Below are 144,179 nucleotides of genomic sequence, written 5' to 3'. Positions count from 1 at the left end.
ATATCAGCACGTTTGGTACCATAGATCCGGAAAAAACTGCTTTCAAAGTAAGAACCCAAGTCTGTAATTAGCGTCCATAAAAATCATGATTTTTCTAAAAATACAACTTGATGCAGATTTTGTGACGAAATTCGTTTTTGATCATGATTCTTATCCCATATTCCAAAATTTCAGACCGTTATGTATCATATAACCTGCAAAATGTGCTTCCAAAGTTCGAACCCAAGTCAGAAATTAGCGTCGATAAAAATCATGATTTTTCAAAAACTACAACTTTATGCAGATTTTGTGACTGAATTCGTTTGTGATCATGATTTTTATCACTATTCAAAAATTTCAGCCCGTTCGGTACAACAGAGCTTGAAAAAACTGCTTCTAAAGTTCGAACCCAAGTCTGAAGTTATCGTCCATGAAAATATTTTTTTTGTTAAAATACAACTTGATTGAGATTTTGTGACTGAATTCGTTTGAGATCATGATTCTTATCACTTATCCAAAATTTCAGCACGTTTGGTACCATAGATCCGGAAAAAACTGCTTCCAAAGTAAGAACTTAAGTCTGAAATTAGCGTCCATAAAAATTATGATTTTTCTAAAAATACAACTTTATGCAGATTTTGTGACTGAATTCGTTTTTGATCATGATTCTTTTCACTAATCCAAAATTTCAGCACGTTTGGTACCATAGATCCGGAAAAATCTGCTTCCAAAGTGAGAACCCATGTCAGAAATTAGCATCGATAAAAATCATGATTTTTCAAAAACTACAACTTTATGCAGATTTTGTTACTGATTTCGTTTGTGATCATGATTCTTATCACTATTCAAAAATTTCAGCCCGTTCGGTACAACAGAGCTTGAAAAAACTGCTTCTAAAGTTCGAACCCAAGTCTGAAATTATCGTCCATGAAAAAAAATTTTTTTTTAAAATACAACTTGATTGAAATTTTGTGACTGAATTCGTTTGAGATCATGATTCTTATCACTAATCCAAAATTTCAGCACGTTTGGTACCATAGATCCGGAAAAAACTGCATTCAAAGTAAGAACCCAAGTCTGAAATATGCGTCCATAAAAATAATGATTTTTCTAAAAAAACAATTTTATCCAGATTTGACTGAATTCGTTTTTGATCATGATTCTTTTCACTAATCCAAAATATCAGCACGTTTGGTACCATAGTTCCGGAAAAAACTGCTTCCAAAGTAAGAACCCAAGTCTGAAATTAGCGTCCATAAAAATCATGATTTTTCTAAAAATACAACTAAATTTAGATTTTGTGACTGAATTTGTTTTTGATCATGATCCTTATCACTATTTCAAAATTTCAGCCCGTTTGGTACCATAGATCCGGAAAAAACTGCTTCCAAAGTAAGAACTTAAGTCTGAAATTAGCGTCCATAAAAATTATGATTTTTCTAAAAATACAACTTTATGCAGATTTTGTGACTGAATTCGTTTTTGATCATGATTCTTTTCACTAATCCAAAATTTCAGCACGTTTGGTCCCATAGATCCGGAAAAATCTGCTTCCAAAGTGAGAACCCAAGTCAGAAATTAGCATCGATAAAAATCATGATTTTTCAAAAACTACAACTTTATGCAGATTTTGTGACTGAATTCGTTTGTGATCATGATTTTTATCACTATTCAAAAATTTCAGCCCGTTCGGTACAACAGAGCTTGAAAAAACTGCTTCTATAGTTCGAACCCAAGTCTGAAATTATCGTCCATGAAAATATTTTTTTTGTTAAAATACAACTTGATTGAAATTTTGTGACTGAATTCGTTTGAAATCATGATTCTTATCACTAATCCAAAATTTCAGCACGTTTGGTACCATAGATCCGGAAAAAACTGCATTCAAAGTAAGAACCCAAGTCTGAAATATGCGTCCATAAAAATAATGATTTTTCTAAAAAAACAATTTTATCCAGATTTGACTGAATTCGTTTTTGATCATGATTCTTTTCACTAATCCAAAATATCAGCACGTTTGGTACCATAGTTCCGGAAAAAACTGCTTCCAAAGTAAGAACCCAAGTCTGAAATTAGCGTCCATAAAAATAATGATTTTTCTAAAAATACAATTTTATCCAGATTTGACTGAATTCGTTTTTGATCATGATTCTTATCACTAATCCAAAATTTCAGCACGTTTGGTACCATAGATCCTGAAAAAACTGCTTCCAAAGTAAGAACCCAAGTCTGTAATTAGCGTCCATAATAATCATGATTTTTCTAAAAATACAACTTGATGCAGATTTTGTGACTGAATTCGTTTATGATCATGATTCTTATCACTATTCCAAAATTTCAGACCGTTATGTATCATATAGCCTGCAAAATGTGCTTCCAAAGTTCGAACCCAAGTCAGAAATTAGCGTCGATAAAAATCATGATTTTTCAAAAACTACAACTTTATGCAGATTTTGTTACTGATTTCGTTTGTGATCATGATTCTTATCACTATTCAAAAATTTCAGCCCGTTCGGTACAACAGAGCTTGAAAAAACTGCTTCTAAAGTTCGAACCCAAGTCTGAAGTTATCGTCCATAAAAATATTTTTTTTGTTAAAATACAACTTGATTGAGATTTTGTGAGTGAATTCGTTTGAGATCATGATTCTTATCACTAATCCATAATTTCAGCACGTTTGGTACCATAGATCCTGAAAAAACTGCTTTCAAAGTAAGAACCCAAGTCTGAAATAAGCGTCCATAAAAATCATGATTTTTCTTAAATTAATATTTTATCCAGATTTGACTGAATTCGTTTTTGATCATGATTCTTATCACTAATCCAAAATTTCAGCACGTTTGATACCATAGATCCTGAAAAAACTGCTTCCAAAGTAAGAACCCAAGTCTGAAATTAGCGTCCATAAAAATCATGATTTTTCTAAAAATACAACTAAATTTAGATTTTGTGACTGAATTTGTTTTTGATCATGATCCTTATCACTATTTCAAAATTTCAGGCCGTTTGGTTCCATAGATCCTGAAAAAACTGCTTCCAAAGTAAGAACCCAAGTCTGAAATTAGCGTCCATAAAAATAATGATTTTTCTAAAAATAAAATTTTATCCAGATTTGACTGAATTCGTTTTTGATCATGATTCTTATCACTATTCCGAAATTTCAGCCAGATATGTATCATATAGCCTGCAAAATGTGCTTCCAAAGTTCGAACCCAAGTCTGAAATTAGCGTCCATAAAAATCTTTTTTTGTGAAATTACAACTTGATTGAGATTTTGTGACTGAATTCGTTTGAGATCATGATTCTTATCACTAATCCACAATTTCAGCACGTTTGGTCCCATAGATCCTGAAAAAACTGCTTCCAAAGTAAGAACCCAAGTCTGAAATTAGCGTCCATAAATATTATGATTTTTCTAAAATACAACTTAATGCAGATTTTGTGAATGAATTTGTTTTTGAACATGATTCTCATCACTATTCCAAAATTTCAGCACGTTTGGTACCATAGATCTTGAAAAAACTTCTTCCAAAGTAAGAACCCAAGTCTGTAATTAGCGTCCATAGAAATAATAATTTTTCTAAAAATCAAACTTTATGCAGATTTTGTGACTGAATTCGTTTTTGATCATGATTCTTATCATTATTTCAGCCCGTTTGGTACCACAGAGCTTAAAAAAACTGCTTATAAAGTTCGAACTCAGGTCTGAATTTAGCGTCCATAAAAATATTTTTTTTGTTAAAATACAACTTGATTGAGATTTTGTGACTGAATTCGTTTGTGATCATGATTCTTATCACTATATCATAATTTCAGCCCGTTTAGTCGCATAGAGCCTGAAAAAACTGCTTCCAAAGAACAAACCCAAGTCTGAAATTAGCGTTCATTAAAATAATGATTTTTCTAAAAATATAATTTTATCCAGATTTGACTGAATTCGTTTTTGATCATGATTCTTATCACTATTCCGAAATTTCAGCCAGATATGTATCATATAGCCTGCAAAATGTGCTTCCAAAGTTCGAACCCAAGTCTGAAATTAGCGTCCAATAAAATCTTTTTTTGTTAAATTACAGTTTGATTGAGATTTTGTGACTGAATTCGTTTGAGATCATTATTCTTATCACTATTTCAAAATTTCAGCACGTTTGGTCCCATAGATCCTGAAAAAACTGCTTCCAAAGTAAGAACCCAAGTCTGAAATAAGCGTCCATAAAAAAAATGATTTTTCTAAAAATACAATTTTATCAAGATTTTGTGACTGAATTCGTTTTTGATCATGATCTTTATCACTATTTCAAATTTTCAGCCCGTTTGGTACCATAGATCCTGAAAAAACTGCTTTCAAAGTAAGACCCCAAGTCTGAAATAAGCGTCCATAAAAATAATGATTTTTCTAAAAATACAATTTTATTCAGATTTGACTGAATTCGTTTTTGATCATGATTCTTTTCACTAATCCAAAATTTCAGCACGTTTGGTACCCCATAGATCCGGAAAAAACTGCTTCCAAAGTAAGAACCCAAGTCTGAAATTAGCGTCCATAAAAATCATGCTTTTTCTAAAAATACAACTTAATTCAGATTTTGTGACTGAATTTGTTTTTGATCATGATCCTTATCACTATTTCAAAAATTCAGCCCGTTTGGTACCATAGATCCTGAAAAAACTGCTTCCAAAGTAAGAACCCAAGTCTGAAATTAGCGTCCATAAAAATAATGATTTTTCTAAAAAAATAATTTTATCCAGATTTGACTGAATTCGTTTTTGATCATGATTCTTATCACTATTCCGAAATTTCAGCCAGATATGTATCATATAGGCTGCAAAATGTGCTTCCAAAGTTCGAACCCAAGTCTGAAATTAGCGTCCATTAAAATCTTTTTTTGTTAAATTATAACTTGATTGAGATTTTGTGACTGAATTCGTTTGAGATCATTATTCTTATCACTATTTCAAAATTTCAGCCCGTTTGGTACCATAGATCCTGAAAAAACTGCTTTCAAAGTAAGACCCCAAGTCTGAAATAAGCGTCCATAAAAATAATGATTTTTCTAAAAATACAATTTTATTCAGATTTGACTGAATTCGTTTTTGATCATGATTCTTTTCACTAATCCAAAATTTCAGCACGTTTGGTACCATTGATCCTGAAAAAACTGCTTCCAAAGTAAGAACTCAAGTCTGAAATTAGCGTCCATAAAAAAAATGATTTTTCTAAAAATACAATTTTATCAAGATTTTGTGACTGAATTCATTTTTGATCATGATCCTTATCACTATTTCAAAATTTCAGCCCGTTTGGTACCATAGATCCTGAAAAAACTGCTTTCAAAGTAAGAACCCAAGTCTGAAATAAGCGTCCATAAAAATAATGATTTTTCTAAAAATACAATTTTATCCAGATTTGACTGAATTTGTTTTTGATCAATTTCAGCACGTTTGGTTCCATAGATCCGGAAAAAACTGCTTCCAAAGTAAGAACCCAAGTCTGAAATTAGCGTCCATAAAAAAAATAATTTTTCTAAAAATACAACTTTATGCAGATTTTATGACTGAATTCGTTTTTGATCATGATTCTTATCACTATTCCGAAATTTCAGCCAGATATGTATCATATAGGCTGCAAAATGTGCTTCCAAAGTTCGAACCCAAGTCTGAAATTAGCGTCCATTAAAATCTTTTTTTGTTAAATTACAACTTGATTGAGATTTTGTGACTGAATTCGTTTGAGATCATGATTTTTATCACTATTCAAAAATTTCAGCCCGTTCGGTACTACAGAGCTTGAAAAAACTGCTTCTAAAGTTCGAACCCAAGTCTGAAGTTATCGTCCATGAAAATATTTTTTTTGTTAAAATACAACTTGATTGAGATTTTGTGACTGAATTCGTTTGAGATCATGATTCTTTTCACTAATCCAAAATTTCAGCACGTTTGGTACCATAGATCCTGAAAAAACTGCTTCCAAAGTAAGAACCCAAGTCTGAAATTAGCGTCCATAAAAAAAATGATTTTTCTAAAAATACAATTTTATCAAGATTTTGTGACTGAATTCGTTTTTGATCATGATCCTTATCACTATTTCAAAATTTCAGCCCGTTTGGTACCATAGATCCTGAAAAAACTGCTTTCAAAGTAAGAACCCAAGTCTGAAATAAGCGTCCATAAAAATAATGATTTTTCTAAAAATACAATTTTATCCAGATTTGACTGAATTTGTTTTTGATCAATTTCAGCACGTTTGGTTCCATAGATCCGGAAAAAACTGCTTCCAAAGTAAGAACCCAAGTCTGAAATTAGCGTCCATAAAAATAATGATTTTTCTAAAAAAAAAATTTTATCCAGATTTTACTGAATTCGTTTTTGATCATGATTCTTATCACTATTCGGACATTTCAGCCAGATATGTATCATATAGCTTGGAAAATGTGCTTCCAAAGTTCGAACCCAAGTCTGAAATAAGCGTCCATAAAAATATTTTTTTTTGTTAAAATAGAACTTAATTGAGATTTTGTGACTGAGATCGTTTTAGATCATGATTCTTATCACTATTCCAAAATTTGAGCACGTTTGGTACCATAGATCCTGAAAAAACTGCTTCCAAAGTTCGAACCCAAGCCTGAAATAAGCGTCCGAAAAAATCATGATTTTTCTAAAAATACAACTATATCCAGAGTTGGTGACTGAATTCGTTTTTTATCATGATTTCACCAGTTTCAACCCGTTGGTACCATAATTTCAGCCCGTTTGGTACCATAGATCCTGAAAAAACTGCTTCCAAAGTAAGAACCCAAGTCTGAAATAAGCGTCCATAAAAATAATGATATTTCTAAAAATACAATTTTATCCAGATTTGACTGAATTTGTTTTTGATCAATTTCAGCACGTTTGGTTCCATAGATCCGGAAAAAACTGCTTCCAAAGTAAGAACCCAAGTCTGAAATTAGCGTCCATAAAAAAAATAATTTTTCTAAAAATACAACTTTATGCAGATTTTATGACTGAATTCGTTTATGATCATGATTCTTATCACTATTCCGAAATTTCAGCCAGATATGTATCATATAGGCTGCAAAATGTGCTTCCAAAGTTCGAACCCAAGTCTGAAATTAGCGTCCATTAAAATCTTTTTTTGTTAAATTACATTTTGATTGAGATTTTGTGACTGAATTCGTTTGAGATCATTATTCTTATCACTATTTCAAAATTTCAGCACGTTTGGTACCATAGATCCTGAAAAAACTGCTTCCAAAGTAAGAACTCAAGTCTGAAATTAGCGTCCATAAAAAAAATGATTTTTCTAAAAATACAATTTTATCAAGATTTTGTGACTGAATTCGTTTTTGATCATGATCCTTATCACTATTTCAAAATTTCAGCCCGTTTGGTACCATAGATCCTGAAAAAACTGCTTTCAAAGTAAGAACCCAAGTCTGAAATAAGCGTCCATAAAAATAATGATTTTTCTAAAAATACAATTTTATCCAGATTTGACTGAATTCGTTTTTGATCATGATTCTTTTCACTAATCCAAAATTTCAGCACGTTTGGTACCCCATAGATCCGGAAAAAACTGCTTCCAAAGTAAGAACCCAAGTCTGAAATTAGCGTCCATAAAAATCATGCTTTTTCTAAAAATACAACTTAATTCAGATTTTGTGACTGAATTTGTTTTTGATCATGATCCTTATCACTATTTCAAAAATTCAGCCCGTTTGGTACCATAGATCCTGAAAAAACTGCTTCCAAAGTAAGAACCCAAGTCTGAAATTAGCGTCCATAAAAATAATGATTTTTCTAAAAAAAAAATTTTATCCAGATTTTACTGAATTCGTTTTTGATCATGATTCTTATCACTATTCGGACATTTCAGCCAGATATGTATCATATAGCTTGGAAAATGTGCTTCCAAAGTTCGAACCCAAGTCTGAAATAAGCGTCCATAAAAATATTTTTTTTTGTTAAAATAGATTTTAATTGAGATTTTGTGACTGAAATCGTTTTAGATCATGATTCTTATCACTATTCCAAAATTTGAGCACGTTTGGTACCATAGATCCTGAAAAAACTGCTTCCAAAGTTCGAACCCAAGCCTGAAATAAGCGTCCGAAAAAATCATGATTTTTCTAAAAATACAACTATATCCAGAGTTGGTGACTGAATTCGTTTTTGATCATGATTTCACCAGTTTCAACCCGTTGGTACCATAATTTCAGCCCGTTTGGTACCATAGATCCTGAAAAAACTGCTTCCAAAGTAAGAACCCAAGTCTGAAATAAGCGTCCATAAAAATAATGATATTTCTAAAAATACAATTTTATCCAGATTTGACTGAATTTGTTTTTGATCAATTTCAGCACGTTTGGTTCCATAGATCCGGAAAAAACTGCTTCCAAAGTAAGAACCCAAGTCTGAAATTAGCGTCCATAAAAAAAATAATTTTTCTAAAAATACAACTTTATGCAGATTTTATGACTGAATTCGTTTTTGATCATGATTCTTATCACTATTCCGAAATTTCAGCCAGATATGTATCATAAAGCCTGCAAAATGTGCTTCCAAAGTTCGAACCCAAGTCTGAAATAAGCGTCCATAAAAATCTTTTTTTGTTAAATTACAACTTGATTGAGATTTTGTGTCTGAATCCGTTTGAGATCACGATTCTTATCACTAATCCAAAATTTCAGCACGTTTGGTACCATAGATCCGGAAAAAACTGCATTCAAAGTAAGAACCCAAGTCTGAAATATGCGTCCATAAAAATAATGATTTTTCTAAAAATATAATTTTATCCAGATTTGACTGAATTCGTTTTTGATCATGATTCTTTTCACTAATCCAAAATATCAGCACGTTTGGTACCATAGTTCCGGAAAAAACTGCTTCCAAAGTAAGAACCCAAGTCTGAAATTAGCGTCCATAAAAATCATGATTTTTCTAAAAATACAACTCAATTTAGATTTTGTGACTGAATTTGTTTTTGATCATGATCCTTATCACTATTTCAAAATTTCAGCCCGTTTGGTTCCATAGATCCTGAAAAAACTGCTTCCAAAGTAAGAACCCAAGTCTGAAATTAGCGTCCCTAAAAATAATGATTTTTCTTAAAATACAATTTTATCCAGATTTGACTGAATTCGTTTTTGATCATGATTCTTATCACTATTCCGAAATTTCAGCCAGATATGTATCATATAGCCTGCAAAATGTGCTTCCAAAGTTCGAACCCAAGTCTGAAATTAGCGTCCATAAAAATCTTTTTTTGTGAAATTACAACTTGATTGAGATTTTGTGACTGAATTCGTTTGAGATCATGATTCTTATCACTAATCCACAATTTCAGCACGTTTGGTCCCATAGATCCTGAAAAAACTGCTTCCAAAGTAAGAACCCAAGTCTGAAATTAGCGTCCATAAAAAAAATGATTTTTCTAAAAATACAATTTTATCAAGATTTTGTGACTGAATTCGTTTTTGATCATGATCCTTATCACTATTTCAAAATTTCAGCACGTTTGGTACCATAGATCCTGAAAAAACTGCTTTCAAAGTAAGAACCCAAGTCTGAAATTAGCGTCCATAAAAATCTTTTTTTGTGAAATTACAACTTGATTGAGATTTTGTGACTGAATTCGTTTGAGATCATGATTCTTATCACTCATCCACAATTTCAGCACGTTTGGTCCCATAGATCCTGAAAAAACTGCTTCCAAAGTAAGAACCCAAGTCTGAAATTAGCGTCCATAAATATTATGATTTTTCTAAAATACAACTTAATGCAGATTTTGTGAATGAATTTGTTTTTGAACATGATTCTCATCACTATTCCAAAATTTCAGCACTTTTGGTACCATAGATCTTGAAAAAACTTCTTCCAAAGTAAGAACCCAAGTCTGAAATTAGCGTCCATAAAAATAATGATTTTTCTAAAAATACAATTTTATCCAGATTTGACTGAATTCGTTTTTGATCATGATTCTTATCACTATTCCGAAATTTCAGCCAGATATGTATCATATAGCCTGCAAAATGTGCTTCCAAAGTTCGAACCCAAGTCTGAAATTAGCGTCCATAAAAATCTTTTTTTGTTAAATTACAACTTGATTGAGATTTTGTGACTGAATTCGTTTGAGATCATGATTCTTATCAATAATCCAAAATTTTAGCACGTTTGGTACCATAGATCCTGAAAAAACTGCTTCCAAAGTAAGAACCCAAGTCTGAAATTAGCGACCATAAGAAAAAGGTTTTTCTAAAAATACAATTTTATCAAGATTTTGTGACTGAATTCATTTTTGATCATGATCCTTATCACTATTTCAAAATTTCAGCCCGTTTGGTACCATAGATCCTGAAAAAACTGCTTTCAAAGTAAGAACCCAAGTCTGAAATAAGCGTCCATAAAAATCATGATTTTTCTTAAAATACAATTTTATCCAGATTTGACTGAATTCGTTTTTGATCATGATTCTTATCACTAATCCAAAATTTCAGCACGTTTGGTACCATAGATCCTGAAAAAACTGCTTCCAAAGTAAGAACCCAAGTCTGAAATTAGCGTCCATAAAAATCATGATTTTTCTAAAAATACAACTCAATTTAGATTTTGTGACTGAATTTGTTTTTGATCATGATCCTTATCACTATTTCAAAATTTCAGCCCGTTTGGTTCCATAGATCCTGAAAAAACTGCTTCCAAAGTAAGAACCCAAGTCTGAAATTAGCGTCCCTAAAAATAATGATTTTTCTTAAAATACAATTTTATCCAGATTTGACTGAATTCGTTTTTGATCATGATTCTTATCACTATTCCGAAATTTCAGCCAGATATGTATCATATAGCCTGCAAAATGTGCTTCCAAAGTTCGAACCCAAGTCTGAAATTAGCGTCCATAAAAATCTTTTTTTGTGAAATTACAACTTGATTGAGATTTTGTGACTGACTTCGTTTGAGATCATGATTCTTATCATTAATCCACAATTTCAGCACGTTTGGTCCCATAGATCCTGAAAAAACTGCTTCCAAAGTAAGAACCCAAGTCTGAAATTAGCGTCCATAAAAAAAATGATTTTTCTAAAAATACAATTTTATCAAGATTTTGTGACTGAATTCGTTTTTGATCATGATCCTTATCACTATTTCAAAATTTCAGCACGTTTGGTACCATAGATCCTGAAAAAACTGCTTTCAAAGTAAGAACCCAAGTCTGAAATTAGCGTCCATAAAAATCTTTTTTTGTGAAATTACAACTTGATTGAGATTTTGTGACTGAATTCGTTTGAGATCATGATTCTTATCACTCATCCACAATTTCAGCACGTTTGGTCCCATAGATCCTGAAAAAACTGCTTCCAAAGTAAGAACCCAAGTCTGAAATTAGCGTCCATAAATATTATGATTTTTCTAAAATACAACTTAATGCAGATTTTGTGAATGAATTTGTTTTTGAACATGATTCTCATCACTATTCCAAAATTTCAGCACGTTTGGTACCATAGATCTTGAAAAAACTTCTTCCAAAGTAAGAACCCAAGTCTGTAATTAGCGTCCATAGAAATAATAATTTTTCTAAAAATCAAACTTTATGCAGATTTTGTGACTGAATTCGTTTTTGATCATGATTCTTATCATTATTTCAGCCCGTTTGGTACCACAGAGCTTAAAAAAACTGCTTATAAAGTTCGAACTCAGGTCTGAATTTAGCGTCCATAAAAATATTTTTTTTGTTAAAATACAACTTGATTGAGATTTTGTGACTGAATTCGTTTGTGATCATGATTCTTATCACTATATCATAATTTCAGCCCGTTTAGTCGCATAGAGCCTGAAAAAACTGCTTCCAAAGAACAAACCCAAGTCTGAAATTAGCGTTCATTAAAATAATGATTTTTCTAAAAATATAATTTTATCCATATTTGACTGAATTCGTTTTTGATCATGATTCTTATCACTTTTCCGAAATTTCAGCCAGATATGTATCATATAGCCTGCAAAATGTGCTTCCAAAGTTCGAACCCAAGTCTGAAATTAGCGTCCATTAAAATCTTTTTTTGTTAAATTACAACTTGATTGAGATTTTGTGACTGAATTCGTTTGAGATCATTATTCTTATCACTATTTCAAAATTTCAGCACGTTTGGTCCCATAGATCCTGAAAAAACTGCTTCCAAAGTAAGAACCCAAGTCTGAAATTAGCGTCCATAAAAAAAATGATTTTTCTAAAAATACAATTTTATCAAGATTTTGTGACTGAATTCGTTTTTGATCATGATCTTTATCACTATTTCAAAATTTCAGCCCGTTTGGTACCATAGATCCTGAAAAAACTGCTTTCAAAGTAAGACCCCAAGTCTGAAATAAGCGTCCATAAAAATAATGATTATCCTAAAAATACAATTTTATCCAGATTTGACTGAATTCGTTTTTGATCATGATTCTTTTCACTAATCCAAAATTTCAGCTCGTTTGGTACCCCATAGATCCGGAAATACTGCTTCCAAAGTAAGAACCCAAGTCTGAAATTAGCGTCCATAAAAATCATGCTTTTTCTAAAAATACAACTTAATTCAGATTTTGTGACTGAATTTGTTTTTGATCATGATCCTTATCACTATTTCAAAAATTCAGCCCGTTTGGTACCATAGATCCTGAAAAAACTGCTTCCAAAGTAAGAACCCAAGTCTGAAATTAGCGTCCATAAAAATAATGATTTTTCTAAAAAAATAATTTTATCCAGATTTGACTGAATTCGTTTTTGATCATGATTCTTATCACTATTCGGACATTTCAGCCAGATATGTATCATATAGCTTGGAAAATGTGCTTCCAAAGTTCGAACCCAAGTCTGAAATAAGCGTCCATAAAAATATTTTTTTTTTGTTAAAATAGAACTTAATTGAGATTTTGTGACTGAGATCGTTTTAGATCATGATTCTTATCACTATTCCAAAATTTGAGCACGTTTGGTACCATAGATCCTGAAAAAACTGCTTCCAAAGTTCGAACCCAAGCCTGAAATAAGCGTCCGAAAAAATCATGATTTTTCTAAAAATACAACTATATCCAGAGTTGGTGACTGAATTCGTTTTTGATCATGATTTCACCAGTTTCAACCCGTTGGTACCATAATTTCAGCCCGTTTGGTACCATAGATCCTGAAAAAACTGCTTCCAAAGTAAGAACCCAAGTCTGAAATAAGCGTCCATAAAAATAATGATTTTTCTAAAAATACAATTTTATCCAGATTTGACTGAATTTGTTTTTGATCAATTTCAGCACGTTTGGTTCCATAGATCCGGAAAAAACTGCTTCCAAAGTAAGTACCCAAGTCTGAAATTAGCGTCCATAAAAAAAATAATTTTTCTAAAAATACAACTTTATGCAGATTTCATGACTGAATTCGTTTTTGATCATGATTCTTATCACTATTCCGAAATTTCAGCCAGATATGTATCATATAGCCTGCAAAATGTGCTTCCAAAGTTCGAACCCAAGTCTGAAATAAGCGTCCATAAAAATTGTTTTTTTGTTAAATTACAACTTGATTGAGATTTTGTGACTGCATCCGTTTGAGATCATGATTCTTATCACTAATCCAAAATTTCAGCACGTTTGGTACCATAGATCCTGAAAAAACTGCTTCCAAAGTAAAAACCCAAGTCTGAAATTAGCGTCCATAAAAAAAATGATTTTTCTAAAAATACAATTTTATCAAGATTTTGTGACTGAATTCGTTTTTGGTCATGATCCTTATCACTAATCCAAAATTTCAGCACGTTTGGTACCATAGATCCGGAAAAAACTGCTTCCAAAGTAAGAACCCAAGTCTGAAATTAGCGTCCATAAAAATCATGATTTTTCTAAAAATACAACTAAATTTAGATTTTGTGACTGAATTTGTTTTTGATCATGATCCTTATCACTATTTCAAAATTTCAGCCCGTTTGGTACCATAGATCCTGAAAAAACTGCTTCCAAAGTAAGAACCCAAGTCTGTAATTAGCGTCCATAAAAATCATGATTTTTCTAAAAATACAACTTGTTGCAGATTTTGTGACGAAATTCGTTTTTGATCATGATTCTTATCACTATTCCAAAATTTCAGACCGTTATGTATCATATAACCTGCAAAATGTGCTTCCAAAGTTCGAACCCAAGTCAGAAATTAGCGTCGATAAAAATCATGATTTTTCAAAAACTACAACTTTATGCAGATTTTGTGACTGAATTCGTTTGTGATCATGATTTTTATCACTATTCAAAAATTTCAGCCCGTTCGGTACAACAGAGCTTGAAAAAACTGCTTCTAAAGTTCGAACCCAAGTCTGAAGTTATCGTCCATGAAAATATTTTTTTTGTTAAAATACAACTTGATTGAGATTTTGTGACTGAATTCGTTTGAGATCATGATTCTTATCACTTATCCAAAATTTCAGCACGTTTGGTACCATAGATCCGGAAAAAACTGCTTCCAAAGTAAGAACTTAAGTCTGAAATTAGCGTCCATAAAAATTATGATTTTTCTAAAAATACAACTTTATGCAGATTTTGTGACTGAATTCGTTTTTGATCATGATTCTTATCACTATTCCAAAATTTCACACCGTTATGTATCATAAAGCCTGCAAAATGTGCTTCCAAAGTTCGAACCCAAGTCAGAAATTAGCGTCGATAAAAATCATGATTTTTCAAAAACTACAACTTTATGCAGATTTTAATACTGATTTCGTTTGTGATCATGATTCTTATCACTATTCAAAAATTTCAGCCCGTTCGGTACAACAGAGCTTGAAAAAACTGCTTCTAAAGTTCGAACCCAAGTCTGAAGTTATCGTCCATGAAAATATTTTTTTTGTTAAAATACAACTTGATTGAGATTTTGTGACTGAATTCGTTTGAGATCATGATTCTTATCACTTATCCAAAATTTCAGCACGTTTGGTACCATAGATCCGGAAAAAACTGCTTCCAAAGTAAGAACTTAAGTCTGAAATTAGCGTCCATAAAAATTATGATTTTTCTAAAAATACAACTTTATGCAGATTTTGTGACTGAATTTGTTTTTGATCATGATTCTTTTCACTAATCCAAAATTTCAGCACGTTTGGTACCATAGATCCGGAAAAAACTGCTTCCAAAGTAAGAACCCAAGTCAGATATTAGCGTCGATATAAATCATGATTTTTCAAAAACTACAACTTTTTGCAGATTTTGTGACTGAATTCATTTGTGATCATGATTTTTATCACTATTCAAAAATTTCAGCCCGTTCGGTACAACAGAGCTTGAAAAAACTGCTTCTAAAGTTCGAACCCAAGTCTGAAATTATCGTCCATGAAAATATTTTTTTTGTTAAAATACAACTTGATTGAAATTTTCTGACTGAATTCGTTTGAGATCATGATTTTTATTACTAATCCAAAATTTCAGCACGTTTGGTACCATAGATCCGGAAAAAACTGCTTTCAAAGTAAGAACCCAAGTCTGAAATAAGCGTCCATAAAAATAATGATTTTTCTAAAAATAAAATTTTATCCAGATTTGACTGAATTCGTTTTTGATCATGATTCTTTTCACTAATCCAAAATATCAGCACGTTTGGTACCATAGATCCGGAAAAAACTGCTTCCAAAGTAAGAACCCAAGTCTGAAATTAGCGTCCATAAAAATCATGATTTTTCTAAAAATACAACTAAATTTAGATTTTGTGACTGAATTTGTTTTTGATCATGATCCTTATCACTATTTCAAAATTTCAGCCCGTTTGGTACCATAGATCCTGAAAAAACTGCTTCCAAAGTAAGAACCCAAGTCTGAAATTAGCGTCCATAAAAATAATGATTTTTCTAAAAATACAATTTTATCCAGATTTGACTGAATTCGTTTTTGATCATGATTCTTATCACTAATCCAAAATTTCAGCACGTTTGGTACCATAGATCCTGAAAAAACTGCTTCCAAAGTAAGAACCCAAGTCTGTAATTAGCGTCCATAATAATCATGATTTTTCTAAAAATACAACTTGATGCAGATTTTGTGACTGAATTCGTTTTTGATCATGATTCTTATCACTATTCCAAAATTTCACACCGTTATGTATCATATAGCCTGCAAAATGTGCTTCCAAAGTTCGAACCCAAGTCAGAAATTAGCGTCGATAAAAATCATGATTTTTATAAAAACTACAACTTTATGCAGATTTTAATACTGATTTCGTTTGTGATCATGATTCTTATCACTATTCAAAAATTTCAGCCCGTTCGGTACAACAGAGCTTGAAAAAACTGCTTCTAAAGTTCGAACCCAAGTCTGAAGTTATCGTCCATAAAAATATTTTTTTTGTTAAAATACAACTTGATTGAGATTTTGTGAGTGAATTCGTTTGAGATCATGATTCTTATCACTAATCCATAATTTCAGCCCGTTTGGTCCCATAGAGCCTGCAAAAACTGCTTCCAAAGTTCGATCCCAAGTCTGAAATTAGCGTCCATAAAAATCATGATTTTTCTTAAAATACAATTTAATGCAGATTTTGTGACTGAATTCGTTTTTGATCATGATTCTTATCACAATTCCAAAATTTCAGCCCATTTAGTCCCATAGAGCCTGACAAACCTGCTTCCAAAGTTCGAACCTAGTTTGAAATTAGCGTCCATAAAAATCATGATTTTTCTTAAAATACAACTTAATGCAGATTTTGTGACTGAATTCGTTTTTGATCATGATTCTTATCACAATTCCAAAATTTCAGCCCATTTAGTCCCATAGAGCCTGACAAACCTGCTTCCAAAGTTCGAACCTAGTCTGAAATTAGCGTCCATAAAAATCATGATTTTTCTTAAAATACAACTTTATGCAGATTTTGTGACTGAATTCGTTTTTGATCATGATTCTTATCACAATTCCAAAATTTCAGCTCGTTTGGTAGCACACAGCTTGAAAAAACTGTTTCTTAAGTTCGAACCCAAGTCTGAAATTAGCTTCCATAAAATAATTTTTTTGTTAAAATACAACTTGATTGAGATATTGTGACTGAATCTAGTTTGGACAACGAATATTATCACTTTTCCAGAATTTCATCCAGTTTGGTCCCATAGAGCCTAAAAAAAACTAATTCCAAAGTTCGAACCCAAGTCTGAAATTAGCGTCCATAAAAATCATGATTTTTCTTAAAATACAACTTTATGCAGATTTTGTGACTGAATTCGTTTTTGATCATGATTCTTATCACAATTCCAAAATCTCAGCCCGTTTGGTACCACAGAGCTTGATAAAACTGCTTCTAAATTTCGAACCCAAGTCTGAAATAAGCTTCCATAAAAATAATTTATTTTAAAATACAACTTGATTGAGATATTGTGACTGAATCCAATTTGGACAACGATTCTTATAACTTTTTCAAAATTTCAGCCCGTTTGGTCTCATAGAGCCTGCAAAAACTGCTTCCAAAGTTCGAACCATAGTCTGAAATTAGCGTCCATAAAAATAATGATTTTTCTTAAAATACAACTTTATGCAGACGTTGTGGATGAAATAGTTTTTGATCATGATTTTATCACTATTCCAAAATTTCAGCACACAGCTTGAAAAAACTGCTTCTTAAGTTCGAACCCAAGTCTGAAGTTAGCTCCCATAAAATTTTTTTTTTTTTAAATATTACTTGATTGAGATATTGTGACTGAATCCAATTTGGACAACGATTTTTATCACTTTCCCAAAATTTCAGCCCGTTTGGTCCCATAGAGCCTGCAAAAACTGCTTCCAAAGTTCGAACCCAAGTCTGAAATTAGCGTCCATATAAATAATGATTTTTCTTAAAATACAACTTTATGCAGATTTTGTAAGCAATTTTCCGAACAGGCCTTCCATTGATATGCTTGGTGTAACTTTAAGTGACCAGCTCAGGTATGGGGGCTCCATCGAAGCCAGAGTAAAGCTGGCCTCTCAGAAGCTGGGCGTACTGTACAGGGCCCGCAGATACTTTAACAGTACACAACTGCTGACCCGGTACAAATCGCAAGTGCGCCCTACTGTCGAATTTGGCAGCCTTCTCCGGTCCGGAGCCCCTAAATACCTGAAAAAAACCCTTGACTCTGTGCAAAAACGGGCGGTCCGTTTGATAGATTCCCCAATCTTAACAAACGGACTGCAATCTTTAGAGCACAGGCGTCAGGTAGATATGCTGTCCTTATTTTATCGGTATTACAATGGAAGATGCTCTGAGGACCTAGCGTCATTGATCCCTTCGGCACCGGTTCGTAGTCGGGATACACGCCAAACGCGCGCCCAACATTTGTACACGGTTGACATTTGTCACATGAGAACGGGTCGCTTCTACGATTCGTTTTTAAGTTAAACAGCTCGGCTGTGGAATGAACTGCCGGCCTCTGTGTTTCCTCCCTCCTACAACATGGGACTCTTCAAGACCCATGTTCACTCCTTCCTCTACACAAAAAGACCCTCCACACAGCATCCCCAAAGATGACATAGGCCCTGAGGGAAATTATTTTCCTCAGGGCCTCCTGTGTGGAGTTAATATTAAAAATAAAATAAAAAAAACTATCTCGCTGCAGCAGCTGGTCCAGTTTCTTCACCACCTAGGATTCTTGCTGCAGTCTCCATCTTCTATCTTCGACACATACCTGGACGGATGACGAACCTCGTGCTGGCACTGTTGGTGGACACGGTGGACTCTCTCGCTGCAGCAGCTGGTCCAGTTTCTTCACCACCTAGGATTCTTGCTGCAGTCTCCATCTTCTATCTTTGTGCCACCTGTTCTTGTACTTCATTTTATTTAACTTAGCTTCTTCTTTTTGTAATATTTATATTTTTTGTAATACCTGCATCAACTGTAAAGAGTCCCTGAGGTGATCTCTCACAAAAGCGGCGCTATATAAATTAGCCAAGAATAAATAAATAAATAAAGCAGAGAAGCACGGGATTCCATGGAATCTAAGATTGTGGGTTGTTTAATATAATTTATATAAGCAGGTATTTGACGGCTAGGATCGATGTGGGATGTTGGGCCCTTATTCGGGTGAGTGACCAATAACAACGTACGGAAGAATCGAAAGTCACCGGAGATAAAATAATGCCTCACTTGTTAAAGCAAGTCAAGTACATTCCTCAACATCCTGTATATTATCTCCTTGCCACTTTTCAAATGCCTGTAATTTTCATCACCGTTGTCAAGGTCATGTAAATTTTTGTTGTATCTTAACTTAGTCAATTACATAGGTTGTTGCAATGTGTGCCTGTGTGGTCACCATTGTCTTGGTATAAATTAATTTATTTATTTATTTATTTATTTATTTATTTACGGACAAATAGTCCATTAACAACATATTAATTACACGAATAAGTTTTATAAACAGAGATGACAGTGAAAGGAGAGCATATATAAATGAGGAGCGAAGACAATAACAATGACAATAATAATATAAAAGTAAGAATGGGAGATAATAATAAGTCAAAGCATGAAGATGGTTCAAAGGGCATTAGAAATTAGACATTGCGTATTGACTGTCGAAAGTCATTTAGGCATATACCACAAAATTCAATGCTTTGACTTGAAAGTGAGTTGACAAGTCTCGACATTCTGGACAAAGGAGAATGGTATCCATAATTGGTAGAATGTTGATTGACGAACAGCAATTCATTATTTCGGAGTCTACGGGAAGGGATGTTGAATTGGATAAGTTGCAACAAAGCAGGTGAGTCTGTAATACCATTGATAATCTTGAATATGCAAATCAGATCAGTGTCCCTTCTACGTTTCTCCAAAGAAGAAATGTTTAAAGTTTGTTCAACTTCATCATATGAGTACTCTCCTCTTTCAAGACCCAACCTCCAAGCGATTCCTCGTAGGAAGCGATGTTGTACGGATTCTATGTGACAGATGTGGACAGCATAGAAAGGAGACCAAATAACACTAGCGTATTGTAATGTAATTATAATAATGATGCAATGTGAACTGGCAGGAATAAATAATATTACGCTAATCTTTAGGCAGCAAACAGTCAGAAGCAGTAACCTGTGACTTTTTTCTGTCTTCTGAAATGTTTCGGTCAACGCAACTATAGGGTTTTCCAATAAGAGGTGTTATTTTGAATAGCCCGCTATTTCGGTAGATGTTACTTTTGAAGCTGTCATTTTTAATTCATATACATAATAAAATAAAAGAAAGAGTGACAACAAGTGATATGTAGTTTGTGGCAAGTGTGTGTTTATGTATATAAAATAAATAAAAAATTAATTTATATACATAATAAAATAACACCTCTTATTGGAAAATACTGTATTATCAAGTCATACCGTAACTTAGCTAGTACCGTCAAAACGTCAATATGATCATAAACAAAATGTATCATTGTTGCTCTATTGGGAGAGTGTTGTCCCGGTAAGATAGAGGAACTGGGTTCAATTCCTCGTCGCAACCATTTTTTTTTAAATTTTATGTTTCCTTTTTAATACTATCATCTTATTCAAATAAAAGTTTTCCCAATAAACTGAATCTTCTAAATATATTAATTTATTCTAGATGATAAAAGTGTATCGAGTGTAAAAAAAACTAATTACTGGTAGTAGAACACAATACCTACTTATATTTTATCAGTTCATTTCATTTTATTTATTTAGTTGCATTTCTGCCTGGTAAAATGTACAAACATTTAAAATAAAAAATAGTGTAGACCTATATTTCATATATGTTAGGCGGTTCCATGATAACTCAATACAGTGACAATTCAATACACTTTTAGAAAGTGATATAAAGTCATTAGAAACGTTGAAATTTTTTTTTAACCTAACCTAACCTACATAACCCAGTTATTAATTTTTTTGTTTCATCACTTTCCATGACTTTATATAACTTTTTAAAGATGTCATTAATTATCATTGTGATGATTTATCCGGTTACCATGTTAGGCGAAGCTATTAATGAAATCACTATTTTCGATTAATCTTTACTACGAATCGGTTGACATTGTGAATACCAACAAAATATGCTTTTGATAAATTGAACCTCTTCCTATCGTTTCGCTTGAGAAGAATTAAAATATAATTGTTAAAATTACTTAATAAAAAATATATTAAAAAAACCGCTAAAATAATGTATATATTTATTTATCTAAAAATATGATGGGATGAAAGAAACGCATTAAAAGAAAACTGATAATAACACAGAGTAAAGGATAATACAAGAAGTGCCTTCATTTTGTGATACAATTATAGGCCTAAACGGGGACTACAATACAAAACTGTGTTTCACCACGATTACGAAATTCAAATGGGATGGTGATATACAATTTCTGACAAGTGTAAGAAAGACAGACTTCATGCTTGTTATGTCTCTGCTTTACTGTGTTGGGAACTCTTTGATAAAGTAAAAGGTTCTACTTATAATTGCGTTTATTTACGTTACAATAAATAGGTCTGGATTTAGCTACACTGTTCATTACCCGAGGGTTGACAATTCTCTGTTTCTATAAATCTGAAGAATCCTTGACAAGGATACCCCACAGGCAATTGCTACACTCTAGCGACATCTGTCGAACTCTGGAGTAAGCTTTGTGACTAGTGCCATCTATCGCTTGAATACCCAACTTATTACCATACATCACAATGCTAAATGGTCTAAAACCATAAGGTTCTAAGTCAGTGGCACATTTATTTGTTTCCATTTAAATTTATATGGAAGGTACTTTTAGTTTTCTTCTTTATTCTATGGTTTTATAGCTAAGATTATTTGTGATAGTTTCCCTTGATTAACTTTTCTCTTTCTTATAAAATTATTCACAGAATGAATAAAAATTACTTATGCGGTTAAAAATGGTCTACTTTCCACTATGTTTACCAAATGATTTTAATGCTTATTACCTATATACATACGATAAAAAAAAGAAGAATACTAAGAAGCTATTTTTGGCAAAAGGTTTTTTTTTAATCATAGCAACAACCCCGTAATAATGTTTATTTAAAAGCCTCGTTCATAACACTCTACATTTAAAACATTTTAAACCTTGAACGCGATGATATTTATACATGAAATAAAAAATAACCTATTATGAAATACTTTTTTTAAGGAATGCAATATTAAAATGCGCTCCCGGAAACTTTAACCCTTGATGCTATTTTTTCAGTTTTGGTCTCATAGAAATCGTTTTGTCTCTCTCACTCTCATGTTGAAAAATACAATCTAGACGGTGTTAGAAAGAGAAAACACCATGCTTTATATTCGAATCTACAAGTTAACCACAGAACAAAATAAAGTGTGCACCTCTATGAAACCAAAGTTTCTGAACGCAATTTGAGAAAAAATTATGACTTTATTAATTTTTTTTTATGAAACGACAAAAATTGAGGTGACAATAACGTTTATAATACATTTGTGTGGTGAAATATGTGTGCGATTTTCTTTGTTTACGTTATCAGCGATTTCAGTTAGAAAAAACTGAACTTTTTTTATGTTTGAATTCAAAAATATATTTGTTTATTTTTAATAATAATATTTGAATGCGTATTTAATCGGTTTAAAAAACAGTTTTTAGTTTTCAGATACATTCAGAAATAATCCATTTATATGGATTTTATGCAAAGCGAAAATCTATTGACCTTTTGACGTAATACGCCTGAGGCCTGAGGGTTAAAGTCTTCACCAATTGATGTATTCAAGATGGAGTGTAGGAAACATATTAATCAAAAGAAAATGATAAAAATTTATGTATGTAATAATAAATTATACATTAGTAAACTTGGATTGTACAAATGGCTAAAATATAATTAATTAATAAAAATATAAATCGGAAGTCCGCATGCATTTCTCCGTTCGATATTCTGCAGTATCTATAAATTCTGTAGAGATGATGGCTATACTGCAGTCGAGATGACTTTGGTTGGAGATATGGGCTACTTGACACTTACAGTGGCGGATACGCGTGCCACTTGCAACAACTGCAATGGCAATGTGCTTCATTCGGGATTTATTGACAGTGGTGTACCTATATATTACTGCATAATTCGACAGTAGAAAAATGAGGAAAACATAAATAAAGCAAATTAAAAAATAAGATATCTACCCGAAGGCATCAGAAGAGATACACTTGCCCTATCATGAAATCTGGTAAAAATAAACAATCAAACCATGTGACAATATTTTTGGCACCATGAGGGTTCGAGAACGCTTTGAATAATATACGAAATCAGTCGAAAGTTGACCGCCGAGGAGGCGCACATTAAAATAACCTTGGGCAGAAAATTCGCTAAACCAAGGCAACGGTTTCAAGCACAGTCCATTGATGAACTTTGGCCGCTAAATTTGGGTGCGGTGGGTAAATTATAACACAGTTGTAAAAGTGTCTAACTAAATAATGTAACAAAATGTTAAATTTTGGAAACGAGCTCGAACTTTTGCTAACGAAGCAACTTGCACGCCATTGTAAAAATAACTAGTTATTCGTAAGCAGATATCATCAGCACTAAATGGTGAAATTATAATATGAGGTGCCTGTATACAGTCAGATTCATTTATACAGTGATACGCCCACGCTACTCCCCCTACTCCTCGCAACTTGGAATATAAAAAGCCTTGTACGGAGCTATTCGAGAACAATTTAAAGCCGCGGGGTGAGAAGATGTATGGAAAATGTAAAAAAAATATTTTTACATCCAATTCTTTGACTCATCAAATACTCAAAAAATCATAATCCGTTATAACTTCATTAACAACACACAAATAAAATGAGAATACTTCAATATGCACCACCTTGCATGCAAATCATTTCAATTTTGTCATATAAGATGGCTGTCAGGCAATTTCACCTTACCCCAGAGGGATAGGTTTATGGGGTTCATCCATCGGTCTCATTATTGCGTAGGAAAAGAACATTACATTCCTGGAAAATACAACAATATTATTTGCTCCACCTCTTTTATTAATGTTTGTAATGTAATTCTTTTTTCACAACTCCACACAATAGGCCCTGAGAAAAATAATTTCCTTCAAGGTCTACGTCCTCTTTGGGGGATGCTGTATGGAGGGTGTTTTTGAGGAGAGGAAGGATTGAACATGAGTCTTGAAGAGATCCATGTTGTTGGAGGAAGGAAATGCAGATACCAGCAAATTGTTCCATAGCCGAGCTGTTGAGATCAAGAATGAGACGTGGAAACGACATCGACCTATTCTCATGTGACAAATTATGTCTACCGTCTAAAAATGCTGGGCGTGTTTCAAATGTCAGCTCAGAAGATTCTTATTTCTGAGCACAAACTGCCTCCTGTTTTACATTATGTTTTATTTTTAATGTTCCTTTTTTGTCCTGTCCTGCTGTAATTGTTATTCTTTGTTTTGTCATCGCTATGAATAAACTGTATATTTAGTGTTATATTGTTAGATCTGAGTTGGGTAAGGCACACTGAAGGAATATTTTTAAGAAAATGACCACTAAATTAGCGTTTTTAAGTTTGTTATGGTAAAGCCCACTTGAAGTGAAATCACACTAAGCTGCGCTATATAAATGCTTTGTTATTATTATTATTATTTTCCGGCTATGCATTTTCCATTGAAATACTGATAGAACGAGGACAATGTGTTCTAAAGATTGCATTCCGTTTGTTAAGATCGGGGAATATATCAAACGGTCCATCCTTTCTGTACAGAGTAAAATATATTCAAACATATATCAATATTATGCGAAAAAAACGTATTTTTATGGAAAGGAAGTCTTGAAGAGACCGTGGCGTAGTTAGCAGTGAAGGCAAAATACGGAAAACCATTTTACAGCTGCTGAACTCATGCTCGATTACGCTAGTATCACCTTTACAACAAATTATGTTTTCGGAAGGAAAATAAATGAGAAGTTTGTTTAAGAGTGATGGGAAGGCTGATAAAAAATATTGAAACAATAGTGAATGCAAGAAACTCCATTAATGGAGGCCTAAACGCGGTTGGCGCTTACAAAAAATTGTCCAAAGAAGCGAAGCTAGTAGTCCACAATAAGGCATGGAACTAGCAGAAGAAGAATGAGTGTAGACTGAATGCTGTAGAAATGAAATCCCTGAGGCGTATTTATGGTAAAATCATGTATGATCGTGTGAGAAATGCACAAATCCGCGAATAATGCGAGGCTGATGTTTAAGATAATGTAATGTGTAAGATTAAGAAAGAGACATGTGGCTTGGGCATGTAAAGCAAATGAACGGAAAAGAGAGTGTAAGGAGAATATAATGAGGCAAATTTTAGGGGTAGAAGAAGTCGGGGACGTCCGAGGAAGGCATGGAACATATCGAATGTCAGAATAATGGAAGAGTTTATATGAGATGTTGTATGAATGTGAGTGAGGCAAAGAGTCTGTGCAAGACAAGATTGTTTGACGATCTGTTCATCCTCTCTGCCTACCCCTGCGAAAACAGCTTGATGAATGGTTAGCAGAGTCTCCATCCTCTATCTTCGTCGAATGTCACAGTGATGATGCCAAGGTCTGATATCTGTGAGAGGATATTGTGTCAGCTCTTTATTAGCAGCAGCAAAATATCTGGAAGTATGACGAACCTCGTGCTGCCACTGTTGGTGAACGCGGTGCACTCTTTCGCTACAGCAGCTGGTCCAGTTTCTTCACCACCTAGGATTCTTGCTGGAGAGTCTCGATCCTCTATCTTCATCGAATGTCACAGCGGTGCTACCAAGGTCTGGTATCTGTGAGAAGATATTGTGTCAGCTCTTTATTAGCAGCAGCAACATACCTGGAAGGATGACAAACCTTGTGCTGGCACTGTTGGTGAACGCGGTGCACTCTTTCGCTACAGCAGCTGGTCCAGTTTCTTCACCACCTAGGATTCTTGCTGCAGAGTCTCGATTCTCTATCTTCGTCGAATGTCACAGCGGTGCTACCAAGGTCTGGTATCTGTGAGAGGATATTGTGTCAGCTCTTTATTAGCTGCAGCAACATACCTGGAAGGATGACGAACCTTGTGCTGGCACTGTTGGTGAACGCGGTGCACTCTTTCGCTGCAGCAGCTGGTCCAGTTTCTTCATCACCTAGGATTCTTGCTGCAGAGTCTCGATCCTCTATCTTCGTCGAATGTCACAGTGGTGCTGCCAAGGTATGGTATCTGTGAGGATATTGTGTCAACTCTTTATTAGCAGCAGCAACATACCTGGAAGTATGACGAACCTCGTGCTGGCACTGTTGGTTAACGTGGTGCACTCTTTCGCTGCAGCAGCTGGTCCAGTTTCTTCACCACCTAGAATTCTTGCTGCAGAGTCTCGATCCTCTATCTTCGTCGAATGTCACAGTGGTGCTGCCAAGGTCTGGTATCTGTGAGGATATTGTGTCAGCTCTTTATTAGCAGCAGCAACATACCTGGAAGTATGACGAACCTTGTGCTGGCACTGTTGGTGAACGCGGTGCACTCTTTCGCTGTAGCAGCTGGTCCAGTTTCTTCACCACCTAGAATTCTTGCTGCAGAGTCTCGATCCTCTATCTTCGTCGAATGTCACAGTGGTGCTGCCAAGGTCTGGTATCTGTGAGGATATTGTGTCAGCTCTTTATTAGCAGCAGCAACATACCTGGAAGTATGACGAACCTTGTGCTGGCACTGTTGGTGAACGCGGTGCACTCTTTCGCTGTAGCAGCTGGTCCAGTTTCTTCACCACCTAGAATTCTTGCTGCAGAGTCTCGATCCTTTATCTTCGTCGAATGTCACAGTGGTGCTGCCAAGGTCTGGTATCTATGAGAGGATATTGTGTCAGCTCTTTATTAGCAGCAGCAACATACCTGGAAGGATGACGAACCTCGTGCTGGCACTGTTGGCGGACGCGGTGGACTCTTTTACTCTTTAATTTCACTTTATTTTTGTAAAATTTATATTTTTTGCAATACCTGCATCAACTGTAAAGCGCCCCTGAGGTGATATTTCACAAAAGCGGCGCTATAAAAATTGTCCAATAAATAAATTAGTTAGTTTTTTGTTGTTGTTTGTTTTTGGGGTGTTATGCTGTGTTGCGCTAACTCCTACTTTAGGCGATGTTTCGGACAGCGTTGCAGAGTCCATCATCAGGGCAGATCCGGTATCTACCGGATCTGCCCTGATGATGGACACTGCAACGCTGTCCGAAACATCGGCTAAAGAAGGAGTTAGCGCAACACGGCATAACACCCCAAAAACAAACAACAAAAATGCTTTTGGCCGTGAAAATCTAAAAACTTACCAAATTAGTTAGTGTTTTAAAGATCGGTATCCATCCGTCAAGTGAGAAGATCATAAACACGTCTTTTGTCTAAATTCAAGTACACAGAAAATCTTTTAAAACACTGACTGTAGTGAAATGATTGGAGTGGTTTCCTTAGAAAGTTTCGGCGGACGCTTTACCAACCGTACCAGTTTCCCATCCGGTAATATCACAAGTATTTATATTTTATTTGTAAGTGTTCGTCACATTTACCTTCCTTTTCAGTGTTCGTCCGTCTTCTCATCTCTATCCGTATTAGGCAGTGGTCCGTAAGCGGAGAGAATGACATTTCATTGGTTTCATATGTATCTCTACGTTCATCCTACATTGCAAGATGATAAAAAGAGGGTAAAAATTAATTCATTAAGTGTTCCTTTATAGGTGGCGCTTAAAACTTAAAAACTGAACACTAAACAAAATAAAGACATAAAAATATCGTGTTTTCATAAAATAACCTTCAAAGCACAAGTTTTGCCGATTTATGTATTTTTAATACTCAAGATTAATCTTATGCGCACCATTTTTTAGGTTATTTCAAGTAAACCGTGGATGTAATTACTCAACCATCAACCTTTGGAACACATCTAGCCCATTTCCAAGGGGCTAGATACGTGAAATCAAAAATGAACTCAAAAGTGTTTCAATCGCAAGCGATTCTGTAAAATTTTTTTGTGGACTTTCTCAAAGTATACAGGTTTAAATCGCATGTCAAAAAATTTCAGCTAGGGCGAAATTACAATGCCACTAGCGCACAATCGGTTTGTCGACGGGAAAAAATTCTTGTCACTGGTGCACGAACGGTTTTCCAGAAGTCAAATCTCTAATTAATAAATAGAATTTAAGCAATATTTTGCACCAAAATTTTGAACAAACAAATACTTTGTTTTTTTCTTCTCCTGTAAATCGTTCATTTTGTGGCTTGAAGGCATGGACTTGGAAAACTTTTTAGGTCCAGGCTTGAAGGAGTTTACAAAACTACAGGCGATATAATATTGTATCGGTGATTCTATTCAATTTGTGTGTTTGAATCCTTTCTTAAAAGAATTGAGTTTTTATACGGAGAAAACTAATTATTTGTATTCATAATCCGTATGTACTGTACGGGCGCAAACAAATACTTTATTTTGTAAGAATTTGTTTTATATTCTTTCCACAGCTTTTACATGTATATTATAATGAAGGTTCCAGAATGGAGAATTGTACTCAAGTTGGCTTCTTACGTAGGTAAAATATAACAATTTAATACACTTTATATTGTTAAAATTTCTGGTTAGCCTAGTTATAAATCCCGAGATTTTTAAGCCCTTATTAGAGATTTCTGTTATGTGGTTAACAAATGAACGATTTGATTGAAAAGTGATGCATAAGTCTTTGATTTGAGTTAATGTCTCAAGAGCATTGTTATCAATGTTATAATTAAAAATCCCTAAATTTTTTATTTGAGACAATCTAACTTTTTGACACATTTTGAGATTTTTAAGTAAAGTCTATTTTCATTACTGCAAATTAATAATTTGTTGATATTGTCTTGAAGAATGTTGCAATGGTAAATATTTTGAATAGTTCTATAAATTTTGAGGTCATCTGCAAAAAGTAAGATAGATACATAATGAAAATTTTTTGTAAGATCATTTATAAACAAGATAAACGGAAAGCATGAAAGTGATAAATCGAAAGATTGAAAAATGTTGACGAATGAGGGAAAAATAAAAGAGAAATGGATGAAGTATTTCGAGGAAGTCTTCGAAAGCAAAGTGAGTGACAGTGATTTCAGCCGCGAATCAGATATGAATGATGATGAAGTGAATGTTACCGAAATTAGCATGGATGAGATAGAAAGATCGATAAAATGTAGGAAGAATGATAAGGCTGTCGGTTTTAACAATATTGCTGCTGAATATTTTAAAGGAGAAAGCCGTATAATTCTCACATGGTTGTGCAATCTTTTTAACCAATGTTTAAATGAAGGTTAAACGCCTTTAGATTGGAGAAGGGCAGTGATGCCATTATACAAAGGTAAAGGGTCGCGAATGAAATGTGGGAATCATAGGGCTATTAGCCTGCTAAGTTCAGTTGGCAAGCTGTATGGTAGAATTTTGATTGAAATTGTAAGAAAGGAAAAAAAGGATAAAATATGGGATGTGCAAGGTGCTTTTTTGAGTGAAAGGGGGTGCATGGACCAGATATTCTCATTACGTATGCTCACTGAGAAGTTTCTGGAAAAAAACCAGAAACTTTTCTGTGCCTTTGTAGATCTACAAAAAGCATACGACTGAGTCGACAGGAAAAAGCTATGGAAGGTGTTGTCCAAGTATGGAGTGAATACGAATCTGACTCAGGCAATTACGTCTCTGTAAGAGGAAAGCGTTGCATGTGTTAGGGTGAACGGTGGTTTTACGGGGTGTTTTGATATCACAAAATGTGTTAAACAAGGCTGCGTAATGTCACCGTAGTTATTCAATCTATACATGTATGCAAGAATTGAAAGAGGTGGAATTAGGAGCGAATTTCAGTAATCTGCCTGTAAGTATGTTGCCTGTTGCATGCTGATTATGCGGTACTCATTGCCAATAGTATAGATGATCTACAGTCTCTCGTGTCTAGTATGAACTAAGTATGCATGAAGAATGTGTTAATTATGTATGTAAGTAAGTCTAAATTAATGGTGTTTGAAAGAGAGAGTATGAAAACAGTGTGCAATATAGTTGTGAATGAGGAATACTTGGAGCAGGTGGATGAGTTTGTATATTTAGGAAGTATGTTTACGAGAGATGGGAAGGCTGACAGAGATATTGAAAGAAGGGTAAATGCAGGTAACTCCATTAATGTAGGACTGAACGCAGTTGGCGCTAACAAAAAAATACCCAAAACGTCCAAGTCCACAATGGAGTGCTGGTACCTACCCTGATGTATGAAGGTGAGGCATGTAACTGGCAAAAAAAGGATGAAAGTAGATTGAATGCTGTTGAAATGAGATCCCTGAGGCGTATGTGTGTTAAAAACATGTATGATCGTGTGAGGAATGAGGAGTGCAAGGCTGATATAAGCGTAATGAGTAAGATTAAGAAAGGGACGCTTAGATGGTTTGGGCATATGGAGCGAATGAGCGAATAAAGGAGTGTAAGGAGGATATGATGCAAATGCGAATGGTAGCAGAAGTCGGGGACGCTCGAGGAAGACATGACACGGTCAAGTGAATCAGATACTCGAGTCGGGCCATGTCAAGAGTCAGAATAATAGAAGAGTATGTATGAGACGAACTATGAATGTGAATGAGGCAAGAAGTGTGTGCCAAGACCGAGTTGTGGTCCGTTTTGTGGTCCGTTTTGTGGTCATTTGGTGGTCCGTCCTCTTGTTCATTCAAAAGGTAAATTTTTGACGTCTCAGCTATAAAAAACCATAACCAAAAAGGCGCTAGCAAACCCTTCAGCGCATATATATCACACCTATTATTGCTCGAGATAATAGCAAACAGCAATATAAACACTACTGTAAAACATACAAAATATTTGCACAAATTCTAGTACACGCGTAAAAACGGAGACAGCTATACGATCATGGTATAGAAGGCGGCAGATAGTGACATTTACAATGAATTGAGTCAGTCTAAATCAAGGCTGCCCAACCCCAGGCCCGCGGGCCACAATGTGGCCCGCGAACGAATTATAAGTGGCCCGCGTGAACTATTTTCAAAAAACCCGCCAATCCGCCAATTTGAAAAAGAACGAGAATCAGCGACGAAAAAATCTAACCCGTTGAACTCATTTTTTAAACAAAAATACACCGGTTTTTGATATAATATTTTTTGCGTCCGAAATGGAATCTTTTAGCCGCCCCCCCCATGGATTTCAAATATTTTGTGGGGAGCACTCATTATGATTTTTTTGTGGGGAATTATGTTTTATAGAAATTCTCTAACAACCCCCCCCCCCCCATGGAAATAGGAACCGTCAGGTATTCAGTGGCCCGCCAGTGATTCAAAATCGTCAATTTCGCCCAACTGTTAAAAAGGTTGGGCAGCCTTGGTCTAAATCATAAACCTAAAAAACCCTGGACGGAGCTATTTGAGAACGATTGGAAGCCGCGGGTTGAGGGAGAGAGATGTGTGAAAAATGTCAAAACCAATTTAATTTTTTTAATGTAACATTCCTTGCCTAATCAAACACAAAAAAGAAATAAGCCATTGTAACTGCATTAACCATAACAAAATAAAATTATAGTATATGATTATGCACCACTCTCCAAACAAATCATTTTAAACATTTGTCATACAAGATGCCAGGCAATTTCCTCTCACCCTAGATTTGGTTCAATATCTTTCATACAAAATGGCACTAATGCTCTGTCCAGAGCTTTTTAGTTCCACAATCAAAATGCGCCAAAAATCCAACGACTTCAGGAGAAATTTGTTTCAAACTGCCTACCCCTTCTGAGAAAATACGTGCTGTCTTGTTATAAGGTTGAGGACTAAAAGGGATACTTAATCCGTGTTACCTTTATATCCTAAAACATCATCGTATAAATTATACTTAGAGGTAAAATACCAACGTAACTTAGCCGCGCCGCGTTCCATGGAGTCTTAACTTTATCTTAATGTTTAAATTGTTTATGTACCACTAAGGTACCACCTACCTGATGCTTTGTGTATTGCAGCTTTATAATGTACCTAAATGTATAGGTGGCCGTTACACACACTGCTGCGTTCCGGATGATCAAGTCTACTGTGCTCACTGAATAGATACTAGGTGCTCACTAGAAATGCCTTTCATGTAGATCTGAATCAAAAATCAATGTACCTTCATTAGTACCTTTTGTTTCTAGGTTCTAGCCCATTTTGCAATTATACTTGCCTGATATCATGTATCGCCATCCGTTCGTATTTCATAATGACGAAGCACAGATCTGTATTTGAAATTTAAGGCTCGATTTGACAGACTTTTGGATTATGAAACACGCCCACATTGCATTTCTTGTGTTCTCTTTATTCTACGACTGTGATTTATTTTATTTTAGTGTGTATGGCCTACATTAGGATGACCAATGCTTATTGATTTATTGGGGAGAAAAATACGATTTTATGATTTTTTTTCTACCTACCTACTTACTATCGCCAGTATATATATATATATAGGGTATCAGGATTTATCCTTAAGATTCAATGAGTACCTGAGCAAATTTAGAGTAAAAATTGAACGTGTAATTTTGCTGTCCAATGATATTTTTTTCAATTTAAAACAAAAATAGTATTTTTAAATCACACGTCGTGAGTACAGCCTAGAGCATCACGTGATATGCACTTCGTCTAGCTTAGACGAGACAGAGCGCGTATCACGTTATCCGTTGCGACGTGTGCAAGTATGATCAGAACTGTGGTGGAACGAGACCAATTGCGTATCACGAGATGTGCTAGGTACCCAGTGGCGACGTGTGATGAAAAATATAATTTTTGTTTTTGATTGAAAAAAATATCACGGGAGAGCAAAATTACACGGACATTTTTTACTCTAAATTTGCTCAGGTACTGGTTCAAATTTTTCGAGTACGTATCTTTAACTCATCCTGCGTAAACATAGTATTTTCATTTCTGTTGGATGGGTTTATTTCTTGTTACATTAAGGCGAAGCTTAGTGCTAAATCACTATTTTGATTAATCTTCATAACGAATTGGTGTACATTATGAATACCAAAAAATATGGTTTAGATAAATTGAACGTTTTTCTATCGTTTCGCTTGAGTAGAATACAAATAAAATAATAAATTACTCAATAAAAAAATATAAATGTAACATACTAAAAAAATATTTTTCCAATAGATATGTACGAACGCGTAAAGGAAACAACTTTAAAAAATAATATTTATATGATATTATATTACAGTATTACAGCTACGTTTATAGGTGACAGTTTTACTCGATTAACTTTTTTGCTTTCTTATAAAATTATTTACAAAATAAATAAAAACCAGTTTTGTGCTTGAAATCGACCGTTTCTAGACAGCGTTTGTCAAGCTATTTTAATCCCTATTACCTACTTTATAAGGTATTCGAAGAATATAAACATTTTTGGCTTGTAGATTCCTCTTAAGTCTACACAGGAGCAACATGCATCTATCAACTATTTGTGCAAGATATGAAAGGAAGAAAGAGGCCATTGAAGATTCACCCACCCTGCATGCATCTATCAACTATTTGTGCAAGATATGAAAGGAAGAAAGAGGCCAGGTGGAAATACGCATATTCATAAGTAGATAAATTAAGTAAACTTACAAAATAATGAATTATATTTCAAAAAAACCTGTTTTCTATGCCACCTTTGGGGGTGTTGACAGCGTTTACGAGTGGTATTTTCCAATATTATCTAACTTTTTTCAATATTCAAGAGTCCTGCAAGATTATAAATGTATGTTCCCCCTATTCTATCATCAAAATCATCTAAGTACCTAGATATATATGCATAACACAGTGTAAACAGTTGTACATATCTCATGGTATTAAAAGTGAATCCCCGCGTGTGTGTGTGCGTGTAGACTAGGAGGTGAATTCACCAACACACGCGCAGTGCACGACGAAGGAAGGTAGGTGAGCGTTTTACAGGTGTATTGCGCTGGTGTTGGTGCGGTATGTGTGGTGTGGATGTGTGGGTTAGTAGGTAGGAGCGCCCTGTGCCGCGATATGTTGGGGCGGGTGAATGTTAAACTTTTGTCATGTAAGTGCCCCCCCGTTTTTTTTAAGAAAGATAAAAATTCCCGGGTTACGAATAACCCGAAAATATTTGAAAATCTCCCACTATCATCATAATGATCGGAATATGTTGCTTGGGCAAAGATGGAACACTTAGCCAGTCGAGGAGTTAGACCCAAGATGTCTGGGTTTGGTTTACAATAACGTTGCCAGATTCTGATGTCCTGCGATAACATGATTATATTCAGTGGCGCACACAGTGGGGGAGGGGGCTGGGGCAAAATTTTAACATGACTAACTCAGGAGTGGGAGTTATTGTGTAATTCATGAGCAATTACGTACTACATCTCTCGGTAGAATTTTGTCTAAGTTGATGTTTTTCACCATTCATTGTGTTTGAAAAAATCAAGTTTGTTATTCAAAATAAAATTATGTACCTATGTCTGAAAAGAAAGTGCGTAATGTGAAAAATCGAGATTTTTTGTTAAAAATCCGAAAAAAACCATTCAAATAATGTTTTGTACCAAAATGGCAGTTGGGATTCTTGTGCGGTATTAAAAAATTTAAATATTCTGGTCACTAATTATCAATACCATTTTTTTTTAAATTTGCTAGTTCACACATGCAAAATCTATGTTTTATGTTTACGGCTTCTATTGAATTTAAAAATTAAAAATAATAATTAATTTTTTTTTACTTTATTTATTCTCATTTCTTTACAGATATACATAATAATAAATAGTATAAACAAGAAATGAAAACCCACTAAGGCACTGCCTGAGTGTGGGTAATATAAAAACGATTACTATATTTCCAAGTACCTAAAATATAAAATACATAAGTAGAATAAGTAAAGAGAAAACATAATGTACTACAGGTAAGTTTTTAGATTCTCACGGCCAAAAGCATTTTTGTTGTTTGTTTTTGGGGTGTTATGCCGTGTTGCGCTAACTCCTTCTTTAGCCGACGTTTCGGACAGCGTTGCAGTGTCCATCATCAGGGCAGATCCGGTAGACACATCTTCGGATCTACCGGATCTGCCCTGATGATGGACACTGCAACGCTGTCCGAAACGTCGGCTAAAGAAGGAGTTAGCGCAACACGGCATAACACCCCAAAAACAAACAACAATAATGTACTACAGTTTAGAAAGTTACAGCAAGCGAGTTGTAGAAGGATAGATAAATTTATAGAAAAAGCGTTTCAATATCTGCTTCATTCAGCCATAATTTTACCTCTTTTACATTATTTATCATTTGAGTTTGTAGTGGTAGAAGGTTAAATATACGAGGACCAATGAAACTGCTATTTGTCTGCATTAATTTAGTATTGGTTTGGGGGGTGTAAAATATATTATTTGTTCTTTTGCTCATTCATTTTGAAATTATTTTTGTTTTAAAATACATATTTCATTATTTGTAATATAAATAATTTGCGAATATTAAATAATTTTGATTCTTTGTGTAATAAGTCGGTCGAGAATGTTTTGTTTTTATATGACTTTAATTATGTGATTTTGAATTATTTGTAAAGGCTTAATAAATGTATCAGGTATATTAATTTACCTAAGCTGCGTTTACACCAAAGTTGACAAAACATTGTTTTCAACTTTTAGTTAAAAACTAAAAGTTATCAACTCTTCTCAAATTTAGAACAACAAACGGAAAAATTGTTTCCAAAGACTTGGCGCGAAAGGCAGTAGTGTCAAGAATTAGGCATTATTTCCAAGAAGATGACGTCGATCCGTTGAGTGGTGAGCTGAGGTGCGACTTGTCAAAAACTTTCTGAGAATGACCAGTAGTGACTTTGAGTATTTGATTTCAATGATCGGACATAAAATCAAGAAATGTGACAAACTACAGGATAGCAGTACCTGTCCAAGAAAAGCTAGCAGTTACATTACGTTTTTTGGCTACTGGTGATTCGTACACAAGTCTCGGTTATTTATTTAAAATCTCAAAATCAACCGTTTCACTGTTTGTTATTGAAGTTTGTAAGTTTACGTGGAGGGGAAACAGTTCTCTACTAGTTTTCTACAAGTTGCTAGCGCAATGGGCGCAGCAACAAATCTTCCACTTTTAGTTGTCAACTTTTTTGATCTTTACCGACACTCTGCGGGAAACCAAAATTTAGTGGAAGATTTGTCTCTCCACAAGTGGAAGACAGAAAAAGTTGCTGTATTTTGTAGAAAAAGCATCAAATTGCCGCAACTTGTGGAAAACTTAGTGGAAAACTTTGGTTTAAACGCAGCTTTAGACTGAATTTGGCGGTCTGCACCAATATCTGGCTTTTTCACCTTTCATTTACGTCCCACAGTTGAACATTCTCCGGGCCAGAAGCAATTCTTAATATTATCGAGGCCATCGCCTCATGGGGCCCGCGACTTGTCCCTCCAGCACCAACAATCGGCGGCACAACACAGCCACAACTACCATCTAGACATAACCGACCAGTGCGGCTTCCTACGCCCGCCATCGCGCACGTCTACTTCCTCAATACAACACCGTCTGTCTTGGCGCGCATTCTCCGGCGGCCATTGCACAAATTCAAAAAGTGTTCCATCTGACATGACATGCGGAAGCGACATTCCTAATTCCGATATACGAAACAATCTACAAAACAAATGAGTTCAAAAAAATAAAACCATTTATTTTGACACGGAACATTTCTCAGTGACCCTTTTGTGCGGAAACAGCAGTTTAAATTTGAAAATAAACCGTGTCTTGTGACAAACTGTGTGTTTTTTGTTGTATTGTGCTACTTCTTCACATAAAATCGCAAAGTTCAAATAATTGCGATTGAAACAAATTGGAATAACTTTGTTAATGGTGAGTTTGTCTTATATTTTATCCTTTTACTTGTGTTTATTTCAAGGACTTTAAACTTGTTCGTTGTGCTGCCACTTTTAGTTCTTGAAGAATTTTGTATAGAAAGGTGTCGCTGACATTTTAATGGTTGTGGTTTATTTTGTGTTCGAGTGCAAGGAACATTGCAAGAGAATGGCAAAGGCTGGAGTTTTTATAGAATCTAATAACGAATATTATTCTATTTGCGGTTTTTGTTTGGAATATCGTGTTATTAATGGCATTGTCTAGTGTCTATTGGACGTTGATCTGTTGGCGGCTCTCATTGATTTGAATAAATCTATTCACCGCTGATTGACTAGGAAATCTTAGACGTCATTTATAAGTTGAATTAATTATGATTGCGTTTTATACAGGTGTGTGGAGATACATATACACACTTTAAAAAATAGTAATTATTGCAGTGTGTGTTATATTTAAGTTAGTAATTAACATTACGCTATTTCTCCACAGGTGTGGACAGGGAACAATAAAAAAAATAAAGTTATGGATTCGTTATTGATTGGGGTGTAGCACTTCAACTTAATTACTACAAGATATAACCATTTTTTCTCAGTTGAATTTTGAAGGTTAGGAAATACGCAGAAATTATTAAAATAACCCAAACTAATCCCTAAAAACCTAATTTGTGATTTTGAAGGTACTTAACAGCAAGCTACAAGCCAAAATTTGTATATTCTTGGTATACCTTATATTGTAGGTAATAGGCATTAAAATCGCTTGACAAAAGGGAGTCTAGAAACATTCGATTTCAAGCACAAAACTGCTTTTTATTTATTTTGTAAATAATTTTATAAGAAAGCAAAAAAGTTAATCAAGTGAAACTATCACAGATAATCTAAACTATAATACTGTATTTTTTAAAAGTTGTTTACTTTACGCGTTCATGTATTCTATTGAAAAAATATATTTTTTAGTAGTTTACATTTATATTTATTATTGAGTAATTTATTATTTTATTTGTATTCTACTCAAGCGAAACGATAGAAAAACCTTCAATTTATCTAAAGCATATTTTTTGGTATTCATAATATACACCAATTCGTTATAAAGATTAATCAAAATAGTGATTTGACATTAAGCTTCGCCTTAAGTACCCGACATAAATAGTTGTCTCCATTAGATATTTAAGTTGAAATCTTGTGTTGTTTTTTTAAAGAACCTTTCCATGCAGCGAATTCGAAAAGCTTATCGTTAGTTATATCGGTACTGTAGACATGCCATATGTATTGCCTGATTTGCCTTAATAATTGGTTAATGAACATCGTGGATGTATTGTTCCTATTTATTTTATGGTAATAATAACAACGTCAACAAATTCATAATGTGAAACATCAACGAGTTCTTAAGGTAGATTATAAATTTAATTTAATGAAATAAAATCATTTTGTACACACCACTATTTAATCAAAATAATCGACATGTTTCGAAACACAAAATTATTATAATAATTATTTATTTATTTATTAACGGACATCGTCCAAATTACAAATAACTCGAATACAGTAAAATGAAAAATACAGGATTAGACAAAGGTACATAAAAGCAAAGACATAAGGCAGATATAATATAAGAAAATAAAGTGACAAGTCGAGTCAAGTCAAGACTACGCCACACAGTGGGCTGAAAATCGTCTTTCATAGATATTAGAGACTTGAATTTTCAAGGGTATTTTTTTTGGCCAGAAATGGATTCTGCTGGCCTGCGATTCTGGAGTTAAACGATCAATCGTTTTCGTATGCGCCGTCTTCGAGTGAAAAACTACTAGTCGCCGCGACTAACTTTTTCGAATGTTTCAATTTTACGTATTCTTGAGCGTCGAACGGTCGAAGTTGGTAGAAAAGATGATTATATTGGCACCCCTGTGAATATTGTCTATGTTCCTGATGTTTTTGGGAATTCTATGGTGTGACTGTCAAACAGACAACAGTTATTCGTTATTCAAAACAGAAATGGCTGCGGGACATATTACAAATTGCCAAAAGCAACTCTTAATTAAGCTTGTAAGCTCCGATAAAGATTTAGTAAGTGGGAAATTTTCACCCACTTTTACATTTGCGGAATCCGCGCGGTAAAACAAAAATTGACAGCTAGACTAGATTTTGACAGCCAATTCCATAGAAACGCCAACAACCTACCACTCGCTGCCCTGTTTCTACTGGTTGCACCCAGTAGATGTTGTGTGGAATGACTTTTGACGTTTGGCGTCAAAGTATGTACCTTCGACCAATTTCGGGAATAGCAACGACGACCAACGTACGTACTTTCGACGGCGATTACGAGCGCCCTCGATTCAGGAATAGAGCCCCAGATCATTACTATGCTATAAAATTTCGTACGAAGCAATTGCGTGTACAAATGAAGGGGTTATCATTTTTTTAAGAAAAAATGTATGGCACTGACATTAAAAAGGGGGCTATCTCTGGAATCATAAGGTTGGCCATTCTATCCTTACACACAGATATACTACTATTTATTTGTATTTTTTTGACATACTTCGTATTGTGGCGCAACTTGCGATTTTTTAATAAACCTTCCTACCCAGGATCTGAAATCGACAACTCTACCAAACTCGCCAATTGTCGATTAGATAGGACCGTAATTTATTTCGTATAATTAACAATACACAAATAATTATAATCAACACAAATGATTATAGAATGCATTGTCATTGACAACGAGTCTCTCTGCCGAGTTTCAGCTCTATCGGATGTCGGGAAGTGTGTTAATTTCCGCTTCCAAGATTTGCATTTTCACGAAAAAAAGTTAAATTTAAACAGAGGGATTAAGAAAATCCAATCATGCTAAATATGTATTTACTGAAAATAAATCGAATAGGTAGGGATAAAATGGTCGAGTTTAAAAAAATATCAAAAAAATATTTGTCCATATTCGTTTCATATGTTTTGAAGTCCGAGTATTAAAACATTTTACAATTTACAGAATAAAAATTTGTTGTAAGTCGAGTAAAGAGTACTGTGATCATGGAACTAGGATCAAGTATCCATACTCTTTGACTGTGATGTTCTAATATTAAATCGACGTGTTTATATTCGAATGATTGATTCGAAACATCATCGATAATTTAAATGCTTCGGAAACCTGTATTTCAAATATGCATCTCTAAAATATATTATGTACTTACCTTAAATACTAGGTACACACTAGGTAGGGATAAATAATTATTACACGTTATACGTGTAGTGAAACTCTTGATTTGTTTGTTCGTGGCTAGGTGATTCATTCGACTGATTGAGCAATGGGTTCGAATCACGACTCGATCAACACGATTTCGTTAGACTTAGACCAATTTCGAACTTGCAAAAAAAACTTTAAAACATCATTGTAAGCCCTAGAACATACCGTCATTACTGTAAGTATTCAAAGTTTAATGCATAACCGGTTAAGAAATACTATTAGATTCCTTCTTTTGCTAAATTTGATTATTGTCCATGAGTGGAAGATACCCCAGTATTGCCATGGGGAAAAACCACCATTCAAAATAGAAACGTTGCTTGAAATTACTTTAGCCGTGTTTGGTGACCAGATCTGAATAGCCAGGTACCTCCAAACCTCCCCTTCCCCTTTTCTTCCCTTCCCCAATCTTTTAAGTTTCAGAACACACCTCGATTGGAGATGCATTAGTCCCACAAAAATATATATTTATGTATGGGCACATAACAAAGTCACCGGAGACCAAAATTTAACGTACATTTTTCACTCTAAATAATAATGTCAGGAATCACTGGTTAAAGTAAGTCAAGTACGTCTGTGTACTGCAACGGCATTTAGAACAGCCTTCCAAAGTATCAAAATGACTCTGGTTCTTTAAATATTCGCACATTTAAGAACTCCTTCGTAACCTTCACTGGATCAAGTGTCCTCAAAGAATCCAGTGCAAATTGTGCTGGATGGTGTTTAAATCCATCAATGAAATGGCCCCACCCTACATCTCTGAACCATGCGTTCCGGAAAACACTGGTCTATATCATCATCAGACGGCCGGCGTGGTCTAGTGGTATACGCTTTCGACTACAGATCCGAAGGTCGCGGGTTCGAACCCGGCGTGCGCAAATAAATTTTATTTGATTAATTTGTGTTATTTCACAATTAATTCATTTAAAATAATATATAGTATATTTGCGGCACGTTCCAGAGTGGAAGATACTCTCAGTATCGCCCTGGTGTAAGACCACCATTCAGAATTGAAACGTTGCTTGAAATGGCTTTAGCCGTGTTTGGTGACCAGATCTGAATAGCCAGGTACTTCCCCACCTTCCTCTTCCCCGTCTCCCTCCCCTCCCCAATACCCTCAGCCTCACAACATACCCCAATTGGGGATGCCATAGTCTCACTGGCTCCAGACGGGAGCAGTTGGGACTCTTGTGCGGTAATACTGTAAAAAAAAAAAAAAAAAAAAAAATCAGCTATAGGCAGACTGATGGAACCTAAAGGCAAGCCAAATACTAAGTTTGGTGATCGCGCTTTCGGAGCATCTGGGCCGAAGGCTTGGAATAAACTCCCTCCGGAACTAAGATGCATAACAAGCTCAACAGAATTAAGATCTAAACTAAAAACGTACCTTTTTAGGATTTCATACTCTTAAATTATAAATATATAATTTAAGAGTATCTTAGGAAGTCATATATTTCTATATATAAGTTCCTAATGGTATTCTTGTATTACCTATAACACATTCTAATCACACTTTTCTTATTGGATTTACATTATTCAAAATTTGTCTCATACCGAGGGACGAATCTCATTTAGGAAGATAAATTTTGATCAAATCCTTGTACTGTTGTACCGCCCAACATAAAAAAATAATTTCCTCTCCTAAACACGCTCATTAAATTAACATAAACATATGATTAAAATAACATAAACATATGATTAAAATAACAAGAAAATATGATTAAAATAACATAAACATATGATTAAAATAACATAAAAATATGATTAAAATAACATAAACATATGATTAAAATAAATACCGGAATGAATAATTCCATTTCGAATTACATGTGTTCCAATTATGTCCTCTGCGTGCGAACCGTATCTAAATTTCTCGAATAAACAATAAAGAGTGTTAATCTCAAGTGACCTACCAGTTAAGAAAGGCACTGTATATTATCTACCTGTACAATATATAAATAAATAAAAATAATATATGTTCTTTCTATCATCACGTTCATCAATCAAATGGATTGTACATATAGCTTTGTATTAGTGATCGACGAACCGGTGGATACAATCTGTTATGTTGGTAATAGTTTAGTCTATAGCTAGTAATAAGATAGATCATTGTAGAAAAGTATTATATAAAATGGCGCTATACAAATCATCAAAATATTATTATTATTATTAACTCGCATACATCTATCGTATGTAGTATCTCCGGGATAGCTTCTTATATTCAGAAAAAGTGTTTTTTCTCTCAAATTATTTGAAAATATATAGTATAATAAAGAAATATGAAAATATTTTAGAGTTTTTTTTGCATACTATGCCCTTGAAAATAGAAATCATGACATCTGCCAATGATTTTTGCGTATCTCTTTTACACAGATAATATAAATATAACGTGTACACTATAGGTACGTAATATAATTTTGTTTCACCTTGCCTACGTTGGAACAGTGCGTTTCTAATCTGCATGGACCGAAGATACAAACCTTTTTAAAATTTGTTATTTTGAAAGCAATGCAAGCAATTAAAAAATTTGAACTGATTGTGTCAAGAATTCAGACAAGCGATAAAATACCTACATATATCGACTACCATAATACGGACATGTGTCTAGTGTGGTAGTCGAAAAGCATGTAAAAAACTGTATACAAATATATTTTACGAATAAAGGAAAGAAAAAAAATTAACTTATGCTTAATAGAACAGACATTCTGGCCGAGCATAATTCCATGATAAGAAGCATTGTGCTGCTAAATGAAATCTCTAAGTCTCTTGGCATTTTCAACAATGGCCTTCAAGTTTTCTAGCGTAATTTTGGGCAAGGACAATATATTAATGTATTTTTTTTTTAGATTATTTATTTAAAGTTATGTGAATTATGTCAGGATTAAATAAATCTGTAATATAGAGTTTTCCAATAAGAGGTGTTATTTTATTATGTATATAAATTAAATTTTTATTTATTTTATAAACATAAACACACACTTGCCACAAACCACACATCACTTCTTATCACTTATCACTTCTTTTATTTTATTATGAATATAAATTAAAAATGACAGCTTCAAAACTAACATCTACCGAAATAGCGGGCTATTCAAAATAACACCTCTTATTGGGAAACCCTATACATCTAAAATTATGTATTTTAACGGAAAATTATTTCTACCTTAAATGAGTTTAGAGAAAAAAAAATCATCTTATAGTATGGACGACACCGGTGTCCTATACCAAATTATTTTACACGATTTTTTTATCTCTAAATAGTATGAAATAAAGTCGCTGTCCGTGTCTGTCTGTTTGTGCGCTTAGTTCTTCTAAACCACGCAACGGATTCTGTTAGAGAATTTATTCCGGAAGGTTTAAATAAAATACATATAAATTATATTTATACAAAGTAGAGACAAGTCGATGTTTTGTAATCAAGTCGTAATTTTTTTTTCGGGCGCTTACATTGCTAACGCTGGCTAAACCTTATGAGATACATCAAAATAATCTACTACGGAATTGTATATCTTGAACAGGCCTACAGAAAAGTCTGTCATGGTATATGTCTATCGCCTACGCCGGGTACACGTCAGCTATTTTTAGTAATTGTTATTTTCAAAATCAGAACTGATGTGTCAAGAATTCTGACATAATTTGATAAATTACATAACTGATGAAGAAAAAATATTCACCACAAATATTGTGACAAGAGAGAGTTGCTGATGTGAATTTTTTATTTATTTAACAGTCTGCAGCAATTTCTTAATTTACTTACATTTTTCAGCTTCACAAATCTTACAAGTATAATATTTCATGATTTTTCACGGGTTTAAACCTACCAGAAATAATGTAGATTGTAAATAGTCTGTTTGACCTTGCTTGCGTTTGAAACAGCCTCGCGTTTCTAATCTTCACGGACCAGAGAGCATTTCTCCGCGTCCGTTGACTCCGACACCCAGTTAGAGCAGAGTGGAGTTGGTTGTACCAGAGCAGAGCAGAGTGGAGTCGGAGTGGGTGGCGGGTGAGTCCGCTCCCGGCTGTTCCGAGCCGAGTTGCCTTTGCGCTCTAGCAATAATAATTATGATGCAACGGTACCTACATAAGCTGCTATTTGCTAAAATATCACCACCAAACTATGAATACCGAGATGAAAGAACTAGAAAGGTTTTGGTTCTGTTCGATCAGGGACATAAGATATATATACCTATATAACCATACCAAAGACGAAGATTTTGAAGAAGTATAATAAGTTATATTATAGAAACAAACAGTACGTGATTTACAGAGATGAAACAATATACAGGAATAAGATACTTCATGTTTGGTACCTATGATATGTTTCCTTGTAATGTCTGCTAAGTGGTATGTTTATTCCTCAATTACCAGGTGACGTGTGTAGTTTATAGGTGTGTGTGTGACGTGTGTAATGTATGTGTGTGTGTCTGTATGTATGCGCATTGAATAGTTTAAATTATTGACATGATGCCAAGTTTGAATTTGGGCAGTGAATCCGAAAAAATGTCAATGTTAGAGTTAAAAGAAATATTATTTAGAGTATGAAGAGCTCGGTTAATTGGCGAATTAGATGCTGCATTTGTTTTATAATTTAGCGTGATATGTTTCCTTGTATTGTCTGCTAAGTGGTATGTTTATTCCTTAATTACCAGGTGACTTGTGTAGTTTATAGGTGTGTGTGTGTGACGTGTGTAATGTATGTGTAAGTGTTTGTGTGTGTCTGTATGTATGCGCATTGAATAGTTTAAATTATTGACATGATGCCACGTTTGAATTTGGGCAGTGAATCCGAAAAAGTGTCAATGTTAGAGTTAAGACAAATATTATTTAGTATGTCATGTACGTCTCAAAGGTATGTTAAAGTTAATAAGGGACAGAAGTTCAGTACAGTCAATGTCATTGTTTAAAATTCTGTGTATAAATATTGAGTCAGCTACTGCTCGTCTTCGCTGCAAAGTTTTAAATGTACACTCAAAGTTATTGTTGAATTTGTAGGTAATATATTTTATACATTTGTTTTGGATACTTTCTTATTCCAAATGTTACGTTAAATAGCTATGTTTAATGACCTCATATGAATAGCAAGACATCTCCCTTTCTCACATTCTTTCCCCACTTCTTTTAGCGCAATCAAAAAGCGCCAGGCTTCTTTATAAAGTCGTTCACAGCAATCATCAGATACTGCTCGGTAACTTCCGTGTGAACAATAATTGTGACAGAGTTAGTCAGTTTCCACACTCAATCAGGAAGGTAATAATTACACTAAAAGATTCCCGTCGTGAACGGAGCAATAATCGGAAGGATGCGCTTGTTATATAATTTTGATTGTAACTGTTTTTATTATTCCTGTTTGAAAGGGGGTTCATTAGGATGACCTCAACTTCCGTTTATAACGGATGATATAATTTTTTAAATAACGGTAGCTGTATACGTCTTAATTTCGGTTTGCGGTCAGGATAGACGTTTTTATTTTAACCACACACAGGTCTATTTCATCTTTCAGGGTCTTTTCAAGGAAAGGTATGAGAGGAAGTTCTAGGAAGGTTAAAGGTATAAGATTTGAGTTAGGTTGGGTTGGGCGGCGCAAGGCGGTGGTGGTGATGGGTGAAAAGAGACCAGTTGGAGAGGTCAAAGGGTCTACACAAACCAGCCTCTCCCGATCAAGCACGCCACACAGCTGGTGAGCAAGCGCATTCTGAACACAACTCACCCGACGAACCCGTGCACCCCTGCTTAATCATCAAACGTAGCGAACAAGTGATAAAATATGTTAAAGGTGTTGGTTATCGGAGCGGCGGTACCAAAACCCGCCTCACAAATTGAAAAGAACTAAAACAATCAATTGAAATAATGCATCAAGTCGCTTTCAAAAGCAGTTTTTTCCCATAAATATAGCGCTTGGCACAAGACCACTATTCTCATTAATTAAATTCTTATCTGCAAAAGAGAAAATGAATGTTCTAGTGTTTCAAAAATTGCACAGCATTTTTCTCATGCATTTTCTGCAAAATGCAGCTACTTTGAACTGGATACATCAATTCAATCATGAGCTATGGAGCTTGTATTATTTGTGTCATATTTTCATCTACTCAATAAGAAGAAAAATACTCGTCGTAAAACTGTTTTTGCTGCTCCATACAAACAGATTTTCTGCTAGTACAAGGTTTTCCAATAAGGGGTGTTATTTTGATATTCAATTGTAAGAGATCAATGGTTTCGTTGCTTGTGTGGCACGTAGCGCCTTCTTGTTGAAAGTAAACGTTGTCCAGATTAATACCATCCAATTCTGGCCATAAAAAATCATTTTTTGAAGCGTGTATCGTCCCATTTTTATTAATTTTTACTTGTCAATTGTCAAAAAATGACAGCATCAAATGTAACATCTACCGAAATAGCGGGCTATTCAAAATAACACCTCTTATTGGAAAACCCTGTAGTTTTGATAAAAATAATAATAATATTATTTCATAATTTTCTACATCCTTTACAATCGTACTCAAAGCTTGGCAAAATACCAGCCATTTAGGATTTCCTGAATCTTCGCGCAAAAGCGAGTTCTGGAGGAACAACTTAGGCCAACTGGTAATCACGCAATAGTCAGATTAAGCAGGTATTACATGATCCTCTATATACCTGTGCCCATGTAATACCGGCTTAGTCAACTTAGCGGAATGTCTGCAAAAATAACATCCAGATAGCTGTAAAATTAGACCCCGAACGTGGACTTTATTCTTTATTTATGGTCATATTAAAACTAGTGGTTTTTTGGCGTTTTGCGTAGGCAGGTACATAAATACTACTAGAAGAATCGTCTTAAGTAGAATTGGCATTGTGTTATGTTGTGACATTTATAACGGTTTTTTGATAAATTAAGACAGAGTACTAAATAATAGACACAGGAAAAAGACGTTTGAGTTATTAACTGGTAGATCTAAGTAGTGAACGTTCGTATTATTTGTCGTCTGAATGAAATCTAAAAGAAAGTTTGTGATCTTACCACGCATTGAAGAATTTCAAATGTTAATCCCAACTAGAAATAAAGCATTATCTGCCTACTTAGCTTGTATCTGGTGACCGGATAAATCATCAAAATGATAATTCATCACATATTTAAAAAGCTATTGGAGAAGCAGTCGATTTAAAATTTAAAATTTAATTTAAAATTAGTGTGAATTAATTTTTAAAATACATAAATGAATTAATTAATTTTTAATATATATAATGGACAAAAGTGACATCTCTGGTCATTTTTGGATGGATTTCGCTCTGCAGGTGAATGGTACCGGATTACCGACACCTTTTGCATTGATCAGATGGATTCATCCAGTTTGTATCATTTGTCAAAAGAGGTCTATTGAAGACTAAAATGTTTGAAATATTTTTTGACAATAAATGTCACAAATCACGGCAGTGCGTATTATTACAATGTGCTGATTCATCATTAATAATTCTACTCTCTTGAGAGCTGGTGACACATTATAGTCTCCTAGTGCAAACTCAAATATATTTTGTGCTGATTGAAGATCAAGGAGCAAAACTCAATTGCAAGTGCTATTTTCTGGTGAGTCTTTCTGTTCATATGTATTTTGGTGGCTGGGTTATAAGTTGTGTTCTCCTGCAGAGTGAATTCATTGATCAATCCTTTTTTTCATAGGGATTTAAAATATTCCCTGATGGTCTGTGCTATTTAAACGCCAGATTATCAACAGCTATATAAAGTCATGGAAAGTGATGAAACAAAAACTTTATTAACTGGGTTAAGTAGGTTAGGTTAGGTTTAAATTTATTTATTTTTCATTGTTTTTAATGACTTTATATCACTTTTTAAAGGTGTGTTGAATAGTCACTATGTTGAGTTATCATGGAACCCTTGTTATCTATGTTTATCTTTATATAAAGGGTTTTTGTACTGCAGCCGCCCCGGGAACTATTTACTGGATAACCAACACCTCTGCCAAGGTCACCATAGGTCTCACTACTACTGGTTCGTTACGTTCGGTGATTTAGCAGGGGTGCAGGGGTTAATCGGGTGAGGATGCGATATCGAGTGAGGCTGGTTTGAGGACACCCTTTGACCTCTCCTACTGGTCTCTCAACCCATCGCCTTGTACGTCCTTGTCCGTCGCTCCTGGAGACACTGATCCATAGATTCCTACCCAACCTTTTACCTTCCTCTCCTTCCTTTTCTTAAAGATACCATCCACACAATATCCCAAAATGTGACACAGGTCCTGAGGAAAGTTATTTTCCTCAGGGTCTCCTGTGTGGGTCTTCTTTGTCCAAAAGTAGTATTACACTTACGTAGATTTAGCTTGTCTATTTGATTTGTTCTGGCTTTACGATTATGCGGGATGTTTGCCTCTTTGTCTTTTTTTAGGTGTTAAACCAGAACATATTTGGCATAGATTTTTTGTATACTTGTAACGACGAACTGTTTAAATTTTCTGTTGTTGACGCCCTTAAATCGGTTCCATGCTAACTCAACACAGTGACTATTCAACACACTTTTAAAAAGTCATTAAAAACGATGAAAAAAACAATTTTTTTAACCTAACCTAACCTAACCTACTTAACCCAGTTAATAAAGTTTTTGTTTCATCACTTTCTATGACTTTATAATTTAAAGATGTGATGAATTATCATTTTGATGATTTTCACCCCTTAAATCATATTTATGTTGAATTTTTGAGTTATGTTTAATCGTTTTATGTAATTTGATGCAACCGAGCTCCATCCTGTTATTCCATAAATGGGTGAGTTTAATATTAATGTTACAAATCTCTTATCTCCAAAAATGTTACTTTAGTTCAAAAAGATAAAAGAAAGATAGTAGGCAGCTATTCGCAGCTGATCTCTTGAGATAATTGTGATTTATCACAGCGATTACCTTGCTCCACCGGAGATGGTAAACTTGAACTGAAAACTAATCCGCAGAAATGAAGCAATACAATAATAATATTATACATTTGGGAAGACGCCGTAATGCTTTTTCAGGCGCCGAGATCCGAGACTGATGGCTGGCGGTCACTCGAAGTAAATACATAGTAAAGAGAACCGATGACCACGTTTTCAACAAAAAACATCTTCTATAGTTAACTGTTATTGGGGCTTTTGTTAAGCCAACAGAGTGGGTGTGGTCAAAGATGCTGCGATCTTATGTTCTTTAATCTTTCCCTGTACCGTTATTCTACGAGATTAATTCTAATGACCAAGTTTTTACGTTTCTTTTAAATGGATTGTTAAACTAAGTGTACGTGCACAGTACATTTTCTTTTTAATTTGTGGGTAAATCATGATGAATAGATTACCCATACAACAACCTACAGTCCGCCTCTGAACAGGAATACCTAGTGAGGTGAAATGTGAATATAATACAGGGTTTTCCAATAAGAGGTGTAATTTTGAATAGCCCGCTATTTCGGTAGATGTCATTTTTTGACATTTGACAAGTAGAAACTACGCCATTAATAAAAATGGAACGATACACGCTTCAACAACGCATTGAAATCATTAAAATTCACTTGAGTGAATCAAATGCAAATCATCTTGAGTGATGAGGCCCATTTTCACCTCGGTGGCTTCATCAACAAGCAAAATTGTCGCATCTGGGGCTCGGAAAACCCAATAATTATTGTTGAAAAGCCTCTCTATCCTCAACGTGTGACTGTTTGGTGCGGTTTATGGTCCGGCGGAGTCATTGGACCTTACTTTTTCGAAAATGAGGCTGGAGCAACAGTTACGGTGAATGGATCGCTATCGAGAGATGATTAATGATTTTTTATGGCCGAAATTGGATGGTATTGATCTGGACAACGTTTACTTTCAACAAGACGGCGCTACGTGCCACACAAGCAACGAAACCATTGATATTTTACGATTGAATATCAAAATAACCTTTCTAATTGGAAAACCCTGTATGTACTTACAAAACTAAAAAAAAATAATAATAAAATTGAATTGTGAGCAACTGATGGCTAGATTGTGTACCTATAAACTATATGTTTTAAAAAGGAGATACTCGAATGCCTTAAGATAAGAGTAATCTTTGAAAGAGAAACGATAATATTCTTTCATATTTCCTATTAGAGAGAGGAATATATACCCTCTTCTGATTTAGAATCTGAAATCACCTAGTTTGTAAGGCTCACCTACCTGTCGCACTAATTGGTTTATTATTAAAGATTCCGATGAAAAGAAATTTCACATAACGTTCCACTCGAGGTACTGCGAATTTGAGAACACAGCTTCGAGTAAATAATTGAATTTAATTATACAACACATTGTGAATTGAATTTAAATACATTAATCGTCCAAACTAAGTAACAATTGGCTGGTAACTGTCAGTAGAGAATGCACCCAAAAAGAAATTGGACAATTTTGACAAAACATGTTTCTTCAATAGACTTTCCCTAACATGAAATCTGGGTATCATTTCGACGAGAAAACTTACTGATATAAAATATAGCTAATTTATTAAGAATCTGATCTTAAATATTCGTACTCCGGTTAAAAATGGGACTGTGGGCCTTTAACGAATGAATTGAAATGTTTCCTAATAAACTATCAGTATAATACGAATGTGTTATGGCGATGTCGGAACATGTGTTCATAAAAATTCGATTATTTTAGCATTTCATCATTGTGCACTATCAGGAAAAATACAGGTGCATGAAAACGTGTTCATGTGAATATACTAAAAGTTTATTAGGAAACAGCATGCTAACCCGTTTTTCTCATTTTTCTCCGTGTGGAGGCAACACCATCTTTTTGGCACCAGGGTGTTAAAGAATGCTTTGAATCAACACGTTGAATACACTTTGAATAACAGTCGTGCATTGACCACCGAAGAGCGCACATTGAAATAGCCAGACCATGCGAAGAAAGTAAAGTTCGCAAAATTAAGGCAAATTTTTGAAGAGCTGTCCATTGTGAGACTATTCTACGCAGGATCTGAATGTTCGTTCTTAAACGAATCGCCTGACGTAGCGAAGCTAAAATTGAGCGAGGTGGCTAAATTATAACACTTTGTAAAAGTGTCTGACTAAATTGTTTAACAACATTTTAAACTTTGGACAAAACCCGAACTTTTGTTTACCCAATTTAGGAGATTTAATATAGTTAATTAATTTATGTAGTTAAGTTTTTTTACGCAGCCAGAAATTTGCACGCCATTATAAAAAGGACTAGTAATTAAGCAGATATCATTTTTGAGGACCGAATGGTGATGTTAAAATACGAGTTGCCTGTATACTGTCAGATTCATTTATTGACAAATCACAGAAAATGGGATGGTCACACCGCCTCCCGCACTCGGCTCGTATTTTTTCCTTTCCTGGATTAGCTCGTCTATTAATTCGAATATTTATGATTTCTTGTATAAGTAATATTGGCGTTGCGAAGTCTTGTTTTGACTCGACTTCTTTGCATTTCGTCTGTCTGCAAATTTGTCAGTGTATTCCATGTCCGGTCAATGCTGTCAAGGTGGTAGCTGTGTTTGATAGTACCATTCTATTCCGCATGTCCGAGCTGTCAAGTCGGAGTGATCAACGGTGGTTACGCGAAGTCACACTTCATAGAACTACCAGTAGATAGAAATATTCTGAAAATAGTGTATTATGTTGTTGCCTATCGCAACAAAAGTACTTACCCACAGCGTTCGTTTTATGAAGTAGGTAGGTAAGTTATTTTTAAGTGTTTTTTTACATGCTCAAGTTAACGCCATTGCCTTTCTTTCTTGTTTTCCCTTCAAAAGCAAAACTCGAAACGTCAGATGGATTCCGTTGATTCTTTTCAAAATGGGATACTTCTACTGGGTTTTTACCAAAATTTTTCTGTACTGAAACTGTTTAACTCTAATTTTATAATATTATTAGCATAGCGGTAACCTACAGTAATTCAAATTATGCTAATCAACGTATTCTGATTACGTAGTATGCAAATGCTTTACGTCATAATTAACAAGCTTTATAAAGTATGTTTTTTATTCAGTTGTGTGCAGAGATGTGCAAAATGGGTACCCAAAACCATTTGAAATGCAAAATGGAAATGGGTCAAAACTTTTCCATTTGAAAATGCAAAATGGTTTTTAGAAAAGCATTTCAAATGCAAAATGCAAAATACCTATTTTCAAAATGCATTGAAAATGCAAAATAGTTTCTCAGGTCAAACAATTAAAATAATTATAGAATTTTTAAACAATTTTGTCATTTAATAATGGATATCAATGTAGAAAAAATATATTATATGATGTTAAATCCAAAAACACCACGACTACAGATTATGAAACCACAAAAAATTTGCGCGGGACTAATGTTGCCAACGTAAAAACATAGAAACTGCTATCTAAAATTTAATATTACAGAATCATGGCCCCACGTTCAGTACCTATTTGAATCAGTATTTTTTGTAATGATATCACTCAATTGCCAGGGCTCCTACCAGGGAGCACCTTGACAAATGTAAATTATCTCTCATAGTGAGGTTGAGGACCGACTGATATTTGGGGCTTATGAAAAAAAGATGAGTGAAGATAGTAGGAAGAATGTTGCAAAAAAGCATTTAAAATGGAAAATGCATTGAGAAAAGCATTTAAAATGCAAAATGCAAAATGGAAAATACCCATTTTGCATTTTGCATTTCCATTTGAAATGGATTTATTTGAAATAAAGCACATCTCTGGTTGTGTGTGAACTCAAGTAACATATAGTATTAATGTAGTATTTCATAAGAGTACTGAAAGGAACTGTAATTGTTTACCTTTGTGCATACTGCATACCTAGTATTAGCCATACACGAGATATCCTTGAAATTATAACTAGCAAATGTCACGGTTGGAATTACTCAAACTACAGTCCTATCGGATCTGCATTTATCAAAGCGAATAACACAACATGCAATAAGAATAATTATCACTGTACCCAAGATAAGGCTATGCACTACGTAGTAATACAAAATAATGTGTTTTTGGTTTGAAAATTTGGTCGCCTAGAAATGTTTCAGATGCTTTAATTAAATACTGCGAGTAGAATACATCCTGGCCTTTGAAATAATCGAGTATTTTTTAGATAAGTCTTTTTGTAAGCCCAGAAAAAAATAATGTATAGGCCTATGAAAACTGCTTTAAAGTTCAAAATAAATAAAAGGCAATTTTTGGCCATGTTTTTTTCTTGCATAAATCAAAACAGGCGGATGGTGTTAAGCGGGAAGTTAAACCTTATCGTCATCTACGTAAGGGTTGTTATTGATAGCGGCTCAATTTAAAATATTACACGACGTAGTTCATCGCCATCCGCCTGTTTTGATTTAAATACATATAATCTATGTAGGTACCTATGCGAGCGGATTTGAATCTGTTGAAAAATACAAGCGATGATTAAAATATTTTGGCATTAAATTTTAAATTCTTCTGACCAACCATCACTAGCAAAAACTGACCAACCACTGTTATTTAAAAATAGGTAATAATGTTCCATATCAAAATAATAATGTTCCCTGTCATAAACTTTCCACTAAAAATGTTTCTTGCCAAAATTTTCCCAACTAGGAACATGTAAAATGTCAGTCAGCAGTCTTAGCGTATCAGAATGAATTCCAACATTGTTCAAAAAGTTTGGACCTTATTTAAGCTGAATAGCCAATTTATTTATTCATCTGTTTGAGTTCTTTCCACTGTGCCACTATTAACTAATAACATTTTAGCAGGGAACTTTTATCCCGTGACATTTTGGTAGGGAACATTTTAACTGGGAACATTTTTTCGAGGAACATTTTGACAGGGAAAAGAAAGCACAATTTTTGCCCGTTAATAAATTGATATGCCTGAATAATATGTGTTATTATTTTGCGAAAATTATTAAATTTAGTATTTTATTCGTTCAAAAGGCCAGATTAATAATTAAGTTAGATTTATCCACATGAAAAGTACTTACGTGGAAATTAAAAAATGCTGGTAATTAATAAAATACGAATTCACGTAGCTTTTTTTGTCTTATGTCAAAATTTCTAATAAAACCTGATACAATGTGACTGCCCCACTGATTTTTTGTGCGTAGGTTTAGTGGTTCTTTTCCGTTCTAGTTTCTTGTTCAAAGCATATTTTGTCAAAAAAATCAACCAGTAAAAAACAACGTTTTTTTAACTGTAATACATCAATGTATATATACATTTATTATTTTGGTTTGACTGAGTATTGAACCTTCTTTCACAGAGACTGGCCCGTAACTGCTGTGAACTTAAAACATTTAAAAAAAAAGTTGGTTTGACCGAGGATTGAACCGTCCTCCCCAGGGAAAAAGAGTGAACACCGTTACCACTTAACTGGACGGTGAATACGATAAGTGTGTTTGCGTGAGTGAGTAGCACATCTGAAAGACGTAGGTATTTTTCCCGTAGGTCAGCGTAGGTTCAAATCCTACCGGCTGCGCCAAATTTAAAGTATTTAGTATAGTACCGGGTGAAGGTTGTACACAATAATACTCTTAGGTGATCTATGTACTGGTATTTATTGGGGAGCTGCTTGTAACAAAAGAGGGACAATCCTAGTATGCATCGCCTTTTATAGCATCTCGCAAGCATGCTATCTCGCTTGCACTTACACACATTCATACATACATCAATATTCCAAGTATATTGAAGATAGTACAAATATTGAAGATAGTACATATATTGAAGATATTACATATATTGAAGATAGTACATATATTGAAGATAGTACATATATTGAAGATAGTACAAAAATTGAATATATTACATATATTGAAGATAGTACATATATTGAAGATACTACAAAAATTGAATATAGTACATATATTGAAGATAGTACAAATATTGAAGATAGTACATATATTGAAGATAGTACATATATTGAAGATAGTACAAAAATTGAATATAGTACATATATTGAAGATAGTACATATATTGAAGATAGTACATATATTGAAGATAGTACAAATATTGAAGATAGTACATATATTGAAGATAGTACATATTTTGAAGATAGATATATTAAGATTGAGAGGGACTTGTTCAGAAATTGAATCTGCCTCGTTAAAAGTTAGAAATAAAAACACTTGATCATTACCAGTTCTCTAATTAGCTTCGTGTATCTCGTTTGTCCACTTCTCCGGATGAGCGAATGTCGAGAAAACGCGTGTCGGCAATTAAAGTAAGTATTCGAATGCCTGTCAAGGTCTCTGAGAAAATATTTAATAGGGTCGGCCATTGATTACGTTTAAGGCGATGCCATACGTAGTAATTCAAAATCATGGTTTTTGGTTTGAAAATTTGGTCGCCTAGAAATGTTTCAGATGCTTTAATTAAATACTGCGAGTAAAATACATCTTGGCCTTTGAAATAATCGAGTATTTTTTAGGTCTTTTTATAAGCCCAGAAAAAAATAATGTATAAGGATGCCTATGAAAACTGCTTTAAAGTTCAAAATCTCCTACTTACGAACCCATTTTCGGTTATGATTTTATTGTATAGTGTGGCAAATTAAGTTATTTATAAAATGATCGAAAAAAAAATATTTATGCCTGAACATCCACAAAATAAAATAAAACGCACTTTTTGGCCAAGTTTTTTTCTTGCATAAATCAAAACAGGTGGATAAGCTGGAATTTAAACCTTATCGCCATCTACCTAAGGGGTGTTATTGATAACGGCTGTTTTAACGATTTAAAATATTACACGACGTAGTGCATCTCCTTAGTTCCGAATTTGAAATACGAGATAGACAAATTTGACGTTTAATAACTGGGTCCCAATGGTCGAGTAGTTAAAATGCTGTCCCGGTAAGATAAGAGATCCGTGATTCGATTCCTAGTTGTAACATTTATTTGTTTTTATTTTCTGTGTCTGTTTTGTTTTACGTTCGTTTAGAATTGTAACTATTATCTTCTTCTTCAATGATATATTATTTTGATGGGTGTGCTTCAAAAAGTAAAAGAAAAGTTATTCCTGAATTTTTAACATTTCATGTAGTAATTCAAGTCAAAAATAACATACCATATCAACATTAGAATGCATTTGAATCAATAATTTGTGTATAAAATCTGTCAATACGAACGATTATGAGACATCGGGCCAAGAAAAAAAACAATTGCATAAGGCATTATATGTACAAGTTTTAGAAAGAGAACGTAGAAAGCAAAATACGCAGCGTAAATTGCATAATATGTGCATTTCGTATACGATTAAGATGGGTTATCTAAGACGTGGCATACGGTGAGCTGTTTTTGGGTATAACTGGTAATGTAAGTCCTTATGATTCTAGAATTTTCCTGCTGAGATTTCTCTCGATAAGATTATCATAATTTACGTTCTCTTCGATGTAATGTGTTATAGATGATTTGCTTTGTGTTACGTTGACAAGCATTGCACAGCAAGTAAAATTAAAATCTTCGATAATCTTAAGCATCGAGTATCATGTACCAATTGGCTGCTTGTAAGTCTAACTGTTTGCATGACAACATCTTTCTTTTCCAGCCAGATTTACAGAATTCAGAGCTAAACTTAAAACTCACCTTTTTAGACAGTCATATCCATAAAGGTTCACAGTCACGTTGTAAATAACTAACCGTCTTACTGTTAGATTCTTACGAGCCGCTTCCACGTTGATGTGGTAAAGCCGGCCTTGAGCCTGGTTTAGAGACCGTTTTAACCAAACGAACGCCATGATAATAAGTTTATCACTGAGCTTAATATTTACACCGGGAGTAAACGTTTAAAAAGTGTAAACAACCAAGAGATTGAAAGCTTTTTAAGGCAATGCACTACGTAGCAATGCAAAATCATGTGTTTTTGGTTTGAAAATTTGGTCGCCTAGAAATGTTTCAGATGCTTTAAATAAATACCGCGAGTACAATACGTCTTGGCCTTTGAAAGTCTTTTTATAAGCCCAGAAAAAAAAATTATAAGGCCTATGAAAACTGCTTTAAAGTTCAAAATTTCCTACTTACGAACCCATTTTCGGTTATGGTTTTATTGTGTGGCAAATTAAGTTATTTATAAAATTATCCGAAAACATTTAAATATTTATGCCTGAACATCCACAAAATAAAATATAAGGCACTTTTTGTCCATGTTTTTTTTTCTCGCCTAAATCAAAACAGCTGGATGGTGGGAATTTAAGCCTTATCGCCATCTACGTAAGGATTGTTATTGATGGCGGCTCGATTCAAAATATTACCCGACGTAGTGCATCGCCTTAAGGTAATTTCATAAAAATTCTACACTCCTAAATTCTGAGTCCTAAGTCTCTAGTCTTAGTAAATATCAACTACACGTTTGCTACTAATCTTCTAATAAATTTAATGTCAAACAATTGGAAGTTAAAAAAGCAAATTTAATATCAATATACAGTGTTTTTACGTGCAAAATCGTAAACCAAAGTGTTTTAAAAATCAGATAAAGCCTTGGAACTCCCGCCTGAAGAAAGTTTGAAAAAAGAATTGTCATTGAGTTAGTGACTTGTCTTTGGACAAATTGTGTAATTCCTTATTTGAAATTTTAAAAAAAGTTTGATATAATATAAATGATATGTAGTTAAGTAGGTAGGTATCTAAGTACCTACTAACATATGTTATGATTTCAGAGGATTTTTTGGTTTAAAATTAGAAAAATATTTTATTTAACTCAGATTTTCAAGCTTCTCAGTCGATCGCGTTTTGTGACACGTATGAGAATGTATTAGGACTAATGGCTATTAGGTTGATTGACATTATATCAAAACAAATACATAAAAATATTATAAGGTGGTGCTACTGTAATACTAATATTATTTGTCATTGTCAAACCTTTTACCGTTAATAACGCGTTCTACTAATGATATTATGGTCATGTTTGTCAAAAGTATAAATCAATTTTATTATTTGAGATCACTTAAATGGGCGGCAGCCATTTACGAATGCGTTACGCATAATAACTAGCCATTTCGTATTGCCACAGGAATTATAATCACTGTTGCAAATCAGTACGGTATTTAAATAAATTGCTTTGAAAATGCAAGTATGTTTATTAGTTCATTGCATTCAATCTATGCTACGAAATGTTAATTGAAAAGAATAATTACAAACCGCATAACGATCTATCAATAACAATTTAGTATTGTGATTAAAAATCTATTATATTATTGTAACCTATGCCCATAGAACTGCAATTAGAGGCGCTACTGCGTACTAATTTCTCGTCGAAATTCGTTTCACAATTAGACCCGATTCGGTAGTTTTAACGTTGGAAGAGTTGGAGGTCAGTTGGAGGTAAAAAAAGTGAAACCTCTTTTTTCGCTTCATGTCTCATCTAAATATAATACATCAATGCCTATACCTGGTTTTGATCACGTATTCAATAATATCTTGAAAATTTGTTTTACGATATTGCTATTGAAATAATAATATATCGATTCATATTATTAAGACAAAGAGAGTGAAGAATGAATCTATTGACGTAACCCAAGTACAATACACAACAGAAAACAATATTTCAAAACGTTTTATTTGACAATAGAAATTTACTTTTAATATCAAGTTATACAGACTAAAACAGAACGTTTTCATATACATATAATTACATTTTGAAAACCTGCCATGGTAACGACTGAAAACGGCACGACCCTCCATCTTGCGGTAAATGTTTGACATTTGATTTGACTCTAGCATAGCTCGAAGCTCGATGCTTACGACTAAGTTGGGAAGAGATAAGGCGCGTCTGTCGTAAATTTTACGACAGCGCGCCCGCTGGAAGGTTAATATTTGAATTATTTAAAAGCCAGCGCCGGAGAACAAAAACAGAACGTTTCTATATTTGAAAACTAGAAAAGAAAACATAATGTTTTTATATTTGAATTATTTAAAAGCCAGCGTCGGAGAACAAAAACAGAACGTTTCTATATTTGAAAACTAGAAAAGAAAACATAATGTTTTTATATTTGAATTATTTAAAAGCCAGCGTCGGAGAACAAAAACAGAACGTTTCTATATTTGAAAACTAGAAAAGAAAACATAATGTTTTTATATTTGAATTATTTAAAAGCCAGCGTCGGAGAACAAAAACAGAACGTTTCTATATTTGAAAGCTAGAAAAGAAAACAGAATGTTTTGATATTTGAATTATTTGAAAGGCTGGGCAAGACGGCTGCACAGTCGCACGTTTAGAAATGTTGCAACTCGGATCGTGATGAATTAAATAGCTCCGCGGCGTTATTTCATTTCGCCAAATTATACCCTCTTGGCCGTCATTCGATCTGATATTTTTCACAGGTAAAAACATGCCTTGAGGTTGAACACATTACTAATTCACACCTGAAAACGTTTAAACCGTGCGTGTATAGCGTGAATTCTTTGCATAATTGGTTCATCTTCCATCTTCTTCTAGAAGAAAATAAGAATATGAAGATTATTGTTGGTATGATTACTGCAACCAAGCGTTTGATGCAATTTAAATTAGGGGGAAATAGCGAAATAACTACACGTATAGATATCCCCACGAATTTTTGTGGATTTTCATTTCTACGTGTGGATTCTCCAGTAATATCATCGGATGGCGTCCTTTAATATTTCTTCCAGACGGGCAGCACAACGCACGTAAGCCGTTCCCAACTAGCAAATAAATAATTAAACAAAATGAAAAGAGCAAAATAAAGTCTATGAAATCAATTGTGACTGTAATAGTTTATTCGGGAATTCCATCAATGTTCAAGTATGTATTAACACACTTGCTAGTTGGGAGCGGCTCAAGTGCGTTGTGCGGCACGTCTGGAGGCAAATATCGGGAAAAAGAAATAGAGGTTGCCCATAGATGAGATGGGCTGTGATGAAATCTGTCGGTCAGTTAAATATAAATAAAATTTATTCACTAAAAATAATATATCATATATATACAGGGTGTATCGGCACGTACCCGACAAACTTTAACCAGCTATTCCTTAGCATATTTGGAGTAAAAAATCTTATGTGCACTTTGCTGTCCGGTTTTATTCATATTTTCACCACATGTCACCACTGTTTTATCCTTTGTCAAAGTTTGAAAACCCATCTGGCAATATTTTATTCGAATTCCGTTGAACGTTTTTTTACGTGTGTACCTATATTGGCGCGCTTTTACAATCACAACGAAATGGCACGGCACCATTCGTCTCATTTTTAACTATTATTATTTAGTGTGTGCGAAAGAGCGAAGACGCTTTTCGACATACTTGCTTATAACAGCTGTTGAACACGAAAAGCAATGCCAATGACAGTGATGGAGTGTGGAAATTTTTATTTTTTTTGTTTTTAATTGAAAAAAAAATGCTACCGGACAGCAAAGTGCCAATATTTTTTTTTACTCCAAATGTGCTAAGGAATAGTTGGTTAAAGTTTGTCGGGTTAGTGCCGATACACCCTGTATAGTGTATTTGAGGCAAGTTCCGGAACGATGATAGATACTTTTAGTATCGTCCTGTTTAAATAACATCATTCATAATCGAAACGTTGCTTAAAATGGCTTTAGCCGTGTTTGGCGACCTTGTCTGAAAAGCCAGGCTTTTCCCCACCTTCCTCTTGCCCGTATCCCTTCCTTGCCCTCTCCGCTCCCTTCGGTCCCACAACATACCCCAATTGAATTGACAACACAACAATCGGTAACAAACGCTGCTCAAATCTATATAAATAAAAATGTAAATTTTCGTTTGTTCAAAATCTTAAATCTCCGAAAGTTCTTGTAAGAAACATGTTTTTTTTAAACATCGCCATCTGTTGTACTTGATTGCAACACGCGCTGTTGTTTCTTTATCTGCACAGTCAGACTGAGCCATAACAACGCGTGATAGTAAAAAAATTGAAAAAAAATCTCTTTTTTGGAGTGATTTTTTGGGATAAGTTCAAAAATCTTGAAATCATCAAAATTTTGAAATGAGGGCACTTTCATGGGAATTCATTTGCGTCACTCCGGACAATGCTCCATTCTACAGTCATCATCATCTCTGAACCAAACTAAATTCCTCGTTATATTTGTAAAGTTTTGATGCAATTATATCGTTGCACGCAACTCTGAGTAGGCAAGCATTTAGCTCGGTAGTAAAACTGTTATGGGCAAATACATAGTTCTCACAAAATTAAAGTTAACAAATACTACACTAGAATGAATGTCTTGTGGAGGTAGTTGTTATTTTATTTGACCTATTATCCTAGTTTAGTTTCAGTTTTATAATTATTATTCTTTTTTTATTTTGAAATACAAAAAAAATATCAATTAAACTGTGATTTGAATGATTTCACATGATTATTATTTTTTTTATTTACTAGCGCATACCCACGAAAATCACGGGGTATTATAATAGTAAGGTTTGTGAAGCTGAAAGTATTTGTAAAATATTTGCAAATCAAAAAAAAAAAATAATTAGAGTGAATTCACCTTTCGATTGAAAGCATTTAGCATAAATAAACTACCCACTAAAACGATATCTTCGGGTTTTTTTGAATGAAACAAATTGTTCCTAAAAAAACCATAGATAAGCCAATATATAGATAGTAAAATTCTCATTCGGGGCCTACTTATTATACTATACACCAATGAAAAACTCTGAAAGTTTATTGCATAGACTTTCAGAGTTTTTCATTGGTGGATATAGTTAGGCATTAATATGACGTCACAATATTCACGGTTCCAATTTTCGATCGGAATTATACTCCCCTGACCGTTAGTAATCTTTAAAAATCATTAGTGATTCAGATTTAGTTCTGTCAAAAAATTAAACAAAATCAATCCACATTTCAAATATAGAATTATTATTTTGTACCTACTGTTTCTGCTATCGTGGTACGAGAACACGCCGTCAGATGGAATGCAGGAAAACACTTCTTCTTGTTGACATATAAATTTATTAATTCACAATATAATTGCAGAGGATCTTATTTTCCTCTGCTAAAACTTAAACTGAAAGAAATAAAGGTCTAGTTTCCTCTATTCTTCAGTTTTCTCTAGGTACACATAAACCTAGTAATTATCTCACGACTGACTGCGTAGGTACGCATGTACCTACCAGTTATATCAACACTAGCTCTTGCGTAGGTACGTCTGTACCTACCCGTTATAGCAACACTCTAATACTGTCTTTTTTCTGGGAGGTATCTGTATTTAAACTAAATTCTGAAGGACATTTTACCAAAATAAAGATGTTCCACCCGCTCGTTGGCAAACAACATTCTTAACATAAAATAAAATGCACTTAACTATTCTTAATGATACAGACGTGATTTAAACAATACAAATATTTTAAAGGAATTATTTTAAGGGAGATGAAACTTTATTTGGGACTTTTATTACTATGGGACAGGGGTGGGAAAGGTATTGGAAAATATTTTTAGACATAATGGTTTAACTAGGGTCATCATAAAATAGACAGCGAACAGCTCTATTTGAAAGCTGCCGCCGCTTGAAATAAAATGTCACGAGTTCTTAAATCATAAATGATACAAACAAGACAATATGTTTATAAAAATTCCAGGCCAAAGAATTGTTTTATTGTAGGGTCGAATCTGCAAATGTGGGAAGCTACACTAACTTTAAAAATACGAGCTGTGAGAACTGGCCTGAAGGTTAAATTTTACTGAGCAATATGTAATAGTCGCATTCTGGAAGATACACCTACTTTATCTCTTCGTTTCCACAAACAGTTTCAATTTTAAATAAAAAATTTCATTACATACATTGATATTTTTTAACAACATACTACATAAAATAGTTATAAGATATAAACCTAATTTTAAATAAAATGCATATTCCGAATATGTAACACGTGCATTCGGCTTGATGAAATGTGAAAATATTGGGATTTTTATGAACACGTGTTTCGACATCCTGATAATATAATCGTAATTTATTAAAAGTCTACCAGAAAAATCGTTAATTCATTCGTCCTGCAATCCCGTTTTTAATCGGATTACTAATAATTTGAAGAGATTATTATCTAATTAGCAATACTCATTTTTCTCCGAGTGTAATCATTCTCAAATCATATTATGACAGTTTATTCCAGGCCAGTACCTAGGTAATCTAAAAATTGGTTTCAGTAATTTAGTTCTACTTGGAGAGATATTCTGGGTCAGAGCTGAAATAAGAGAGAATAAAGGATATCAAAGCAATTTAACTGCAAATCATTATCGTCCACCGTTAAATATGCAATATCGTGATTTGACGGCGATATCCGTTACGCTATTATTATCCTGCTTGTATTGTTAGGCAGTTTATTCCGTCAATGGAACAGTATATCGTAGTCACGACTTGTGGCACTGAAGAGAAAAGCCGATAGAAGTGTGTCGTGGGCACAAGCGTGCCAAAAGTAAGGTCAATTTGTTATTTCATCGGCTGAAATACGATATTCTTTTTTGGGCAGAAAATAATCAATTTCATTAGACCGTCTGAGACCAAGAAGTCGAAAGGTCTGACAACAGTTTTCTTATACATCAATGTCGATTACACTCCGATCGATTTTCAGTTCAGTGACTTGGAGCGGCTTAGAGTAACAAAGGATAAAATTGCGAAGAAAAAAGTTTTGTAGAATAGACAGTTTGAAAGGCCCGAATTTCCAATGTGTCGTAACATTTCGTGCCTTAAATTACATTTTTTATGCCTGAGAATTCAATGGAATTCGACCGTAGTCATGATTTTTGGCTTATTTTTTCGCGTTTAACCGAAATATTTGTAGATATTGTATTTGTTCATTGTGCATATTTCGTTAAGCTACATTTTACCATTTATTTGCGTTTCATATATTTATCTAAATAAAAATAAAGTCGGTCAAATCCTTGGACCTTGTGGAAACCCGTGATTTATTTTATAAAATTATATTTCTACCAGTGGTGACGTTTTGACTGTGATAATACGTGAGGCGTTTGGCGCTCGCTAGTGTCACCGCATTTTGTGTAATCGCTTCCATAGTGTAGTACTACTTCAAGGTAGGTACTTTTTATGTGAATACCGCACCAAGTTCCAACTGCTCCCGGAGCTGAGAAAGAGGAGGGTTGGGAAGTATCTAGCTATTTAGATCTGGACACTGAACACCAACAAGCGTCCCATATATCTAAGAGGACTATGGCATTCCCAAGTGGGGTACATCGTGAGGATGACGGTAGTAGGGACGGGAAAGCGATGATAAAGAGGAAGATTGGTCTATTCACCTGTACCTGTCTATTCAGATCTGGTCACCAACGGATAAAGCCATTTCAAGCTACGTTTCGGTTTTTAATGATGGTCTTGCACAAGGGTATCGATTCTCCAATCCAGGTCGCTCGCAATCGCCGTCGAAAGTGCATACATTGGTCGACATTCAATTACATAAGCCAAACGTCAAAAGTCATTCCGCTCGAACAACGAGTGGGTCGAACCACTCGTTAATCTATTGGAATGACATCGTCGAGAATCGAGGCCCTGGACGATTCAGAGAGTATCTCCACTTGTAACTTGTAACACTGGCTGCAGTTTATATAGTTGCAGTACAGACCCAGCTTTCTACATAGGATAATTGTACGGGACGTGTTTGCCTGCACAAGAAAAAACTGTAAAATATAAGCACCGGCACACATTTACCTTTGTCCTGTGTAATGATTCAAATAAAGCACTTGAGGTATTTCATTTGAACCATTACAGAGTTATTTAAAATATCATAAAAATGCAGGGAATATCGACTATTGTAATATGTTTGCCTCAATGAATGCGTCTTGAGAAAGACGATATATTCGAAATTTGTAATTTGCTTTTGAAAAGAACGCTTTTATAAAAGCGGTTGGTTTTTATTGCGGGTGCAACTTCTTGTATCCCTCCAGGCTCAGTCAGTAACGGCTCTGTGACATCGGGGCCAGTGAGCAGGACCGCACGCTGGAGGGAAGGCTCTCCGGGACTGGCTGGCAGGCGGGCTGGCAGGCGGGCTGGCAGGCGGGCTGGCTCAGTCGGCAACGTTCAGTCCCCTCGATCCAGGGAATATCGACTCTTGTATGTTTGCATAAATGAATGCGTCTTGAGAAAGACGATATATTCGACATTTGTAATTTGCATATTGAAAAGAACGCTTTTATAAAAGCGGTTGGTTTTTATTGCGGGTGCAACTTCTTGTATCCCTCCAGGCTCAGTCGGTAACGGCTCTGCGGGGCGCTGGCTGGTTCAGTAGGCAATGGCAGATCCCCTCTCCGAGGCTGGCTGTTGGGAAGGCTCAGTGAAGCCCGAGGCAGAGGCGCCGCGACGTCGGGGCGTCGTTGGCTTGTCGGTGAGCAGCGAGCTCAGCAGCAGGCAGTTGCAGTAGACAGCGGAAGTGGAGCGGGGGGGGGAACCGGGTTGAAATCAAACGCAGCGTGTTGGTCTCAGGTAGCGAAGCGGGTCAGGCAGAGCGGACAGCGGTAGGTGTTGCTCGGTCCAGGGCTTATGGCGGAATGGGCAGGGACCGGTTTTTGCGGCGCCTTTATAAGATTCTATAGGACCGCGCCTCCGACCCTTGATTGTATTATGAAATTCCCGTAACGAGCTTGCTTTTTTCTTGCTATGAAGCTCGCCACGTTTGTAGGATAAAATCTGTTTATCTCAGAAATATAGGAATATTTTATAATATTAGACCTTATCTGCCTCTGTCGCCCTGCCAAAACCACATCGTCGCAATATTGTTTATTTAGTTATAATAAGACATATTCTACAAGATAAGTGGTCAAATCTCTGTAACATTTTCAGAGTTTCGCTGATTACATAATTATCTTACGTGTAACATATTTTATTTCTATTTGAGCTTATTTAATTAACATATAAGTATCTTTGTATATAATTATTTAGTTAACATTGTTTCCTATTATTACAGGAAGGGCTTGCAAATTTGTATTTTTTTACAAATCTCTTGGATACACGTGAGCCGCTCAAGCAGGTTTTGTGCTTAGCCAATCAGCGGCTGCCTAGCCAGAGTAAGATGGGTGCTTGAGTTGAAGCGAGACAACTGCCTTTTAGGTCCGAGCGATAAAATTTACCGTTAAACGGCAGGGCAGGTTTTTAAACATGAGTTACCTATATGTAAGGCAGGTTTATCAACATTAGTTTTATGGAAGGTTTTACATAGTTTTTGACAGTGGTAAATATGATGGCATTTTGTTGTGTTTTTTATAATTGATGTACATTTTATATTGATGATGCTGATGACGTTCGATACAATAATATTATAAAATAACTCGGTCAAATCAATACTGTTCAATCAAAATTCATACAAATGTTATAAACTATCGTAAACACAGAATACATTTCGCTACACTGAACTATGGGATTGGTCCAAGAAATTAATTAGTTTTATTCCCACATTACCTACACGTAATTATGTATAATAATCTCACGTTTTCTAATGATTTTATCTTCTAAAATTTTTGCCATAAAAATTCTTCGTGTGGATATTATATTTCTCGAACGATACGTGCTTAGATTATTGCAATGATTTGTAATAGCCGCATCCAGTTATAAGCATGTTTTCATAGCTTAGGTAATAAATATTTTACAAGATTAAGACATGATTCATGTTTTAAAAAACCACTTGTTTTATTTAAAGATCTTTCTACGGAAATCAGTAGATTGTCCGTTTTTATCGTGTTAAATGCTATGTAGGTGGTATCTATAGGACTTTCAAGTTTTTTTCGATACGTATCTTCATATATTATCTATATTTTCTTCTACTGTCTCTATTTTCTTCTATTGCCTCTGTTTTATTCTATTGTCTTTGTTTTATTCTATTGTCTCTGTTTTCTCCAATTGTCTCTGTTTTCTTATATTGTCTCTATTTTCTTCTACTGTCTCAGTTTTCTTCTACTGTCTCCGTTTTCTTTTATTGTCTGTTTTCCCTGTCAAGTTTTATTTTCAATTCCTATATTTATATTTTGTCTTCGTTTTGTTTTATTATCTGTGTTTTCTTCTATTGTCTCTATTTTCTTCTGTTGCGTCTGTTTTCTTTGTTAAGATTAATATTCAATTCATATTTTCCTATATTATGTCCATTTGCTTATATTGTCTCTATTTTCTCTTATTGACTCTGTTTTCTTTTGATGTCTCTGTTTTCCTTGTCAAGTTGTATTTTCAAATCATATTTGTCTGTATTGTCTGTTTGCGGAATATCCAACCTGCGAAAAGAAGGCGCAAATTTTATGTTTTGATCTTTAAATAGCCGAAATAATATCCTCATAAATATTTATAGAAATACTATCCCCTTTTATATGTTGTTAAAATTGAATTGGCTTATCCAAGTCTTCCGCTAAGAGTAACTTTTAACCCTACCCAATATATACAACACTAAACTCAATACTCCATTACATTTCATGTAGTTGCTTCTAGCGCTAATTTTAAGTACAGTTCTTATTCAAAGAGATTGCGTCGTGTGGGGAATGAAACGTCTTCTTTCGGAATATTGAATTTCAATAAAATTTCTTCATTTAAAAAGCAAATATACAAACAGAATTATTATTATTATTAATTAATATAATATATGCATAAATATAGATGCAATAATCCAGTAATCAGTTTGATATTATGTTATTTTAATGATAAGTATACGATTATTATTACGTAGTATGTATTACTTAGTAGCGCAGACCCGTCAAAAATCACGGGATATTATAAAAAAAATTGTAGAATTTGTGAAGCTGAGTGTACATAGAGTGCATAGACATATGAATATTAGTAGACCTGCCCTAAGTGATTAAAAGCGTATTATCCCCACTCCCCATACCGGTTCCATTGGAACCGGCTGTGCTGGCGTATGGCCTCAAGTGAAATTTGAAAACGTGACGTCATCATTCTTGTGCGAACTATGGTCGAGGCATCATCGGTTCATTTTACGAAATAACACGGCAAAATGTTGACTTGTACTATGAAAACTTTTAAAAATAGACGTGAAAAAGAGAATAAACCCAATTGTCGTATTACATTCCATATATAAGCATTATTTTACTTTATTTTAAGCATATTCACATCGTATAATATAGATCAGTTTTAGAAACATATTATACTATCACATCGAGAAACGTCTGGACGCGAAACACAAAGCTGGTTGGTTGCTGGGAAGTAAATTATGAACATTTATAAAAGTGTCTTAACTAAATACTTAAACGAAATATTCGACTCTGAAAATACAACCGAATTTTTTTGCCGAATTTGGACTTCGCTAATTTGTTCATAACGTAGCGAGTAATTTGCGCTCCCATGTAAAAATGTCTATTCATTCAAAAGCACGTTTTACTTTTAAGAAGTACATGGTGATATTATAATGCGAGATGCCTATTTACTGTCAGATTGATTTATTGACGAATCACAGTCAGCCTTACGCCCTTCGTTCTTCAACAGTTGATTTTACCCCTCGCCATTATCTTCTCGTCTATTAATTCCTATGTCTGTGATAGAGTGCATTTATTTGCCTCAGGATCACATTTCTCGGAATGTAAAAAAATAATTTTGCCAATTTTCTTTATAATATAATTACTAGCTGTACCCCGCCACGCGTTGATATGGCTTAGTGTGTCTATGCAGATAAAAAAACAATAGCGCGTGTTGCTTTTACGTCCAACAGATGGCGCTTTTCAAAAAAGCACGTTTTCACCTCTCATAATATAGGTATATAAAACACGCGCGTATTCGAATGCAACGTTCTGCAAAAGCAATCAATTTCACGTCACATACAATCTAAATTAGTACATTCAACATTCTTCATACATTTTTTATATCTATTAATGCATAAGCCCAATAGGCGTCTAAATGAGATAAAAAATATTACTTAGCGTTCGCTCGGTTCCGTTTGGTGAAACTGAAATATGTTGTGTGGCCCTGTAGCCTGGACTGTTTAATACCTTCATGATCATTGCGCGTGTAAATGGGCAATTAAGAAAATATTACTTCATGAATAAATTAACAACCAATATCAAACACGAGCATAACTTAACGCCATTCCTCATTACGTCATTTCCTTCAGAGTTTAGACAATAAGTAATTCAAATGTGTTTATATTATATTATAACTCTATAATGATCTAGAGACCATAAAGAGGCGATTAAATATGGTGTTTTGGCATTAATTTGGGGTCAAACCATTAATCTTCATACGCCATTAACCTTTATATTTAGAAATGTTGGCATTTATACTTAAAATTAAACGATTTTTTATTGTAATAAACAGAAATTATTGCTTTCTCCATAAAACATATTATTTATGCCGTAAGAGGAACGGCTGCGCGGCCTTTTTAATACAAAGCTTAAATTTCGATTTGAGTCCAAAATACCCAACCAAACTACATAATTTCTTTTTTAATCAAAAGATATAACAGATATCTAGTACGGATATGTGGTATTCTTATATATTTATATTTTAAATTAGAAAATATATGCCACTAAAGAATGACATTTTTAAAGATTTTAGAAAAAAAAAATAGAAAAATGGAAAAAGAAAAATTGCTTCAGGGCCATCTTTGGGGATGTGGAGGGTCTTTTTAAGGGAAAGGAGGGAGAGAAATTTCTGTGAAGGAAAATAGGTTTTGTTTGAAGTGTAGGTAGAAATCTGCGGTTCAATGTGTCCAAGAGTGACGGGCGAATAAATCCATCCCTTCCACTGCCTTGCAAGGCGATGGGTCGAGAAAGAGTCCGGCAAAATGTTTCCCTCAACCGGTCTCCCGATCTGACCCATCAGCCGCCAAGATCTAGAAAACAACACCCCATGAATGGTATTTTTTTAAATCGTCATTTCAAATACATATTTAATGAACCGTTGTGTTGCTAATATCCGATTTGAAACAACGCAAACCATTTCTGTGTTCGTTAACTATTTTGGATAGGTCTGGTATGCAATAGTTATTCAACAAGATGGACGAGTAACCCACATTTAAAATAGCGGTTCAATCCTAGTTGTTTTTTTTAAAATATTTATTATACAAGGTTATGGTGTGTTATTAAAACAATTTGAAGATAATAACCCGCATTTAATGGATTAGCGTTTATGGATACAAAAAAGGAGTTAATTGAAATTAAGAAATGAAATTTTAGGTATTATTAGAGCAAATATGTAAATGTGGTTGGTTGCCAGGTGAGTTGGATTGTCGGCTTTTAGTTGGTAGGATCTTGTTCGGTACTCACTGAACACGTTCATGCAGGTGGGATAGATATAGTGGACCAGATGCGAATATATTATTATTTTGAAAAACACGTGTTTTGACTTCCTCATAACATATTTGTGCTTTACTGATAGTTTGTTATGAAATTTGTCAAATCATTGATTATAGGCCTCCAGTCCCGTTTTTAACAGGAATACGAATAATTTTAACAGATTTTTAATTAATTTTCAATATTCATATCATTAATTTTTTTCCGTGCGGTTGTAAGCAGTTTGTTTTGTCCGATATTCGTATATAATATGATAATACATAACTCAATGATTAGAAAAAATGGCGAGCACTTTCCATTGAAATAACGTTAGAATAAATACGGTTCTTTTTCAACACGTATACGTTTTAAATATTGCAATCCATCCGTAAATACATAAAAATCTGTCAAACGAATTGCTCAATTTATTTATCGGTTAAAATTTAAAAAAAAAAACAAATTCATTCGAAATTCAAGTAATAAAGGCAAGTTCACAATTTCCGCTTCGTCAGCCTTTGACAGAAACGTCTAAACACAGCAATGTCGATTCGTTACCGCCTAGATTTATGTAGGTCGATGACAGTTGCTTCGGAAGTGAGTAGGCACTTTGACAGCTGGCCTGGCCAATCGGATTATCGCGCCAAAATTGCTGTCAAACTAGTTTAAGGTGCTTTTCGGACATTAAACACGCCAATCCGTGCCTTGTTTATATCATTTAAAATATTTAGCCGACATTTGCAAGCGATATTCTAAACTGGTTCCTCAATTTATTATCTAAACCATGTAATTGGCTTTTAATTTCTTATTTAGTTCATGACAATTAAAATTTGTAAATCTGAGACGATGATTTGAGGCACGCCACAGGCCATATGTTCCGGAGAAATAATGAATCTGTACATACATATTATCGAACATTCTATCACTACTACTGTATCTTGTCTCATGACCTAACTTGACTAAGAGTAATAGTTTAGTTTATTTTGATTTAGCAAAATCAATTTTTAACACCTGATTTTTAGATATATTTTCCCGAAAACAACATAAAACATCAACTTCTTGTGCTTTTAAGTATCTACTGTAAATTTGTGCAAATTTGACTTCATTTCTTTTGAAAATTTTCAATTTACTATTACTTAAAAAAGTTAATCAAATTTATTAACGTAATTGTTAAGTTCTGCGAGTATTTAAGTTTGTATTACTACGACTTCAATGCCATTATTTAATAAAAAAACATTATTAAATTTGATATATTTTGCATTAAAAAAATAAGTTCCACGAGCTGAAATCAGTAACAATAAATAAATTAAAGGTGTTGATCCATCCATGCAAACAATTTACTGAAAAATCAGTTCCTAAAAGAAAAATCAGTTCCTATAGGACAATTATAAGTTCCAGTAAGAAAAATCAGTTCCCATAAAAAAATCAGTTCCTATAAAAAATTCAGTTCAATAAAAAAATCAGTTCCTATAAAAAATACCAGTTCATATATAAAAAACATTTCCTAAAAGAAAAATCAGTTCCTATAAGAAAATTATAAGTTCCCATAAAAAAATCAGTTCCTAAAAAGAAATCAGTTCCTATAAAAAAATCGGTTCCTTTAAAAGAATCAGTTCCTATAAAAAAACCAGTTCATACAAAAAAATAAACAGTTCCTATAAAAAAAATCAGTTCTTATAAAAAAAATTGCTTTGGCACACAATGAAACAAATTACGTTTTGTTGAAGTAATACGAAATTTTATTAGAGAAGAATGAAAATTTAAACTATTGGAAGAATGATTCCACCAATAATTTTATTGTATTTTTCCTCGTCTATCTCCTATTGTAGACATCATTTATTTTTTAATTTCCTATAAGATCAAAACATCACAATTTATTTTAGTTTATTTCCTATTTTCAATTATTTTTTTGTTTCAAATTTATCTTCAAAAAATACATACAACCATAAATTTTTACTTCCCTTCATAGAAGGCGGACTGTGGCAGGACAACGTCTGCCCGGGTCCACTAGTTATATATATATAATAATATTTAAAAATAATATATATATATATATATATATTTACTTACTGACATTAAAAATTGCAGTGAGTTACCGTTGAAAACAACAGATGAGATTTTTTGAACGAGGTTCAGTGAAACGGTAAAAAGTGTGTTAGATTAATCATAAAAAGAAAGTTTTTCATTGTTGTATTTGGTTACGACTATAAAATTTATGTTCAACATTCACTTAAGACATATTTTCAAAGATTAGATCATTGAGATTGATTATCTATGTACCTTTAGCAATCAACTGTCATCTTCAATGGCTGATCATGTCAACTGTCAATTCTGAACGCATCTGAAGTTGGTAATGTAAAGAAGTTATTGTTGACCTCGTCTGTGACCTAATCTTCTCCTCTCACCCACTTCTTTTTCTCAGAACTCTTATTCATCTCTTGTAAGATCAATTTAATAATAAATTTATGCCAATCATCAATTTCCACTCCCACGAAATGCCACTGACCTCAATATGTTTTATTGCCGAATTAATTATTGTAAATAAACAAATATGTGTTGGCTGCTTTCCTACTCCCATTAAATATATTTTAATCGTCAAAGTTAAGTGTTCCATTAACAACACTTTATTTAATTATTCGTTAATATATAATAAACAACAAGTGATCCATGAAAACGGTAATTTATAAACGTGAGTATTTACTAAAATTCCAAAAGGGGTAGATAATTGTATTCAAATCTTGAAACCATTTGTATTATTTCATATAATCAACGCTTATGTATAACTTATAAATTTGGCATTTTCTCAAAAGTTGGTACCTTTCGTTATTGACATGTCAAACGATTTTGATTGGATTTTTCATAGTTATTTGTTAGAAAGATATACTATATATTTAAAAATCAATTTATTTAGTCAGTTAAATACAATTGTCAAACGTGTATATATTTTTAATTAATTATTTAGATCAGAATGTTGTGTTTTTACATTTTTTTTCCTTTAATCCAATGAAACAATGTCAGCTTCCTAAATTAATTTCACCGTCTCTTTTTCCTACATCCAATGAAACAAAATCAGATTCCTAAATCAAATTTTAAATTTCTGGTGTGGAATCCGTTAGTTCGATTCCGTGACAATGTATACATATTTTTAACGCCATTTTAGGGGCATCTACATCAGAATATTTATATTCCACTGGAAACGAGGTATTTACAAAAAAACCACACCTAGTCGCGCAAAAAACTTGTTTTTTCAAAAATATACGCACCCTTACGACTTTCTACCTCGGTACCTATTAGAGATAGAAGAAAATTGTTTCGGCAAAAGTTGTAGGTAATTTTATGTTCTACTAAACTTCTTAACCTACTTTAGCCGAAATTTGCATTGGAAATGAGATATTTGGGAAAAATTAGATTTTGGCGTGATTTCGGCCCGTTTTTTTAAAAATGGCGGCGCGAGCACAGGTGCGCCAAGGTCGGAAACTCAGATTTTACATCAGGGGACCAGTTTATAAAACATATAAAAAAATTGGGACTATCGGAATAATTACGATCGCGAATCGTTAATTGCACTGGACTAATTCTGTTCAATGATTAAATATTACAATTAGAGGTTTTACTCAACAAGTTATTCCACTATAAAAATATTGAATTATATTACTTGCATACAGTTTTTTTTATTATGTTTTGTACGTAATTGAACTGCCCCTTCACCTTTTAAGTAATACACTGAAGATGTCTACTATGAATAATCCATAATATTGGATGATGGATTCTTATTGCACAGAATACCGTCCATTGGTATTCCGTGCAATAAGAAGTACATATTATGAAATTATCAGAATTTCTGAAATGAAAAAACATCTCCCCTTCTAGTAATCTGGTATTGGAGAAAGCTAAAAAATAACGTAGTGGAAAGCACAAAAAATAATACTCTTTATTGAAAGCTCAACGTGTTTCTCTAAAAATTCTATTCATATTTTGTATGAAAAAGCGCCTGACAACACTTTTGTAGCCAATGAAAATTGCTGTTTCAAAGATCATTGACTACACTTCTTTTAGGTGTATTGGATGTTTAGTGAACTCTTTTTTATCGAATATGAACTGAAAATGCTGTGTCGGATCACCCTGGCGCATCCTCTACTAAAAAAATCAGGTTCGTTTGGTGTTCTAGTATATCTGCCTGCCCCTTTGGGACGCGTTTTAGTGGTTATAATGTGTGTCGTAAGATCAACGGCCAGCATAACCTGACATCGGTAACTTTTTGTACAGACTCGCATAACTGCGTTTTAGGCCATTGGACAGGCTCGCATTGGGCGAAAATATTTGGATATTAGACCAAATGACATATAAAAATAAAATTCATCAAATCTCCTCTCCTTCTTAAGTATGTTGTCGGTAACTAACAGCTGACAACAATAATATAGAAACCCGCTTCTGAGGACATTTTCACCCAAAAGCGAAAAGATAAATGGTCGCTGAAAACATTGATCTAAGAGAATTAAGGTATTGTAGTGAAAAGGATAGCTCGTTAAAAGCTTTGATAGTCTGAAGGCAATTGTGTTTGTTATGGAATTGTGTTTGTTATTGCATTGTGTTTATTATTGAATTGTGTTTGTTATTGAATTGTGTTTGTTATTGCATTGTGTTTTAATCATAAATAGCTAAGAAAGGAATGAAATTATTAGCCTCATCGAAGGGATGAGATTCATCAGTTCAGGGCCTCGATTCCCGAAGTCGTTCCACTCGAGCAACGAGTGGTTCGACCCACAAGTTGTTCGAGTGGAATGACTTTTGACGTTTGGCGTATGGAAGTATGTACCTTCTAATAGACTCAAGAATAAGAACATCGACCAATGTATGTACTTTCTACGGCGATTGCGAGCGGCCTAGATTGTAGAATCGATACCCAGGATTAAACTTAAATTGATTTTGACGGCCTCCGTAGTCGAGTATCAAATCTCTCGACTAGCAAGCTGGAGGTCGCTGGTCCAAATCTCGGCGAGCGTAAGTAAATTTTATTTGATTTAAAGAAAGCAAGCAAGACAAAAATATATATTACAGTAAATAATAAAATAAAATACAGAAAAAAAAAATTCTAATAAACTACTTTTCAGTAGTTTGTCGATGGCAACTTTTCACATAAAAAATATCAAAAAACGATAAAAACTTATTTTACTTAATGAAAACAGTGATAACAATAAAAAATAACAATTTGTTTTGAAAATATAAAAAATAATTAATTTGTGTTATTTCACAACTTTTTCATTTAAAATAATATATAGTATATTTGATGTACGTTACAGAGTGGAAGATACTCTCAGTATAGACCACCTTTCAGAATTGAAACGAAGTTTGAAATGGCTTTGGCCGTGTTTGGTGACCAGATCTGACTAGCCAGGTAACCCCCTTCCTCTTTCCATCTCCTTCCCCTCCCCACTACCTTCAGCCTCACAACATATCCCAATTGGGGATGCCGTAGTCTCACTGGCTCCAGACGGTTGGAAGAAGTTGGGACACTCGGTTTCACATAAAACATAAATAATAAAGTGGTTTTTTAGTAAACGGAGTTCCCGCTCAAAACCAATTATTTCTCTTCTCTATTTATGATAGCGAATTAAAAATTTGTAAAGAAGTGTGCTCCATACCCAGCAACTAACCTGTGCCAGATTTAAATCAGTCTCATCACCCGAAATAATTTATTTTAACCACTATATGGTCGGGCATTTTACCGCCAAATTGGGGGCTAAGCGCGGGTGTTTTTTTTAATTTTAGCGTCAAAATTAGACTTTCCGCAAAATATTCATATCTTATGATCTATTTGATATTTTTCGATGAAACTTTCAGTGTTTTACTTTAAAAAGATGTATCTATTTATTTACTTAGCAATGTATGTATAATTCCTTTTTTTATTAACAAAAATATTGTACTTTCTTGGGAATCATAGAAAAAAACATAATTAATACACAATAGAAATAACATATCGAAATTTATTCATACAAAATTATAAGATTATTTAGAAATTTTCTATACATATAAAAAAAAATTATAACCTAATAGTGCTTCAATGTGTGATAGCGTTCGAAACACTTTCCTTTATGCAGGGACACATTGCAAAAAGGCGTATGACGTTTCTCGTTTCCCGCAAAGAATGTGTTAATTCATGGGCATTGCATTACCCAAATGCCTCCCTCGTCAATTGCCCAAAGCTGTATTCTAGCCCAGGAGAGATCTTTTAGCTCTTAAGTCAGAGCCTGTTAATTCTTGTATAAAATGTACCAACCAACAATAATGTTGGAAGGGGAGGAGATAAAAACCATTGCAACTTAAGTTACTTACGACATTATACAGGTAGGTACGTATTTCGGGTTTCCAATCCGTCTCGGCTACCAATGTAGCTGATAAATAGTAGTTCTTACATGTATCTTTCTAAGGCGTTATTTATTTTGTAGCAGTAAATTAAATTGGTATTTTGTAATGCTTTATCAACGGTGATCGGCGTTGTCTATATAGATTTTTGTAAGAGGGCGGGATACGGCATGTATGATTTGCCCACCTGAATAATCTTATAATGGGATAATCATATGGCTAAAAATTGTATATTTGGGTGATTTCTACTAGCAAATTTGAATGCAACACCAATGATTCCACGAGAAAACTTACTCATTTGAAATATGGTTAATTTATTTGTTTTCCTGTTAAAAACGGGACTGCAGGCCTCTGACGAATGAATTGACAGAGTTCCTAACAAAGTATCAGTTTCAAGTGAATGTTTTGTGAGGACGGCGGAACACGTGTTCATAGAAATATTGATATTGACATATTGATAATGTCGCATTCCGTCATGAAATTTATTAGGAACAAAACACGTGTTCTCCATATATTCTGAATGACTAGTAAATACTAGTCATTCCGAATATACGGAGAACACATGTTTTGTTCCTAATAAATTTCATGACGGAATGCGACAGTATCAATATGTCAATATCAATATTTGTATGAACACGGTAGCATACCAATTTCCAGTTAAAATTAACTGGAAATTGGTATGCTATCACTTTTTTGGTTGCATGATAACTCAACACAGTGAAAATTCAACACACTTTTAAAAAGTGATATAAAGTCATTAGAAACGATGAAAAAATATTTAAACCTAACCTAACCTACAACCCAGTTAATAAAGTTTTTGTTTCATCACTTTCCATGACTTTATATAACATTTTAAATATATGATGAATTATCATTGTGATGATTTATCCGGTCACCCACTTTTTTAACAGAACCATTTTTCTCGGTGCAGTCAAAACAACTAAGCACAAGTTATTTCTTAAGGTTAAACGCAACGCTCGTTGTATTCTACGTGTTCACAGATGGCGTTAATTAATTAATTTGGTTAAAATACGCTTTTGCAAGGTATTGCTTTACAGTATTAAGACAAATTATTTGTTTGCGCCCTCATATCCGCAATATGAATATGAATAAATAGTTTTGTCCATATAAAAACTCAATTCTATCGAGAAAGGCATACAAATACAATATTGGATTGAATCATCGGTAAAATATTGTATTTGTGTGCCTTTCTCGAAAGAATTTAGTCTTTAAACGAACAAAACTATTGATTCATATTCATATTGCGTATATACGGGCGCAAACAAATGATTTGTCTTAATATTGTAAATCAATACCTTGCAAAAGCGTATTTAAACAAAATTAATTAATTAACGCCATCTGTGAACACGTAGAATACAACGAGCGTTGCGTTTAACCTTAAGATTTCTTGTTTTTTTACCAACCTGTTGAAATAAGAGTCATAAGGAAGAAAAAAGAAGATTGTGTGAGTTCTTTTCAGGTGGTAACATGATAATAGAAATTGGTCTGTTAACCATAAGTTAGCAAACAGGAAATTCGCGATATCGAACAAGGCGTTGCATTTACTTTATAATTATTCTCCTTTGATCTAGTTCACCGCTCGGTCCCCCCTTTTTCCGGTAAGCGAGAAAGAGACACACTGTCCATTCAACGATTAATTTCTACTTACCTAACAATTTATTATGTTTGAATAGTTGAATAAATTACAGTCGGTTATTCACTCGGTACGAACTCGGCCTAATTTTGCGGTATACGGCGGCATTGGCATTAGTGGCGCGTTCTCACGAGTAAATCGTGTAAACTTTCACGATACATTTCAACACTTGCAACATGCATCAGGCAGTTGAACGAGGAAGCAGGATAATAATTAATCATGCGTTTTGATGTGTTGTGACACGATTTTGTTGTGTTTTAACCAATTTGTTATGTGAGAGAGAGAAAAACTAATGATTGCAAATTATTTGGTTACGTATCGGAGGTACCTAACAGATGTAATAGCATTTTTTGTGTTTTAAAAACGATGCTGAACTAATTAAAATTGATAATATTGTGAGACATAGGAAGTATTACGTCTGTTTATATATATTTTTTTTACTTAACAATTTCGTTTGCTGTATGAGAACGAATCTTTCTTACAATTCGTTATGCATTAGCAGATTGACTGTGGGACGTTTTGCGTTTGTGGTTTTTCCCTCCTACAACTTGGTTCTCTTCAAGACCCAATATAACACCTTCACAAAATATCCCTAAACATAAAATAGGCACTGAGAGAAGCCTCGTGGCTGCGTGTGTGAATGAAGAGGATTAAGGAATTAAGAGGAAACTACAAGCCAGAAATTTGTATATTCTTGGTATACCTTACATCGTAGGTAATAGGCATTAAAATCGCCTTACAAACGGAGTCTAGAAACGTTCGATTTCAAGCAAAAAACTGGTTTTTACTTAATTTGTAAATAATTTTATAAGAAAGCAAAAAAGTTAATCAAGTGAAACTATCACAGATTGTTGTTTCCTTTACGCGTTCATACATTTCTATTGAAAAAATATTTTTTGTAGTAGTTTGCATTTATATTTTTTATTGAGTAATTTTTTATTTTATTTGTATTCTACTCAAGCGAAGCTATAGGAAAACCTTCAATTTAACTAAAGCATATTTTTTGGTTTTCATAATGTACACCAATTCGTTATAAAGATTAATCAAAATAATGATTTGGCATTAAGCTTCGCCTTAACGTTAATTTTAATGTTCTTATCCATTTCCTTCTTAAACTGGCTCGTAGGGACCTAGTATTTATTTATTGAATATCAACGGTATAAATATACCATACACCATAGAATAACAATTAACTGTGGCATTTTTGATCATAAAATGATGACAGAAAGTATAAAATTAATACTAGAAGGAGATAAGTATGAGTAGACATTATATTAGTAATGATTTAGAAGATATGATAGTAAAGCTTTCTTGTACCTAGCTTCTGACTACTATTGGACTACTAACAGGACACTACCACTTAAAGAGACAAATTCAGCTTTCGGGAATGTAAAGTAATAATAGTTATAGAAAACATAAATAGGATTGCTGCTAATGTCCAGACTTCGTGGTAAACAAACTCAAATAGACACGCTGCGGAACCATTTACGAACTTTTCACTAAATACCCTAATAATTATAGGTAACACCTATAATTTCCAAAGGAGTTCAAGTATTCGGGTTCTGAAATGAAATCACGAACGCACAGCGCATCAATAATGACTCCACATTCCGGGTTCTTCCACACCTTCTGTTGGTCCACCAAATACCTGCTGATATTATGATGGGTGCTCCATTGCAGTTGTTGGTCCGCCTCGGGCTCGGGCCCCACGTCTCGAGGGAACCGTGTCACTAGGCCGCAGAGTCGACAAGTAGTGTTCACAGGATTGGTGTTCGGCAACGCTCAAGTATACTTGGAGATAGGTACTTAGGAGTTATGGCGACAGTGTTTTTTACGGGTCTTGTAATAATATGCAGAATAAATAATGTCGCTTTATATGTGTGTATAATAAAAATATATAAAAAAAACCAGACGCGACAATATTACACTATACATATGTCCATTATGTAAAAATCCCCCTACTTTTATCTGGGAATAATTTATTTTAATATCCTTCCTTTAAATCTGAAAAGTACTGAAAATTATTCACAAACATAGACTTCTTTGGGTGTTTAACAAGTGTGTAATAAAGTATTCGATGTTAAACGGCTTCTTACTGTGTTTAACGAGTGTGTAATAAAGTATTCGATGTAAAACGGCTTCTTACTGTGTTTTACAAGTGTGTAATAAAGTATTCGATGTAAAACGCCTTCCTCCTTTGTTTAATAAGGATGTAATAAAGTATTCGATGTAAAAAGGCTTCTTACTGTGTTTAACAAGTGTGTAATACAGTATTCGATGCAAAAAAGGCGTTTCTTTATCCACTTTGTTCTACTTGCAGTTGAAATGCTGCATTGCACATAATATTATATTCATTGTTTTTACACGATGGTGTATTTTTATTACACGGTGGTACAATAACTTACATTTACGCCGCTAACACAGGGAGGCCTGTGGTGATAGCTGTATTAAAGAGGTACTAGAGGTAATAGAGGTAGGTAGTTTTATGGGAGATGTGCATAGTTTTTTTGTTAAACTCAAATGGTATTTTATGTTAAGTTATTTTTAAAGTTTCATGTCCAGCATTGAAAATAAAATAATTCACCATAACAATTATTTTTATAAGCAATAATTGTTCGCCTGAAACACTCATCCACATTGAAAAATCTCCTGATAAAAGATACATGACGCCAACGGGACTCGAACCCATGTAAAAACGTTGAACGTTGGCGTCATGTATCTTTTATCAAGAGATATTTCAATGTGGATGAGTGTTTCAGGCGAACAATTATTGCTTATAAAAATAATTGTTATCCTTTGTGCTATGCATAAATAAAATCTTGTCTTAAAAACATTAATTTATCAAAAAAAATAATAATTCACCATAAGTTTAAGTATTTTAGTATTAAACATTAAACACAAGAATTTGTGTGTAAAAACAATTTTAATTTGTGTGATACCAGCGCAGACCCGTGAAAAATCACGGCCTAATACAATGATTGTGAATTTGTGAAGCTGAAAGTATTTATCAACTCCGAATGACATTGCCTTGAAAGATTCAACTCGAACTAAATGCAATCAAGACAGTGTCTTGGATAAATATATCATATTTTTATTTTAATGTGCGACATCTATTGACTATTCTGCAAGTCGAGGATGAATATTTATTTTTTGGAATAACTTAATGAGTTCAACCTCAAATATTGTCTTCAATAATCAAATAATAAATGTTTTACTATCTTCTTGACGGCCGGCATAGTCCAGTGGTAACGCATTGGACTGCCATTCCGAAGGTCGCGGGTTCGAACCCGGCGTGCGCAAATAAATTTTATTTGATTAATTTGTGTTATTTCACAATTAATTAATTAAAATAATATATATTATATTTGCGGCACGTTCCAGAGTGGAAGATACTACCAGTATCGCCCTGGTGTAAGACCACCATTCAGAATTGAAACGTTGCTCCAAATGGCTTTAGCCGTGTTTAGTGACTAGATCTGAATAGCCAGGTACTTCCCCACCTTCCTCTTTCCCTTCCCCACTTACCTTCAGCCTCACAACATCCCCCAATTGGGGATGCCATAGTCTCACTGGCTCCAGACGGGAGCAGTTGGGACTCTTGTGAGGTATTCACTATAAAAAAAAAATAAAAAAAAAATTGTGACAAAAATAATGATATCCACACTGGAATCTCCCATACTTAGGATTTCATTTTCACATTTTTATAATTTAGCAGTATGAATAATATGAAATTATAAATATATTATGTGGTGTTTTTTTTTCAAAATAATTATAAATATATTACAAAGTGTTTTTAGTACAGTTGAGTGGTTTCAGTTTCAGTCTGTATTTGGTGTTAGTATATTTTCTAATTCTGATCTCCCTATGTTTTATATTCAGCTTTGTATTTGAGACTTAAATGTTTAAATATTGTCGTGAGTTTTGAATGAGAGTGGGATTTTGCTGTAGAAGATTTTTGCCCAAATGTTGTATTTGTAGTTGCTTGATGGATATGTTTTTGACCTTGAGATTTAGTGTTTCTAATATATGTGTTATTTGTTATTTATTGTGTTTAAATGAATATAAAGGAGTATTTTTTAAGAATAGATTTGTTTAATTGACACGATGTTAAGATGATAATATTCATTTTGAATTTTTGATAATTATGATAGATTAATTAGTGATTTATAAAATCCAAGCATGAAACCCATTGACTATATCAGTCCAACGAAATAAACAAGACATTACGAATGCACGCTGTTTTATCGCTTGTGGTGCGATTGCAATATAAGTTTAAGCACTGGCTAACTTGCACGTTTCTTCACGCGGTTTGTGATAAATAAACCAGTTTCCTTTGAAATGGGAGACCTTCACCCCACAGGGAACAGGATTACAAGATTTCACTGGGTTCTTAGTAAACAAGGGTGCGATTTTATTAGAAGAAATAGAAAAATCATTGAAGACAATATTAGCGATTCTCAAACGAAAATTTGAAAAGGTATGGTCGCATTTAGTAATTGAACACAGGACCTTTGCCTTGCCGCTGCTCTACCAGTTTTAAAATATTGGTTTGAGAATTGCTTATATTGTCTTCAATGATTATATATTACAATTTGAGGTTTTACTCATTAAGTTTTTCCATAAGAAGAAAATAGAATCATTCTGATGGCGTATTTTTTAAGTGCAAATATGAATTTTTAAATTTTTGCATATATCCAGATTATTCTACCATTTTTCTTTGATTTTATGTTATTGTGTGAAATATTAATACACTTTTTAAAAGTAAAACCGCACAAGAGTCCCAACTGATCCCAACCGTCTGTGATACTATGGCATCCCCAATTAGGTTATGTTGATAGGTAGGTAGTTAAGTACATACTTAGTTATAGCTAAGTAGGTAGTTAAGTACCTACTTAGCTATAACTAAGTAGGTAGTTAAGTACCTACTTTCCTTCCCCCTTATCTCTCTCACCTCCGTCTTTTTCTTTCCCTCTTTTTTCTCTTTTCCCTATTATTTTATTCAATTTTCTTTTATATACATTTTTTCCCTTTTTATACTTCCGTTTTTCCCCTTTTGCATTTTTCTCTTTTTGCATTATTCCTCTTTCCATACTCTCTTATTACCTTTTTACTTTATGCCCTTTTCCATTATTTCAAATATTTCATATAAAACCTTGCAAATAGAAGGAACGCGAACCGTGCTAGTGGAATTTCACCTCTGCTTAACGCTTTCATTGAACTTGACTACTTTAGACCGGTTAAATCCTCTAGGCATTTAGTTGCTTCTGGTTTCTGAATTGGCTATAAAGAGAAAACCGTTAAAATGCGCACATCTGGATTATTACACAAAACTAAACTCTTCACATTATATAAGAGGTTTTCGAATATTAATCTGCAATTCTTATTAAATCAAAATTCACCATTCTATTACATGTTAATCACCATCTGATAGTATTATTGTCTTAATGACCGTACAGTTGAGGATTGTTATAAACGGAAGTGGCGCCCTCAGTTATTTTCCAAAAGAACCAATGAAGTTTTCAATCCGGACAAAAAAACAAAAAGGTTTTATTTGCTAGTCAAATATAACAGATGATCAGCGCCGTTTTTAATTTTAAAACAATTAAATTTTCCTTTTCCATTAAATGCTGATTTTTGGCCCGTTTTAAATTTTATAAAATGGTCATCAGCCGAAAGGCATAAAAAAATGATTGTCTTGCCTGAAACATGATTATACAAATGCATCAAAAGCTTAAACGAGGCGAAAATCGGAATTTAACTGTGAACTTTAAAAAGTCAAAAAATAAGAAAGGCGTTGCTTGTCCATTTGATTACCATTAAATGCAATGAATATGAAAACATAGTGTAATAGTGTCTAATTTCAATCTTCTTTATTTGTTCACAGGTGGTTCCAACAAGGTTCGACATGTCTTAGTCTTTCCCGTGCATCATTAAAACATCTACAATGGCTTTACGAGTCACGAAGAAGGATGTGAAGAAGTCCTCCTATTACGTATGGTTCCTCGGCGCTCAGGAGGCGAGGTCTGCCACTGGGGCCAAGCAGGCACTCGCCGCCCTGAGCAGGCTAGAAGCCAGGGCGGCTTCCACTGCCAATCCGGCAGCCCCGCCCACCAAGGTCACGCTGCAGGTGTCAGGGCGAGGCCTGAAGATAGTCCAGAATGTGGCCGGGAGGACGGTGAAGCATCTGCTACCTGCTGATAGTGTGACGGAAGCTAGGTCCAGAGGTGATGCTGTTGTTTGCATCTTGTTGCTATACAACCCTGCTACCAGGTATCGTCATTGAAATATTTTGATATAATCTCTTATTATAAACATTTTTATCCTTTTCCTTTGCTGTACACATTTAATAAATTCTTTATAAAATGACTATACACCATTAGCATTAATTAAAAAAAAATACTGAGTCCAATGTCGAATCCGAAAAAGGACCAATTTCTAAAAATGTATAATTAACCGTCCTCTTGTATTTCTTTGATTGAGCTTATGTTTTGATTATAGATTCTTAATGAAATTCACCATTCTTTAACAATTTTGTTTGTCTTAACTCAAACTTAAACACTTGCCCAAAGTAAATATCTTGATATATTATTTTTAATTAACTTTCCTTTAATAGTTTTGGTATCTCTATCAAAACCTAAGTTAGAGATTGGTATTGTGATCTTTTATTTTCACACCTCTCTTCATTTCTCTGTCCATTTCAGAAATTTCTCTTTCTCATGTCTTTGACATTATTTTGATGATTTAAGTATGTGTGAATGCTTCTTCTTAAAACCTGATTCTCTTCAATCAGGTCAACAAAATCCTCTAAAACCGAGACCATCCCAACACAGCCCCTCCCAAGGTGAGAAGATAGGCTTAGTCTACAAGCGTCTCCACGATGCTGCTGCTTATTTGAATTACAAAACATAGAAGTCACAAAACCAAAAATGATTTTCACTTATCAATGTTTCTTTTACAGGTGCCCCCTACATGCACATGCTTATAGATGTGACTCTGAGCAGACAGCTCAAGCACTTTGCACTCAGCTGAGAGCCATTGCTGGCTTAGGTCCAGAAGAAGAAGACGAACCAGATCTTCCAGATGACAATATCCCTTCGGACATCGACTCAAGAAACGACATAGAACTCCCGAGATACAGCGAAAAGAGACACGGCTCTAACGAGAGGAGTGGATCCTACGATAAGAGAATCGAGCCTAGAATCAGCTCAAGAGATGCTAGAGTCGATAACAGGAACATGAGAAACGACCCAAGAGACGGGAGAACTGATCACAGAGACTCTAGAGATCCGAGAGATTCTAGAATAGATCCGAGAGATCCAAGGGAATCTAGAATTGATCCAAGAGACCCAAGAATAGATCCAAGAGAATCAAGGATCGACAGCAGAGACCACATCATCAATCCGCGTGATATTCGCCACGGTTCTCATGAGAACAGAGTTCCTCCAGTTGAGATGAGGTTAGCACCAGAGCAAGAGATTGTAGCTGAAAAGCTGGCTGCAGAATTAAGGACAAGGCTGGCAGGAAGAGAGCCACTTTTGCTTCCTCCGAGGGACTATGATACCAACAGACGCGTGCTTTCTGCAGTTCCTCAAGTTGTGGCAAAGAGGAATACTCGCACGGCAGTTGTTGGGTCTTCAGCAGGATCCAGTGGCATTGGAAGTGACCTCGCACCATCTCCAGAGAGACCGCATACCTCAAGTGGTAAGTCTTCTAAACATTTTTACCATTCATTTACACATAGTTTTCTTTAATCATTTCGTGGTTCATAAAAAGTTTCCTGTCTTATAAAGTTTTTGTGTAGTGCCTACAACATTTGCAGAAAACGTAGTATTATAATATACAAGAAGTTTTAATAATAATAAGAAGTTAACGTGTTAACAATATCGTTTTAACGGATTACATTATTTGATATATTATTTATTTGATACAGATGCACCCCGTATTCGTGGTTTGTAATATTACAAAATGATTATTGTATTATTCCCGTGTATTGTACACACTGTTCGTTTTAAGACAATAGGAGTAGAGTTTATATAACATACAAGCAAATAGAATAAAGAATACAACAACTCGTATAAAAAGGTGTGAAAGAGTGTGTAATTTAAAGGTGCAATTTTTGTGTAATTTAAATGGCCTCCGAACACGAGAAGAAATTATTGCAAGATCGGGTTTCTGACTCGAGACAATGCAAAAACCTTCGAATAATAAAAATTACACACCAAATAAATAATGCGGCTATTCGGCAATTTATTCTAGTGCGAAAATTATCATCTTAACACTAAATGAATATTCATGTTACAATTATAGGTTTCTTTTAAGTTTATACAATTTCATTTTACCCAGAATTATTTCAGACGAGTGTTATACACCTTTGACCTGGCACAAAGCTTAATTTAACTGCATACATCTACGTTTATTATTCTGGTTCAATTTCTGACATCACCTTCTTCAAGTATCTGATTCACTCAATCGTGATGAATCGTTCTGGGACGTCCCCGATTTCGTCTTCAGTATACTCGTAATACCTATGCCTTTTCTACTGAAATAACTTAATTTTGGTCAATCTGTTGTTGCCTACTAAATATCTGTGTAATCCGTAACTAAAAATTATTGTTAATGTCGTATAAGCATTGCACTAGCTCTGGGACATGTGAAGAAAGTGGAGAATCACCTATTTTCTATGTTGCTAATCTCTCATTGATGGGAAGAATGCTTAAATACTTAGAGAGTTGAATATCATGTTTAAAGATAAGGGGTAATGACCAAACACATAAACAACCCTGGTAAACGTAATTCAAGAGACTGGGCTACTATCAAAGTAATAAGGTGAAACATGGTAGATAATGGAACTTTGGCCTGAATGCTTCTGAAGTCGTATAAGCATTAAGCACTAACTCTGGAAGATGTGAAGAGAATGAAGAATCACCTATTCATCTATGTTGCTAATCTCTCATTGATGGGAAGAATGCTTAGATACTTAGAGACTTGAATATCATGTTTAAGGACTAGAGGACATGACCAAACACATAAACAACCCTGGTAAACTTAATTCAAGAGACTGGGCTACCAAAGTAATAAGGTGAAACATGGTAGATAATGAAACTTTGGCCTGAATGCTTACGAGAGACAGACTACATAATAACTACATAACTCTTACACAGACCTTCTTCAAAACAAAAAGAAGATGGGAACGCCTTTGCCTTTTAATGTTTTTATCAAGATCCGTAAAGAATACTTTTATAACATAATAATTTTTGAAGTAGTCTTTTACTCTGTCTGACCTCTGTTAGTAGAATTTAAAAATAATATGGTTGCATTCCGAAGCAATTTATATCCTTGACATTTAGATTATTGTTACTGATATAAAAAAAAATCTCCTCGAACCCATCTCGCGTAAAGGTCACCTGAATCTCTGCACGGTGATGATATCACGAAATTACTTTTACTTGGAGCATTGACGTATCACGGATTTTCATTCTCCACCACTTTTGATTACATCAACGGCAATCAACATCAATTAAATGCCGAGATTAATTGACAGTAATAATTATTGGCGTAAACGACCTTCGGAATGCTGATGTAAATTCTTGGGAATTATTATGTTGCCAATGTATACAAACTATAATTTATTAGTGGCAGTAAAATATGTCTTCGATTGTTGAAATTTGTAATTTGATTGAATGAGTTCTGAGAATTTCTTGAATTGTTTAGCAAATAGACAATTTCTTTTTACTAGCTGTACATACATAAATAGAATATATTTCGCTGCAAATTTATATGCATTTTGTTTGGTTGAACGATCTCATTTAGATTTCACTGTCGATTTCTGATTCGACCGCATTTCTGGAACAGTTGTCTCCAAAACCAAAAAAATACAAAAACTAAATCATACCATATAACGACCAACAAATTACATATTTATGTAAACACTTATTTCTGCAATCGGCGCATCTCTAAAGTACCTACATATTTTTTAAAGTTACTACCTGTTAACCCTTCAAGCCTCGGAAGGACATTACTAGCCACAAACATAAAATTCCATTAAAGATTTTGAAGAACAGATCTGGCCGCGGCGCGCCGTACATTATGGACGCCGCGGCGTCCATACATTATAAAAGTATTTTTAAATTTTTTTCTATAATGTGTAGATATGTGATTTGTTTGACGTTGGAAAGGTAAATAATTATTCTTCTCAGTTTGTCTCAAATATTCATACATAATTGCATGGATAAAATCAAAAAAAAAGTGTGATTAAAATTTGCGGAATTTTTTCATTGACAGTCGAAAGTTAAAAAAATTATTTATACATTTTTATTGTATTGCAAAAAAGTGAAGTACTTAACAGTTTTCTTACTAATTCCTTACAAAAATGGGATATGTTTTCTACACATCGAATGCTTTAAAAATTTGGTCGTTTCGGGTCAAAATGTCCCGGTAAGTTTTCCCGGTAAATAAGAGATATGTAGCACATTTTAGATACCTCGGGAGCATTCCGAAATTCAATGAAATTTCACCGTGTCGTTGGGACTTGTAGGTAAAAATATTTTAAAACTTGAAGGGTTAAACAAGGCGACGATGTCTTTTATAGAATTTGTCAACGTGTTTGATTGAATTTGTAATTTTAAATCTTTTTACAAGATCGTGGAATTTTTGTTAGATTAATAAAAAAAGTGTCAAGTATTGAAAAAACACCTCTCTGCTGTTGAAAAAACCTCATTTGAATTCACATAAGTTTTCATCAATAATTAACACGTTAGTCTTGGCTTATAAGTGGTCAAGGCGCATGAGATCGTCATCCATCATAACGAGCTATGCGTCTTTAATTTTGCTGCACTTAAACCTATTGCAGTTTTCTATTTAAAAGTTAGGACACAAGCTGCATCCTGTCTGGGTCATAAATTCTACATAACTAGCTGACGTGTACCCGGCTTGACTCGGGATGGTAAATGATTTGGAGAAAAGTTTTAATTCTAGGATAAACATCGACTTTTCTCTACTTTCTATAAATATAATATGGATGTATTTTATATAAACCTTCCGGAAGAAATTCTCTAAACGATAGGGAAAACCATATCAAATCCGTTGCGTAGTTTAGAAGAACTAAGTGCACAAACAGACAGACGCGGATAGCGGCTTTATTTTATGTACTATATAGAGGTTATACTGCTGTGAATCTTATTTGAACTTTCTAGTTACCTAGAAGAGAAAATTTTATCAACTTATTCTTACTTTATAATGTGTTTAAAAGAAATAAAAATTAACAATAATATTTATATCTCCATTTCAACTTTCCCTCCGTTTGTAAAAGGAATTAAATGTATTAACCTATTCTATTAAATTATTTTGTTTTAGCAATCGGCTTTTTTATTCTATTTTATTGTTTTGTCAAGCAATCGGTTATTTTTATTCTGTTTTATTGTTTTGATAAGCAATCGGTTATTTTATATTCTATTTTATTGTTTCGTTAAGCAATCGACTATTTTTATTCTATTTTATTGTTTTGCTAAGCAATCGGTCACTTTTATTCTATTTTATTGTTTTGTTAAGCGATCGGTTAGTTTAATCTGATAGTATTAATACGCTAGCGTCTGGACGGTCTGGTTCTATTTTATTGTTTTGTTAAGCAATCAATTATTTTCATTCTATTTTATTGTTTAGTTAATCAATCGGTTATTTCTTTAAATAGGTATTTCATGTAAATAAGTACGTACCTTTAAAACAAATAATATGCCGTCTAGTCTTATTTTTGGTAATTTATATTGTAAAACTCCATATCCCAAGGCGTAAATGATGTTGCCAGCTGAAAAAATTACCTATAACGTAAAAATTCCAGACAGAAGAAGCTGTGGAAATTTCATGAGACCAGAGAATAGTAAGATACAGAAAAATACTTTCTGCTTCAAAGTTAAGAAAATCCCTCTTGAAGTCTGCACAATCAGCAAACTCATCGCACGCTTCTCAATTCAATTTCCGTCTGTCGTGTGGCTGTGTGTTAAGATCTGTGTGGTTGTGTGTCGTGTGGACTGGTGTTGTGTTCGCATCTCACATGTGATTATTCGCCGTATTGTTGCCGCCGGTTGTTATGAGAAGTGTGTCAGGCCCCGTTACAGCGTACGGGTAAGTCAGACGACAGGTTGCCGAGAAAGCCGGTTGCTCGGAGACCGATGCTCGCTCTTTCGCCTCTCAGGTGTTCTGCGTTCTGTTTCTGCTTCTGCCATACAGAATACATGGTGGAAGATCTACCTTCTGACGGGACGGCTATAGACAGGGGCGGAATGTTGAGCAGTTCCGGTGGGCCGACTAACAATGGGGCCGGAATAGGCAATAAAATTGTTACATAGGTACAGAAGGTCCGCAATGCAGTGTATTTTAAGGGTTTAAACTTTAAACTCAACCGTATAGAATTTACTTTATCTGACGATGGTAAATTACTCGTAGTGATAAGACAAACAGATCGTACATTACGTACTACGAATCGCATCATAATCATCTGAATTCTGGTAATGGCTGCCGCACGCTCCATGAACTGAGCACTTCTACTATCGGCGATAGAAAATTTTTTGCGCATTACAATGAGCACGATATTACGACTGATTATGTGTCCATGTGGCTTTAGGTGGTCGATTTCACGAACAAAAAGACTTGTTCAAAAATGCCTTATCTATCACAGTAAAAATTTCCTGGACCTAGTTTATATTCCAATCTGTCCCAGTTAAAATGTCCCGGACCTATTTTATATTCCAAATTATCCCAGTTAAAAAGACCTGGACCTATTTTATATTCCAATCTATCCCAGTTAAAATGTCTTAGACCTATTTTATATTCCAGTCAAAATGTCCTGGACCTATTTTATATTCCAATCTACCCCAGTTAATATGTCCTTGACCTATTTCATATTCCAATCTATCCCAGTCAAAATCGACTATCAGTTATTTTTCATTTCATTGTACAAAGAATTAAAACAATTTCCAACATTTTGTAGGACGAGGTCACATTTGGGTTAATACATGTTAAATTAGGGTTGATATTTTTGTTTTATGTACTATTTCGTTTTGCAAATCTATGTCAACTCTATCTTTTTTAAATAGTATCTATAATAAACCTTCTCAGGAATTCTGAGACCTTCTTGAGGTTAGTATAAAAGAATTCACCTGCAACCACTGCCCTCAGGTGGAATCTGTTACCAGTTGGGTAGCTGTTACCAGTTATTGTTGTCCGTTGCTTTCGCGTGTCGTGTCGGATGGAATGCCGAGAAAGTGGGGTTAATCGTTGCAAGGGAAAGGACGACCCCGATTGCAAATTTGATTGAGTGCTTTTAACAGCATTCCTTTGGGAAATTTGTACCTTCAAAAGCTTTGTGTCTGGTTGGTATGAAGCAAGATATAATTATTAATTTGGGGTAATATTTCCCATGGAATCCGAATATATTTTATTGGCAAGGAAGGAATTAATAACTTTTTAACATTTTCATTTTAATTTTTCTAGAAAACCTTTGCTTCGCATTGAACTTAGACATAATATTACACTTTTGTGTATTATTATTTTTACACGTTGGTGTAATGGTTATCCAGCTATTCTCAATATCACCCTGGTGAAAGATCGCCATTAAGAGTAGAAACGTTGCTTGTAATGGCTTTAGACATACTTAGTAGTCCGAGTGGCTACGAACATTCGAGACTCTTGTACGGTATCTTGACAGCATCCGTGGTCCAGGGTTAATGCTCTCGATTATCAATTCAAAGATCGCGGGAATTTGATATAATATTTTTGTGTTATTTCACTATTTATCAATTAAAAATAATATGTAGTATATTTGAGGCATGTTCCAAATAGAATATTCTCTCAGTATCTCCTTGGTGTAATACCACCATTAAAACTGAAACGTTGCTTGAAACGGCTTTAGCCGTGTTTGGTGATCAAATCAGAATAGCCAGGAACCCCCCCACCTTCCTCTTTACTATCTCCTTCCCCTCCCTACTGCCTTCAGCCCGACAACTTACCCAATTGGGGATGCTGTAGTCTTAATGGCTCTGGACGGATGGCAGCAGTTGGGACTCGTATGCGTTATTCACATTTTAAAAAAATCACTTAATAATGGTTAGAAAGTCATATGTATCAGAAAAACAAACATAAAACAAATTATTGGTGCTGCGACCAGGAGTACATCAAATATATAAACCAACCCCGGAAAGACAATAGGGCGTAAGCGACAATTTAATAAAAATTAATTAAATATACCTAATTTTTGATCTGAAGAAAATTCTAATGAAAAATATATGATAGCTCATTTTTTACTATATTGTCTCGTACGCCCTTTTGCCTTTGCGGCGTCTAATATTTATAATTTGTTATGTTTCATATGGTTTAGTAAATTTACACTTGACACCAAATCAATGACCCATTAGTTTTCCAATTACAAATAAAATATAAAATAGGCCTTTGGACTACGACGACGTCATGAGAACACTAGGTACCAGGTACCAGGCAGTAGGTTGTATTGTATATAGTAGATACCTAGGAAGCATTAAACTTACAACTTTATTCCCGAGCTGAGATAATCGCAGCAGCCATCGTGCGAACTAAAACGCTGTTTTCATTCTGTATTAATGAACTCCGGCCTTGGATTGTGAAACTGTTGAAGTTGCAGCAGAACGATAAAAAACACATATTTTAATGTAATAAAAAATATTTAGCAATAATTTAACCCTTCTCCAAAAAAATATGTTGCGAAATATCCAACATTGATCAGGTAGTGGTGTACGAATTTGCCTTTGTACTGGTAGGATGCGATGTAGGTTGTTTGGTAAATTATTCCCCAATTGCCAGTAGGTATATATATGTATATACGTAGTAAGCGTTCAAATATAGTTTGAAAGGGAGATATGTAAATACGAATGTTAGAGGGAGCGCGCTATTATTAAAAAACGATAATAATTAAGCGAAAATGGTGAAAATATTTACTAAAACACGACTCGTTTGAAATAGAGCAAAAATCTTTCGACTCAGGCTTTAGTTGTATTTAAAGATCCACTGTGATTTTTTTCATGTCTATAACATATAAAATAACAGAACAAAACGTGGTTTTAATAATTTTCGAAGCTTTGCGATTTTTTTCTATCGAGGGAATGTCATATACTTAACGTTTCTGCATAACAAATGTACAGATATTATCTTCAAAAAAACATACATTTGTTTTGGAACTTAAAAACTTAAAGAGTTAACGAGAAACTTGTTATAAATCGGTAGAAATTGGGTAGGCGGGGGCTTAATGCGTGAGTGCAGAATGTATCGAGATCCTATATCCTATATTATCCTATCCTTATCCTATCTTCCTCTTCCTCTTCCTTTTACTTCCTTATTTCTTTTAAAGCCAAATAAAATTCAACTATCTTTATTTGGTAGAACAGATATGAATGTGTCACACGAAATATAGTTTTAACAAAAAATTACTGAAATGCTTTTTTGTAGTGGAGAGATCATGTTACGATTTTTATCTTCTGGTACAGTATTTTTGTGTGCGCTACAGGCTAAAATTCAATTGTAATTAATTTAAGCATTTCTTATTGGTTTATATATCCTCTCTGTATATGATCTGTCTATTGTAGATATATGATTAACGACTTTCTATGTCTACCTCGAATACAAAATAATTTATCTCGCCTCCAAAGTAACATTTCCTCAATAGTATATTGATGATGAACCGAGGCACGTCTAAACTCTAATTCCCTGAGAAAAAGCGCCACTCATCATCCAGTATATCTATTAGGTGAATTCCGTAGCCGGTGACCGGAACTATCGAAATTATAACTACAACTAAGCTCAGGCAATAAGAGAACAGTTAACATCGCTACGACACTACTAACTGTGCTGTGGGTTTTGAGATAATCGCTTAAAATACAACACGCTTATTTAGGTTCACAACACAATTATTAGGCAAGTGTACCCAAACGTTATAAATAAGACAATTTCATGCTATTTGATTGAAGTTGTCCCAGTTGTCGTTGAGATTGTTCCAAGAAAAGAATTATGTTTGAATTTTGGAGTAGATTATTCTGGCAAGTTGATGATTGAAGATTAGGTACTATCATTTTGTCCTAGTGAGAGAACCATTCAGATTAGAAGAAAGGTTACTTGAAATAATTGAATTTTGCCTTGCAAGCCTGGAAAATGGATCTTTCCGCAGGGTATATTTTAATAAATACTGATAAACACGTTACAAAAAGCTCAAATGTATCTGAATATGAAAATTTAATACTTTGGATACACCAAACATCGTTATGATTAAGATTCCTGACGAAGAATATATTGGTTTTCAAACATTTTTAAATTTCCGACTTTATGTCCGGATTAAATCTTAAAATTAAACTAAACCCTTCCACACTTTTCCACAGATGATCATCTAGTCAATCCACATTATGCAAGTGCATTATATAAGCATAATAAAAACAAGATAATACAAGAACAACTCGTCAAATCACCAGAGATCAAATGGGAAAATAATTCACCGACTTCAGATATTTTCATATTAGAGGGTTCGGCTCGGTAGAACTTCTAATTGGACATATAAACCCTACTGATCCCTCAATATAAATATTTAAAAAATCTTTCGTAATCCTACATGTATTTAAATTGACAGATCTAATACGCCTACATTTTGGATGAGAGAGCTAGGTATAATGCCAGTAGATGAAATAACAAATGGTAATATTCTTATAGTCTGAGAATGCCAAATTCTTTTAATCTCATTTTCCAAATCTGTGTATTTTCTTATTTTTTCAGAAAAAAATTATTATTGATTCAAAGTGCTGCATTCAAAGTATTTAATTTTCATATAATAATTCATCGTCTGAAAATATTAAATCTGGTGCTTACCGCTAATTTAAAGTTAAAAACCATTTTACAAAATTTTCTAACCGTTTTACGTAAAATATTTTAATGATAAGGAACTGTTTTTAATAATCTCTAAATAGTATCAAATAAAATCGCTATCCGCGACTGTCTTTTTGTGCGCTTAGTTCTTCTAAACTACGCAACGGATTTTAATAGGATTTTCACTATTATTTAGAAAATTTCTTCCGGAAGGTTTATATACATAATACATGCATATTCTCTCTCTGGTTTCAATCCTGGGATTGGTTTGCAGCAATTTCATCTAATCTCCTCTTCCATTCTTCCCTGTCTTGTGCGGCTCTTTTGACTTCTGCATTGTGCATATGATGAGCAGCGCACGTCCACCAGCAGGTCCTCCAGGTACTCTCGGCGTGGGCGTCCCCTAGAGTTGGTCATGCATATTATACTTATAGAAAACAGAGAAGACTCGATGTTTTGTAATCAATTCGTAAAAAAAATATTTTTGGGCGCTTTCATTGCTAACACTAGCTAAACCTTATGAGGTACATCAAAATAATGTTCTACGGAATTGTATATCTTGAAAAGACCTACAGAAAAGTTCACGTAGGTATATGTATATCTGCTTAGGATAACCCCCAGTAACGCCGGGTACACGTCAGCTTCTCTTAAATATATATAACTTACATTCCGTGGTCATCCATCTGAAAAAGTTCGTAGGAATTAATTAAAATGTAAGCTTTTTTTTTTTTTTTTTTTTTTTATGTTTATATTTTATTTTTTTTAAATGTAAGCATTGAGCAAACCTTTTTTTAATAGCATTGTGGCTTAAGCCTTATCGGAAAAAGTGTTCATAAAAATGCTAACATTTTCGCATTTCGTCATTATATCATTCATCGAGGTTTATTATTATTTGTTAATTATTATGTACTTCAATTAATGTAACACCTTATAAACAATAATTGCTTCACTACCCAATTCAAACATGAGAAATAATTTCTCTATTGAGTTGTGCAGTTTCGTTAAAAAAACCCTTTTACGCAATTATCCTCGATCTATCTGTATTTATAAATCTATTGTTATATGTTTGTACATTTAATAAAAATAAAAAATAAATTTGAATTCAGAATATATGCAAAATTCTGAATGCATTTTAAATATACTGCATTACAATCACAGACTAAATAATACATCAATGATTACAATAGAAGACTTTCGATAATATTTACATACATAACCGTCAACACACTGAGACTTAATGCAAAGTAATTTAATAGAAAGTTAGTGAATGTTACTAAACAGTCTATTATTGCACAACTGAAATATCAGTCATTGGATTTCGAGTCCATTAATGTTACCTGTGACATTTTGCAAAACATGGCAGATAATATAAGCAATAATTACTCGCCTGAAATATCCATACGAATTGAAAATATCTCCCGAGTAAAAATAAATGCCGCCGACGGGAATTCAACTCGCCCCTTCTGGTTTCCGGTCAGGTGCTCTGAACCACTAAGCTACTTCGGCTTATTGGTGCTATGCATAAAAAACCTTGTCTTATAAACATTAGTTCATCATAAAAATAATGACAGATATTGATTATTTTCAAGGTATTCAGATTTCTACTAGGCAACCCTCTGCCACTAGCTTATTAAATTTTTTAGAAAGTATTTTTTTCTGGTTTTGAAAATCGTGCCACATTTTAAGATAAATTATAATTAACCATTTTTAATGCATCTGCATTTTATGGGTGCACACATTAACAAAATACATGTTTTTCACTCACAATTTTGTCGGAGCGCTGCATTAGCTGTGGAGCTCAAATAATATACGTTAAGAATAATTTAAAAATTCATAAAAATGGACTCGTTCAAGTTTGTTTGAATTTGTGATATCTACAAAATTTACCCAAATGGTAATGCAGGATAGGAAAAATGGAAACATGGTAAAGGAAGCAGCTACATTTAGAAGAAGAGACCAGTGCATCACAGATCTCTTCAATTATCCCATTATGGGCCAGTTTTTTCACAGAACTTGAACAATTCATCAAATCTAACAGTTAATATTCAATTTCTGTAAAAGTTCTTTTAAAGTTCTGTTATTATCCCATTATGGGCCAGTTATTTTACAGAACTTGAGCAATTCATCAAATCTAACAGTTAATATTCAAGTTCTGTGAAACGATTCGCCTTAAGGTTTCTAACGCGCGAACTAAAATTCATTTTGTAAACCACAAAGGTATTTTCCACGCTGCAAAATTTGTCAAGATTTGAATAATTTGGGTAGGTACTGCACAGCCCACGAATCAACTAATTTAAGTCAAAATAGTGTGCAACCATTACTGCATTATGCTAATTGACCAACAGATGGCGGTGGTGCTGCTTTATTATTCCGTCATTTTGAATTATCTTATGGCGGACGGAAAGAAAATGTAACCAATGTGAAATTCTTTGTTTGTTGCATTCGACAGTACCTTCTTAGTGTGCAAGATGAGATAATGTCTCATTGGATATTAATATTTTTGTTTATATTAGAGTATTTGATTTATTATTTACTTCAACGTATAAGCGACAAAGTCAGGAAGACTTTTTATTCAAATACATATTAGAAAAGACTGCAAAATTGATGCAACTTTTTTTTGTAGGTTGTGACGTGTGACAATACCTTTACAACCAAAAAAAATAACGTATATAACTGTAACACATGTAGAAAATAGCTAAACAACCCGGTTTCGCTACTAATATTAAAAATAAATTTCTTATTTTCAATGAGTACCTATTTCAAAGATTCAAATCTCATGATGAAAATAACATTGTGAGCTATAAAGAGTTGCGTCGTTGTCGAAATTCCTGGAAGAAAAAGCTGTGCCTATTTCATGACTCACACTTCAATGGTTTTTGCTTTCTTTTCTCCGTGCTTTTTGCTGTTTCAGACAAACAAAAATGTTTCTATTTTAACATGATTTAGAGTTTTCTAAAACTTATTACTGTAATTTCAGTAAACGCTACAATATTATCTTTGCAGCTGTTGTAAGGAGTATTGTAAAATAAATAAATGGACCTAAGAGGAAAATAATTCAAAACTACCGCAAGATTTCATTAATACTTCTTTCGCCATTGCATCACTTGTAGGTACAAATTGCGATTCAGAACTGTTAAGTTCTACGTCTCTAGCTGGATTTATAATCTCAGTTAATGGTTGCACTTTATTCATCATGCCGTATTGTTCTAAGATTGTATCAGACAGTTGGGATACGCTGAGATTGTATCTGAAGATGGAAGGTACTCTCTAGTACCGTTAGCACGCAAAAGGTTAACATCGGTAGGTACTCCAAAGAGTGGTATAAAGTTCACCCATTGAAAAGAATTGAATCATATGATTCAATTCATTTGATCCATGAATCGATCATCTAATTCAGTGGTGTAACGACCTTAAAAAACCGCGGGCAGGCGCAAGAAGGTCAGAATCTAAGAAAGCTCTTGAACAATAATACAGGGTTCTCCAATAAGAGGTGTTATTTGATATTCAATCGTAAAAGATCAATTGTTTCGTTGCTTGTGTGGCACGTAGCGCCGTCTTGTTGAAACTAAACGTTGTCCAAATCAATACCATCCAATTCCGGCCATAAAAAATCATTAATCATCTCTCAATAGCGCAATCCATTCGCCGTAACTGTTGCTCCAGACTCATTTTCAAAAAAGTAAGGTCAATGACTCCGCCGGACCATAAACCGCACCAAAAAGTCACACGTTGAGGATAGAGAGGCTTTTCAACAATAACTCTTGGGTTTCCGAGCCCCAGATGCGACAATTTTGCTTGTTGACGAAGCCACCGAGGTGGAAATGGGCCTCATCACTCAAGATAATTTGCATTTGACTCACTCAAGTGAATTTTAATAATTTCAATGCGTTGTTGGAGCATTTATCGTTCAATTTTTATTAATGGCGTAGTTTTTACTTGTCAAATGTCAAAAAATGACATCTTCAAAAGTTACATCTACCGAAATAGCGGGCTATTCAAAATAACACCTCTTATTGGAAAACCCTGTATAAATTTATTTTTGAAGCTTTTGCCTGCTTTTAGTTTATTTAAATTTTTGCTACATGGTTAGAGTGGTTGTAAGTACTTCATCGACCATCGTACTTAGTATGAACTAGAACTACGACGTCACTTACGTCCCATCTCTGGGACTAATATAATCATAATTTGTTTATGTAGTTTTGAAAAATGTCCCTGTTGGTATTTGTAGTGTAGATCGCTGTAGGTATATAGAAATAAACAATTCTGTTATATTGTGTTATATCTCTGCTTTACTATGCAGATTTCGGTGTTGGAAACTCTTTGTAAAAGTAAAAAGTTCTTTATTATAATTGTGTTTATTACGTTACAATAATAGGTCTGGATTTAGCTACACTGTTCATTACCCGAGGGTTGGTAATTCTCTGGTTCGAGAAGCTTGTTCCCTGCACAACCTCATCTCACAAGTAATTGTTTCACTCTAGCGACATATGACTCTGGAGTAAGCTTTATGACTAGCGCCATCTATCGCTTAAATACTCAACTTATTACCATACATCACATATTGTGACATAAGCTCAAAGAGAACTTTTACGCAGCATCCCCAAAGATGACGTGGGCCCTGAGGGAGATCATTTCCCTCGGGAATTTCTGTGTGGATTTTTTTTATTTGACACTGCACAAGAGCGCCCCTGTATGTCCTCTGGGCAGATGAGCTATATCGCCAACTGGTTGGGCAGCGTTGTGAAGTGGGTTGAGGTAGAGGCTCTAGGAAGGGATTTAATGCGGGTCTTGAAGAGGCCTGGATTACATGAAGGAGGAAAAACCTATGCCGGTAACTCGCTCCACATACGAGCTGTTGTCGAGACACGTGTCTTTAAAAATTCTAATATTATTGCATTTCGTCATTATATTTATCGGGAAAAGCGCAGCCGCATGAACACGTGTTCCGATATATTCAGAATTGACTAATATTTTACTAGGAAATGGCTAGCCATCACGTTTTTTGACATGATTTTAATAAATTAGCCATACTCATTTTTCTCTGTGTAGTTACTAACATTATTAATAAATTGTCAATTTACTTATAAACGCGATTAGAGGTCTCTAGAAATTATAAAAATTAAATGATCACGCGTAAGGATGAATGTACCCAGAGCTTCTATTATAATAGGTATATATTTTTTAATGCGATTACCGCACAATAGTCGGAACTGCTACCAACCGTTTGGAGCCAGTGAGACCATGTCACCTCCAATTGAGGTATGGTGTGTGGCTGGTGGTAGTAGGCAGTAAAAATGAGACGAGGAAAGTGGGAAGTACCTGGCTATTAAAATCTGGTAACCAAACACGGCTTAAGACATTTCAAGAAAATTGGTACTTAATCGACTTAATAAAACTAGTTTGCCTGGGGTAATTATAATTTTATGTCGCGCCACTGTCCGCAACGAAACAATATGGTTGCTTTCTTTAGGTTGACGTCTTAAATATCAGGATGTGACATTTTGCTTATATAGAGTAGTGATTTCTGATGATCAACGGTTTCGACATGAATGACAATAGGTTATTACAACATTTTCTGTCATCGACATTACATAAATAATACCTTTATGTAATAATACCATTAGAAAGTTCTAAATTTGATTTACTTAAGACGAAGCTACAAGCCAAACATGTGTATATTCTTGGTATACCTTATATTGTAGGTAATAGACATTAAAATCGCTTGACCCGTCATATCCCGGGACCGCATATGTGAGTGCGGCACATTATGTACGAATTTAAAAAAAAAAAAAATTATGTGCGATTTTGACCCTTATGTAAAAGGAATTTGTATGAACAACAAGGTCACAATCGCTTAGGCTATTCTCGTTCTTTACGCAGCAAATACCGGAATGACTTGTAGCTTTTCAGATTTTTTACAAAGAATTTTTCTGTGGAATTGTAGAATGCCAACGAAATATTTGCCGCGTTTTTAGTGTCAAAGCGTCTTCTTTCATTATTTTTTATATAAATTGATTGTGGAAATAATAAATTTGAGGTATCATCAGAAAGATAGTTTTATCTACATTATTTTGATGTAATTTTTATAATATTTCACCCAAGAAAAGTGATGAAAATTAACTTCGTAAGAAATGTCAAAATTTTTACGTCATAATGAATAATTATATTTTTAGCATTATTTATTTACAGGTTTCTTGTACAAAATAATATTATTAGTAACAACAGTTGTATAAACTACCGAAATCTGGAAGAATTGTTATCATATACTTATGTAATGCGACACAAAAAAAATTTAGTGGACACTTGACGTTTGATTTTGAAATTTGAGCCTTTGGAAATTGAGCTTGGAATTTCCTGGGACACCACAGGTTGACAAACGGAGTCTAGAAACGATCGATTTCAAGCACAAAACTGTTTTTTATTTTTTTAATTTTATAACAAAGAAAAAAGTTAATCAAGTGAAACTGTCACAGGTAATCATAGCTATAAGAATGTATTTTTTTAAAGTTGTTTCCTTTACGCGTTCATACATTTCTATTGAAAAATTTACATTTATATTTTTTATTGAGTAATTTATTATTTTATTTGTATTCTACTCGAGCGAAACGATAGGAAAACCTTCAATTTATCTAAAGCATATTTTTTGGTATTCATAATGTACACTAATTTGTTATAAAGATTAATCAAAATAGTGATTTTGAAGATGCATGAGTACCCACGAGTATGGGAAACAATACAAACTTGAGTTTGTGATCCACTGTACAGTGTAAAGACAGGGGAACTATATCGCCATCGGTTGGGCAGCTTTGTGAGGTAGATTAAGGCAGGGGCTGTAGGATTATTAATCCGGGTTTATTAATCCGGGTTTTGAGGAGGCCCGTATTATAAGGAGGAAAAACAGTTGGTGCATACGTACTAATACACATATAAATATGTCATTTCCAAACGTCGCGTCACTGAGAAACAGTCTTTTGTCAAACTTATGCGTACTTATTTGTGTTAGTGAGAAAGGTGCCTCAAGTTAATGTAAACTATAAACAATCATCGAATTTGTATATCTAAACATTTTACCGTTTGTTATTTAATTATTTTTAAATAAACTATTTTTTAATTGTATAGGAATTTTCTTATCTGATGTCAAAGTTTTGAAGAATGCTGAATGCAAGCAATGCGTCTGTGTGAGTACTTTGTTCGCTATATTTACACTTAACACTTTACATAGTTGTGTGAACCCCGTAATATTTTATCTTGTCATTAGCGCCATTTTGATTTTGTCGTCTGCCACTTCAAAGACGACCACTTTATCAGACGTTTTTCGTCCAGTCAGTTTTAATCTAGATAAAGTTTAAAAATATATTTTTCAGGGTAAGAGATACCAAGTCAAATATCTCGAACCTTTAAAATAATTAAATATTTTTATGGTGGAATAACTTATAGAGTAAAACATCAAATTATAATTCAAGCAATGCCCCGGCAAGGCAGAAGTCTTCTGTTGAATTCCCAGATACGACTAAATCCTCTGTATATTCTGTTACACATGTTTCGTTTGAGCGTGGTTAATATTGTCTAGATTTAAAATAATTGTGTCCACAAACACAGCAAGTTGTGTTGTTTTAGACACCAAATGATAATATTTATAGTTGTTAGTATTCTCTTGAAATAGCTTGAAGTTGTTTGTATTTGATTCTGCTTTAAGGGGTGCCTCAAAACAGGTTTGTCCTGTCTAAGCCCTTTCATAAAAACTGCTGAATGGAATTCCTATTACCAATAATACCTCGGTTCTCAAACTTCAGAGCAATAAATTGAAGTGATTATTAAGGTAGGTTAGGTAGGATTTTTATTAACTAGTAACACAATAAAATAACCAATTCCCAGTTTTGAATCAAAGTCCTACCGTAGAAGGTCCGTGTAAGTTTTATTTGATTAATTTGTGTTATTTCAAAATTTATTCATTTAAAATAATATATTATAATACATTTGCGGCACATACCAGAGTGATGGATACTTGTCCTTCCTTGCTTACTTACTTGACTTAAGGCCCCGTAGTAAGCGTTCAAAGATGATATGAAAGGGAGATATGTAAATACGCATGTTATAGGGAAATCGCTAATATTAAAATAATATTCGAAAATGTATAATAAAACATGACTCGTTTGAAATAGAGAAAAAATCTCTCGACTAATGCTTTATTTGCATTTAAAGATACACTGTGAAATTTTACATACTTATAACATGTCAAATAACAGAAAAAAATTGTTTTTAATAATTTTCGGATCATACTTTTTTCTATGTAGTAAATTGTATATAATTAACGTTTCGGCATAATTAATGTTCAGATATTATCATATAAAATAACTTTTTTTTTTAAGTTAAAAAGTTAACGAGAAATTTGTTATAAATGCGAGGGCTTAAACGCGCTTGTGAAAGATCATCATCCAGAAGCGAAACGTTTCTTGAAATGTTGCTTGTTTCTTGAAATTTCGTGTTTGGTGACTAGATCTGAATAGCCGGGTACTTCTCCACCTTCCTCTTCCCATCTCCTTCCCCTCTCCACTACGTCTGCCTCACAACATACCCCAATTGGGGATGCCAGTCTCACTGGTTGGGACTCTTGTGCGGTACTCATATAAAATAACGAGGGTTTCACCGCCAGAAGCCAGCGGGACTATAACACACTTGTTCGAACACGTGTTCCGACATCGTGATAATGTATTAGAAATTTACTAAAAGTTTATCAGAAAATCTGTTAATTTTTTTATTTTTTTTTTATTTATTTATTTATAATGTATTACAAAAAACATGGTAAGTAACACATTATTCCCAATGAGTTGAGATAAAACTCATTACGGGAAGTACAGACACATAAAATACATTTTACAAGGATATTACACTTTTAAAAAAATACAACATATTGAAAAGGAAAAGAAAAATAAATAAAAAAGGAAAAATACTTTGTTAAGAATAGAGATTTTAGAAATACTGAGAGACATCTATACACATGAAACATAGTAAACCAACATATGAAAGCGAGCGAAAATTCACTGGTTTAAAAACATTTTCAGGAAATAATCTTTAAGCGTTTTAACTAATATTTTTTTGTTAGTTACTGATTGCTTTATTTCATTAGGTAATGCATTGTATTGTCTATATGCAATATATTGTAATGAGTTAATACCAAATTTTGTTGTGTGGGTAGACGATGCTAGGTGTATTAGATTTTGGGACCGTGTTTTGTGCTGGTGTATGTCTGAATTAAATGCTGGTTTGATGTTAGTGTGTGAGGATCTATGTATGATTTGTAATATTGTACAAGTGATATTGTATTTAGGTAGAACCGTAAAAGGAAGTATGTTTGTCTTTAAATATATATCTTTGATATGTATATCCCACGGTAGACGGTAGATATTCCTTATTGCTCGATTTTGAATCACTTGTATTTCTGATATTTGTTTTTTAGTAATAGTGCCCCAGATACTAACTAAATAACTCAGATGGGAGTGAATCATCGCATAGTATGTGGCCCTTAGTAGAGATGTAGAGAGAAGACCTTGGAGTCGGTACAGTACGCCGGTTATTGGGGATATTTTAGATTTCACATGCTCAACATGGGAATTCCACGAAAGTTTAGAGTCTATTTAATAGCCCTAAATATTTCGTGACTTCTATATTTTGGAGCTTCTCAGTTCCAAGTGTGATATTCATTGGCACATAATCCTTATTACCGAAAGTTAGGTAGTGCGTTTTTTTTATATTGAGGCTCAATTTATTAATACGCAGCCAATTAGCTAGAATTGAGACATCTACATTCATTTGAGACTCCAGGTCACTCAGGCTTGTACTGTGATAATAGATTACAGTGTCATCCGCATAAAGTTGGAGGTTTCCAGAGATACCACATTTAGTTATGTCATTGACATATAGCAAGAAAAGCAGAGGCCCAAGAATTGATCCCTGTGGCACTCCACATGTGATTTTACCTAAGCCACTCGAGACACCTTTGACTTCAACAAGACAAAATCTATCATCTAAGTAGCTTCGGAGGAGATTTAGGGGCTTCCCAACAATTCCCAAATATTCCAATTTCTTTAAGAGTATTTCATGATCGACCGTATCAAAGGCTTTTTTGAGATCTATAAATATGGCTGCCACATATTCACCCTGGTCTATATACTGTTGAAGGTTGGAGATAAAATCAAAGGCGGCACATTGAGTACTAGAATTTTTCCGAAAGCCATATTGTTGTGGTGTAAGGATATTATTCGCAGATATGTATTTTAGGAGTCTATCTTTGATTATGGTCTCAAATACTTTTGAAAAAACCGATAGAAGTGATATAGGACGGTAGTTAGAGATACATGTTTTACAGTCTCCTTTGTGTATAGGTATTATCTTCGTTAACTTTAATTCATTTGGAAACTTTCCCGAGGACAGTGACCAATTAAAAAGTTCTGTAAGGTGACCCGCTAATTCTTCTTTACAAGTCTTAAGAACTGATGGTGTTACTCCATCGAGTCCCGGTGCTGCTTTCAGCTTAGTTTTAGAGATGATCCTCAGTACCTCATCTTTGTTTGTCCTAGCCATGTACAAGGATTGGCAAGCCTTCGGTTCCACTTTCATTCATTTGTTAAAGGCCTGCCATCCCGTTTTAAACCGGATTACCAATAAAATTTAATTTAATTTAAAAAAAAAATCAATTCTATAACCAGCATTTTATTCGAAAGCTATTATATTGAGTTATATTTGGAACGGAAGGTTGAGAATGTCTGTGCCGAGGCTTACAATACAAATAATAAACAATTTAAGAGCGAAGCTTACCCATGAAAAAAGGACATAGCAAACCTATTGCCGACAGTGGAACATGAACCGCCCCAACCCACATAATTTATCAAACTACTTTTCAAAAAACATAAAATTGTGAGGAAGACACCCAAGAAGTTAAACTCGTTCTTTCCTACATATATAAAGATTTTGTTAGCTCAATCCTCCACAACAACATTATTTCCGCTTATTATGATGGTAGTGACGGCCTCCGTGGTAGAGTGATAAAGTCCTCGACGACGAATCCGGTCGCCAAACCTGGTGAAAGAACACCATTCGGAAACGAAACGTTACTTAAAAGTCTTAAGAGGAAGCTACAAGCAAAAATGTGTATATTCTTGGTATACCTTATATTGTAGGTAACAGGCATTAAAATCGCTTGACAAACAGAGTCTCGAAACGTTCGATTTCAAGCACAAAACTGGTTTTTATTTATTTTGTAAATAATTTTATAAGAAAGCAAAAAATTTAATCAAGTGAGACTGTCACAGATAATCTTAGCTATAATACTGTATTTTTTTAAAGTTCTTTCCTTTACGCTTTCATACATTTCTATTGAAAAAAATTTTTTTTTAGCAGTTTACATTTATATTTTTTATTGAGTAATTTATGATTTTATTTGTATTCTACTCAAGCTAAACGATAGGAAAACCTTCAATTTATCCAAAACATATTTTTGGTATTCGTAAAGTACTATATTCATTATAAAAATTAATCAATTAATTAATGATTTAGCATTAAGCTTCGCCTTAAGCTGTGTTTGGTGGCCAGATCTGATTTGCCAGGTACTTCCCCACCTTCCACTTTCCATCTCTTTTCCCTCCCCATACCCTTCAGCCTCAAAACATACCCCCATTCGAGATGATGATGACAAAACATAGCCCAATCATCAAGTCAAACAAAAAATAGACCCGAATTTTTTTTTTTTTTTTTAAATATAATACATCAATTTTTATTAATGAATAACTAACGTGTACCCCGCGTTGCTAGATTTTTCTCTACTTTCGATAAATATAATATCCATGTATTATATATGTTACAGTCATAGTGATTGAATAGCTATTATACATAATGACTGGTCATGGGTAGACATTATAAATATAATATCCATGTATTATATATGTTACAGTCATAGTGATTGAATAGCTATTATACATAATGACTGGTCATGGGTAGACATTATAAATATAATATCCATGTATTATATATGTTACAGTCATAGTGATTGAATAGCTATTATACATAATGACTGGTCATGGGTAGACATTATAAATATAATATCCATGTATTATATATGTTACAGTCATAGTGATTGAATAGCTATTATACATAATGACTGGTCATGGGTAGACATTATAAATATAATATCCATGTATTATATATGTTACAGTCATAGTGATTGAATAGCTATTATACATAATGACTGGTCATGGGTAGACATTATAAATAATAGGTGGATAGTATATATAATATCAGGATTTATTACTTTGGCTGTAACATGTATAGGTATCAAACTCCGTTGCATAGTTTAGAAGAATTAAGCACACAAACAGACAGACGCGGATAGTGTCTGTACTATACTTAAATGTATCTCTTAATAGTATACAAAGTATATTTATTGGTTTTTTGTTTGTTTTGATTGAGGAATGGACCTTCCTCCCCAGGGACTGGAGTCAACAGCGCTAACAACTAAACCAAATTCCGATTGGATAGGACCGACATTTACTGCTGTAATGTCATCAAATTTCAGAGAAATGCTTATATGCCCGCGAGTGTATGATTGCCAATAAAAGTTGATAAAATACATATTCATCGACAACGAGTCAATCTGCCGAGTTTCAGCTTGATCGAATGTCGCGAATCGGGTTAGTTTCCACTACCAACTTTACATTTATTCCAAAAATTAATGTAAACTTTTTTAAATTAAAATAGATGCACTTAAAAAGTGCGAACTACTGTACTAAGCAAGAACGCATAAAATATTTGATTGACTGTATGATAAATTAGTTTCTTTATCGTTTTCCGTATTTAGAATTTGAGACAGAACCAAGGAGATCAATTTATATAATTATATGATCACCCATTATTGACATAATGGAATGCAGTTTTAGAAAGAAAAAACAGCCTTGAGACGAAGTTAGCAGCTTAATCCAGTTCTCTCAAACAGAACAGGAAGGTAGACCTGCAAGGACCTTGGTAGTTATGGACCATTGTTTAATAAGTTGATATCAAAGCTAAGCTGTTTATTCAGCATTCCTTTTTGGTTAGGTACTGATATAAACCTTGTCAACAATGCAATTTATTGGCAAAATATAAGTTATTTATACAGGGTTTTCCATTAAGAGTTGTTATTTTGAATAGCCCGCTATTTCGATAGATGTTACTTTTGAAGCTGTCATTTTTTGACATTTGACAAGTAGAAACTACGCCATTGATTAAAATGGAACGATACACGCTTCAACAAGGCATTGAAATTATTAAAATTCACTTGAGTGAATCAAATGCATATCATCTTGAGTGATGAGGCCCATTTCCACCTCGGTGGCTTCGTCAACAAGCAAATTGTCGCATCTGGGGCTCGGAAAACCCAAGATTTATTGTTGAAAAGCCTCTCTAGCGTCAGCGTGTGACTGTTTGGTGCGGTTTATAGTCCGGCGAAGTCATTGGACCTTAATTTTTCTAAAATGAGGCTGGAGCAACAGATTAATGATTTTTTATGGCCGGAATTGGATGGTATTGATCTGGACAACGTTTACTTTCAACAATACGGCGCTACGTGCCACACAAGCATTGAAATCATTGATATTTTACGATTGAATATCAAAATAACACCTCTCATTGGAAAACCCTGTACTTAAGATTAATGAAAAAACAGTACCTTACCATTATAATATTTTACGTAAAACGTTATGACAAATTTATAAAACGTTTTTCAACTATAAAATTAGGGGTAATCGCTAGGTTTTACTTTTCTAGACTATGAATTAGTAACTTTCCGAGGTATTTAGTAATACGTTTATCAGAATGAATTAAAATTAGACGACTAAATTTGGAATTAACTCCTTACATTGCACAGAAGCAATACAACGCATAACCTAGTAATCTAAAACTTCCGACAACGAACAAAAAAACATAGGCAAAAGATATTAAAAAACTATTTCCTCAGCAGTTTTATTAATGATTGACATATTCTTTCTTTGGAACTCCAAAATAACTTCAGCGTTTATTTATTTTAATGAATTTATGGTGTCTTGTCTTTAATCCAATGTTGTCTTTCCCTAAATGAGTTTTGTTAACTCACTGGGAATAATAATACATTATAAATTTGTTATCATTTTGTAATGTATTATGTTGTAATAAATAAATAAATAAAATAAACCCCGCAGAAATATCAATATTCTAGGCGTGCTGGGGCAAATTCGACCGTAGGTCTGTCCAATATGCCGGGCCGCGCGCCGAAATTTTTTGTATGCGCCTTCTTTACTTACGTCGTTATGATTCCCACATTATTTTCAAGTATTTGCCAGGGAAAATTCGACCTTTACACCGGGGGCGCACGTCACATATCTTCGTCCACGCCTTCTTTACGTACGTCGTTAAGATCCGTCTTAATTTTATTGTATTCGGTCGTCTTAAAAACATATACCACAAGTTTTGCGGCGTGAGCGATGGAACACTGTTTATACTACGCTATTTATCGGATATAGAAAACTCAAAGGAATGTTACTTATCGGAAATTAAAATTTAGAAATCATAGTTGGCGAAAGAGGTTAAATAAACGTATATCTTTATTTATGTATGCGTTTCTGACGCGTCCTTAATCTAACATTTTGAACATTCTTAGCTCTCTATTTCAACGTGTTGCTGGTTTTCAGGTCACGGGTTCAATTACTCCTCAAATGCAAATAATACAATGTAATCAATTGTGAAGATGTTTTCATTGTATAAATAATTTATCAACGCCATTATTAAGAACCGTGAGTCACAAATTAATTGTTTCGTTCATCGTTTATTAGGTTAAAACCATTTTTTTGTATGTTCTTCTTCGTATAATAAACGTGAAAGGAAAGAAGATACTTGCGAGAACCTGTATGTTCACATCTGGCCACTTAACATAGCTGAAGCAATTTCAAGTAACGTTTCAAATCTGAATTATGGTTAACCACTTTGAATCGAAGAGAAAATCGACAGGTCCAACGTGAAATAGACCAGATTTGCAGGTAGACAGATAGGTACAAAAAAGCTTTTAATAAATAGTGTATTTTGTAATTTTCTCTTATTTAATAAATCAAAACCAAAATTTCCTCTGAAATCATAAGATTTGTAAGAAGATACTTAAATAAAAACCTATATTCTTAATTACGAAACATATATTTTTTGTAACATTTGTTTTCATTTCAAATAAGAATTATACGATTTGTCCAAAGAAACGTCAATATCTCAATGACAATTGATGTTTGATATTTACCGAACCATTAAAACGGCCACCATCTTAAAACGGAACATACAAATAAATTAATACACAAACGAAATTTCAAACTTCCTGGAGTCAGTGGGTTTATGGTATCCCCATTTGGAAGTATGCTGTTAGGCTGCACATGTGAAAATGGAAGGAGATGGGAAATGGGAAGGTTGGGATTACCTAGCCATTCAGATCTAAACTAAACAGGATAATGCCATCTTAAGCAACATTTCGATTCTCACTAGATCGGTACTGATGAGTACCTACCTACATGACCACTCTTGAACGAGGAAACACAGAAAATCATTCACTACTTTACCTACAACATAGGAAACGCTTCTGTAGTTACGAATTTGGTTCCTCTGAGAGTCTAGCACAGTCAAATCACTAACTTTACAATATCGGATCGATGATTTTATACCGATTTCCCAAGCACGGTCGCGCGATCATACCGATATTGATAACGCAATAAATAAGAAATCAATATACGCAAGCAACACTAGGTATTATCAATGAATTGACATTCCGAAACGTCAAGCGTCATGCGGTTACGTAAAAATATTAATTGATTGACAAATTTAAATTGAAAAACTAACCTAAATGTCCATTGGCAGTCCGTATTCATTTTCGAATAAAAAGGGTGTTAATTAGTGTTATGTCTCTGCTTTACTTGCAGATTTCTGTGTTGGGAACTATTTGATAAAGTAAAATGTTATTTTACTTTAATTGTGTTTATTTACGTAACAATTAATTACTCTGGATTTAGCTACACTCTTCATTACCCGAGGGTTGGTAATTCTCTTTTTCTAGAAGCTTGTTGTCTGTCAATAATATCCCACAGGCAATTGCTACACTCTAGCGACATCTGTCGGACTCTGGAGTAAGCTTTATGACTAGTGCCATCTATCGCTTGAATACCCAACTTTTAACCATACATCACAATTAGTTTAATAGATCTTTAGTCCTTTCTATTCTGTTTGTATTCTGCAAACCCATACCAATGTAGAACAGATTCAACTCGCCACGTATACAAATCTTTCGATTCTAAGAGCGTCGTTAGTTCAACTCCGTTCGTTAATAAGCCAGTAATTTTGTGAACGAAGTAAATAATAATGTGAATACCACGGAGGCCGTGCTAAAAAGTGTATATCGGCCGTCGGAACATTTCATATCAATCGTTGAACATTCTCATAAATATTGCTAACTAACCATAGATGACGAATTTAGTCAATATCATATTGATATAGGATTTTATGGATCGTCTGTGCTTGAACCTCCAGAACCACTTGTTATTAATACTTTTTTCTCGTTTTAAATAATAATGTTATGATTATACAAAACCGGACACCAATTTTGATAAACACCATCGACCTAAGTTTAAATTCGTCGGTACATAATAATATAATAAATTTGAGACTGAAGAGAGAAGACATGTTGTGTTTTCCATCGGAATGTAGATAAGCCAGATTGGTCGAGGTCTGACCGCATTTAATCGCCGGTTTTCGGCGGTCATCATCGAACATGTTTCTGTATGAATTAATGCCAAGATTATCTTCGTTTCTCGTAATACATAAATATATTTTATTAATACATTTTTAAAGGTTATAAGTACTTATCAAGATAAAATAATTCTCCCTTAGTTGTTTCACAGAATATAAAAATGCGGTATTTTTAAACGTTGACCGAAATCGTAAATCAGCTTAACCTTCTCGACGCCAGTAAACGATTTATCGTTGTTCTCTGGATAGACCAGAATTGCCAAAGACGATCGTTGTTTAAGCCCCGCATTCTGAATTTATGCAGATTTAGAGCATATTTCTCTTGAAAAATTTATGTTTTTAAGGTCCTAAAAAAATAATTTTGTTATTGAAGATAACATCCAAACATTTGTAGAGCCGTAACGGTAATTATTTGTTGGGAAGTAATAGCTTCATTGATGCACGCACAGATGGCAGATGCACTACAGTGGCTAGTAGTCGCCAGGGCCAGTGGTAAGGCTCTCAGAGAAACTTAGTGTTTCCGATTCCAATTAGCAAGCTTCTAGTTAGGTCGACTATCGAATCACCATTATAATACGTGGATTATTAATAAATCCCTGATTAATATAAAAGAACCATTTAATTATAAACTCCTTCCAAGACGAGCTGGAGACCTGTTTGTACGAACACAACAGATATTCCCTCGATATATATGCTACGAAAATTATTAAAAACACATTTTGTTCTGTTATTTGATATGTTATAAGTATGTAAAAATTTACAGTGTATCTTTAAATGCAACTTCAGAATTTGTCGAGAGATTTTTGCATTATTTTAAACGAGTCGTGTTTTATTAAATATTTACACAATGTTCGCTTAGTTATTATCGTTTTTATTAATATTAGCGCTCTCCCGGTAAAATTCGTATTTACGAATCAAACCATCTTCTTTTTCTTTTTGAATGCTAACAACGTAGCCCTAAGCAAGTTCGAAAGGTAGGAAAATACTCTGGATTGATAAAATATTATTTTATTTCTGATTAATTTCACAAAATGTAAAACTTAGTTTTGAGAAAATTAGGGAAATCAAACCTATGTTTTAAGTCGCATAGTTATGTAAACTCCGAGTATATAGTATTCTTATCAGGATAAAAAAAGTATTGGGACACCCTTCCTGAAATTTTTATTACTTTTTAGGTAGGTCTATCTACCAAATATAGGTACATTATATGTAACAAATCAGAGTTAATGGTAGACCTTGTTCTTCCTAGAAACACATATGGAGAAATAATTGTACTGTACCGTACCTGTTTATGAATGTTACAAGTTAATAGTTTTGCACTTCGGAATGAAAGAAACATTGTTAAATATATTGCTCGGTCATGGGTTTAAAATTGCAATGTCTCACTACACACACAAACACTTTAATACACAGTCTCCGAGAGTGTGAACAAAAAACTTGATTTATCAAATAATTGCGTATTTCTGAGTCACGGATAAAATTAACAATGATTGGTGTAAGTCTGGTTGAAGGATAAAAATATATAATATAGGACTTTTGTCTATTTATAATCTAGTTAGTGTATCGAAAATAAATATTTTTGTGCACTCAGCAGACTGCTGACCTTCGGGAGAATTCAAATCATGATCTTTTAAAAAAACATACGTTCATAATGTCCACGATTAGAAACTACATTACAGACCCGAGATGTGAAAAAAGTCATTGTTCATTTTGTTGCTAAGCGCCTAAAGAATGTTGTTTCATATGACATTACAAAAAATACTAAATCTTAGTGTGAGGACAGAACGTTATACATATTTATCATTGGCACAGTTTATAGGAGAACTATTTATAACAAGGCTTTTAAATTGATCGGAATAAACCGATGTGATCCAGTACTTACGACGAAAATGGGTTTGCATTGGGATCAGTGGCGGCTCGTGACTTTTAGGTGTTCTGTAGTGCTAATATTACAAAAATTGGCATTATTGGTGTTGTTGTAGCTTAAAACGATTTTTAATTGTTTTTAGTAAATTCGTTTTTTTGTATGGAGATTTTCAGGAAATTTCACTTTGACGGATTTCCTGAAAATCTTCATACAAAAAAATTTCCCAAAAGAATAAAAAATCGTTTCAGCTAAAACAACATCAATAATAATTTTTTTTGTAATATTAGCACTTTAGCACACCCAAAAGTCAAGAGCCGTTACAGATTGGGATGCCGGTTATATTTACTTTTATTTATATTTATATTTATGTGTATATTCTTGGTATACCTTATATTGTAGGTAATAGGCATTAAAATCGCTTGATAAACAGAGATCGATTTCAAGCAGAAAACTGTTTTTTATTTATTTTGTAAATAATTTTATGAGAAAATAAAAAATTTTATCAAGTGAAACTGTCACAGATAATCTTAGCTATATTACTGTATTTTGTATTTTTTAAGTTGTTTCCTTTACGCGTTCATTCATTTCTATATTTTTTAATAATTTACATTTATATTTTTTATTTGTATTTTTCACAAACGAAACGATAGGAAAACCTTCAATTTATCTAAAGCGTATTTTTGGTATTCATAATGTAGGTACACCAATTCGTTATAAAGATTAATCAAAATAGTGATTTGGCATTAAGCTTCGCCTTAACAGTCTCAGCTTCCTGGACCAATTGTGGTATCTCCAATTTGAAGTGCTTGTGGGGTTAAAGAAGGTGGGAGAGAAAGATTGATAAATGTTAAATTTGATAAAATCATGGGTCACTTCACTAAATCTGCTTTGTCTATGTTACGCTTTAAAGGTCTCTTCGATAACTCTCCAATCAATTGAATGAGTTTTATTTTACATGAAATAATCACATAGTGATTTCTTCCTTGGAAGACTGGTCGCTCTGCGGTTACAATGGAAGAAGAAAGTTTCTAAGTGATTGCATTATTTTATAAAAAATAGTCTCGATATTTTTCACATAATAACATGAAATGACGAAACTGGAGCAGACCTGCGACATCTATCGATTTTTAGACTAACCAATGTACACTAACTTAATCAAGTGCCAAACCTTGCAAACTTAAGAAATAAACCAACAGAGGGCGGCTGATGCACTACGTCGCGTAACATTTTAAATCGAGTCTCTAACAATAACACCCCTTATGTAGATGGCGATAAGGTTCAAATTACCACTTAACTCCATCCGCCTCTTTTGATTTATGGAAGAAAAAAACATCGCCAAAATGTGGCTTTTATTTTTTTTTGCGGAAGTTCAGGCACAAATATTTAAATGTTTTACAAAAATTTTTTAAATAACTTAATTTGCCACATTTTACAATGAAACCATAACCAAACATAGGTTGTTAAGTATGATATTTTGAACTTTAAAGCAGTTTTTATATGCTGGATACATTATTTTTTTCTGGGCTTATAAAAAGATGTATCAAAAAAACAATCATTTCAAAGACCAAGATATGTTCTACTCGCAGTATTTAATGAAAGCATCTAAAACATTTCTAAGCCATCAAAATGTCTAACCAAAAACTCATGTTTTTGCATTACTACGTAGTGCATCGCGTAAACAGATCTTTATCAACTCCCGGTTTGGTTGTTGTGAGGCGGATTAAGGGAAGGTTGTAGAAAGGATTTTGCTGTCATTGGTAAATGAGGGAAGACACGTGTTCTACATGCGGACGATTTTACAAATTAAGTACTGATGGGGATAGTAGTTTGAAATATTACTGATCCTCTCAGTGGAAGATACTCTTATTATCGCCCTGGTGTAAGACCACCATTCAGAATTGAAACGTTACTTAAAATGTCTTTAGTCGTGTTTGGTGACCAGATCTGAATAGCCAGGAGTACCCCCACCTTCCTCTTCCCCGTCTCCTTCCCCTCCTCACTACTTTCAGCCTCACAACATACCCCAATTGGAAATACAATAGTCTCACTGGTACGCAGGTTGGGCGCAGTTGTGACTCTTGTACAGTATTCACATTTAAAAAAATCCAGCTTTATAGTACCAACAAATACATTCAACAAAATACAGATATAAATATCAACTTATTATGACGGATAAAATGTATGAAAAAAAATCGCTCGTAATGACACAATTTCACTCAACGCATTCATTTGCCAATCTATGTATTTTCTTTGATGGTAGAATTTCTGATAAGGCTGTGCGTACGTTAAGTCATGCTCATGTTATTTTTATAATGAAAATGATTGTCGAAAACGCGTAATCTCCCACGTATTTGCGCTAATATCGTAAGTACGCAGAAAAAGTAATCAGAGAAACGGGAGGTAGAAAGCGATACCGTTACTTAATCTTATAATAATTAGCTCAAATTACCTACGCCATTATATTTACTTCTGTGCCTCCGCAGTCCATTTTATGCTGTATAAAAAAATACACAAAGGTTAGTGACATTGACCTGGTTAAATTTTTTTAGACACATAATTCAATCGATTAAATTCAGTTCTTTAAAATTTAAAAAAAAAATTCTGATGCCTTGCTTTTATCATTCTCTTCCCCTTGCCTCCCACAATTCTTGCCGCATCCGAAGATTTTACAATTGGGATTCCGTTGTATTTTGTGTCATGACACATAGCCAAGTTGATCGTAAAAATGACCAATTCACATGTTTCAAATGAATGTTAGATTTGTACGAATGCAGGGCACGCGCGTCTATGGATTATACATCTGTTCAAAGGGATCAGTGATGCCAATTCTTCAGAGCACATTCCGCTCAAATACCGGTAGAATTAAGCGATCATTCTCGTATTGTAGTCTTGATAAATAATAGATGGTGATCTTTTAACCAAAATAACGTTTATTGTAGCAGAGCACACACATTACAGCCATTACAGAGACTTATACTTTTGACACCTACTTCCTGTGCATGTAGTGTTACCAACTGAATGTTATTTCATTGCCATATTACAACACGTATATCGCAAACTGTTTCAAATATTCTATATATTATATATTATTTTCTGGTATCTGGGGGCTCCTGGCACTAGTTCACCAATCTCCACAGAAGGGCGAAAAGGCTTAATAATTTAACAGCGTCAGCAGTTATGTATTATTATGGTACTCGTATCTACAGTACGCCCAGCCTTTGAGAGGTAACTAAATTCTGGCTTCGGTGGAGCCCTCGTGCCTGAGCTGGGCACTCAAAGTTACAACAAGCGTTTCAATGGTGGGCTTTTTAGAAAGAATGCTTGTTCCAACAATTATTTTTTTTTATATATTAACCCCAATCATATGTAATCTATTAGGATGCTTTTCTATTCTTAATAAACCATCAATTTCATTACTTATTATGTCGCGTAATGTATCAGACCCATTCGAAAGTCGAATTAAGTCGTTTAAGACTTCGCCTCTATATTCAATTTCTCCATAATATTCACCAAGGATCACACAAGGTCCCTTTTAAAATATTAATTAAAACTCTGAATTTATAATACAGCCAACGCAATGTGTTACATCGCAAGCCACGTCTCTTTAACCTTTCACGAGGTTGTAAGCTATTAAATATGAGTCAATCGCTTGTTTATATCTTTATGACAAAAGTATTTTGTAATTTTACAAAACGGAATCTTAAAGTGCAAATTTTGTAACTCTGGCAATGATAACGTGTATTTTATAAATTTTATAACTCCGGCAAAGATAACATATATTTTATAAATTTTGTAACTCCGGCAATGATAACATGTATTTTATAAATTTTGTAACTCCGGCAATGATAAAATTTTATTAATAATTGTCCGTGTAATTTTCATCTTATTTTGAACGCATGTGTTCAAAATTTGATCAAGAAGTATCAAATTTTTGGGTAGGAAAAGGGGATGGGGTGGTTTTTCGAAATCTCGTGTAAACAGACACCTTCACCTTATTTAGAAGATCAAACGTGCAAAATTTACATGGTGGGATTATTGAACTTGCCTCATATATACTATATATTTTGTTTAAGAATTAATTTTTGAACAACACAAGCCTTACCCCTCGACCACGGAGCCCATTAGTTTAAAATATATCAACACAACGCGCGACGCCACCAGAATCTTGGTTTGTTCTTTAGGACATTTTAATAGGTTACGGGAAACGAGCATTACAAGTTGAAATGTTTACTTTCGTTAAGAAAGATATTTTCTGTTGGGATTTCATTATTTTCATCAATACATCTTATAAATACTAATTTTATATGACATTTGTACGTCTTTTCTATTTTATTGCATTATTTTGTGTTAGTAGAACAAATTATGCATAGAATAAACTGATACTATTATTTTTTTTAGACAAGAACTGAGTATTGCTTTGTTCTTCATCCACAATGTTCTAGGGGAACGACTCAATGCCATTGGTCAAAAAGGATGTGGAACAAACCAATACGAAATAAAATAGGGGATGACAAATTTTTGGCGATGGAATATATAATCAGGGTGTCTGGGGGTTAATTGCGCTAATTTGGGGGATGATTCTACACAATTTTATAAGCAAAATTTTGAAGTTAAAAAAAATTGAATTGTTTTTATGGAAAAATATTATGTAGTATCACACCCCGAAGTTAGCACATTTTACCCTTTTGTGGATTTGGAAAATAAACTTAAAAAAAGGCACTTTTAAAATCTTACTGTTTCTGTGTTAGCAATACTTATCGCATAGAGCTATACAATTGGAGGCGTTATTACGTACTAATATACCGTCGAAAAGTGTCCCGAATTCAGTTGTTTTAGTTTTAGCGTTGGAGATCACTTGGAGGTATAAAAGTGGAAACCTGTTTTTTCACTTCATGTCTCATCTAAATATAATACGTCAATAAATAAACATTAATTTTATATGAAATTAAAGCCCATTTCATTAAAAATTGTCTGTAGAAAAAACCAATATTCAGTTAGCGACGGTTGAAATTTCGAGCAATAAACAAACAACAACTTCAATAAATTCGCTGACTTTGACAATAATACTCTCTTTCGATTTCTCCGCCTCATAACGTGGAGATACAATAAGTATTATGTAGGTATATTCGAGTGTGGAGAGTGGAATGTGGAAGGTGTAAGATGACACCGATTGCGATCTGGGTCGAGGCGCGCGTCATGCCGGCCAGGTAGGTACTAGCTCCATACATCGCAGGTGGGAGCTGGTCCAGACATATTGGGCAGAATAGTGTCAAATATCTGGAATCTTCAGCAACCAAGCCAATTTTTTAATGTAAAGATATTAAAATGATTGATTAGTCAATGGTTTAATACGTTATTCGCAGGTTTAATAGTAGAGGGTTTTCCAATAAGAGGTGTTATTTTGAATAGCCCGCTATTTGGGTTGATGCATAGACATATGAATATTAGTAGACCTGCCCTAAGTGATTAAAAGCGTATTATCCCCACTCCCCATACCGGTTCCATTGAGCCGGCTGGGCTCGCGTACGGCCTCAAGTGAAATTTGAAAACGTGACGTCATCATTCTTGTGCGAACTATGGTCGAGGCATCATCGGTTCATTTTACGAAATAACACGGCAAAATGTTTACTTGTACTATGAAAACTGGTAAAAAGAGATGCGAAAAAAGAGAATAAACCCAATTGTCGTATTACATTCCATATATAAGCATTATTTTATTTTATTTTAAGCATATTCACATCGTATAATATGAATCAGTTGTTACTATCACATCGAGAAACGTCTGGACGCGAAACACAAAGCTGGTTGGTTGCTGGGAAGTAAATTATGAACATTTATAAAAGTGTCTTAACTAAATACTCTGAAACTAACTACGACTCTGAATATAGAAGCTGCCTTACTTTGCCGAATTTGGACTTCGCAAATTTGTTCATAACGTGGCGAGTAATTTGCGCTCCCATGTAAAAATGTCTATTCATTCAAAGCAGATTTTACTTTTAAGAAGTAAATGGTGATATTATAATGCGAGATGCCTATTTACTGTCAGATTGATTTATTGACGAATCACAGTCAGCTTCACTCCCTTCGTTCTTCAACAGTTGATTTTACCCCTCGCCTTTATCTTCTCGTCTATTAATTCCTATGTCTGTGGGTTGATGTAACTTTTGAAGCTGTCATTTTTTGACATTTGACAAGTAGAAACTACGCCATTAATAAAAATGTAACGATACACGCTTCAACAACGCATTGAAATTATTAAAATTCACTTGAGTGAATCAAATGCAAATCATCTTGAGTGATGATGCCTATTTGCACCTTGGTGGCTTCGTCAACAAGCAAAATTGTCGCATCTGGGGCTCGGAAAACCCAAGAGTTATTGTTGAAAACCCTCTCTATCCTCAATTTGTGACTGTTTGGTGCGTTTTAAGGTCCGGCGGAGTCATTGAACCTTACTTCTTCGAAAATGAGGCTGGAGCAACAGTTACGGTGAATGGATTGCGCTATCAAGAGATGATTAATGATTTTTTATGGCCGGAATTAGATGGTATTGATCTGGACAACTTTTAATTTCAACAAGACGGCGCTACGTGCCACACAAGCAACGAAACCATTGATCTTTTACGATTGGCTCTCAAAATAACACCTCTTATTGGAAAACCCTGTATGATGCGTGTTACATAAATATCCACATTCATTAATAACTTAATCCCTCGGGCCTACACAAAATAATGGTTCTACACTGAGAAAAATAATCCTGTTAAAAAGTGGTAGCATGCCAATTTCCTGATAAAATAAAAGTCATTCAGAATTTATCGAGAACACGTATTCTTTTCCTAATAAATAACATGTGTTCCGCCGTCCTCATAAAACATTCGCTTTTAACTGACTTTGTTAGGAACTCTGTCAATTTATTCGTCAAAAGCCTGCAATCCCGTTTTTAACAAGAAAACATATAATTTGACCAGATTTTTAATAAATTAGCAGTATTTCCTATCAGTTGTGTATCGCAGTTTTCTCCGTGCATTTACTTAAACTTCTTCCGGGCTTGATAAACATATTACTTATGGATATCAACTTATTACAAACATGCGATTATCACAATACAAATGCTCGTCGTCCGCTTTCGTTTTGAGCCAGTAAACATTTATATGAATGTTGATTTTACAACTTTTGTAAATTTTCTATTAGCTATTAAATATTGAGATATTTGCGAAATATTTGTACATCGTTTTCACTTAAACCATACATATATGATGGTTCTTGCAATGTCGTTTTCTAAAATTAAGTGTGTGCTATATCATTATATTATTAGAGTAATATGCTTATGTGTTGATGCTATAATGAGGTCGAATTATTGCTTTTTGTAATTTATTTCGTACAAGAGAAGTGGGACAAAAGACAGCATGAGAAATGTGTTGTTCGGGTTAAAATGGAATGATATATTATTTTATTGTGCAGGTAATATCATAGGAAATGCGTCAATATTTTAAGTTGACCAAATGTTGAAAAAAGTACTGGATGTTTTATACTATTTTTTATGGTGTTCTAGCTGACGTGTGCCCGGTTATAGTGTACCTGAAAACTGGATCTATTGTTGAGTTTGAAATATTATTATTCTAAAGACTTGAAAAAAATATTTTTTATATGTTTTCGGTTCACTTGATTGTGCCATTTCTTTTACCGTTCGTCATTCACATTCTACCATTGAAGACCCTTTGTCCTCCTCAACTGGTCTCTCGACCCATCGCCTTGTGCTGCAGTGGAAGGGATGTATTCATTTGTCCGTCACTCATAGAAACACTAATCCCTAGATTCCTACTCAATCCTCATACCTTTTACCTTCCCAGAAGTTCCTCTCCTTACGTTCCTTAAAAAGGACCCTCCACATAACATGTGTGGAGTCATCATTTCATCATCATTATGAATTTCGAATGGGATGGCGATATACGATGTCAGGCAAGTGTAAGAGAGACAGTGCGCCTGCTAAATGGGCTAGAACCAAAAGGTATCACGTCAGTGGCGATTTAAATATACATGGAAGGCATTCCTAGTATGTATTATCTCATGGATGATTGTGATATTATATCAAAATAGAACGCTATTAAAGTTACCTACAGGCATATTTACAATCAATCAATTAAGACGATGCCATACGTGGTAATGCAAAATCATGTGTTTTTGGTTTGAAAATTTGGTCGCCTAGAAATGTTTCAGATGCTTTAATTAAATACCGCGAGTAGAATACATCTTGGCCTTTAAAATAATCGAGTATTTTTTAGATAAGTATTTTTATAAGCCAAGAAAAAATAATGTATAATGCCTATGAAAACTGCTTTAAAGTTCAAAATCTCCTTCTTACAAACCCTTTTTGGGTTATGATTTTATTGTATGATGTGGCAAATTAAGTTATTTATAAAATGATCGGAAAAAAATTAAATATTTATGCCTGAACATCCACAAAATAAAATAAAAGGCAATTTTTGGCCATGTTTTTTTTCTTGCATAAATCAAAAGACGCGGATGGTGTTAAGCGGGAATTTAAACCTTATCGCCATCTACGTAAGGGTTGTTATTGATAGGGGCTCAATTTAAAATATTACACGACGTAGTGCATCGCCTTAATAATTTCATTTTGATATTTTAACGAGAAGGTGAAGGTGAAGCACCTTGTAATCTCGGCAGTAAGGAACAGAATGTATTGGTTCCAGCTAGCTATAACGCCAATCCTCACGTCTGCTCTTGGTAGACGAGCCGCCAATAGAAGGTATTCTATTGTAAGGTTGCTGCTATGTTCGCTTGCCACAATCTAACGGGTTTTCTAATAAGAGGTGTTATTTTGATATTCAATCGTAAAATATCAATGGTTTCGTTGCTTGTGTGGCACGTAGCGCCGTCTTGTTGAAAGTGAACGTTGTCCAGATCAATACCATCCAATTCCGGCCATAAAAAATCATTAATCATCTCTCGATAGCGCAATCCATTCACCGTAACTGTTGCTACAGCCTCATTTTCAAAAAAGTAAGGTCCAATGACTCCGCCGGACCATAAACCGCACCAAACAGTCACACGTTGAGGATAGAGAGGCTTTTCAACAATAACTCTTGAGTTTTCCGAGCCCCAGATGAGACAATTTTGTTTGTTGACGAAGCCACCGAGGTGGAAATGGGCCTCATCACTCAAGATGATTTGCATTTGATTCACTCAAGTGAATTTTAATAATTTCAGCTTTAAAAGTAACATCTACCGAAATAGAGGGCTATTCAAAATAACACCTCTTATTGGAAAACCCTGAATTCAGTGGCAAAAAATGTTTATTTATTATTTTGTTGTGGGAAAACATCAATGACTGGTCAGGCTGGAAACCTTAATTCCAGAATGATTTTTCTTTATTTAATATCACCCGAAGTAAGATAAAATTGACCTTATTTCGGGCACATCAGACAGAAACACCACTATTTTCAGTTGATCTCTTGAGTATTAGAAATCATCAAAAACTTCGTATCGTAATATTTTTTAACCAATACAATAATTTACACGATTTTTCCATTAGGTCCAAGCGGCATCAATGTAATAACTCGATTATCCTATCTTTATAGCATCAATATTATAACACGTATATATTAAGGAACTTCATTTTTAGTAACTTGATCTTGTTGTTTACGAAAGGTTAACGTTTTAACTTTCTAGAACTTATTACAACCAAAGATAACTGTCGATATATTTAAAATGAAATCATTTCTTTGACCCATGTGTCACGTAAGGAGAAAACAACATATTATTACATAATGAGATATAAAAGGTATACCAAGAATATACACATTTTTGGCTTGTAGCTTCCTCTTAAGTTCCTATTCCTCGGGCACTCCCTTTTTCGTTCAATCGTCTATATTACTAAATTTTTGAATCGACTCTGTCTAAATCTTTTTCACAGTCGTACTTGTTTTTACTATTCCGTACTACCTACCATCATAATTCTCATGCCTAACTTAGATACACATTATAGTTGTTATCAAAACTCTATTGTGGACTACTGGCATCGCTTTCTTTGACATATTTCTGCACGGAAAAAACTTACTGATAAAAAATATTGCTAATTTATTATGAATCTATTTAAATTAATCGTATTCCGGTTAAAAGCTAGACTGCATGCCTTTATCGAATTAATGAAGGTTTCCTAATAAACTATAATGGGTTATGACGATGTCGAAACACGAGGTCATAAAAATTCTTATATATTGGTCTTTCGTCATCGTGCATTATCAGGACAAACACAACATGCTCCGAAACATTATGAATGTACTAAAAGTTTATTCGGAAACGGCATGCTATCCTGTTTTTATCTCATTTTCTCCGTTTAGCTATTCAATAGAATTCTATTTGGTGATGTCACATAAGAACACAAACAAAACTTCTTTTGTCTGGATGTTTTTTTAGTAGAATAATTTCAGAGAGGTCATTTTACGAAGGTTAAAGATCAAGTCTTACAAGTTACATACATTCTATTATTAACCTCTAAACACACTTTTATTCGAAACATTTTCACATCTAAAGCACCGTTCTTGATGAACATATTATAATATAACATTCCTGTTTGCAATTTGCAATGAATATTTTACACAAAACCCGACTTACCAGTTTTGTGTTGTTGAAATGAGAAATAACATTTCGTCTAAAAATACACCATGACGCTTTGGTCGTCTGCATCCTCAAAAATGATTAAAACTCAATCCTTGGTTTATCAATGTTCCTTACGTCAGCAGAAAAGTATTTTTAATTAAAGTATCATCAAATTGGAAGCCACATAAGTCATAATACTCCAAACGTTTTCTTGTCCAAAAACAAAAGTAATTTCTGTATTACATATTAAGGCGATTCAATACCAAGTAATGCAAAATCAGATGTTTTTGGTTTGAAAATTTGATTGCTTGGAAATACTACAGATGCTTCAATTAAATACTGCAAGTAGAACACATCTTGGCCTTGTCAGCAAACGATCATTTTTTTGATAAAACCTTTTATAAGCCTAGAAAAAAATAAAGTATTAGGCCTAAAAAAAATTGTCTAGTGCAAAATATCCCATTTACAAACCCATTTTCGGATATTTTTTTATTGTATAATGTGGGAAATTCATTTTTTTATTCGATTATCGGAGGAAATTTTCATATATGTACCAGAACTTCACAAAATGAAACAAAATATGCATTTTCGCGTTGTTTATTTTTACACGAATATTGATCGATTTTCGGGGAGGGTAACCATTGAATTTGCCATTGTGAAATAAACTCTATGCCGTCTACTAAGGGTTTCACGCTTTGGTATTTAGTTACCGCCCAGCGCTGGCAGTATGAAGACGTTCTTTATATTATTGCCGCTCTGTTATGTGAAATTTTAAATTTAGCGTATTGAGTCACTTTGTAACTGAATCAGTAAAAATATTGTCGAGATCATATAGGCAAAACGTTTTAAAAAGCGTGCGTTTGAATGTATTAGTTCGAATCATCCGCCTGCAGTAAACCACTACATTAGCAATAATCTCTTTATTCTGATTTATCTGTAGCCAATCGAGCGATTCATGGCATACTATGGCAAATTTGCATAAATGTATGGAACAATCGCTTGTTTAAATTTATAGAACCTAAACATTTGAAAGATAGTGAAACATTATCTAACTTAATGTGACATTTACATCAATAAATACTGTTGACTAGTGAGTTAGTTAAGAGCTTCACAGATGCACTCATAGAGGGCAGTGCAAAAAGCTTGCTTGAAAGTCCGTAAGATGGCAGCAAGTAGTCAGTAGTCACCAGGGCCAGTGAGAATGCTCCCAGACAAACTTACTGTTCCCAGATCCCATTTAGCGAGCTTCTAGTTAGGTCGACTATCGAGTCACCATTGTAATACGCGAAGTATTAATAAATCCCTGATTTATCACAAAGAACCAATTATTTATAATCTCCTTCCACGACGAGTTGGAGAACTGTTTGTGGGAACACAATAAATGCATACACACTTTCACGTTTTATCCATCGCATTCTTACCCATTACGTTACAAAGTATCATTTGTAAACATAATCAACTCACCATCTCCACAATGGAAGATAATCTCAATATCACCCAGGTGAAAGATCGCCAATCAATATCGAAACGTTGTTTGGTTAAAAAGGTTTTAGCCGTGTATGTGAAATCATTTTAACAATGTTTTTTTAGATGTAAAGTTATGTAATAAACTTCCACTCAGTGTCAAACAAATTAAAACCAAAAATAACTATAGGTATCAAATCTTGGCTTAAAGAATTATCGAAAAAATAACTGACTGAAAAACAACCATTCCCGAACCATGAAGATGAACCATAGGCTGAAAACCCTCTCCCAAAACCTAGAGCCCCTCAGCACAGGATCTTCTTGTGAGGAGGACTAAGAAATTATTCTAAATCTCATTCATATTTATAGTAGCTGACGTGTAACCGGTGTTGCTATCCTTATCCGATAGACATATACCGTCGCGGACTTTTCTGTAGGCCTGTTTAAGATATAAAATTCCGTAGTACAGTAATTTGATGTATCGCGTAAGGTTTAGCCAGAGTTAGCAATGTAAACGCCCGAAAATATTTTCTTTACGACTTGATTACAAAACATCGACTTTTCTCTACTTTCTAAAAATATAATTTACATGTATTATATATAAACCTTCCGGAAGAAATTCTTTTAATTATTGTGAAAAATCCATCATCCTTTGTCGTAGTTTAGAAGAACAGACCGACACGGATAGCGAATTTATTTTGCACTATTTAAATAATCAATTTCTTCTGAAAATGTCGAAATTATAATACAGAAATTAAATTTATAAAACCTATTTCGAACGCCAGGTACTTCATAATTTTCCTCTTCCCTCTTTTTTCCTTTGCAATTCCTCAAGCCTATCAACATTTTTCAAGTAATAGGAATTCAATAATTTCTCCTACTTCAAAATAATTCTGACCCACTTTCATCCGATTATTTGTTCAATCATTCCGTAACATTTTTTTATATATGCCTTTAATTAATCTTCCCGGCATCGGGTATATTGTCTATTTATTGACTGTTAATAATTGGTTGTACACTGAAGTAGTTGTCTTAGAAAGTAGAGAAAGGACGGACTAGAGAAGTAGAATCCGAGAGACCTGTCGAGGTAAAGGGGACAGATCTTAACTGAACACAGCTGTAACTTCTTCTCATCTTCCGAGAGAATCTCACTCTTTAGAGATCAGGGGATCAGGTCGTGCATCATGTCAACTACCTTCACCGTTTCCCTTTTGTTTATCATTCGCATTAATCTACGTGTGACTATAAAACTGAGTGAGCTGGAAGTATGCTAGTGGTGTATGTATATATCTGGAAGAATTCCAGAAAAAGATTCTCAGTTATGTCTATATGCGGACGCATGGATCTTATCCGAGTTTCATGCACCACATGGAATTACTTGAGTCAACGAAAAGATTTAGCATAGAAACCAAACGTTATGTAAATCTTGATGTATTCTATTTGGGAGGCGGGTATCGGTACCGCCACCACGGGAACCATTTATTGGATAACTAACACCTCTGCCAAAGGTTACCCCAAGTGGTTCGCTACGTTTGGTGACTTAGGAAAGGTGCCCGGTTTCATGGGGTGGAGTTTTTATTTTGGCGGTGAATGGATCTGCCAACCTACTGCGTGGCGGGCAGGATTAGGAGAGAGTGGTTGAAGGAGACTTTTTGACCTCTCCAGCAGGACTCTCTCGACCCATCGCCTTGCACTGCAGTGGGAGGTGTGGATTTATACGTCCGTCACTCCTGGTCACACTGATTCTAATTCCTACCAACCCCTCACACCTTTTTCCTTCACAGACCTTCTTCTCCTTCCTTTCGTTAAAAATAACCCATACAGCATCCTCAAAGATGACAGGGAAAATAATTTTCCTCGGGGCCTCCTGTGAGGAGCTAATGTTATTTATTTTTTTAATATATTGTATAACTCCTTGGAAATAGAGCCATGCCTCTTGGAAAGCTGTAGCTTATACGTGCCTAAAAGTCGCAGTCATCGCCACGATTTGTTCAAGATGCCACACGACAGTACAGATGTTCTAGCACAGCATAGCATAACAAGAGGGATGGTGCCATCGAAATCACCATTTAAAAAAAAAACTTGTATTATGAATGATTAATCTGTCGCACAAAAATTATTAAAAAAAGTCTTAACTTTCAAGTTTTATATTGTTCTCCATCATTGAACGTGCTACAATTACAGTTATTGTGGAAGTAGAGAGATTTAGTTTTTTTCAGGTTATTCTTAATACAGCAAATGATTGTTTTTCTGTGAAAAATTGTTTCTTAAATGAATTAAATTTTCTTAGGAAGCACATATCAATTACTTGCTAAAAGTAACTGCTTACATTGATTACGTAATATTGGTGATAAAACTGTTTAATGCACAGACATAGGAATTAATAGACGAGAAGATAAAGGCGAGGGGTAAAATCAACTGTTGAAGAACGAAGGGAGTGAAGATGACTGTGATTCGTCAATAAATCAATCTGACAGTAAATAGGCATCTCGCATTATAATATCACCATTTACTTCTTAAAAGTAAAATCTGCTTTGAATGAATAGACATTTTTACATGGGAGCGCAAATTACTCGCCACGTTATGAACAAATTTGCGAAGTCCAAATTCGGCAAAGTAAGGCAGCTTCTATATTCAGAGTCGTAGTTAGTTTCAGAGTATTTAGTTAAGACACTTTTATAAATGTTCATAATTTACTTCCCAGCAACCAACCAGCTTTGTGTTTCGCGTCCAGACGTTTCTCGATGTGATAGTAACAACTGATTCATATTATACGATGTGAATATGCTTAAAATAAAATAAAATAATGCTTATATATGGAATGTAATACGACAATTGGGTTTATTCTCTTTTTTCGCATCTATTTTTACCAGTTTTCATAGTACAAGTAAACATTTTGCCGTGTTATTTCGTAAAATGAACCGATGATGCCTCGACCATAGTTCGCACAAGAATGATGACGTCACGTTTTCAAATATCACTTGAGGCCGTACGCGAGCCCAGCCGGCTCAATGGAACCGGTATGGGGAGTGGGGATAATACGCTTTTAATCACTTAGGGCAGGTCTACCTAATATTCATATGTCTATGGTTTAATGTTTATTTTAAAAACAAATATTTGCAAGACTAATAAATTAACTAAATAATCTTCAATATCCAATATCCGTGCATAAAAAGTAGCTACTTAAAAATTAAGTGGATTTTCAACATACACTTATTTGAATAATAATAAGGAATTTATATAATAATTCTTAAATCCGCTTGTTTTTACTGTATTAAGTAATGCTCGAAACGGGAATTGTTTGCTTAATTTCAAGATGCATTGAAGCATTCTATGACATCATGATTCTATCATACAATCATACGGGTTACGCAACAAAACTCAAAAGTGTAAAGAAACTGATGATGTCTTATGTAAGAACCAGGTGTTTGAATTCACTTATTAGGTGCGGCAATTGGCAAATGTGACATTCAATGGATTGCTTCCGCAACTTTTCTAATTCACCGCAAATAAACGATGTTTTATAATTTAATCTGGCCTACGGAATGGAAGGCAATCGCTCTGATAGCGAATCTTCAATTAGATTTTTGAACACCTGTGACTGTTGCCTGTTTGTGTTAAGATGTGTTAAGTTAGATATAACAGAGTCGGATCTGGTGTATGTGCAGGTGGATGGTTAACCAGGCGCAACATCGTACAGGGCGGCGCTAGGAATCAAAATTATAATAATATCAATAAAAAGCATAAACTTGAGCCCTTCGTTACATCGTCAATGGTGCCTAACAACGAATTGCAAAAAACTTGGTACATTTGGAACTACAACATATATCATGCGTATTTTATGTGTTTGTTATCTTTTTATACATATTAACTCATGTTCTTAAAGATTCTAGTAGTTCTAATAGTTAATAAAAGTTAAAAATGGTTAAAACGTCAAAAATTTACGCCTATTTTATTTTGTGTGATGTAAGGTAGAGTATTTAAGCGATAGATGGCGCTAGTCATAAAGCTTACTATAGAGTCCGTCAGATGTCGCTAGAGTGTAACAGATGCTTGTGAAGTTATAGTGACAGGGAACAAGCTTCTCCAAGCAGAGAATTACCAACCCTCGGGTAATGAACAGTGTAGCTAAATCCAGACCTATTTATTTTAACTTAAATAAACACAATTATAAGTAGCACCTTTTACTTTTTACAAAGAGTTCCCAACACCAAAATCTGCATACTAAGGCAGAGACATAACATAAGTATGAACCTATAATGGCTGATGAAAAATGGCTTTAAAATGCAATTAATGTTTAACGTAAATATCTCTCAAGCCGAGCATAAAAAAGCAAATGTATTTGCTAAGGAAAGTCATAAAATAAAGAAATTAATGTAGGTTACGTCGTTTCCATAAATGGCACTCCTTAATTTTTATAAAAATTATTGTCATTATCATTAAATGATTTCATATTTATAGAGTTATTGAGGATCGTATGTATTATTTTACGAAATAATATTAAACGTTTTACACTCTTTGCCTCGGGCCAAAGATGTTGTTTCGGCTCCGGCCCTGTTTAAATGTTAAGTATTTTACTAACCAGGCATCAAAATTGTGTATCGTTTGAATCCATCTAACATGTCTATCAGAAACGGGATGTGGCGTCGAAAGACGTGTGAACACAAATATATAATGCCACGATTGTGATTTTATCATTGACATGCCTTGATTTTACAGCTATTTAGATAAATAACACGAATGTAAATAGACTTGAATGGTTTCTATTAACATTCTGCGAAACTGACTTGCTGTTTGATGAGCAATTCAATCTAAAACTTGTTCACATAATAATATTTGTTATTGATATTATAAGGAAAACCCCAGCTTCGTAAATAAGATTATTAACGCTTTTTGTAAGTAAAAATTTGAACGGTCATTGGCTGAGTTGGCATCGCGTCTGGATCCCACCCAGGCGTCGTGAGTTCAAATCCTCGACTGGCTAAGTCTTCATCAAGCAGCATTTTCCGCTTACTGTGGTGGTAGTACGAGCTTTTAAAATATTGTCAGGTTATTCGTAACCAGGGAATGTTTGTCTTTCTTTAAAAAAAAGTAAATTCCCTTCTAAATTTGAATGAATTTGTTTGTATCCATTTGATGCGAGTGTAAGGAAAATCACGGCTTTTACGTTTGAGCGAAGGAATTAAAAAGTATAAGACATTTTGGTTCTGAACTTATAAATATCAAATAATATTCAACTGTGTATTGTTAGGTCATCTTTCTCATCTCTCAAAATGGATGCTAAAAATACCAATGTCTTAATGAATTCTAATAGTTTTTCGTTTCCATTGTTACAGAGGAAGATTGGGGAGAGAGCACCGCCTACATGATGCACGAGGGATATGATGTTTCCCTTTCGCCACCGCGCCGCCCCCGTTCTCCGTCCCCCACCAAACCGCTTCTGAGAGCTGCTGGATCCGTCTCTCCTAAAGATCGCTTCCACGTGGCCAAAGAAAAGTTCATGAACCTTGAGAGGGAGAAACTAAACGAAGAAATCGAAAAACGCGCACAAATGAGACGAAATCTTAACAATATCTTGTCACGAGGACCTCTCACTCCTTCAGAACTTAAACTTCAGAATGAAAGGCGATCCAAGTGGGATGATGAAGATGAAGATTTTATCGAAAGACGACCAGAAATGCCTAGGGCTGTTGCAAGACCTGACCATAGAGATAGGTGGGGAAATGGTAGAGATGAAAGAGATCTTAGCAGAGGAAGAGATGTCAAAGAAGTAAGAGATTTCAGGGATTCACGTCACTTCGAAAGGGGTAGTCGTGACTTAAGAGATCCTATGGACATGCGTGAACTCAGAGATCAAAGGCCTATAAGAGATGAACGAGAATACAGAGAAGTTAGAGATAATAGAGAGGTTAGAGAAAGCAGAGACTATAGGGAAAGTAGAGACTATAAAGAACACAAGGATGTTAGGGATCCACGATACAGCAGGGAAATTGCTGACCCAAGAAATATAAAAGATCTAAGAGAAAGAGATTACAAGGAAGTTAGAGACCCTAGAGAAGGGAGAGAATTCAAAGAACCAAGGGACGTCAGAGAATTTAAAGAACCAAGAGATGTCAGAGAATACAAAGAACCCAGAGATTTCAAGTATTCCAGAGAGTTCCGCGATGCCAAACCTGTAGAAGAACCCAGACCAGCCAGAGATTCCAGAGAAAGGACTCCGCAACTAGAAAAAAGATTTTTCGAGTACAAAGGAGAACGCAACGACAAGTACTTCGACAACCGTTATAACAAACACGACTCAAGAAGCGATGATGAAGGAGTTGAGAGTGAGAAGCAGTTTGAAGAGATCAGGTACGTCCAGCATATCGAAGCGCCTAGAAGACGCGAACCAGAACCCAGAATCAAAAGCGAACCTGTTGAAAGACCCATCAAAAAGGAACCGGTCAGAGACGGAAGAATAGAGCTTCTGGAAGAGAGACAGAGACAGATAGAATCTGGAAGAATGGGTAGAGCACCACCTGTAGACGATAGGTACGACAGGAGTCAAGAAGCTCCCGGGAGAGTAGGAGTGGACAGGGGGGAATGGGATCCAGTCAGACGGTCCTACGCAGAGGCAGAACGTCCCAGGCGTGACGCTAGAGCAAGGCACAGCTACGCAGAGCCAGTGGCCCGTACACGCGTGGGTATGGCCACCGTAGCACCATTCTGAAGACACCAACAAATTTAATATTACCGAAACAAGCATAATATGTGTACCGAATTATTAATAAGGTCCTGAGTCTGTCTACGTGCTGTGGAGTCAATGCTAAGGTCAATGTTCTTGACCCATGTTCGTCGCAAGTATATTATTATTTTAGTATGTCCAGAATTTAGTGCTTTGAATCTGGTGCAGAATACATTGCATATTCAAGAATGCTTAATTGTAAGTGAGAGTCGGTTTTGAATTTGTACAATGTGCCTTGAATATTGTGTCGAAATTTGCTACTTATTTGTTCGGTGTTTATTCTGAAGAACTCCAATTTCACTTTTATTGGATTTCAAAAATGTATAATGGTAATAATGATGGCGTATAATTGTTTCGCCTTCACTTTCTTGTATAACTGTTTAGGACACATATCAAATAACTAACTTTACAACTAATTGGCCATTATTTTGGTTCCTTAGTATCTAGATTCCTACGCATATTTTCTATGAATATTTTTTCTCCCAATTGCTTCACTAAACTGTAACGATACATTCGGAAGGCAAAACCTTGGATAAACAAAAACCGGCTCACTTATTAATTCCAGAAAGCTGGCAAGAATTTACGCGCATCCGATGTGTCACTTTGAAAAATGCAAAGTGCACACTTTCTTTTGCCGCGTAAAACAGGTACCTACCTTCCAATATAATTAAAAGACTCGCTTTCAAGCAATTTTTTTAACATCCTATTCCATTCTTAGATTTTGTTAAACGTCAAAATTCGTGGTTTCGTTTTACAAGTTACCTTGGTGATACAATGTTCTTGGTGTTAAAATTAATTCAAGCATTATTTGCTTAGAGCGTTCTTATTCTAACAAACTACTTTCATAAGGAGATTCGAATCCGGAAAAAACTGCTAGAAAGTTCCTTGAACTTTGATCAACGGCATGGTACATCGCGAAATTGGGTTACATTAAATTTAATGAAATCAATCGCGTGTGCAAAATGGCTATTGGCTATTGCGGATATTTTGAATGAGCTTGTTTCCGTGACATTGGCTTGTCATTCTAATTTCTGATCAACGCTCATCCTATTGACAAAACTAGAATAGCTGACACCTGCCTGCGTTAATCTATTCGCGACACCTCCTTTTATGACACTAATGCTAATACTATTGAATAATTAATGTTAAAATTCAGCTATACCTTCGTAATGTGTGATAGCGATGCTCTGATATGGCGGGCATCGAATTCCAAACATAAATAAAATCGTTTTCATCAAATAGAAAGAGACGCTGTGCCGTAAAAGCAATGACAACTTTTTAAATTGCTGTCATAATTGAATAGAAAAAGGTGGTAAAAGAAAATACTGTTTTTTCAATGTTTGTAAAGTGCTCGGCGCCATCTTAGGGTCAGTTATGCAGATCTGTTAAAAAATTGTCAGAAGGGTATTTTATTACATATATGTTAATATGTCCAACTCTCGAGTACCTACCTATTTTAATGAAATTTTGCTCATTTGCAAGATGAGACTAGAGACTAAGGAAAATATTAATAATATCGAAAATACTGTAAAAATATTTGGTTAGCCGATGTTATGAAGTGGCTATATAAAGGGTAACCGTGCGAAAGTGCGGCTGTCTAGGTAGGTACTTGAAAAGGGTATTTGATTTAAAAAATATAAATTTTATATTATAAAGCTTAGTAACAATGTGTATCCAACATGCGTAAGATTATGAAAACAATACATTTCAGAGTGCCAGAAACGATACGTATATATATTTTAATAAAATTTGTGTAGGTACCACATGTACATTTAATTACAATTTTTTGGAAATTATTTTTACAATGCTAACAAACATATTATTACACTTTGATTATAATAAGGTTTATTTCGTATTCTGAAAAATAATCATTTATATTTTAATACTAGAACACATGTTTGATAGGTAACACTTGTATTTTTTTATTTGACATAAATTGTTAATTTTATTATTGTTAGATTTGATGTAAATACGAAAAAAATGTAACACAGAAGTAATTTTATGAAGTATATCAAACTGCCATAGTTAATTTATGAATTTAATAATTAAATAAATCATATAATATTCTGTTCATTTGACAATTTTTTTTTGTAAATGTTTAATAATTAGTGTTTACTTGTACATATATTATTTTAATAACATTTTTAAATGACAGTAAAATATAATAGTTTTAATTTTATGCTTGTGAATAATAAAAAAAAATGTCTGCCATTTCTTGTATGAATTATTATTTTAAATTACAAGATTGTTTATTTCTTTAATACTTACCTAAGCCTTTAATAAAAACAACATAAGTCAACTTGATAATGTGGAAAATAGGTGTTTTAATAATTAATCATACTAGGCCTTTTAAAAATGAATAAATCTTTGTTTTAGAAAAAAAATCCTTTACACAACCATTCCAAAATTATCATTTATATATTGAGGAGGTTCAACCATGAAACAATGTCTTTCTGTAATAAAAGTGTTATGTTATTATACAAGTTGATAAATAAATTAATTATTTTTAATGTCACGTTTTTTAATAAAATTATTTTTATACCTTTTCAGTTTAAATAATTATCTAAAAAAAATTAAATGTAATTTTTATGATATTTATAAGAATTGCGATAATGGAAAGTGAAGACACATAAAGTTTTAAAAAATACAAAAGGTTGTATAATCCATCTTTATTGTTATTTATATAAAAAACATTGTCTGTGGCGGCCACCGGGTGGGCGGCGTTTGTTTGATTATTACACAAATCTTCATTTTTATTCCGAGATTGATGAAATTTTGCATACTTAACCTCCAAAACAAGAGGAAAGTCATATGTTTCAATGGTTTCTCAAAGAAAAAAGAAACACGTTCCTCTATTAAAATTATAAGTTTAACATATTGCTTAGTTATCAATATGGCCGTGCTAGACCTCCTGGTGACCAAACATGACTTGAGGATACCAGAGTAAGAACTACATTAATGATTTTTTTAAATAATTGAATTATGGAGGAAACACATTATTAAAACGCGACGCGACGCCACGTCTCGACACCCGATGTGCACCGTGCACATTACCAACACGCGACGCCACGACATACTAGCAATTTCTGAATACAGTTAGCTAACAGCAGTGGAAGTGGATGGTTTTGTACTATGGATTTAATAAATAACGAGTCAGATGAAGACTTTGAAGAAGATTTGATGGAAATTATGGGTACATATATGATACTTAAACGATTCAAGAAAAAGAGAATAACTAGGCGTTACTGGGTTCATGAAATAAATCAAAAGAGAAGTATGTGTGGTGAATATCATACTCTGTATCCAGACTTACTTCAAGATAATGAAAGATTTCATATGTATTTTCGGGTTACTAAAACACAATTTGAAGAAATACACGAATTTATTCAAAGGGACATACACAAGATTATTTCTCACAGTATGATCCCTGTATATAGCTAAACTCATGTCATATAGAACAGGATATTCTCACAGTATGATCCCTGTATATAGCTAAACTCATGTCATATAGAACAGGATATTCTCACAGTATGATCCCTGTATATAGCTAAACTCATGTCATATAGAACAGGATATCGTTTTACCAACTCAATTAATTGTTCGTCGGTCATTTCGCTAAATAAATTCAAAAATAATATTAAATTGGCCAAAATTCCGTATATGCTCGGTGACAGTTCTCGAACGACTGACGCGTGGCGTCGGGTGTTGTCTAGAAACATACTGCGCAGGCCGCGTCGGGTGGCGTGTTTACCCCCACCATGGGCAACACGCCGACCTGGCACGTCTAGATCGGGTGGCGTGTGCGCGCATGGCGTCGCGTCGGATGTTCATAGTGTGATTCTGGTCATAAGAAAACAATACATTTGATTCGACTCAACACGCATCGCGTTTCGTCGGGTCGCGTGCTATAGCTAAATATAGCTACCTGTATATAGCTAAACTCATGTCATATAGAACAGGATATTCTCACAGTATGATCCCTGTATATAGCTAAACTCATGTCATATAGAACAGGATATTCTCACAGTATGATCCCTGTATATAGCTAAACTCATGTCATATAGAACAATATATCGTTTTACCAACTCAATTAATTGTTCGTCGGTCATTTCGCTAAATAAATGCAAAAATAATATTAAATTGGCCAAAATTCCGTATATGCTTGGTGACAGTTCTCGAACGACTGACGCGTGGCGTCGGGTGTTGTCTAGAAACATACTGCGCAGGCCGCGTCGGGTGGCGTGTTTACCCCCACCATGGGCAACACGCCGACCTGGAACGTCTAGATCGGGTGGCGTGTGCGCGCATGGCGTCGCGTCGGATGTTCATAGTGTGATTCTGGTCATAAGAAAACAATACATTTGATTCGACTCAACACGCATCGCGTTTCATCGGGTCGCGTCGGGTTTTAATAATGTGTTCCCGCCTTTACTCTTGCAACTTACAACACTATTACCAAACTGACAACTGCCAAAATTTGCCGTTTGCTCTCGGGTGCGCCTGTTCTCACATTGCTGGAGGATTGGGGGCGGAGCTACGAAGTTTGCCGAGTGAACACGAAGGCTCAAAGCGGCTCGGAACTACGAAGTTTGCCGAGTGTACACGAAGGCTGGCAACAATCAACTTGATTTTGAATAATTTGTTTGAAGTCTTGAAGTTTGACTGTGGTTTGACGTTCGAAAATCTCTCAAGTATGAGGGAGATTTTGAGTTGAAAGAAACGAAACATGGAGGTCGTTATTAGTAAACATTTACAAGACATAATCAACCCTACGGACATTTTTTTTTAACCTAACCTAACCTAACCTAACCTAACCTAACCTAACCAAAACTAACCTAACCTAACCTAACCTAACCTAACCTTCTACTTCCTGGTTACGAAACCATTACTAGGATAGGTTATTGTACTTTTTATTACTAACCTCCAACTTACCTAGCTCTGGTAGTTTGTATTGATATTTGAAGCTTATGTTTGTATTATTTAAGCTTTCTGCAAGAAGCCTGACCTCACAATTGTTATTTAATCTTATATATTCTAGGTTTTCCGAATAAAATCACAAAGTAGAAGAAATTTGTGTTTAATCCGTGACCCATCCTGATATTCCTTTACGATAGGCCTACTTCACTAGTAACTCTTAAGATCATTTAAACTTGAATGCACTACTTGTATTTTTATGACAAAGTGACTTCTTCGATGTAATTGTTATGCAGTCTTATGGAGAAATAACAACCAACCAAGAAAGCCAAGTTCTCATTGTCACAGGTTTAAATTTGCCGGGCAGATATGAAGTGAAGTTCGGATTTCGTAGCTCCGCCCCCAATCCTCCAGCAATGTGAGAACAGGCGCACCCTTTGCTCTCCGCACTTTATTATGTCTCACTCATTATCAATCTAGTGAGTGGTTTATCTATGGTCCCGCGGGTCGGTATAGAATCGACAAAAACCGAGAGCCCACCGATCCTTATATTTGTATTGGGGCCTGCAAACACTGCCAACGGGTCTGGAAGCGACTCTATGTACTTTTCGTATACGGCTAGTGGTACGATAGGTACATTAATAATATCACAAAATATTCCACAACCTCGTCTACCTGGTGACTGACTTGGCTCACCAGTTTGTTATTGTTGACGTTCATTACGCACGACCGCCATTCGCCATATTATCAGTCATCTGCCATTATTGCACAAAAACAACCAAATGGAGCGAGACATCAATCTCCAATTAATAATGAAGGTCGAGAGGCATCCATGCCTATATAATTACAAACTACTGGCGTATGCCGTGAAGGGCACAACAGAAAAAAAGGTGACGAGTTGAAGAAGTCGTAATATCGGCTGGTAGGTTAAAATAACTACATTTTTCTTATTATAATATTGTATCCATCGGATTATAATGGGAGGTATATAGATAGAGACAACATTGGCGTTCGAAGTATGGACAACTTACATCGGTTCATTGTCTGCTGTGAGATACAACGGGCCACTGATGGGCACAGGTTTACGGCGATAACCTCAAAATGTCAACATCCACGCTGAGATAATATACAAGTCATACTGGAAAATATAGGGAAAGCAATGGTATAAACGTTCATCGGTAAATAGGGTTTTACTATAATCAGCAGTCATGTAAATTGGCTTTTTAATGTAAAAATCAAGGAGTGCTTGAAGTTGGCGCGCAGGTAATACAAATGTTCCGGGCGTTGGCGCGGCGGGCGGTCACCTGCGACTCCGTTCGTTGATAGGAAGCATTCAGGCGACATCGACAGCCGCCACACCCCCCTTCCTACTTCCCTCACGGGAACGACATTTTATTCTGATTTTGCAAGTTACATAAACTATCTATATAACTCAAATATGATAATAGCATTTACGTGTTTAAGCTGATGAGACTACATGGCTGCAATAATATATCTATATATACAAAAATATATCTAAATAAAAATGTAAATGTTCGCTTGTTCAAAATTTTAAATCTCCGAAAGTACTTCACCGATTTGCTCCAAATACCTATAGAGCGAAGGAAACAAAAGTACAGCTGATAGCAAGGTTCTTAAAAATACTTTTTTTATAAACTTATTTTAACTAAATCTGTATCTTCTTTTCAGTTGCGGAGTGCAAAGAAAAATGGGGGAACGCGAGGAGCACTTTCATTAGGAGCCAAGCCAAAGAATCATTATTTGTGTAATTATTTAAGTTAATTTTGCCTTTTGTTAGACCTGTCAACAAAATGGAAAACACTGGCAACCTTCCAGAGACAGAACATGATGCAGATGAAAATGTATCAGTGGGAGGCAAAGGAAAGGGAATCATCACAAGAACCATCGACATCCAGGAGAAACGCCCACGAGTACGAGGGAGTTCCAACAACAGTCGAAAAAAGCGTCGTAAGTCGCAAAAAGAGGTGGAACAAAGATGGATATTAGAGTATGGAGACAGCTCACATTGGCTGTCACACATCGGTCGCGTATTGATCTCCTAGTAAAACGTTGATATAACATAGGAAAATGGTTCACTGGGCAGTTAAATTGTTTAAAGCAGTTCTGTGAAGACAATTAAGAATAAAAACGGTCTCACCTTTCACATTTAATTGCTACATTGCTTAAATACACATTTTAAAAAAAATCGTTTTCATTTCAACCGTCGTCGCAGTAGCGGCAGTGGCGGCTCTTCTATGGGGTAATTTGCTCAATGACCTCCCAAATGTTTGCTGCAATACGAAATGATTAATTTAAAAAAATGGAATTATCAAACTACCCGAATATTAATTTAGTAAAACATTCGTGCAGATTCGTACGGTAATAGCAAATTCCAGTGCCATCTAGCTTCCAAATGAGAAGCTATTATAGATACCAACCATGGATCACTTTAAATTTTGTCCCCCAACTATCTCCTTTCTTTCTCTTTGCCATATGGATAAAGAGGTAAACCCTTTCATCTCTGACGTATGCTTAGTATCAGACAAAAATATTTTAATAAAGTGGGTTTCGGTCATAACCGCGGTGAGAAAGAGAATTTGCGACCTAAGATTATTAAGATATTGAAGGGAGATGAAAACAATTTCAATCGAATGTTTTTTCTCAATTCTCCCATCTTGAATATTGGTTGGCGAAATTGTTTATTATTGTTGACGTAATTTGCACGGATTCATTTAAAATGTCAAATTTTGTGTATATCGCATTGAAAGTAATCCCAAACCTAATCACCTCCCAAATTTTTAATTTGGGAGGTGGTCAATGGGTACCGCCGCCCCGGGAACCATACTCTGGGTTACCAACACCTCTGCCACAGGTCACCTGAAGTGGTTCGCTACGTTTGGTGACTTAGCAGGGGTGCCCGGGCTCATGGAGGGTTGTGCGTTCTGGATCACACTGATGAATGGGTCGGCCTACTCACTGCGGGGCGGGGCGGGCCGGGCTGGGAGAGGCCGGTTGAGGGAGATCCAGTAAACCGGTTATCGCTGTCCGGGCCGCTGGATAGTACAGGGGCCCGACCCTTGGGCTCACGACCAAGGGTGGGCTGCCCCATCAGCCAGCGAAAAAACCCTGCCGCTGATGTTGTGCCGGTTCGTGACCGGTGAGGACCCAGCATCTAGCGTTTGGGGCGCACTGGGCGACCTCCACAGCCGGACTCTACTGCCCATTGCCTAGAACCGCAGTCAGAAGAACATACCTTACATTTGGTGTATCCAGTTGCTCCACTCTCCAACTCCCCACCCAACCTTTTTAACCTAATCCTTCCCAACCCATCCTAAATCCCACAAACAAATAAAACAAACTTAAAAACTATGAACTCACAACAAATTAATATAAACTCAGCGACAGCGAACAGTAGGAGTCCTCAGTGTGGACCGAGGATGAAGGTGAATTTCGCTAACATTCGCGGTCTGCACACCAACCTAACTCCCATCCACCACCACCTTCTCTCACAAAATCCCCATCTCCTCTTCCTTACGGAAACACAGATTGCCGAGCCCCCAGATACCTCCTATCTGAACTGCCCAGGATATCATCTGGAAAGCCTTTTCAGGCCCAAAGGAGGTGTCTGCCTTTACAGCCGTGCTGACATCAGCTGCGCTCGTCTCGCAAATATCGAGAGCGCAAAACACGAAGTGTTATGGGTACGTGTGGATCTCACCGGTATGATGAGAATCTATGCGTGCCTATATCGCTCACCAAACCTTGCCGAATCAGACACTGTTGAGTTGTTTAAATACTTGAGTGACACTGTAGATATTCTCTTGCCCCGTTACCCATCGGCCGAGTTTGTAATCCTGGGGGACTTCAATGTTCATAATGAACAATGGCTGAAGTTCTCGGGCCCAACAAACTCTGCCGGTAGATCAGCAGAATCCTTTGCCCTTATCCATGGACTAAGCCAACTCGTAGAATCTCCGACCAGAATACCAGACATCCCATCACATCGAGCCAACCTACTCGATTTGTTTCTCACTAGTGAGCCACTCGGGTACAGAGTGGAGGTGACAGCGCCCTTAGGATCCTCTGACCACTGCCTGATTACCACCTCTGTCCCATCCTCCATGAACCGTTAACCCGACAAACATGTAAAGAGGAAGGTATGGCACTACAGGGCAGCAAAATGGGACGGCATGCGGTCTTTCTTCGGCGCCTTTCCTTGGAGTACTGTATGCTTTAGCTCCGAGGACCCATCAATTTGTGCACGCGAGGTAGAAGAAGTAATCACATCAGCAATGGATTGCTACATTCCCTTCTCCGTTAAATCCTCTGGAGCGGGCACAAAACCGTGGTTTGACCATCGCTGTGCTGAAGCTGTAAGACTCAAAAATACGGCTTTTAATGCACTCCGGAAGATTAGCTCCATGAATAACCTTTCGGAATACCGAAAACGGGCAAGGGATTGTAAGAGAGTTCTAAATAGAGCTAAGAGCGATCACGACCAGAGAATTGCGAAAAAGCTGGCTGACTGCCCCACTGGTAGCCGTGCTTTCTGGTCACTCGCTAGCTCGATCGGAAGAAATTTCTGCAGAACCACTTTCCCACCTCTGACCAAGCCTGATGGTCGGCTGGCTAACTCGGCCCGCGAGAAAGCTGAACTATTAGGCAAAATTTTCGCGGAAAACTCAACTCTTCAATATAACGGAGAGACTCCCCCTTCCATTCCGCACTGCGGTTTTCAAATGGAGGAACCGAAGATCCGGAACAGAGAGGTTCTCCGAGTCTTGAACGAGCTGAAAGTCGACAAAGCCAGTGGGCCGGACGGAATACCTGCCTTGGTCCTTAAGAGGTGCTCTGCAGAAATGACTCCAGTGCTCGCGAAATTATTTAGGCTCTCTCTCAAAGGTGGAAAGGTGCCAGACCTTTGGAAAAAGGCAATCGTCCACCCAATTCCATAAAAAGGGGACCGTTCCGACCCTTCTAACTACCGCCCCATAGCCATCACTTCCATACTCTCGAAGGTATTAGAAAGGGTGGTTAACAACAAATTGCTCACATATCTCGAGAATAACAATATCCTAAGCGATCGGCAATATGGATTTCGTCGAAACCGATCGTGTGGCGATCTACTCGGATATGTAACGCATATTTTGGGGCGGTACATGGAACGTTTTGGTGAAACCCAAACCGTTGGGTTGGATATCTCCAAAGCCTTTGACAGAGTCTGGCACCGGGCGCTTATCGGGAAATTACCATCGTATGGGATCCACCCAACCCTGCATAGTTGGATTGCGGACTTTCTGAGGGGAAGAACAATTCAAACCGTGGTTGACGGCTCACCTCCTTCTCCTCCTTCCTCACCGCACCAAATCAATGCGGGGGTGCCACAAGGATCTGAGCTGTCTCCGACGCTGTTTTTATTGCACATCAACGATTTTAATTTGGGGAATTTTTTTAACGCGGCCGTAGTATCAGCCGCAGAATCATCCTTGGGAAGATCAAACCCGAGGAGGATTTTAAGGACGCCGTGGTGGTCGAGTGAGCTGACTTCGCTGAAGGGTGCCTACAAAAGAGCCTACAGGGCCCTGGGAAACTCGAGACGGGTCGGATGTACGCCGGAGGAGACGTCCACCCTCATGGTTCGTCTCAGGTGTGCTCGTAGTGCCTTTAAATCGGCCGTCTTTAAAGCGAAACGAGCGGCATGGCATAATTGGGTTAAAGAAGTGGGAAACGCCAACCCGTGGGATATCCACAGCGCCCTTGAAAAAAACGGGAAAAGGTTCTGACCGGTATTTAACCAGTATTACATCCAATATTGACGGCAGGGATGTTGAGAGTGTAGACGTGGCTTCTACGCTCAGGACACTTCTGGGCAAGTTAGTCCCTTTAGACTCTGTAATAGGGGAAAGCGACCATCACAAACAGATTAGAAATCTGTCACGGCTTCCGCCCAGGAACCTTGCCCAGGAGGATAATTTGTTACATATAACTGTTGCTGAGGTTGACGCTATTATTAAGGGTTTGGATCCAAAGAAGGCACCAGGCTTCGACAGACTTAATGGCATAATAGTGAAGAATGTATGGATCTACGCCAAGGAGGAGCTCTTCCAGGTGTTGGACACGTGCATGAGAAGGGGAGTTTTCCCCACAGTATGGAAGAAAGGCGTGCTCCGTGTCATTCCAAAAGGGAATGATAAGCCCCGGACAGATGTCAAGGCGTACCGGCCCATCACCTTGCTGCCTGTATTTGGAAAAATACTCGAAAAACTGATTAGATGCCAACTGCGGAAAACTTTGTCACCACCCAGCGATCGCCAATTTGGCTTCGTCCCCGGTATGTCTACGGAGCACGCAATTTTATATGCGCTTGAATGGGTGAAGGCTTGCCCTAAGAGGTATGTGATTGGGGTCTTCTTAGACATCACTGGTGCTTTCGATCATGCGTGGTGGCCGATGATACTCTCTAAACTAAAATCGCGTAATTGTTCTCCAAGGTTATTCAAGATAACCGCAGATTATTTCAACAACCGTTCTATAATTCTGTCGTACGGGGATGTCACTATTGAACGGGAGGTAAATATGGGTTGTCCCCAGGGTTCGGTTCTTGCTTCAGATTACTGGAACATTTTGTTTGACGACTCCTCCAGGTTGCCCTTGCCTGAGGGATGTATCTCGGTCGATTACGCTGATGACAAATTGTTTTTGGTCTCGGGGAACAGCAGAAAAGAAGTAGAGTGCAAAGCTGAAGAAGGTTTAAGTGCAATTTTAGAATGGGGTAAGAGAAATCGTTTGACCTTCGCTCCCCAAAAGACCATGGGTCTCCTGATGAAGGGCTCCCTCAATAGAGGGAGAAATCCCTGCATCAAAATGGGAGATTCAAA

The 144,179-nt window shown here is 34.7% G+C and overlaps 1 protein-coding gene across 2 annotated transcripts; it reads left to right on the top strand.

The window, feature by feature from the left end:
• The first annotated feature begins 36,354 nt into the window (after nucleotides 1-36,354).
• On the top strand, nucleotides 36,355-134,539 carry LOC149413143 (uncharacterized). 2 transcript variants are annotated; one of them, XM_089645027.1, is made up of 5 exons: nucleotides 36,355-36,715; nucleotides 83,952-84,337; nucleotides 84,858-84,908; nucleotides 85,026-85,768; nucleotides 131,000-134,536. In XM_089645027.1, exons 2-5 carry the CDS (start codon nucleotides 84,012-84,014, stop codon nucleotides 132,370-132,372), a joined length of 2,493 nt encoding a protein of 830 aa, XP_089501153.1. In that variant the 5' UTR covers nucleotides 36,355-36,715; nucleotides 83,952-84,011; the 3' UTR covers nucleotides 132,373-134,536. The 2 variants fall into 2 exon arrangements, with proteins under 2 accessions (XP_089501153.1, XP_089501154.1); XM_089645028.1 differs by lacking the exon at nucleotides 84,858-84,908 and having other exon boundaries at nucleotides 131,000-134,539.
• The last annotated feature ends 9,640 nt before the right edge of the window (nucleotides 134,540-144,179 follow it).

Source organism: Hesperophylax consimilis, chromosome 22, assembly GCF_061612785.1.
Source record: "Hesperophylax consimilis isolate HC1 chromosome 22, BYU_Hcon_1.0, whole genome shotgun sequence".
In the NCBI taxonomy this organism is placed as follows: Eukaryota; Metazoa; Arthropoda; class Insecta; order Trichoptera; family Limnephilidae; genus Hesperophylax; species Hesperophylax consimilis.
This window is presented reverse-complemented; position numbering and strand designations above follow the sequence as displayed.

Coding starts and splice junctions, on each gene's coding strand:
- LOC149413143 (XM_089645027.1), top strand. CDS start 84,012: ATGGCTTTACGAGTCACGAAGAAGGATGTGAAGAAGTCCTCCTATTAC. Junction 84,338..84,857: donor CTATACAACCCTGCTACCAG/GTATCGTCATTG, acceptor CTCTTCAATCAG/GTCAACAAAATCCTCTAAAA. Junction 84,909..85,025: donor CCAACACAGCCCCTCCCAAG/GTGAGAAGATAG, acceptor TTTCTTTTACAG/GTGCCCCCTACATGCACATG.